The 144,179-nt window shown below is 38.7% G+C and overlaps 1 protein-coding gene and 1 pseudogene across 4 annotated transcripts; one reads left to right on the top strand and one right to left on the bottom strand.

Annotated features, from left to right (window-relative positions):
- Window positions 1-89,926: 89,926 nt before the first annotated feature.
- On the top strand, window positions 89,927-134,964 carry LOC143388263 (cadherin-9-like; annotated as a pseudogene).
- On the bottom strand, window positions 120,339-121,499 carry LOC143388262 (branched-chain-amino-acid aminotransferase, cytosolic-like). 4 transcript variants are annotated; one of them, XM_076842150.2, is made up of 3 exons: window positions 121,211-121,499; window positions 120,585-121,120; window positions 120,339-120,455 (listed from the first exon to the last, which is right to left on the bottom strand). In XM_076842150.2, exons 1-3 carry the CDS (start codon window positions 121,497-121,499, stop codon window positions 120,339-120,341), a joined length of 942 nt encoding a protein of 313 aa, XP_076698265.2. The 4 variants fall into 4 exon arrangements, with proteins under 4 accessions (XP_076698265.2, XP_076698264.2, XP_076698266.2 ...); XM_076842149.2 differs by having other exon boundaries at window positions 120,339-121,120; XM_076842151.2 differs by having other exon boundaries at window positions 120,339-120,993; window positions 121,225-121,499.
- Window positions 134,965-144,179: the final 9,215 nt, after the last annotated feature.

Below are 144,179 nucleotides of genomic sequence, written 5' to 3'. Positions count from 1 at the left end.
CATTTACTGCATAACTGCTGATGGCTATTTTGACTGGAGTGGATTTGTTGGAGTGTGAAGCTTCGGAGAAAATGCAGTTGAGGTGGTAAATCCCAGTTCCTGTAAACAACAAAATAAATTGTCGCCATTATGAGAGAGGGATTCCCCTTTGGGTCAATAGGGTACACGGAATGGAGTAAACCTGAACTTAACACTCATATTAAGTGGTAATGGGAATGCACAAACTTGCAGATTTTTTTCAACAAATGTAAATTGTGAACCAAGTGATCAGCATCCTCAAAATCAGAATGCCGTGTTCTCTTGAGTGTCCTGCTGGAGGAACCTGTGGTCCCAAATTGTAGTTTATGTTAAGGTCAAATTCAGGATCCAGGGAGTTGCCACATTTTAATTCTAAAACACAAGGAGACAAACTGATTTTTATGAGTGTAGGCAAATGACTACTTGAGGCAGTCTGCATGGTTGAGAGTGGATCGATGAGTGGTGGCTGGATGCATGAGTCTAGAGGTTAGTCAAACCAAAGCTTGCAGAGGGAGATTGCAAAGGGTTGAGCGAAGAGGAAGACCATTGGGTTTCAGGGCTGTCCTGGATCTCTGCAAAGCCTCTTGTGGAGGTCATGGGTTTCCTCTGTGGGGTGCTCCTCTGCTTAAAGCACCTGGAGGGTGCAGAGCCCCCTGGCCGCTCTCCAGTCTGCATTAGGCAACATCAAGACCCTAATGTCCACCTCAGCAAGACGCAGGGCTCTAGTGTCAGATGTCATATCAGCTATGTCAGCCTCTGAACAGAAGGAAAAGAAGCCACCAACAGCACACCTGTCACCCAGGACAGCTGATGGCCAGGTCACATCCCAGATGTGACATCCGCCCCCAGGATGGGGTGTGGCTTTCTGCAAGAGTCACAGAAGCAGTCCTGCAGGAGGGCTTACCTCTGGGGCTTCCTGGGCTCAGAGAAGGGTGCCTCCAAGACACGGTGGGGTTTTTGGCGTGTCAGGCTAATGACCTAGGAGAAAGCTGGTGGCTTCTGCCCACCCAAGCACCAGGAGCCCCCGGAGTTCCCTGATCTATGTGAAGAGGAGGCTGCAAAAGGGATTGGGTTCTTGTCCACCCCCACCTTGAAATGCCCTTATCTATCTCAGGAAAGTAGGCTGGAGGTCGCTGCCCCTGGACAGATGTCCCTTCCAAGATAGTGTCCCTGGGGCTCATTCAGATTCTAAAGAGGATGTAGCCCAGTGGTCAGACCTACTGGGTTCCATCCACAGCATGCGTACACACACACACACACACACACACACACACACACACACACACACACACAATTCTGGAACTATTCATTACCCAAATAATCATTTATATGCCCTCAAAGTTGCCAATATTCTACATTCTCTTCCTGCTATATAGAAAAAGTGACATATAAGTTTGGCCAGGCACAGGGGTGCACACCTATAATCCCAGTATCATGGGAGGCTGAGGCAGGAGGATTGTGAGTTCAAAGCCAACCTCAGCAAAAGCAAGACACTAAGCCACTCAATGAGACCTTGTCTCTAAATAAAATATGAAATATGGGGCTGGGGATGTGGCTCAAGTGGTAGCGCGCTCACCTGGCATGCGTGTGGCCCAGGTTTGATCCTCAGCACCACATACAAACAAAGATGTTGTGCCTGCTGAAAAACTAAAAAAATAAATATTAAAAAATTCTCTCTCACTCTCTCTCCACTCTCTCTTTAAAAAAAAATATGAAATAGGGCTGGGGATGTGGCCCAGTGGTTGAGTGCCCCTGAGTTTAATCCCTGGTACCAAAAAAAAAAAAACTAGCAGTTTTTCCACAGGGCCTGTGGCACACACATGTAATTCCAGTTACCCAAGAGGCTGAGGCAGAAGCATCACAAGTTCATGGCCGGCCTTAGTAATTTAGGAAGACACTGTCTCAAAATAAATTAAAAGGCCTGGAGATGTGGCTCAGTGGTAGAGTACCCCTAGGTTCAATCCCTGGTACCAAATTTTTTTTTTTAAATAGCAGGGTTTTTTTGGTTTTTTTTTTTGATCACCCAGTAAATGGGTCAGAGCAACACATCCAAATGAAGAATATGATATCTTTCAAGTGCAGAGGTGCCCAATAGGTACCAGGTTGCTTTCTTGGACGCAGGGGTACCAGATGGAGCAACTGTAGAAGGGTATCTCAGCATACCCACACTGCTGGACCCCTAGATATTTTGCTGAGGTAGAAGGCTCTGAATTCCAGCTGGATTTACTCCTCCCACCCCTCACATGCACCTGGATCACCGAGTGTAGGACAACCACCACTTCAGCGTGACGACATCCATGTAATGGGGCAGTGTGGTATCTTGTGGAAGAGGAAGGTCATAGAGATCTCTGTGAACTAAATTGGGACTCTGGGCTAGAGAGTTGATACACTCCTGAGGCAGGACAGTGAAGGTGTCTTGCTCTCCTTTTTAGATCTAAGAAAGTCACTTGTGATGGCCGTGATGGACAGGGAAGGGGAAGGAAGGCAAGTTCCAGATCAGTAGCTGCGTGCCAGAATTGGGGATTGGAGTGTGTCACTTGATGGTGTGGGATGGAGGTGAGCATGTCACATGGTGGCTTACGATGGGTGTGAGTGTGTCACATGATGGTTTGTGACCGTGGGACCAGGTATTGACACCGTATCTAGATGGTGGCTGCAATAGAGTCACTAACCTTATAATAACCCACACTCATCCCCCTGAACCTTCTGCACAGACCAAACAGATGGGTTGGAATGTGGTGGGAATCACCACTCCTGTGTCTTTCAAGTCCTGATGGTGACAGTGACCTCTGAAATCCCTCTGGAAATGCAGTGTGCTTTTGGTTTGTGAATTTTTTAAGACAGAGGTGTTCTAGTGGCTTCCACTTGGCCTTTCCTGGAAGGAAATGACCATTCTATGTCTCGGGTCAGAAAACCATGGCCGGGATTGTGCCAGTGGCGCGTCCATCCCTTCCACGCGCATTCCAGAACTAGGGAAATCACCACAGGTGGATCCAAGCACCCGCTGGGCTGGCCAGCAGAGGAGTGCAGTCATTGTCATCTGACCTCCACGGCCCTGGCACGGGTGGTGGAGCACAGTGGCTTTGAGGGTTAGTCCAGAGCTGCCTTTCAGGAGCCCCTGGGGAGTCTGATGGTTTCCTTTTCCCCAATACACAGTCCTAGGTCCCTGGGGAGAAACCAAGAGAAAGATGAAGGGTGTAAGTGTCGGGCAACATAGCAGAGTCCTTCCTGGGGGACCTACCCTCTCCTTCCTTCGGGGGCTGCTGGGTCTCTGAGTCTGTAACTGGCCCCAGCCTGGGAATGACTCAGAGGCCATGGCTCCCCGTTCTGGCAAGTCAAGTTAGACCTGTGTTCACTCGGCCTAGAACTCTCCTGCCCATACAGGTCAAGTAAGAAGTTGGCCGACTGTCTTCTCTGGGGATGCTGCAGCCAGCCGGCCAGTGCTGGGGCTCTGAAGGCCAACCATTCTGATCTCAGCCTCACCTCTGCTGTCCTTTACAGTCTCTGTGTGTTCCTCATCTTTGGCAAGTCAAGGGCTACTGCTTGACCCCTGCCAGCCCATGATTCCACAGTCTTACTGGCTTTAGGGATCACAGTTCCACGGAAATCCAGGAATTCCCCCTGTAAATTCCGAACAACAGAGAAGAGCCAGGGCTCCGGGAAGCTGCCAGGACTCCTTTCACAGATGTATTCATCCCAGGTCTGGAAGGTGGGTCCTCCAACCTGGCCTGGTCGGGGAGTCCGTCTTTTATGATCAAGCCACCATTCAACGCTCAGCCTCCAGGTCTCTTCCTCGGCTGTATTGCCAGTACCAAAAACAAACAAACAAACAAAAAATTGTTTTTGTTTGAGTTGGCCATGGTTGGAGCACACCTGTAATCCCAGCTACTCAGGAGGCTGAGGAAGAAGGACCACACATTCAAGGTCAGCTTAGGGAACTTAGTAAGACCCTATCTCAAAATATTTTTTAAATATTTTTTTTAGTTGTAGATGGGCATAATATATTTATTTTTATTTATTTATTTTATACAGTGCTGGGGATCGAACCCAGGGCCTCATGCGTGCAAGGCAAACACTCTACCACTGAGCTACAACCTCAGCCCTCAAAATAAAATTCTAAAAGTAAAAAAAAAGGGCTAAGGATAGAGCTCAGTGGTAGAATGATTAACTAGTATGTCCAAGGCCATGACTCAATAATAATACATTTACTTTATTTTCATTTTATTTTTAGAATTGGGTACTGGGGATTGAACCCAGGGACACTCTACCACTGACCCACATTCCCAGCCATTTTCATTTTTAATTTTGAGACAGTGTCTTGCTAAGTTGCTCAGGCTGGTCTCAAACTTGCAACCTTCCCACCTGAGCCTCCCCATTTGATGGAATTCCAGGTGCATGCCACCCATGCCCAGTTTAAAAAAAAAAATTAAACTTGTCTTTTAGATTTGCTTCATTTTAGCCATTTCTGTGAATCATTGTTGCGGTAGATACAAGGGCCTGTTGGCTATCATTCCTCCACCTGAAGAACTTCCTTTAAGATCTCATATAGGGGGCTGGGGATGTGGCTCAAGCGGTAGCGCGCTCGCCTGGCATGCGTGTGGCCCAGGTTTGATCCTCAGCAGCACATACAAACGAAGATGTTGTGTCTGCCGAGAACTAAAAAATAAATATTAAAATTCTTTCTCTCTCTCTCTCACTCTCTCTTTAAAAAAAAAAAAAGATTTCATATAGGGGCTGGGGTTGTGGCTCAGCGATAGAGCGCTTGCTTGAGTAAGGCACTGGGTTCAATCCTCAGCACCACATAAAAATAAATAAAACAAAGGTATTATGTCCATCTACAATTAAAAATTTTTTAAAAGAAGATTTCATATAGTACAGTTCTGGTAGTAATGAATTCTCTCAGCTTTTGTTAATCTGAAGAAGTCTTTGTTTGACCACATTTTTAAAAATTTATGTATGATAATATTGACTTTTTGTATGTATAGTTTAATGAGTTTTGAGACGTGTATAAAATCATGTAACCGCAATCAGGATACAGAAAAATGCTTTCATTTTATATAATCCTTATTTTAAAATAATTATAGTGTGCATGTATGAACGTGTAACAATGAATCCCACTATTATGTATGATTATAATGCACCAATAAACAAATTTAAAAAAATAAAATAATCATAGACTCACAGGAAGTTGCAGAAACTTGCATAAAGATTCCTATGTACCCTTCACCTATCCTGCATAAATATAGCCAATGTCAAAACTGGATATAATCACCTCAAAAAACTGTACCAGTATAATACTGTTAAGCAGAATACAGACATTATTCAGATGTCACTAGCTTTTGTATGCATTCTTTTTTTTTTAATAGCCTTATAGTAAGGTTTTTGTTTTTATTTATTTATTTTGTTAAGTACTAGGAATTGAACCCAGGAACACTTAACCACTGAGCAACATCCCCAGCCCTTTTTTCATTTTTTTTTATTTTGAGACGGGGTCTTGCTAAGTGGCTTAGGGACCTGTTAAATTGCTGAGGCTGGCTTTAAACTTTTGATCCTCCTATCTCAGCCTCTCATGACACTGGGATTACATGCATGATCCACCATGCCCAGCAATGGATGCATTATGGATTTTTGTTGTTGTTGTTTGTTGGTTTGTTTTCGTACCAGGGTTGGGATTGAATCAAGGGGCGCTTAACCACTGAGTCATGTCCCCAACCTTTTTTATGTTTTATGTTGAGACAAGGTCTCGCTAAATTGCTTAAGGCCTCAATAAATTGCTGAGACTGGCTTTGAACTTGCAATCCTCCTGCCTCAACTTCCCAAATTGCTGTGAATACAGGCGTGTGCCACAGTGCCTGGTCAGGCTCAAATGATCCTCCTGCCTCAATCCTCTTAGTGGCTAGAACTACAGGAACGAACGTGTCACTATGCCCCACCAGTTTAAATTTTCAGAGTCTGTTTCTGCACCTGTAAGATGAAGCTAATAATGGCCATGTCATAGCTCATGTGAGGTAATGGTTATAAGGGCTTTTCTTTCTACACAGTGGCTTGTGCCTGTAATCCCAGTGACTCAGGAGGCTGAGGCAGAGGATCACTTGTTCAAAACCAGCCTGGGAAACGTAGAGACCCTGACTCCAAAAAAAAAGGGGGAGTTCTGGGGATGCAGGTCAGTGGTAGAGCACCCCTGGATTCATTCCCCAGTTGTGCACATGCATATACACACATACACACACACACATAATTTAGAGTACTTTGTGGCATATAGAGCTTACTAAGTATCAGGTTTTTCCTTTGCTTCATTTTAATCCATTCATTCATTAACAAATATTGAGAAGCTACATGTCTAGGAATTGTGCCTGGTGCTGGGAGTGCCCCATTGAGTGAGATGGGGTTTTTGTTAACTACAATAAAGGCAGTCATTGCACAAGTAACTGCAAGTCCAAAGAGCACTCTGGGAGTGGCATTGCAGGGGAATACAAAAGTGCGTTCTTGGGCTGGGGGTGCAGCTCAGGGTAGAGTACTTGCCTAGCAAGGGTCAGGCCTAGGTTCAAAACAGTGCATCTCTGAGGCAGTCATCTTTCAGGTTCACAAGCAGGAACTTAAGAATTTTCCAGGTACAGGGTAGGGAATTGGCTAGGTGTGGGGCTGTGTGTGTAAAGGCTGACTTAGGAAGTGGCTCGGACAGACACAAGCAATTGGAAGAAGACAAGCGAGGCTAAAGATCAGGGAGAGACAGGGTGGAGGCAGGGAGAGAGAGAGGTGGGGACTGTTGACTGTGTCCTGCAGGCCATAAGAGGATGGACTTCATCCTCAGAAAATGGACACTAGAGTATAGGGGCTGAGGATATAGCTGGTTGGTAGAGTGCTTGCCTTGCATGCACTAGGCCGTGAGTTCAATCCCCAGCACCACCACCAAAAAAAAAAAAAAAAAAAAAAAAAAAAAAACCCACTATGGGGAGTATAAGCAGGGAATGGAGTGACTAACATGGTCCATTTTTGGGTTTTTAAAGCTGGCTGGTTATGCAGAGAACAGACTGGAGGAGGTCTGGAATGGAGTCAGGGAGGCCAGTCAGGAAGCTGAGGAGAAAAGGGGAATGTGGCACGTCCAGGGCAGCAAGGAGCCTACACTTGGACCTAAGCACCAGTTCTATTTTATTCCAGAGAACTAAGGCAAACACCTGGTTCCCAAGAGGGCTTGGGCTAGTTCATTGGAGTTAGGTCTGATGCAGTTTTAAGATATTACCACTAGGCGGCGCAAGAACCCAAAGAGACGCTTAGAATCAGCAGAGTCCTTGGGGGAACTGAGTCCTGGGAGGCAAAGACAGCCAGAGGGGGTCCCCTTCCTTTGCTCAATTAGATGGCTGACTCTCAAAAGCAGGAAGGAAACTGGAGGGAATCCTGGACTACATATTCGAAAATATGAGTTCAAGTCCTTCCTCTACAGCTTCCTGTCTTAGGCGAGTTATTTTACCCCTGGAGCCCTCAACATCTGCAAGAAGGCAGCTAATTATCCTTGGCAGTGGAATTAGAGAGAGGTCCTGAAAAGAGAGGCTCAAATCTTGGTATCTGAGTGTCCTGAGTTTATTTCCCCCTTCCTTCGACCGCATACTGACTCTATAACTTAGGTCAAGTGATGTCACCTCTCGGATAAACAGTTTCCATCTCTGTTAAACGAGCTTTTTTTTTTTTTTTTTTTTTTTTTTTGTACCAGGAATTGGACCCAAGGGCACTTTTACTATTGAGCCACATCCCCAGCCCCTTTGTATTTTATTTAGATAAAGGGTCTGCTAAGTTGCTAAGATTGGCTTTTGGCTTTGAAATCCTGGTCCCTTTGCCTCAGCCTCCTGAGCTGCTGGGATTATAGGCATGCACCACCACCCCTGGATTCAATGGGAATTTTAACCTATCCCTTGCGTGGGTGCAAATTTTAAATGAGATACTGTCTGCATGTAGTTAATGCAGGGCTGACAGATAATAATTGTTCAATACATGTGTATTATTATAGAAATTTAACTCATATTTATTAAGTATTTAATGAATTTCTAGGCCTGGGTCTATGCTACTATCCTCTGCCAATAATTCTGTTGGGGCAGAAGAAAGGAAGAATCCTTTTCTGAGCCTCAGTTTCTCCAACAGAGACACAGGGAGTAAGATGGGATTGGATTCTTAGTAGGAGCCTTTCCAGCCATGATATTCCAGGCTTTTCTTCTCCCTCCCTCCTTCCTTTTCTTTTCTTTTCTTCCATTTATCCATCATTTATTCATTCCTTCAACAATCATTTATTGACAATCTACTATATTCCAGGTGCAGGAACCAAAACAGACCCACATTAAAATGGTTGGGCATCACTGGGAGCCAGTCCATTGGAAAAATGTTGGTTCAAAAAGCTTTGTTCTCCCTTCCAGCCATCAATCCTTGCAAGTTATTTTGTGTTTGGAATAGGAAAAAAATCATGCCAACTGTTTATTTCCGTGCCTCTCTGTGTGGCTATGTACACACACAAGAGCGCACAGACTCATTTATATAGAACATTTGCAGCACGTTGTCATGGGAACCATATTTTTCAGTGTCTCTGGGCATGAGGGCTGCCTGTGAGTAGAGGAGCTTTTATGAAACACCCCCTGCATGCACTTTTGTGTGGTGTGAGATCCTGCTGTGAGAGCTGCCTCCAGAGCCAGTGTGGGCCCTTTTGATCATTGCTGCCCGTTTCCCTTATTGATCTTGTCAGATATGAGTGAATTTGACTGAGGGAACTGAATGTCTAACTCAGTGACTAGTGGTCAAGATCCTCTGGGACATTTGCCAACTTGGTGGCACACAGAGGTCAGAGTTTGAGGGGTGTTTTTTTTTTTTTTTTTTTGTGTGTGTATATGTGTGTTTTGAAACCCCCAATTTGAGATTGTTGAAGGATTTGGGAAAGACTTGGATGAAAAGACAGAAAGCAGCCAGGGAATATATTTTCAGAAACGACAGCTGCAGCAGCCACTTTTGAACTCAGTGGGCAGTGCCAGAGCCAGGAAGGGGCAGAGCACCAGCCGAAGGCGGGGCAGGGAACCACTCTCCACTGAGCTTCCACTCCGGGGCCTGGCTCCTTTGTCAGGGCTTTGCATGTGGGATCCTCTGTAATCCTCAAATCAGCTCTGTGAGAGGGACATTGTCCTTCCTAGTGGGAAACTGGGATCTGGAGGGTAAAGGAGCCAGGAAGAGGTGGAACAGATTCAGACCTAGTTTGAGCCTGACCTCACAGTCCACTGTCCTGGTCCATTTTCTATTGCTGCAACTGAGTGCCACCGACTGGGTAATTTATAAGAAAAATAAATTTATTTCTTATAGTCCAAGAGCCTGGCACTGGCATCTGATGAGGGCCTCCTGCTGCAGGAGAACATGGCGGAGTGCCTTACACAGTAAGGCAGAGCAAGCAGTCTAACTCCGGTCTCTGTTCCTCTTTTAATAAAGCCACTACTGCCATCCTTGGGGCCCCACCCTTGTGACCTCATCTAATTCTAATCATTGCAAGGCAAGGGATCTCCATCTATTGATCTCCACCTCTAATTACCATTATCAAGATTTCTGGAGATGAGATTTCCAGAACATTGGAGGCTTATTTAAACCATGGTACCCAGTACACTGAGCCACCTCTGCAGTCAGTTTTCTCCTCACCTCCAGGCCAGGAGTGGAGTGAGGGTCAGCAAGGAATGGTAATCCAGAGATTCTAGTCTTTGCAGACCTCAAGTCATGGTGGCAGGTCCTGTCACGGGGCAGCTACGAGGCTGACCAGACCAAGTCTAGCAGGAGACTTCTTCAACACAAGAGCTGGCTTGCATTCTGGTTTCTTGAGAGCTTCCTATCTATCGGGAGCTCTGATTTATTTTGGTGCTGGGGATGGAACCCAGGGCCTCATGCAGTCCTAGCATGCTCTACCACTGACCTTCACCCCCAACGGGTGCTTTCCACATTTTCATTTATAAAGTCTTAGAAGATCAAGGCTGGCATCATCATGACTACACTACAGATAGAAACTGAAGTTCAGATCACACGGCTAGTAAGCTGAGATGGGAACCCAAGTAACCTGGCCCCGAGGCTGGGGCTCTTAACCGTTGTGCCCTTCTGGCCCATGATTTAGAGCTCTGTGCTGCTACCACAGAGCCATGTGGCATTTCCCCTCCCCAAAGAGCTTCAGCTGGATCAGAGTAAGGAAGAGCTGAAGGGGGAGGGGGATCCCCATTGATTGACAGTCTCCTGTGTGTCCAGAACTGTGCTGGATCTTTCCACCTTGCAACTTTGTAGGAACATTGGAACTATCATCATGCCCTACGCACAGAGGAGAGGAATTGAGGTCCAGAGGGTGAAGCAATTCAACTAAGTTCTCAGAACTGGGATTTGCACCAAGATCTATTGTGTTCCAAACCCCATGCCCAAGCCGCAGAAGTAGGACAGCACTGAGTCCTCCGCCCACAGTTCTCAGTTACAGTGTCAGGGAGAAGGACCCAATTTCCCCTAGGATCAGGAAAGGCCACTCTGAAACTCCTGGGTGGACGGGCATGGTGGGGCAAGACTAGAATCCCAGCAGCTCTGGAGGCTGAGGCTGATTGTAAATTCAAAGCCAGCCTCAGCAACTTAGCAAGACCCTGTCTCTAAGTAAAAAATAAAAAGGACTGGTGATGTGACTCAGTGGTTAAGCACACCTGGGTTTAATCCCTGGTACCAAAACAAACAAATAAAATGAAATTTGGGTGGCAGAGGGCTCCCACTTACCCCGGCAGATGGTAGTTCCCAAATCTGACAGGGTAGAGGAACATTCAAAGACTCAATCAACCTCCCTCCTTAACTGTTTACAGAGCATCCATCTCCCATGTGCCAGGCTCTGTGCTGCCCACACAGCAGTGCAGGTCAAAGTCACAGTCTCTGTCCCTGAGAGAAAGAAATCCTCTGTGTTAAGGCATAAAATGAAAAAGTTTTTTTGTTTTTTTTTTAATGTTCAAAAAGCAAGTTGTGCTATTATCCCCAAGCTATTTAAAAATCCAGCTTCACAGAAGAGAAAAATATATTTTGTTTGATTTTATGGGGCTGGGGATCGAACCCAGGGCCCTCCCACACACTAGGCAAGTGTACTGAGCTCTACCTCCCGCCCAGGAGAAATAAGTATTGAATATTTTCCCTGTGCCAGATACTAGGCTACACAAGCCCTTTAATATAGTGCAATGAAATCACAAGAAAATAATGTCCTACCGCAGGGGACGGAACAATTAATTCTGTTTAGGGCAGGGAGAGGGAACCAAGGAAAGTTTGTCTCACGGATGATACCTGAGCCGGGTTTGGAAGGGCAAATAGGAGCTTCCAGGCAACCCAGGAGATCCTCCAGGGGGAGTGTGGGCCACTGTATGGAAAAGCCCTGGAGACATCAGAGCGTGTGGGTGTCCGGGGTGCGTGTCAGAGGGCCGCGGGGCGGGGACTGAGATGGACAAGTACCAGATGTGATGGGCCACAGGTGCCCATCTGAGGAACTGGACCGTAGTCCATACCCACTCACCGCGCATAACGGGCGAGAGCCAGCAGCTGCTCCAGTGCGTCTATTCCAGCGCAAGGAAAGGAAGGCGATGAGGGTGGAGGGGAGAAAAGAGCTGATTGCCAAATTTGGGAAAATGAAAAATGTTCATCTGCAGAATTAATCCTGAACCACTTCTATTTTCATTCTCCCGCTGGTGGGAAAAGGCAGAGCTGAGCCATGCTGAGGCCTTCTTCCAGGTGTCTGGAGCGAGGGCGGCCAGGCGGGGCTGGCTCCCACGGAGATCACAGGAGCCAGCCTTGGATGGCGCCAGCTGTGGGCATCTGGAAATCCAGCTTCCTCCTCTAGTCACTAGATATGGGGTAAATCAGAGTCCAGGATTTTCCCAAGGCAGCTAGCTTGGCAGGATACTTAAATGGCCTCAGACTCAACAAGAGCCAGGGGAAGGCTGGGCCACCCAGGGTAGAGGGATGTGGTTTCTAGACTCCAGAGGGGTGTGTGGGTAATTGAGTGAAGTCCCTGGGCTTGCACAGGGCTAGAGGCACTAGTAGGTAGTAGAGGCCTTTCACTGGGCCGGGCAGGCTGGTCTCAGTAATGGGGCAGCTCAGTGGCTTTGGTGCGTTTGAGGGTCCTTGAATAAAGCCTGGTCCCCAGGACCCAGATAAGGGAGGAAGGGCTTTGCTCTGTATCATCTCCTACATGCAGTCACTATTAATCCTCAGAACCCAATTAAATGAATTAATGCATGTCAAGAATTTTGCCTAATTCTTGGTGCATAGTTAGGCTCAGTATATGTTGTTAGTCAGATACCCAGACGGTTTTTTTTTTCTTACTAGTTTATTTAATCCCAACAGCTCTAGGAAGTAGAAATCCACCATTTAAAAAATTGTTTTACAGTTGAGGAAACTGAAGCACTTGGCTCAAGGACACACAGTTAAAAGTGACAGAGCTGGAAAGAATGTCTACAGCTCAACAATGATAACAAAATGAATAACCCAGCTGGGCCCAGTGGTGCACACCTATAATCCCAGTAGCTCAGGAGGCTGAGGCAGGAGGATCTTGAGTTCAAAGCCAGCTCCAGCAATTTAGTGAGGTCCTAAGCAACTCAGTGAGATCTGTTTCAAAATAAAATATTACAAAAGGGCTGGGGATTTGGCTTTGTGGGAAAACACCCTGAGTTCTATCCCTGGTACCGAACCAAAACAAAGAGCTTGGGGGCATGGCTTAGTAGGGGAGTGCTTGTCTAGCACATATGGGAGGCCCTGGGTTCCATCCCCAGCACTGCAAAAGTAAATATATAAAAAATACATAAATATTTAAAAATAGGCAAAAGACTCTAGTAGAGATTTCTCTGAAGACACACAAATGGTGAATAGTGAGCATGAGAAGACGCTCAGCAACACTAATCATTAGGGAAAAGCCAGGTGCAGTGCCACCCACCTGTAATCCCAGCAAATTGTGAGGCTGAGGCAGGAGGATCATAAGTTTGAGGCCAGCATCAGCAACTTCAAGAGGCCCTAAGCAATTTAGTGAGTCCCTGTCTCTAAACAAAATATAAAAGGGGGGCTGGGGATATGGTTCCATGGTTAAACGCCCCTGAGTTCAATCCCTGGTACAAAAAAAAAAAAAAAAAGGAAATGCAAATCAAAATCAAAACCACAACAAGAAGCCAGGTGCAGTGAAGCACGCCTGTAATCCCAGTGGCTTGGGAGTCTGGGGCAGGAGGATTGCAAGTTCAAAGCCAGCCTCAGCAATTGTCCAAGGCACTAAGCAACTCAATGAGGCCCTGTCTCTAATAAAACACAAAATAGGCCTGGGGATGTGGCTCAGTGGTGAAGTGCCCCTAAGTTCAATCTCTGGTACCGCCCCCCGCAAAAAAAAAAAATCAAAATGAGAAAGGGACTTCATACCCATTAATGTAGATCCCACAAAAAGAAAAAAGAAAAAGTGTAAATATACCTGTGGAAAAACTAGAACCCCATCCCTTGCTGATGGAGTGACAAAAAATGGTGCAACCAGTGTGAAAAAACAGCAGGGCTGTTCCTCAAAGGTTAAACAGATAAACGGTCTCTGCAGACAGGGTCCTCTCGTGGTTATAGGCAGAGCTCTCTGTCTTTATTTTTGGTACTAGGAATTGAACCCAGGTGCACTTTACCACTGAGCTACATCCCAGCCCTTTTAATTTTTATGTTGAGACAGGATCTCCCTAAGTGGGCCAGGCTGGCCTCAAACTTGCGATCCTCCAGTCCCAGCCCTCTGAGTTGCTGGGATCACAGGTGTGGCCACCACACTGGCTAGAGGCAGACCTCATGTCTTCAGTGGGCAAATGGCCCACAGAAGTTAGGAAACTTGCTTACACGGTGGACCCACTAGGCTGTGAGGTTAGAGTCCAGACCTGTCTTCAAGTTTTTGACTATTGGGGCTGGGGTGTAGCTCAGGGATGGAGTGCGTACTCCACGAGGCCCTGGGTTCAATCCCCAGCACGCTACAAAAAAGTTTATATCCTTGGAAGGGAACTGCCACCCCCACATGCTACCCTCCCATGGCCCTGAGACACGTAGAAGGGCCTGCTGGCCTCTTTCCTGGGACAGCATTTGGGGCTCACGATGGGCATGAGCACCGCACAAGAGGAGCAAACATTTACTTCCCCACTAGGGTGTCTTTCCTTCCATTCACATCCCCTGACATTCACAGGAACCCTGACTCTCCTCCCTTCCTTTGGGCCTCCCATCTCTACACCTTATTGTCAAGGTTTTAGATCTTGGGCTACCAAGGTCTGTAAGGACTCCACTGTTGGCAGGCGTTGGTAGAGCGGAGCACCTACTGAGACACAAACCCTTTGTGGCTAATAAAGATGATTTCTTCTGAGAATCCCATGGGCTTACACTGAAAACAGCCAAGAATAAGATGTTCCCTGAGGGCACTGGGCCCATGGACCTGGGTGAGGCAGGAGGCAGAACTGGACTCTTTTTTTTTTTTTTTTTGTATTAGGGATTGAACTCAGGGGCACTCCACCACTGAGCCACATCCCCAGCCCTACTTTGTATTTTATTTAGAGACAGGATCTCACTGAGTTACTTAGTGCCTTACTGGTGCTGAGGCTGACTTTGGATTCGTGATCCTCCTGCCTCAGCCTCTCGAGCCACTGGGAGGACTCTTTTATTAAACATTTTTTTGTAGTTGTAAATGGACAGAATGCCTTTATTTTATTTGTTTTTATGTGCTGCTGAGGATCAAACTCAGTGCCTCAGATATGCTAGGCAAGTGCTCTGCTACTGAGCCCCAGCCCCAGCTCAGGACTGGATTCCTGATAGACAGGGCTGTGAGTGCAAAGACATTCCTTGCAGACTTTTTAAAAATATTTTTTAGTTGCTTAAGTATCTTCATTATTTATTTATTTATATGTGGTGCTGAGGATTGAACCCAGTGCTCACACATGCTAGGCAAGTGCTCTGCCACTGAGCCACAATCCCAGCCCCCCATGCAAACTTTTTTTTAATATATATTTTTTTAGTTTTAGGTGGACACAATATCTTTATTTTATTTTTATATGGTGCTGAGGATCGAGCCCATGCCTCACGCATGCCAGGCGAGTGCGCTACCACTTGAGCCACATCCCCAGCCCAGCCCCATGCAAACTTTTAAAATGACTATGAAGAGTTGGGCATAGCGGCGCATGCTTATAACCTTGCAATTTAGAAGGCTGAGGCAGGAGGATTGCAAGTTCAACGTCAGCCTTAGCAACTTAGTGAGGCCCTGTTTCAAAATAAAAAAAATGAAAAGGGCTGGATCTGTAACTCAGTGGTTGAGTGCCCCCTGAGTTTCATTCCCAGTACAAAAAAAAAAAAGACATTAGGAGTCTAGACGTGGAGGTACATGCTTGTAGTCTCAGCTACTGTTTGAGCCCAACCAGGGCAAAATAATTAAGACCCTGTCTTAAAAAAGGAGAGGGAGAAGAATGAGGAGAGGAAGGAGAAGGAGAGGAGAAAAAGAAAAAGAAATTAAGGCTCTTCCCATCTTAAGCCTGATTCCAGTTCACCCAGAGAAAAAGAGCAATGATCCCACATGCCAACAAGTCACTGGGTCATGAGAAGATTCCTAAGTTCCCCTCACCTGTCTCGGGCTCTAGAAACAGCAGAGGGCTGGCTGCTCAAGACCCAATACTCCTTCTTTCTCCTGATGCAGTGAGGCCTGGGCCCTGTTGCCTAGGATTTTTCCAGGATAATACCAAATCTTCTGGCAACTCACTCGGCAAATATCACATCCTATTTATTGAGTGCTAGCTCTAAGGGACACTTTATTTTTATTTTTATTTTTTTTACTTCTAGTTGATTCTATCCAGTATGGTTAACATACTATTTTGGGAGAGAAGTACTGAATGAAGTAAATTGCCATCACCAGAATTCTATAATTGTGTCTTAAATTTATTGTGACATAATAGATTTTTTCTTTTTGGTGGGGAGGGTACTAGAAATAGAACTCAGGGGCACTTAACCACTAGCCTCATTTTGTATTTTATTAGAGACAAGGTCTCACTGAGTTGCTTAGTGCTTTACTAAACTGCTGAGGCTGGCTTTGACCTTGAAATCCTTTTTCCTCAGCCTCCTGAGATGCTGGGATTACAGGCATGCACCAAAGCACCCAGCTGCCATAATAGACTTTTGAGAAGAGTTTTTAAAATTCTAAGAATTGTGACATGGTACATTTACTGAATTGTTCCTATCTCACCTATTATAAAACACATGTAATAGGTAGTGTGGTATGCATTACACTGAAATTTTTCTTTAAGTAACAACAGAATATTTTAATATAGTAAGCTAAAATTTTAGTCATTTAGTCTGGGTGAGAATTAAGTGATCAGAATACCCTCCTCAATTCCTACAGAGATTCAGAATTACAATTTGATTTGAATTTTAAAAATCAGCTACAGTGTTCAATTCAAGTAATGCAGACATTCAACTTGATTGAAAAAATTCATTTAAACATAAATAGGCACAAGCACACGCCTCAATCAGGTATGCATTTTGAAATTCCAGAGTTTGAATTCAGACTTTGTGACTCTTTGGCAAGTAAAGACAGCACTCAGAAGACTAGGATAGTGTATGTAAAATGAGAAAAAGAAAACTTGATTCATAGAAGGTGCTCTGTGTTATCCACTGAAAAATAGAGCAATTTATGGCTCACACTAAGAATTTAATAAATGATACATAACTCATTCCTAAATCATAGTAAACAGTTAAACTTGAATTATTTCCAGCCATAAGAATGATTTTTATATAATTGTGATTATATAACAATATATAAACACTTTTTGATGTAATGCAGAGCATGTTAGCAGCATAAAATAAATAGATCTTATACTATCTCTCACTTATGATAGTACATGCAAGAAAATAAAGTATAAAAAAGTATATTCACTCACATACATTTAGTCTCATGAAACTGAGATATAATGTAAGTTTAGAGCAGAAGATTATAAATGGACTTAATAAGGGACACTTTAAATGACCAAGAAATGACCCCACATAAATGAATAATAGGTAAAATGTATTAAAAAATGACCATGAGGGCTGGGGATATAGCTCCATTGGTAGAGTGCTTGCCTTGCATGCACAAGGCCCTGGGTTCAATCCCCAGCATCAAAAAATTAAAAAATAAAAATAAAATAAAAATAAAATGTGACTATGAGCCAGGGAATGGGCTTTGTATTTGTTTTATTTCTCATGATAACTCCAGAAGATAAAATCTATTTTACAGATGAGAACTGTGGCTTGGAGAGGTGAAGAGTTTTCTCTAAAGTCATACAGCTAATAATTGGCAGGGCGGAGAATCACACTCAGATAATTTGGTTCCAAAGGAAGTGCCCTAAGAGGTGAAAGCTTCCATTGCCCAGGGAGCCCTGAGAGTCCTGAGAGCCCTGTCCAGCTCAGCCCAGGAGTAAGAAGAAGGGCTGCCTGCAGGAGGTGATGCTTGAGCCAAGCTCCTGAGCAGCACTTACCCAATTGGCTAAGAGGATGGTTTTGTAGTACAGGTAATAGAAGTAGTCAGCATATAGGTCCCAGGGCAAGAATGATGGCATTGTGGCAAAAGACCGAGATGCTCTGGATTCAAGGTGGAATGTAGAAGCAGGCTGAAAGTAGCACCCAGATCCTAAAGGGCCCTGGATTTAGACATAATCCTGAAGTCAATGAAGGGCTTTTAACAGGCAAGTTAACAAAAATCAGCTTTTCTAGCCAGGTGCAGTGGTGGTGCCTGTAATTCCAGTGGCTCAGGAGGCTGAGGCAGGAGGATTGAGAGTTTGAAGCCAGTCTCAACTTAGAGAGACCCTGTCTCTAATAAAATACAAAATAGGGCTGGGGATGTGGCTCAGTGGTTGAGTGCCCCTGAGTTCAAGCCCCAGTACCTCCCCCACTCCCGAATCAGATTTTCTTTCTTTTTATTCATTTATTTATTTTGTGGTACAAGGGATCAAAACCAGGGTCTAACACATGCAAGGTGAATACTCAACAGAGCTAAGACCCCAGCCCTTTTTACTTTTTATTTTGAGTTAGGGTCTTGCTCAGTTGCACAGGCTGGCCTTAAACTTGCAATCCTCCTGCTTCATTTTCCTGAATAGCTGGGACTACAGGCGTGTACCACTTGCCCAGCCCAAAGCAGCTTTTCTTCTTGACAGTGACTCTGGCTGTGGTGAAGAGATGACTATGCTGCAGGCAGTGTAGCAGAGCCGACCTGGAGTTGGTGCCTTGGGTTTGAATCTCAACAGTTCCACTTAAAAGTTACACGTGTTGCCTTTTCACATCTTTGAATCTCAGTATCTTTAATCGAAAATGAGAATATATTCATCTTACAGATTGTTAGGGGACTGTTTTAATGTAAGAAAAATGTTTAGCACAATTGTACCTTGGCACACAGTGGGTAATCAATAAACATTAGCTGGTTTGTGGTAGTGGTGAGGTGTTGAGCAGGGCCATGCTTTTGGATGAGGGAGCTGTATCTTTTTGACTTTGCTCTCTACAAGTCTCTACAAGCTTCCCTTTGATAGCCTGAGGCCAGAATCTTATCAGGGACGTTGACATTATTTTGCCCAAGGTCTATCTCTTTCAAAAGAGATAAATGTTCCTGAAGTGCTTAGCAAGGACCAGGCACACACTAATTGCCTGATGCTTGTACTATTAAGTTAGGAAATGAAACTAGCTCAGAAAAGAATAACAATTAAGCAATTATCAGTTTGTTATCACCCTAGTGTAAATGAGAAGTCAAATCTTTTTCTGGGAACAGGTTTTGATTGGGATAAAGAAGCCTGAGATCTCAGAACAAGAAATGAGAATCTGGGGAACTTAAGGACCTCTTGGGAATTTTTCCAGGCAAGACTGGAGAGGCTGCAGAAATCCAATCCTAGATAACAAGGTGTTACAAATCCAAAGGATTTAGGATTGCTCAGTAGGAAGTAGCTGCTGCCTTCCTGTGTGGAGACGGGGATGAGGTTTTGTTTTCACCAGGGAACTGTGAAGCCCCAGCCAACATGGGTGGCAGTGGTGGTGGTATCTGCTCTTTTATCCCAGTGGGCTCTTCTGGGGACCCCAGGGGCTGTCATAAATTAAGCATCCACTACATGTAAAAGCTTTAATTCAAAGAAAAAAAAAGGCAGGCGGACGGTCTGAGTCAGTGTCGCAGGAGTTAGAACTGGGCTCTAACCTTGACGGTCAACTATTGTCCACACGACCCTGGCAAGTCTCCAGTTCGTTTTGAGCCTCAATTTCCGTGTGTGTGTGTGTGTGTGTGTGTGTGTGTGTGTGTGTTGGTATTGAGCCTCTCTTGGCCTCAGTTTCTCCACATGAACTTCACAGGACTGCATAAGCTAATGAAGGCTCAGTGCCATGCCCGATGGCCACTGGACTACTCCGAGATCCTGAGGCTCCTTTTCCCTCAGTGCTACTGAGCGCTCGGGACGAGGCTCCTGCACGGGGCTGGGTGTGCGGGGTGAGGGTGGGAGTGATCATGATGGAGCCAGCGTGGGGATAAAAGACCTTATCAACAAGTGTTGCCCCAGCATCCAATGGACTTGAGGAGAAGACCATGGGCTGCCCCCCAAGAGGCGAGCCAGTCCTGGGGTAGGGTTTCTGAAGAACCCATCCAGAGCCCTCGGTTAAGGATGCTGACTAGATAAGGCGGGTCAGATCAACTTGGGACCAGGCAAGGTTCATCCCAAAGAAAGTGGAATTCCGATCCAGGCTTGGCTGGCTCAGTCCCTGCCCAGCTGAGTGACCTTGGACCGGTCACTTTTCCTCCCCCGGCCTCCTCATTCCAATTCCCTCCCAATGAGTACGGACAGCTTGTCGACATAATGGATGTGAAAGGCCTCGCCAAGAGCCGCAGATTGGTATTTGTTATGTTAATAAGTGCCCACCGTGGGCGGGTTCCTAACCTCCCGCTTTAGGTCAGGTGAAGCGGTTCTTTCCCCAGGAACTGGGGTTTGTCGCCTCGCTGCCCCTGCGGGCAGGGCTCTGTGGAACGCAGACTTCGAGGCCGTTACCATTGTTCTTCGAGGCTGGGCCGCAGGGGAGGCCTCTCGCCTGCCAGACCTCGCCTTTGGTCTCTCCCTCCTGCCCGCACTCTGCCGCGGGGAGCCTGAGAAGCCCCCTAGCCGACCTTTCCAGAGGAAGGCAGTCAGTCCTAGAGCCCTCCCGAACGGAGACCGAAGATGCGCCTGAACGCTTCCGAAGAATCCCGACTGCTCTCTGTCTCCGGAAAGAGCCGAAGGTGCTTCCCATCCTCGGCCTACCTAGTCATTCCGAAAATACCCGAAGTTTTCCGAGCGGTCCTGCCGGACTGCTGGAGGCGGCTGCAGCGCCATGTTGGATGCTCTGCTCCTTGAGTGAAGAAAATCCGCCGGCATCGCCTGAGACCCGCTACAGAGAAGGGCGCCGCTTCCCCCGGGAGGGGGATAAAGACCCCCGCCCCCGGCCCATGAGGATATTGCTGTGAAAGGTCCAGTCTCTCCGCCTCCTGCCCCCGCCGGTCGGCCCCCCCCCTTGGGGTCGCGTTGTCACGGAGACCGGCAGCCGGCGGTGCTGGCCCGCAGGGCGGCTGCTGCTGCTGCCGCGGGCGGCTGCGGCGGCGGCGTTGGGCGTGTGTGACCGGCCCAGGCCCCCTCCTCCTCCTCCTCCCAGCCTCCACCCGGCCCCCGCTCCCGCTGCCTCCCCGGGTCAGCCCCCAACCCGCCCCCCGCTGCCCCTAGCCCCTGCACCCTGGCGCGCCGGGTCCCGCTCTGGGGGGGTTGGTGGCTTCCCTTTGCCATGAGTTTACCGCAGAAACCGGCTCTGAAATCAGGCTCAGCGACTGCAGCAGGAATCGGAGGGGGGGGGCGGCGGCGACGGCGGCGGCGGCAGCAGCAGCGGTACGGCCTCCTCACCAGGCGGCAGCGGCGGCGGCGGCGGCAGCAGCAGCAGCAGCAGCAGCAGCAGCGGTAAGGCCTCCTCACCCGGCTGCGGCGGCGGCGGCGACGGCGGCGGCGGCGGCAGCAGCAGCAGCAGCGGTACGGCCTCCTCACCCGGCGGCAGCGGCGGCGGCGGCGGCAGCAGCAGCAGCAGCAGCAGCAGCAGCAGCAGCGGTAAGGCCTCCTCACCCGGCTGCGGCGGCGGCGGAGACGGCGGCGGAGGCGGCAGCAGCAGCAGCAGCAGCGGTAAGGCCTCCTCACCCGGCGGCGGCGGCGGCGGCGGCGGCAGCAGCAGCAGCAGCAGTAAGGCCTCCTCACCCAGCTCCGCCGGCGGCGGCGGTGGCAGTGGCAGCAGCAGCAGCAGCGGTACGGCCTCCTCACCCGGTGGCGGCGGCGGCGGCGGTGGCGGCGGCAGCGGCAGCGGCAGCAGCAGCAGCAGCAGCAACAGCGGTATGACCTCCTTACCCGCCGGCAGCGGCGGCGGCAGCGGCGGCGGCAGCAGCAGCGTTTTGGCCTTCTCACCCAGCGGCGGCGGCAGCAGCGGCACCTCCTCACCCGAACATCAGGGCCCTCCAGACCCAGGCGCCCCAACAGTATCCTTTTCACCTTCCTGCCGGCCCTTCGGCTCTCGTTGCCGCAGCCCGGGGGGGTACCCCGCAGTCCGGGGGGACCTTCTTGCCCGCCGCCACCCTCCAGCCAGGAAAGGGACTGCCGCTCAAGCCCAGGCACCGGGCTTGGCCGGAGCTTTTGGGGTTCCTCGGCAGCAGCACTGCAGGGCGCACTGGGACCCTCCGCAGTACGGTGAAAACTAGCTCCACTGGGCCATGCTTCTGCAGCTCTTCCCTTTTAGATCTGGGGAACCTTCTCTCTTGTCGCTGCCTCCTCTTCCTCCTGTGGCCCCACCTCCCCTTTATTGGGCAGAATTTGCTGGTGCCTGGGATTGACCCTGCAGGCAAGGCTTTCCTCTGGTTGTTGTGAGGATACACACCCTCCTACTCCTCCTCTCCCTTCAGCTCCCTTTGCAGCGGGCCTTGGTGGGCTCCCCGAATCGTTATTAATACATAATAAACTTTATTGGTAAATTTCCTGTTTGAAACCAATCAGCTCGTTCCCGAGGTAAGTTGCATTTTCAGTCTACGGTGAAACGTACAAAAAAGCATTCCCTCTGGCTAATGTTTTTTAACGATTGGGGGAGTTGTGATGTGGTTTGTGGTGGAGCACGATCTAAGGAGGAAATGTTACACCTGAGGCTTCCCTGTCTTTGACCTTTTGAAAGGAAGAGGAAGTTAACTGACATTACCCATCATCACCAAAAGACTCACTGCTTGGAAGGCTTGTGTTTGGATGAATATTTCTAAAGGGCTTTAATTTGCTCTTCGTAGGCCTGATGTTTTACAGGGTAGCGGGGCTCCTGGAGGAAACGCTAGTATTGTGTCTTACGTTATTTGCGTTATTTGTGGAATTTTGGACAGCTTTGATTGAAAAGTCTTGGTGATGAGGTGTTTTAGTCAAAAACTACCTGAGGAAGGTAGAACATTTTCCATAGAGGTATAGAAAGGTGTTACCTACCGAGGGTAGCATTTCATGCACCTCCTCCTTCTCTCATCCCTTGTATTTCTGTTAATCAATAATAATTGGATGTGTTTTGGGGTTTGAATCATGTTGAATTTGATTTTTAGAGATAGTAGGATATTTGAGTAAATAACTCCTCCGAGGGCCACAGATTATTTCACAATCTAGTTTGATTCTTGTCTGTATCAATTACTTTGAGAAGGAAAAGGCATCTCCCTTCCAGAGTCATTTCAGGTCATTGGTTTTTGTCAAGTGTCATTTTCTCTGTTCTTTAAATATTGTTAGTCCACATTTTTCAATGCAGGCATTGTGGCACAGAGGAAAGATAAGTTCCATTCCAGTGTGATGTGTGTACTGATTTCACAATGTTTTTATCCTGCATGATTCTGTTCAATTAAGAATTGTTTACCTATGAGAATATTGAGTGTTGCTCCTGGAAAACCTGGTTAGTTTTGATTAATATCCCTAATTGTTTTACTGTGAGAGAAGGTTGATTGGCTTGCCTACTTCAAGGTAGAGGTCAGTGCTGGATTTCCTAAGTACTTCTATCTTCCATAGTACTTTGTGAGTTTAAGTTTTTTTCTAATTTCAGTTTTTTCGCCCTTATTTTCCATACTCTTGAGTAAGACTGGAAGTTTCTGTATTGTGTCACCAAGTGCATTATTAATTATCTGCATCTTTGAGATGTTTTGGCAATTAAATGAAAGTAATAAGTAGGACTGCATTGCTGACTATGACAGTGCTTGGTGAATTGGGTAACTTCCTACACACAGAGACTGTGATTTGAGTGTTTTTGAAGTTTGTTTTTCTCAGTGGTTTTTTGGGAAGAGAGGACTTCTAAAAGCTCTGAGTTGGTTGTAACAGAAGTAGTTACTAGTTCTGCAACTTAAGTTTCCTTTGAATAAAAGAAACAGTTGTTAAAGATAAATTTAAGATAAATATTTTCAGTGGGGATCAGTTTTAAACTTATCTAGTATATTAGATACTTTTATGTAACTTCAAGGTTTAATTTTGTCTCATGTCATTGAATCTAAAATTAATTTTCCTCTTGATGTATATTCTTCAACTCCTTACCTTCCTTTCCCTTTGCTTTATGTACTGAAAGGTTACAATTGCTAAAATATAAACCCATTATATAAATAGTAAATGAGTTAGAGGTTACAGATTTCATCAGAACACTCTAGTGGGGAAATGATATCAACTGGTAATGGAAACTGGTTAAAAATGGATTGAAACAGAGCAGTTCTGTTTTTCTAACCTGAGAGGGAATGTGGGAATTTGTATTTAACACAGTGGTCATTATGTGATTAGTTGATAACATTGAAGCATCCAGGCTGGAGTGCAGAACTAGAATTGCTTTTTCCATAGCTTGAATAGATCAGTTCCTCAAAATATATGGGTGCATCTGTTTGCACCAAATTAACGAGTTCAGATATTTTTAATATATATAAATAGAGCAAGAGAGTCATATGGCAAGGTGTCCTTCATTTGTACTTAGTGTTCAAGTGACAAAGCATAAAACAAAGGGAAATGTTAGCAATAATGAATTTGAATGTAAACTGGAACCTGCTTAAGTAGGCATCAGTTTTGCATGGCGGGACCCATAAAACCATTTCAAGTAGAAATGACCTCTTTGACTGCGAAGAGGCAGAACATGGGGCTTGGTAGATAGTAGGGGCTGGAAGAAGAAAACTCTGATATGAAAAATGCTAAAAGCCAGGGAGAAATATGCTTAGAATTTTGATAACATAAGCCGACATGGAACTTAGAGTTTTTATTAAATTGTCACTTCAAAATATTTGCAATGAAGTCAGACACAGTGGTACATGCCTGTAATACTAGCTTCTTGGAAAGCTGAGGCAGGATTGCAAGTTCAAAGCCAGCCTGGGCAACTTAGGGAGACTCTCTCAAATTTAAAAGGGCCAAGGGATGTAGCTTAGTGGTAGAGTGCCTGCCCAGCATTTGTGAGACCTAGGATTCTATCCCTAGTTCTGAGGGAAAAAAACTACTGTGAGATCTGCTTACCCCAACCTATTAAGAGGTTGAGGGCTGGAGGGCTGGGCCGTGCACACCTATAATCCCAGTGGCTTAGGAGGCTGAGACAGGAAGATCCTAAGTTGAAAGCCTCAGCAAGTTACTGAGGCCCAAAGCAACTCAGTGAGAGCCTGTGTCTAAATAAAATTCAAAATAGGACTGGGCATGTGGCTCAGTGGTAGAGTTTACCCTGCCCCAAAGAAAAAGAGGTTGAGAGAGGCTGTGTTGAGAATATTTAGCATTTTTTTTTTGGGGGGGGGAGTGGTGATTTAACCACTCTGACTTTTTTTTTTTTTTGGTGCTGGGAATGGAAGCCAGGGCCTAGCACATGCTAGGCAAGTGCTCTACCAATGAGCTAAACCCCTAATCCTTTAATTTTTTTTTTTTTGGTACCAGGGATTGAACCCAGGGGTGCTTACCCACTGAGGCTGTCTTTGAACTGTAGGTCCTCCTGCCTCAGCCTTTCAAGCCTCTGGGATTACAGGTGCATGTAACTGGCTTAATTTTGTTTTGAGGCTGGGTCTCCTCAGTTGCTCAGGCTGGCCTCAAACTTGGGATCAATTTGGGAATTGATTGAATTTGTTATCCTTTTGCCTCAGTGTCTGGAATAGCTGGGATTATAAGCATGTACCATCGCACTTGGCTCAACTTTTACATTTTGATGAAAGCTGCTTTGACCTTTTCCACAGAAAATTGTCCATACACAGATTTAGATTTTTAGATTTTTATTTTTAGATTTTTTTTTAGATTTTTAGATTTAGATTTTTAGATTTTTTAGTTTTTTTTTAGATTTTTAGATTTAGATTTTTAGATTTTTCAGGGCATTCTTGGGTCCCTGTTAAAAGTCTAACTCTTTAGATTGAAACTGGTCATCCTTCAGATTATCAAGACAAATGAGTTTGAATTCAGGTGTCCAAATAGTTTTTACTTAAACAGAACAGTTTTATAGTCTATTATTAACACAAAGCTTTTTTCTTTGTATGAAAAGATTTCAGAGTGTAATATCTCTCAGGGCTGTAGACATTTCTGGGGAGTCTAGTTGCTATTTTGGGGCAGCCAGGTTGATGAAGAAAATTAGGCTGGGTAAGGTGGTGCACACCTGTAATCCCAGAGGCTCAGGAGGCTGAGACAGGAGGATTATGAGTTCAAAGCTAGCCTCGTCAATTTAGCAAGGTCCTAAGCAAATCTGTGAGATCCTGTCTGTAAATAAAATACAAAATAGGGCTGGGGATGTGGCTCCATAGTTGAGAGCCCCTGAGTTCAATCCCTGGTAGCCCTCTCCCCAAGAAAAAAGAAAATCAGTGCGTTCTTTGAAGGAACTAAATTTGTAAAAGACCTGTGTCAACCAGAAAATGGCTGTGTCCTCAGCTGTTTTGTGATAGATATATGATATTATTATTTTGTACTGGCAATAGAACCCATGGGCACTTTACCACAGACTGTATATTCCAATCCTTTTTATTTTGAAACAGGGTCTTGCTCAGTTGCTTAGGGTCTCACTAAGTTGCTGGGGCTGGCCTCAAACTTACCATCAACCTCCTCAGTTCCTGGGATTATAACAAGTATGTGCTAACTCTGTTATGCATCTAGTCTGGGAAGAAGGAATTAGGGATTCCTAGAAGAAGCTGACATCTGAACTAAATTAAGTGCAGTGTGCCACTACACCTGGCTGATATATGTGATGAAAAACCAATATTCTTGTTGCTGTTTTTTTTTTCTTTTGTATTATAGTTTTCCTTTTTTTAAAAAAAATGTTTTTAGCTTTAGATGGACACAATACTTTTATTTTGTTTGTTTAATTTTTTTATGTGATGCTGGGGATTGAATCCAGTGTGTCATGTGTGCTAGGCAAGTATACTACCACTGAGCCACAACCCCAGCCCTCTAGTTTTCTTTTTTTTTTTTTTCACCCTCTGTTGATTTTCAGTTTTATCTTACAGGTTGTAGCCAGTAATATTTGCTGTATTCTTTTTTCCTCTTTGCCAAAGCTAGATCTAAAAAAAAAATAACATTAGTAGCAATAATAATAATATCCATTTATTGAGTGCCTACTATCTGGGAACCATACATACATGATTTTATTTATTTCTCCAAGAATTTTAATAAGGTAGATATTGTTGCTGTTTTATGGATAAGGAAACTGGAGTGCAGAGTAGTTAATAATGTTGCCAGGGTTATCTGCCCAGTAAAGTGTGGTCTGTGATTTGCACTGCTATGACTGACTCCAAGCCCATAATTGCCCTTTTTATTATGCTGTGCTATTTCTTATGCAACCTGCATGTAAGAATGAGAGGAAGAATACTCTCCTATATTTGAGAACCGGGGAAAGTCTATATACAGAAAAGAAGCTCTGTGGAGTAATCTAGAACATAGTGATACTGTACCATAATTAATTAGTTCATAGCTACAAACTGCTAGACAAGTAGGTTATCTTTATCTCACTGATCTTTAAGCAGAGATTCTTTACATTAGACTCAATTCGTGTTTCTCTTTGTTCAGAAGTCAAGAAGGCCTCCAGCAAAATATGATGATAACTAGAACCAGGCCCTTGAGCATGCTGCTAGGCAACTGCTCTACCACGAAGCCACGTCCACAGCCCCAAAAGGTCTGTCTGCTAAAAATGGTTTGAAAACCATGCTAAAACTCTATCTATTTGTCATTGTTAAAATGAAGAGGACTTCCATTTGGGTCAATTATATTGCAGCTTTGGCATAAGTGGTAAAGTTGGGCTGGGGTTGTGGCTCAGTGGTAGAGCACTTGCCTAGCGTGTATGAGGCACTGGGTTCGATTCTCAGCACCACATATAAAACAACTAAATAAAGTCCATCAATAACTAATAAAAATATTTAATAAAAGTTTTAAGTTGAATTCATTTGTTCACTTATTCAGCACCTTCTGTGTGCCAGACTGGTGCTAGGTCTGGGGTTGAGGACTCAAAGAACTTGGTTTAGACAGGTAAACAGATAAAATATCATGAGACAAGTACAGTGCTAACTCTATTATGCATCTAGTCTGGGAAGAAGGAATTAGGGATTCCTAGAAGTTGACATCTGAACTAAATCAGAAGGATGAGTGTTACCTCAGGCTTAACTAGCTTCTCTTCTGCCACCTACTTTTCCTAATTCCATTGCTGTTGTTGATGCAAGGAATTTTAATAAAGTGCATTTCAATCATGTTTTGAGTTTTTTTTACTTTTATTTTATTTATTTGTTTGTTGGAGCCGGGAAGCTAGTGAAGGTGCCATAGAAAGCAGTGGTAAAGGGGCTGGGGATGTGACTCAAGCGGTAGCACGCTCACCTGGCATGCATGTGGCCCGGGTTCGATCCTCAGCACACAAAGATATTGTGTCTGCCGAGAACTAGAAAATAAATTTAAAGAAAAAGAAAGCAGTGGTAAAAACACTTATTGCTATAGATTCAAAGTATCTTCTGCACTATAACCTCAGAAATTAATGTATGAAGAGAAATGCAACTAATCTTTGCTAGTTTTCCCACTTTATTATATAATAACCCTCCCCTTTTGATATTAAATACTCGCTTACAAATGGTACCTGCTGGCCTTAAAATATATGATTTAGTTTGGTATATTCAGCAGTGCCTCTGACATGCAGTAGAAAAATCTGGGTTTGAGTTTGGTCTTCCATTTTAATAAATGTGTTGTATTACAGTAGTCACATTAACTGATTCTGGTGTCAAGTTTTCCCTTCTCTAAAATATAGAGGTTATCTTGGGAGGCTGAGGCAGGAGAATTGCTAGTTTGAGATGAACTTGGGCAACTTGTGAGACCTCAGCAATTTAGGGAAACTGTGTCAAAAATTAAAAACTAAAAATTACAGGCACATGCCTGTAATTTGAGCAAATTGGAGACTGAGGTAGGAGGATGGATTGCCCTTTGCAGGCCAGCCTCAGCAATTTTGTGAGACCCTGTCTCAAAGTTAAAAATTCAAAGACCTGGGGGGAGCTGGCATTGTAGTTCAGTGATAGAGTGCTTGCCTAGCATGTGTGAAAGAAAACAAGAGTATTTGTGACATTTATAACTAAGAGGAAAAAAAATGCTCAGGCATGTAGCTCAGTTGTAAAGTGCTTCTGAGTTCAATCCCAAGATCCCAACCCCCAAGATCCCAAAGAGTCATTTATCTAGTGACCTTGATTTATATATAATTGGTTGTGATTCTGAAGATTATGCTTTGAGGTTTGTTTTATTCTTCCATGTTTAGGGGAAGGATTTATAGGGACTAGTTGATGATATTTGTCTTATGACATTTTTCTAGGACAACTTATTATTTTTTTAAGTCTTTTTTAAGTTGTTGATAGACCTTTATTAATTGATATGCGGTGCTGAGAATCCAACCCAGTGCCTTACACATGCCAGGCAAGTGAGGTACCGCTGGGCCTCTAGTTTTTGTCTTATTATTGGGTTTAGCCAAAGAGATTAAAGTGCCCCAATCCTGTTAGCTATTATCAGTTGTGGGATGTTTTGAGACCAAAGAGTCTTATTTAGTGTCTGGCTCACTGAGTTGGTTTATTATGAAGTATGAGGGAAAAAGTAAGTGCTGGAATAAACTCCTGTGATAAGACATAATCTATTTTTACTTTAAGAATAATATGTTGGGGCTGGGATTGTGGCTCAGCTATAGAGCGCTCACCTAGCATGGGCCGGACCCGGTTCGATCCTCAGCACCACATAAAAATAAAGGCATTGTGTTGTGTCCATCTACACCTAAAAAAAATAAATATTTTTTTTTTAAAAAGAATAATACATTAACCTAAAATATTAAGAAACTATTATTTTTCCTGATTTTTAGCCGTGCATATGACTTCAAGCCGTGAATAAACTGCAGCTGAGATTTACATGGATGAAATACTGCAGGATCTCAAGCTACTTCTGAATTCTCAAATGGCTTCTAGTTCCTTGGCTTGCTGCCAACCAGGAGGCGTTTTTCAATCTCCTGAAGCCTCAGCTGAAATTTGAGACAGTTTAAGCTATTTTAAGTGTATGTGAAGTTTGTCAGTTTTTATGACCTGTATTAACTTGTAGTTGTTTTTTACTTTTTTTGAGCCCGGTGTGTGCTGGCTGAGTCTTGTCAATAGAATGTAAACTCCATGAAAGCAGATTTTTGTCCTTTTTATTCACTGTGGATGTGTCAGCACGTATAATAGTGCTTGGCAGACAGTAGGCAATTGGTAAATATTTATCACATAAAATGTTGAGTAAGTTGAAGTCTAGGGATCAATTTCAGGTAAGTTTTAGGGCAAAAATAGATGGTATCACAACTCAATTTTAGCATTCAGGAGTGCCCTAAAATTGTTTTGCCCTGATATGTAATTCAATTTAAAGTGGTTCTGTAATTTCCTTTGAGATGGGGTATCATTGACCCAGTTTATAAAACTAAAGGGGCAGACTTGGATTTGAAGCATATTATTGAGGTTTAGGGTTGATATAAAGGCCAAAGAGGAACATCTATAGTCAAATGTTAGTGTTCAAAAACTTGTTTTGTGATTACATGAAGCAGGAAATTTAAAAAATAGCAAAAAACAGGAAGTAAGAATCATCAATAATCTTGTTATGTAGGGGTCACCACTATTAACATTTAATATTTTTCTTTCCTGTTCTTTTTTTTTTGTATGGAAATTATTTTTGCTGGGGACTGAACCCAGGACCACCTGTGCACTGAACATGTGCCCACTATGGATTTTAATTTGTTGAACTTAAAATTTTGTCCTTTTTTTGTAATATAACTTTTTTTTGTGGTCCTGAGGATTGAACCCAGAGCCTTGTGCATGCAAGGCAAGCATTCTACCAACTGAGCTATATCTCTAGCCCCTGTTTTTAATATAACTTAAGGTCAAATTCTGTACAGTTTGCATCTTTTGAAGTTTTTTTTCTCTTTCTTATGGCACTGGAGATTGAATTTGGGGCCTTGTACATGTTAGGCAAGTTCTTTATCACTGAGCTACACCCAGCTTTTGCATCTTTGTTATTTTGTTACTTGACTGTATCTTTTATCAAAAAGTACCAGCTGGGTGCGGTGGTACACGCCTATAATACCAGCTGCCTGAGGTAGGAGGATTGTGAGTTCAAAGCCACCCTCAGCAAAAGTGAGGTACTAAATAACTCAGCGAGACCCTGTCTCTAAATAAAATACAAAATAGGGCTGGGGATGTGACTCAGTGGTTGAGTGACTGAGTTCAATCCCCAGTACAAAAAAAAAATAAAAGAGTCCCCCAAAAAACTTAAAAAAAATTTTTATTGGTGCATTATAATTATACATAAGTGTGAGATTCACTGGAAATATTCACTTTTGAATAGTCAGTTTAGAATATAAATGATATAAATGAACTTTTGGTTTTCAAAGATGGTCTTTTTACCGTTGGTGTGTAGCTCAGAAGTTATGACTGCTCATTAGAAAAAGGAGAGCTCAGGGGCTGGAGATATATAGCCTAGTTGGTAGAGTGCTTGCCTTGCATGCCCAAGGCCCTGGGTTCAATCCCCAGTACCACAAATAAAACAAAACAAAACAAACTCTCAAACCTTTATCAGTAAGTCAAACATTTTTCAGTTCTTGTGTCTGTAATAATTTACAATGCTAAAACTCAAATGCAACATCACATTTTCCCCCCATGATTATTTACATTTATTTATTCTTTAGAAACCACTGTAATCCATATATTCATACTAAATTTTGAAAAAAGCTAGTGGCCAGAGTGGTGTTTGTATACATATATAGTCTTCCCTACCCTCCTCTTTTCTCTTTTTCTTTCATTGATGGAACAGAGGATTGAACCCAGGGGTGCTGTACCATTGAGCTATATCCCCAGCCCTTTTAGTTTTTTTTTGGTTTTGAGGTGAGATCTCCCTCAGTTGCCCAGGCTGGTCTTGAACTTGCTCCCTCCTCCCCCCTCCCATCTCAGCCTCCTGACTTTTGGGGATTATGAGCATCACCACCATGCCCAGTTTATTTCCTTGATTTTTTTTTACTTGGTTTTCAGGAAGTGTTAATATTAACTAGGGAGTGATTAAAGGAAGGAGGAAAAGACCATAAAGGATTCAGGTGGAGTTAGGAAAGCAGGGTTGAAGTGTGGGAAGAAACAGAATTTTGGAATGACAAGAAAAGTAAGCAGAGATGAAGAATGAGTACAGCCAGTTTTGAATCAGAATATATTAGAATATAATTTTTTAAGGAGAATGGAAAGGATTGAACCCTGAAGGTAGAAAAAAAGGAATGTAAGAAAGGATAAATTGGATGACTCCTGACTTTTTTTTTAAGTAGGCCCTAGGAAATAGTACATAACCATATAAGTTGCCCCCAGTTCTCTCTGCCCTAGGCAAGTACTAATTTAAGTATAGAAGTCTGAGACCCTAGGTTTAATACTTGGCACTGCAACAATAAACAAACGAAGACAAAACAAAAAACTTGAGAGATCAGTTAAAAAGAAAGAAAAGAACTTAAGACCACTGTAGGCAGGGTTTGGATGGGAAGAGGGATATGTATTATGAGCAGGTGACCAGCATGAACAAAGATTTGGGCTTGGAATAAGCATGGTGTATGTCGCATTTTCAGGGACCTGATCCATGGGCTTGGAGTGGAGGATTCTGGTGGCAGAATATGCAAGATAATAAATCTAGGTTCTAGGGGTTTGGGGATGAATAGAAGAAGTTAGACTTTTTATATATGTGAATTCTTTTTGTTACTAGGGATTGAATGCAGGATCTTGGAAATACAATATTTATCTGTGTATTGTTGAGCTGTGAGTTATTTTGGGCTGGGATGTAGCTCAGCATCAAAGTGTCTGCATTGCATTTGCAAAGCCCTTAGTTTGACCGTAGTTCAAAAAAAAAGGACAAGAGTTATCTTTATATTCTGAGTATAGACCCTTTGTCAGAATCAGGATTTTCAAACTTTCCCTGAGTCAGTCTTTTCATTTTCTTGAAGATGTCTCTTGAGGGGCGAAAGTTTTTTAAATTTTATTTATTTTTTTTGTGGTATTAGGAATGAACCCAGGGGTATTTTACCACTGAGCTTTGCCCCCCAACTCTTTTAAATTTTGAAACAGTGAGAATAGTGTCTTGTTAAGTTGCCCAGGCTGGCCTTGAACTTTATGGTCCTCTTGCCCCAGTCTCTTGAGTATAGTGGGATTGTCAGTAGGATCTGCTGTGCCTAGCTTAAACCAAATTTTTGAAGATTTAGTCCTTTTTTTTCCCCTAAGAGTTTTATAATATTAGGTCTTTGATCCATTTCAAATTATTTTCTGTGTACAATGTAAAGTGGAGGTCCAACTTTATTATTTTGTATGCAGATATTTGTTGTCTCAGTACCATTTCTTGAAAAGACAGTTCTTTGCCTAGTGAGTTATCTTAGTGCCTTGTCAAAAGTCATTTGTATTTATTTTCTCTCTTCTTTTGTGGTACTAGGGATTGAACCCAGGGCCTCCCACATGCTAGGCAAGCACTGTACCCACAGGCTACATCCCTAGCCCTGTATTTCTTTTCTTTTTTTTTTTTTTTTTTGTTGAGAAACCGACATTGAAACTTTGTTTTTGTGCAAATTAAAATCTGAAGTGGGAAGATTAGGAGAATAGAAATGGCATCACAACTACAACTAGTTTTTTTTTGTTGTTGTTGTTTTTAGTACTGGGGATTGTACCCAAGGTACTTAACCACTTAGCCACATCCCCAGCTCTTTTTATTTTGGGACTGGATCTTGCTGAATTGCTTAGGGCCTTGCTAAGTTGCTGAGATTGGTCTCAAACTTGAGATCCTCCTGTCTCAGCCTCCCGAGCTGCTGGGATTACGGACTTGTGCCACTGCACCTGGCACATGTAAGGTTTTATAATCAAGCATTTAAAATTTAATGAGAGATGTGCTGTTCATAAAATATGGCCTACTGAATAACTGAACTTCTACCATTTCTAACTATCTTATAAAACAGAAAAACTAATGAAATATTCTGGCTGCTTTTATTCTTAAGGTAAATTCCCACTAGGCAAGGATAGCCTTGTAAAAAATAAAAGTATAGGCAGTTGACTACTTTACTGTTCTGGGGCAGACTTGGAATTGTGTATGAAGTTACAGATTCTTGGGTTATTGTATTTCACATTAAATGTTAGTTCTGTCCCAGAATATTTAAGTAATTTTAAATTTGATTTTTGATTTACAAGGTTATATCCTCAGGCTATTCTAATATATACATTATTATTTAATTTTTTTTTAAAGTTGTTGATGGATCTTTATTTTATTTAATTGTATGTGGTGCTGAGAATCTAACTCAGTGCTTCATGCATGCCAGACAAGCATGCTACCACTAAGCCACAACCCCCAGCCCCATATGCATTATTTTAAAGAAACAGAATTTGGTAAATAGTATTAGCCTCTGTCAAACAGGATTCTTTTTGCTATTTAGAAAAAGATCACATGAAAGGAGAGGCATTTTATAATTTTTGCAGGTCTAATAAAAACGATGGTTATTGGTTTTGGATAGAATTTTCCACTAGAAAAATCTCTTGAGGGACTTAAAATTGAAGTATTATAGTGAGGGAATGGGATTACTGATTTTGTAAGATTATACCTACTTTTTAAGTTCTGTCAATTTGGGAGGCTGAGATGGTAGGATCATGAGTTCAAAGCAGCTTCAACAATTTAGCAAGGTCCTAACTTGGTGCGATCCAGTCTCAAAATAAAAAATAACAGGGGCTGAGGATGTGGCTCAGTGGGTTCAATCCCTGGTACCAAACAAAAACAAAAACCAATAAAGGAAGTGGGTCTTAATCTATATAGAATTTTAATGACATAACTGATTAATATTTTTGAATCTTTGAGGCTCATATTGTCAACTGATACTTGCAATTGTTGATCTTTTTCAGAAGTATTAGAATTTGGAACCAGTCCAACTTCCAGAGGTAACTGCAGTTCCAAAGGCAGACAGCAGAGTACTTGACCTTAACACACACCCCCTTGCATGTTGTGGTGACTGAGTGTGTGTACTTGAATTTTAGGCAAGGCAGTGAAAGCTAAATGCCTCTTTAGAAAGTAACTCCTATAGAGTTACTTTTTTTCCCTTCATAATTGATAAGTAGCTTGTGGGAGATACTTCAAGACTGTAAATAACATTTCTTCTCCTGGTGGATTTTGTCTGCAGCAGTGACTTCATTCCTGTCCTCTTTTTTTAAAAATTTTTTTATGTTGTAGGTGGCCACAGTATGTTTATTTATCTATTTTTTTATGTGGTGCAGAGGAACAAACCCAGTGCCTCACAAGTGTGAGGCAGGCGCTCTAGCACTGAGCTATAGTCTCAGCCCTCCTGTCCTTCTTTTAAAAAATCACAATTAAGGGATCCCCAAATTAATATGCATTAGTTTATTTTCCCCTTATACATAGTAGACTCTTTTAATATGTAAAAAGATGTGTTTGAAGAATGTTACCATGAATCATTGATTATTCTAAGTTGTAGGGGAGTTTTGCATCCTCTGGTTCAACTTTCTGTCCCTAGTGCCTTTGCTCCAGAGGCTGAGGTGGGAGGTCTGAGTATCTTTCATAAAAATAAAGTTTGTGCCAACTAAGAGTGATTTGAGATCTTCAGTGACATTGACCACTGACCTAATAGGATGACCAAAGTTCTCTTTTTTCCTGTAAAGGGCCTAATTTGAATGGTAAATTATATGATTACCCCATCTAGTAACTGTTTCAGAGCTTAGAAAATTATGAGTCTTCTATGCTATTTCTAGATGTATTACTGATAATTTTGAGACGGCATTTTACATTCTTTTAACAATTTGTCTTTAATCTTTTTTAAATTGTAAAGCTCTTTAACATTAGTATGTGAACCTAAATAGGAGCAAATTATTGTTAGCCCCATTTTTTTTTTAAAATTGTATTTTGAACTAATTTTTGACTTATAGAATATTAATATATTCCATACCATAGTACAGTTTTCAAGAATAGGAAATTTACACTGGCACAATCTCATTCAACCTTTATATCCCTCATTCACCTTTTACCAATTTTCCCATTATATCCTGTTTCTGTTCCAGAATCCTAATAGCATTTTAAATTTTTTCCCCTTTTTTCTCTCTTTCTCTTGTGGTATTGGTGATTGAAACCAGTGTCCTTCATGTTAGGCAAGTGTACTACCACTGAGCTATAATCCCTACTTGTTATTTCTTTTCAGTCTTCTCTAGTCTATAAATGTCCTCACCTTCTCTTTCATGACCTTGACACTTGTGTGTGTTACTAAGGTTGAACCCAGGGCATGGCACATGTTAAATACATGTTCTACCTCTGAGATACACCTCAATCCTGAACTTGACACTTGAAAAGATTCCTGATCAGATATTTTATAAGATGGCCCTCAGTTTGAATTTATTGAGTGTTTTCTCATGAAAAGAATGAGGTTATATGTTCTTTCTCAGTGTATCAGGAGTGATGTGTCAGTGATGATTAGTTTATTAAGCTGGTGTCTGCTGGTATTTCTCCTATAGAGTTTTTCCCCTTCAAATTGATAAGTAGCTTGTGGGAGATACTTCAAGACTACAAATAAATGTTTTTTCTCCTGGTGGATCTTGTCTGCAGTATTTACATTTGGAATTGCCTAATTGTGATTTTCTCTTTTTCTTTCTGCATTTATTGATTGTACTTCTATGTGGAAAAACTTTTTCTTCTTATTTATTTATTTGTATCATCATGTACTCACAGGTACGTATTTTATTCTGTGAGTTAATCCATAATTATTTTTTTGTTTTGTCATTCAAATTGTTCTGGCTTTGGCCTTCTGGGGTTCCTTCAGGTTGACTCCTGAGTTCTCTGAATAAGCCACTACCTTTAAAAAGAAAAAAATTTCTTTGCTTTCTGGTATACAAGGTATTCCAGCCTCATGTTGTATTTTCCCTGTCTCTGTCTAGGGATCAACCAGTTCTCCAAGTACTCCCCCCTCCTTGGGGTGTTTTATCACTGAGCTACATACCTAGCCCTTGTTATTGAGACAGGTCTCATTAAGTTGCCAAAGCTGACCCTCAAATCTGGAATCCTCCTGCCTCAGTTTCTTGAGTAGCAAGCGCGCTACCGCTTGAGCAACATCCCCAGCCCTTTTTTATATTTTATTTAGGGACAGGGTCTCGCTGAGTTGCTGAGGCTGGCTTTGAATTCTTGATTTTCCTGCCTCAGCCTCCTGAGCTACTGGGATTATAGGTGTGCACCACCGCACCCAGCTATTCATTTTCTTATGTCCATTCTTACATGAAGATAGCATACTATAGATAATTTGGGGTCTTTTTTTTCCAATTAAAATTATACCCTCAGGGTTGAAGGTATAGATCAGTGATAAAGCACTTTTGAGGTCCTGGGTTTGGTGCCTAGCACCACAAGGGAAAAGTATACGCTAGAAATCACTGTTTCTGTTCAGAAGATCTTCCTATTCTCTTTTATAGCTGCAGAGTATCATATTGTGTGGGTGTACCAAGTGTCTTCAACCACCCATATTTGGTGTTTAGGTTGTTTCAAATATTTTAAAAGTTACAGAGATGTTGCAGTGAATAACCATATGCTTATGTATTTTGTATTATTGAAGGATTCTCTTCAATAATGTATCTTTCTGATACATTAAATAGCTTTTTACATTTTTAATTATTGAGTGTGTTTTTTTTTTTTTTTTTTGGTAAAGGGCGTTTGATCGAACCCAGGGCCTTGAACATCTAGGCAAAATACCACTGAGTGTTATCCCCAGCTCCAGTCTGTAACAATAGAGAATAGTTGACTCAGTAGTGTCTGGGTTACTGGATATTTGAATTTTATTGTTTTTATTATTTCACTGTGAGTGTGTTGTTAAGCTTTGAGCATTAGATGGGAACTTGGATTAACTGAATTCTTATCCTGAAAATTTTGAGAGTATAAAATAGTTTGTTTTGTTCTTTAGAGTGTTTTTCTTGGTCTGCATTTTCAAAATATTAATTCAGAAGCATGATATTGTTACAGTTCTTTTTTTTTTTTCTATTTTGCAAATTGAACCCAGGACCTCGTTAGGTGGCAAGCACTCTATCATTGAAGATTTGGGTAGACTTGACATTAAGGGGAAGGACATGTATAGTTGAGGGAAGTGGTGTGAACAAAGTCTTAGTTCAGAAATGGTGAATGGTGTGTTTGCAGTCAGAAGACCCATTTGGCAGAAATAGAATGCAGTGAATGTGTTGTGTGGGGGACAGTTTTGGAGAATCATCCCATTGCAAGGGGAGGTTTTTGAAGACCTTGTTATTTGAGAAAGGTGAAAGATTGTGCTGGATGGATTGAGATGGACAGGAAGCATGGATACTACATAGTAGGCTATTGAAGGTTTTCTGAGGGTTGTGCTGATGCACATCCAGCCTAGAGGAAAATGAAATGGAAAGGATGATCACATCTTGAAGCTGTCATAAAGGAATAAAGCTTAGGGCTTGAATATCGTTGACGAAGAGAAAGCATTAAAACTTGCTCTAAGGTTTGTTTTGTTTAGTATTGTGGTAATGGGCATCAAACCCTGGGCTGCCTTGTTGTATGCTAGGGAACACTGAGCCATGTCCCCACCTCTTTTTTTTTAATTGAGAATAGGGTTTTGCTAGGCTGGTCTTGAATCTGGGTTTCTCCTGCATCAGCCTCCCGAGTGGCTGGGTTTATAGGCAGCTCTAATATTTAAAGAATAAAATATGATGTTGTCATTGATGGAGTAAGAAAAACCTAGGATTTAATTTCCTACATTATTTTGAGAGTGGACAGATAAGTTCAGTTTAGGACAAGTTGGGTTTTAAATGAATGGAGCACTCCATTTAACAAATGAAGATAACTAACAATGTTTAAATAGGGAAGATGGAAGCAGAAAGGATTGGCAAAACAAGTCCATGATAATATAAGCAAAATGGAGAGTGAAGAGAAAAACAAAAGATTTTTAGTAGTCTGTGCAGTGGCTGGTTATTTGAGGAAGCTACAAAAAGAGGAAGGAGCTGCTTAGAGGAAGTAGAGAACCAAGGAAACACCGTTGTCAAGCTTTCCAGAATAGGTTCCTGCTGAGCTTTGTTTATGTAGTTGGAGAAGTGACATTTAATACTTAACAAGAACATTTGAATTATGTGTAAGTCATTGTTTTTACATATAAGGAAGATTGGGGACTAAAGAGGAGGTTTTTTTTTTGCTTAATTTGGTCCTTAAAGGACTTGTTTTAATAGTTTTGTATAAGTCCATACTTTCACTTATTTTCTTTGATCATGTAGTTTATAATTAAAAAACTTGAAATTAATTACTTTATTTATGGGGCTGGGGATGTGGCTCAAGTGTAGCGTGCTCAACTTGCATGCATGGAGCACTGGGTTTGATTCTCAGCACCACATAAAAATAAAAATAAAGATTTAAAAAAAAACAGTCAAGATGATAAATTAAAAAAAATACTTTATATATGTATTTAGTTGCAGAACAAAACACCTCTATTTATTTACCTAATTATTTATGTATTAATTATGTGGTGCTGAGGGTCGAACCCAGTGCTTCATGTGTGCAAGGCAAGTGCTTTACCACTTAACCACAATCCCAGCCCTGAAATTAATACTTTAAACTGCTATCTCTCTTGCTTACTCATAGACTGCTATTGGGATTCTGGGCAGTAATTACTGTGAAACCATTAATTTGAATCTCTTTTTTTTCTTTTTTTCCTCTCTATATGCTAATCAATAATTGAGCATAGCATGATAGGGTTAACACCCTTAATATCCACCCCTACTAACTCTATGCTGTACTTCTAATCCCAACACCATTAATTGACAAATTTTGAATAGAAGAAAAGGAACTATTTTAGTTAGCTGATCTTTGCCTCCATATTATGAATTGATGTATAATTTCTTAGACTTTTTTCCTTTTTTTTTTTTTGAGACTGTGGTCTTACTTATGTTATCCAGGCTGTCCTGGAATTCCTGGATTCAAGTAATCTTTTTGCCTTAGCCTCCTGAGTAGCACGGGCTATAGGTGTGTACTTATGCCAATCTTAAGCTTTTTATTTTTTTTTAAATCTGGGGATTGAACTCAGGGGCACTTTAGCACTGAGCCATATCCCCAGCCCAATTTTGTTATTAGAGACAGGGTCTCACTAAGATGCTTAGCGTCACCTCACTTTTGCTGAGGCTGGCTTTGAACTCACAATCCTCCTGTCTCAGCCACCCAAGCCACTGGGATTACAGGGATTCCCCCCCCCACCGCCCGCCAGCCCTATTTTAAGCTTTTTGAAATAATGAAAATAACTTGTGGATGATGAATGTGTGGTCCTAAGGTGTCTAGCTTATAGGTTGGAAATTGATTTATTGTTGGTTATTCACATTAACTAGGAGCTGGTGGTTTGGCAGTCTGTTTTGTATGAAACAGGACAAAGCAGAGTTGGGATACTTGCTCCAAAGGTTCTAAAGAAAAATCTGGGGGGCTGGGGTTGTGGCTCAAGTGGTAGAACACTCGCCTAGCATGTGTGAGGCACTGGGTTCGATCCTCAGCACCCATAAAAATAAAGATATTGTATCCACCTAAAAAACTAAAACTAAATAAATAAAAAGAAATATCTGGTCTGGGGTTGTAGATCAGTGGTAGAGCAACTCATCTAGCATCTGTGAGGTCTTGGGTTCAATCCTCAGCAACCATATAAAAATAAATAAAGGTATTGTGTCCAACTACACCTAAAAAATAAAGATTTTTCTTTTTTTTTAATATTATGTATTTTGATTGAATCATTCAGTACATTCTGGGCTAAGCACTAAGGATATAGAAATTATGTATAGTTTCTATTTTCAGGAAACTTATAGTTTAGAAAGCAAGTAAGAAGGAAAACAGGAATCTTTGAGCATAGGGTCTAATGGGACCTCTGAAGGACGATCATTGAACTTGAGAGGCAGAGGTGAATGGGAAAAAATTGGAAAGAATGATGGAATTCAAAAGCTTCCTAGAGAAGGGGATACTTCTGGATTGAATCTGGAAGAACAGATGAGCCATGTGAGGAACAGCAGAGGGATGAATATTCCAGTTAGTAATCAGCATGTCAAACCAGGATACTGAAAAATGACATTCATCTTGTTAGAGCCAGGGTTTGCAGGGGAGGAGTGGACAGAGACCACAGGAAGGACTCTATAAGCCATGCTAAAGAGTTTGAAATTTACCCAGATGACTGTAGAAAGCCATTAGAACTATAGGGTAGGTGATGATAAGGGCAATTTGTGTTTTATAAGATTCCCTCAGAATCTGGCAAGGTGGCACATGCCTATAGTGCCAGTTCCAGGGAGGCTGAGGCAGGAGGATCACAAATTTGAGGTCACCCTGGGCATTAGTGATACACTAAATAAAAAAAAAGGGCTGGGGATGTAGCTCAGAGGAAGCTCCTGGGTTCAATCCCAGTACTATAAAAATTTAAAAAAAAGATTAAAAAACAAGGAGGAGGTTCTTAGGAGGAGGAGGTACTGGGTATATATAGAGGGATATCACATCAGTGTTTCTGTAGCTCCTTGATAGTTCATTTAAGAATGTTGAAATATTGGGTTGATTTAGCTGCTTTTCCCCTCTTAAGTCAGCATGTTATTATTTTGCCCAGGTTGATCTGAACTCTTGGGCTCAACTATATTTCTTCTTCTGTCCCAGAAAACTGGGATTACCTATGCATACCACCACCTGGCTTTGGGTACCTTTGAAATAGAAAAGGAAGTTAGTTGTGTTCAGAGTGTAATACCTAGATAAATCATTGGGTATGAAACCAGTAAGCAGTTAAGAGGAATTTTTCAGTCCAGTCCTTTATTGGAAATCAAAACTTTGAAAAAAACTGGGCAGACCGGTAGTTGCTAGGAATGCTGAGGCAGGAGGATCACAAGTTTGAGATAGCCCGGGAAACTTAGCCAGACCCTGTCTCAGAATAAAAAGGGCTCGGGCTGGGGTTGTACTTTCGTGGTAGAGTGCTTGCCTAGCACATGTGAGGCACTGGGTTCGAACCTCAGTGCTTCATAAAAATATTAAATAAAATAAAGGTATTGTTTCCAACTACAACTAAAAAATAAATAATAAATAAAGGTATTGTGTTCATCCACAACTACCAAAAAAAAAGGAAAGAAAGAAAGAAAGAAAGAAAGAAAGAAAGAAAGAAAGAAAGAAAGAAAGAAAGAAAGAAAGAAAAGAAAAGAAAAAGGGCTGGTCGGGACCTAGCTCAGTAATATAGCAGTTGTGTTGTAGATGTGCCACAGTTTTAAATGTGTACTGTCCTGGGTTTGTTCCTTGGCACTGAAACCAAGTCAAAACAACCCACCAAAATTTTGAAAAAAATATTTAGAGAAAGGGAATCCTTCTTATGACATAATGATTCTTAAAGATGAAACTTTTTGACTCTTGAGAAGTGAAGCTGAGTTGAAAATGCTCAAAACCACAACCAGAGATCTTCTATTGAGTATTGGAGGTTTCTGTGCCTTTCTGGCCCTCAAAAGATTAGCAGTTTGTTTTATCTACTCCCTTCACCCCCATTCTTCTCTCTGTACTTTAAGTAGCATTGTGTGATCTAAAAAAAAAGCCTTTGGCCTATTATTTTGGTTATTGGAAGTACTTTTGTGTGTGTGTCTGAGCATGTATAACAGTAGTTATGTAGAGACCTAGGTTATTTGGATCAGGCACATTCCAAGTGGTCAGAATGATTTTTGAGTGGTCAGTTGTCTGTGTTCTGGTTCATACATCTTAAGAAATGAACTAAATGCCATTTAACCAGTAATACTGATTTTGTGGATAAAGACTTACATTAGTTCTGCTTTGAGAAACAAAGTTGTTCATTGTACTTTAGGAGCTGCTAGATGAGTCTCATGCTTCTTAACCCTTAACTAAGAAAAATGCAGCTTGCTGACAATAGGTGGTTTTACAGGCATGTGAAACTCAACAGCATGTTCAGCAATGTAAACAATGACAGCTGTCTTTGCTGGCTTCTCTGTTATTCCAAGTGTAATGAAACTGCTTCTCACAATTGGCTTCACCTGCTGACTCATCTTCCAGCCCCTAATGAACTATAGTGCCCAGCATCATTTAATTCGAGGACTGAGAATAAAAAGAACCAGAGTCTTAGAATGTGAGGGTTGGTGGATCAGGAAAATTTTCTAACTCAGACCTTATTAAATGGCCTCAACTATCAAAAAGAAACATTACGTGACAGATGCCACAGTTGATACTTAAAAAATTAGTGATACTGCTTTTTAGAATGCCATTAGAATCTTCTGAATAAGTAAAGACCTTTTCCTTTTGTGGGAGTGGAACTCAGGGCTTCTTCACACATGCTAGGCAGATGCACCACTGAGCTGCATTCCACCTTTTTTATTTTGAGACAGGGTCTCATTAAATTGCCCATGCTGGTTTCAAACTTGTGATTCTCCTGCATCCATTGCCCAAGTATCTGGGATTGTAGGTGTGTGCCACCATATTCTAAGGGAGGACTTTTTTCTCTCTAGGAATCCTTGAGATGTAGAATTTTTTATGCTTGCTTCAAAAATAATAATGTTATTCAGAAAGTGGCTAAAAGCAGTTGGTAAAGAAGCACATATTTGGGCTGGGAATATAGCTCAGTTGGTAGAGTGCGTGCCTCGAAAGTATAAGGCCTTGGGTTTAATCCCCAGCACCACCACCAAAAAAAAAGGCACACATTTAATGACTGCTGTACACTTCAGGAGGTCGGGGGGTTGATGTAAAAAGAGTGGCTTTTGTGCCTGAAAGTGTTGTTTTAAAAAAAATTTTAAAATTGATTTCTTATAATCTTTGATGATGATGATGATTATTTTGTATGGTGCTAAGGATTGGACCCAGTGCCTCACATGTGCTAGGCAAGCACTCTGCCACTGAGCCCCAGCCCCAGCCCCTGTAAGTTTTTAATATAAATAGAAAATAGTTTTGAGACAGGCACAATGATAGTGACTCAGGAGTCTGAGGCAGGAGGATCTAAGTTTGAGGCCAGCCTCAGCAACTTAGCAAGACCCTGTCTCAAAAATAAAAAATAAAATGGGCTGGGGAAGTGGCTCAGTGGTAAAGTGCTCCTGGGCTCAATCCCCAGTTTAAAAAAAAAAAAGATTTGAGAAAGGAGTGGGAAACATTGGAACATTTAGGAACTAGTTTACTAACAAGTGTATAAATTGATCCACCTGATACTTGGATTGTTAAGGAGGCTTACTTAAATTTATATGAACTCTCAGATCAATGGTTTAGATTTTTATTTCCTGGTTGTTCTGGAGATTGAAACCCAGGACCTTGCACATGCCAGACAGCATTCTACCTCTGAGCTACACCCCTAGCCCATGGTTTAGATTTTTTTGATGCAAAAAAGCCAAATCATTTGCAGAGATGATTCTATATTTCTATAGATAGAATAGGATTTCTATAGATAGGTCCAGGAATCTGCATTTTTTAAACCAATACTCCAGGAAGTAAATATTCCATAGCCAATAAAGTGAAACCATTGATGCAAGTTCTCAGGTTTTTTTTTCTTCTTTAATTAATCTCAAGATTCCTTTACACTATTGAATATTGTTGAGAATCTCAAAGAGCTTTTTTTTTTAAGTTTGAAACAGGGAAGCATTTATTAACACCACACTCCAACCAGCGGGGCCAACCAGCCACTCCAAAACAGCAAGGCAGTTAAAGAAAATATATTTAGTAAATAAAATGATTGGGCACAGTGAATTGGTACCAATTAAGATGGTTTGGGGATTGTTGATGCTAAGATAACAGCACCCTGTGAGGAAAGAGAGGGAGGAGGGGGAGGGAGATAGAATTGAGCCTGGGTACAGATTTGCCCTTGAGATTCAGGCTTTGCAGAGGGGAGCAGTTCAGCCACCCGAGCTGCTTTCTGACCTAGGTGTCTCTGATTCAGCCCTTTGCTGCTTAGTGAGGTCACTCTGGCCCCAACCCTAGGAGCACAGGGTGCTCACCAGATATTAACACTGGGACACAGTGAGCCATGAAAGCCACATGCACTTGGGAGACTGGCAGACGAAGCCATCACTTTCCTTCATGATGAGGACCTCAAAGAGCTTTTGCTATGTGAAATATATCTGTTAATATTTATAATACTAGATATTAAAACAATTGAAAATATTTAATTTAAAAATAACAGTTATAGACCCATTAGATATTAACAAATAACTTCTGAAAATGAAAAATAAGTTTCTAAAACAAATGTAGTGATAAGAGTGGCTTTGTTTTATATTTTTGCAAACCTTGTAGCTCAATAGAAGATACCTAGATTGTCACCCACTTCTGCATTCATTTTTTATATATAATACACACACACACATATATACACACAGTCACACATTTTATTTGTTTTAGTACTGAGGTTTTAACCCAGGAGTATTCTACTACTGAGATATATCCCCAATCCTTTTTATTTATTTAGTTTTAGACAAGGTCTACTGAGTTGCCTCGAAATTTCAATCCTTAGGCCTCAGCCTCTCTTTGGGGGTGGTGGTGGTGGGGGGGGGGTGGGGGGGGTGGTGGTGGGGTGGGGGTACTGGTACCTGGACCTGGACTGGGAATTGAACTACAGGGCACTTGACCACTGAGCCACATCCCCAGCTCTATTTTGTATTTTATTTAAAGATGGGGTCTCAATGAGTTACTTATGCCTCACTTTTGTTGAAGCTGGCTTTGAACTCGTGATCCTTCTATCTCAACCTCTCCGAGCACTGGGATTACATGTGTGTTCCACCATGCCTCTTGAGTTGCTGAGATTATAGGTTTGTGCCACCACACATGGCCTGCTATGTATTTAGTTTGAAGAAAATCTGGTCTCATACAGATAGGTAGTTGGGGGAGGAAGAAATATTTTGCTATCCTCAGATAATTAATATACCAAAATTTGATAATGGTAGTTGATTAGTTTCAACTTGAAACCATATTCATGAGCCTTTCAAGCACTTAAATCAAAATTCAAAATTTTGCATTTTGAATGGATCTTTTTACCCATACCTTGTTCTTTTTGGTACCAGGGGGCACCCTACCACTAAGCCACATCCCCAGCCCTTTTTTGCTTTTTTTTTGGAGGTGCCGGGGATTGAACCCAGGGCCTTGTGTATGTTAGTTCACCACTCTACCAACTGAGCTATATCTCCAGCCCCCTTTTTTGCATTTTATTTAGAGACAGGGTCTCACTGTGTTGCTTAGTGCCTTGCTAAATTGCTGAGGCTGGCTTTGAACTCCTGGCTCTCCTACCTCAGCCTCCTGTGCTGCTGGGATTACAGGTGTGTGCCACCATGCCTGGCCCATGCATTGTTAACATTAGACATCAGTTATTTGAAAGATGTTGGCTCACTAAGTTTTGCAAAATTTCCTAATGTTGACATATTTCATCATACAGTATTATCAAATTACATTAGTTAATAACAGTGGGATCTCATAAGAAAAGTATTTAGGAAATCTGTAGGTCTTGGTGGTGCATCCCAGCTCACTGTGACTTGGTGAAGTTTTGACCAGTAGCTGGAATTGTGTTAGGAACCATTGTGTTGGTTGGAAGGAAATTTATTTCACCTTTATAAATGGGAGCTTCATGTTGAAAGCCCTGAAAAGGAGGGGGTATTTTATTATTCTGGTTCCTTTCCTTTATGTTAGCAATTTGATTAATTAATAGTTGGCTTTCTCAAATACTTTTTTTTTAACGTAAGTAGTATCTATGATGGCATGTGTAGTGTACTTTTGAGCTTGACTGAATTTTCTAGGTGCTTGATTTCTTGTCGGTTATAGATCTGGGAGTTTTGGAACCTCTTCTGAACCTTAAAATTCCTCTGTCCTTTAGTCTGAAGATAGAGCTCAGAGTCACTTAATTGGATTCCTGGATCACCTTTACTTCATGGAATTGCTTTCAGTTTGCCCTTAGCTACTGTCTTCTTTTGTCTGAATTTGGTCTGTTTTACTAAGCCAGTAGACTGAGACAGAGCATTTCTTTTCCTAAGTGGTATAGGTTGAGAGAGACTGTTTGTGGGATATTTTAACATATATTCAAGGATTACTTTGGCTTCAGTGGGTAAGTGCCCACTGAATTTTCAATCTCTAGTACCTTCCTCCAAAACATATATGTATATAAAGTGTTTGATAATACAGCAGTGTTTATGTGGTTATCTGGTGATTACTGGTAAGATTGGGTAATTTATTTTCTTTTTGTAAGCATTGCTTTCATAATTAGAAAAATAAAGGTACTTGAATTGTTTTTTTTGTGTGTGCCAGAAATTAAATTCAGGGGCACTTGACCAATGAGCCACATCCCCAGCCCTATTTTGTATTATTTAGAGACAGGGTCTCACTGAGTTGCTTAGTACCTTGTTGTTGCTGAGGCTGGCTTTGAACTCGTGATCTTCCTGTCTCAGTCTTCTAAGCCACTAGGATTATAGGCATGCACCACTGTACCCGGTGGAATGTGGATTTTTTTAAAAATATTTTTTAGTTGTAGGTGGGCACAATACTTTTATTTATTTATTTATTTTTGTAGCTGTAGATGGACAGCATGCCTTTGTTTTATTTATTTTTATGTAGTGCTGGGATCAAATCCAGTGCCTCATGTGTGCTAGGGAAGCACTGTACTTCAGAGCTATAGCCCCTATTCATTTATTTTGATTGGTGCTAAGATTCAAACCCAGTGCCTCACACATGCCAGGCAAGCGCTTTACCACTGAGCCACAATCCCACCCCCAGGTACTTGGATTTTGAAAAATGAAGGTAGCTAAAATTTGCCTCTCTGCAAGGGCCTCATTTGTCAAACAGATTGAATTATTATACTTTGTTTTTAGAGAGTGAAGAGAGTTTGAAATAACATTTATGGATTTTTTTTCATCAGGACATTAAGGGAGAAAAAGGATGGTTTTGTTTTAGTTAAGTAGAAACATAACTAGTTAAGCATTGTGTTCCTTAAGTATTATGATGAAGGTAAGTTTTGTTTTGCCATAATAACCAATAACTAGTGACATCATGACAAGTAGTTTAAAGTAGTACTTTGAATATATGCATCATTTAAAAAAAGCCATATTTTTTATGATGTGGCAGATTAGTGCAGCATTTTTCATGATGCCGAATCTTATTTATTATGGAGTTTTTCTTTAAAGTCCTTTGCCATCTTGTCCTTGCTGTTATGGCTTTTAGCTGGGGCTGCAGCAGGGCTGAGCCAAAAATGGCTGCTACTGCAGCAGGGGCGGGCCATAATGTTTCCGGTGATGAAGCAGGAGTAGCAGCTTGGGGAGAACACCCTGGGTCAGGTTTCTTTTGCCCGATGTTGCCCCAAGAATTAGGGTTTTTTTTGTGGAAGAGTTTCTGTATTGCAGATGCTGCTGTTGGGAGGGATGCCACTGAGTATTGGGATTTATAACTTCAGCAGGGGAACCACCCTTTCTCTGCAGCAGTAAGAAATCTTAGCAGATGCTGTCATTCTTGAGCAGGATTGGCCATTTTCAGAATGCAGTAGGGCTTACCTGTGTCTCTCAGTTGATGAAAAAGAATTGTTGAGAATGATGCTGATTTCTGGCTTAGTGGGTGAATTTACTGAAATGTAAATCATCATTGAGGGATAGAGTGGGAGAATTACAAAGATCTTCCCCCATGTGCAGCTGGGAAGGAATACTGTGCCACATCAAAAGTAGATAAGGTGGGAGATATGTGGTTTGAGTAGAAAACTGAAGTTGCTTTGTGTGCCCTTCTGTCCACTTCCAGAGTGAATACACTGCCATTTGATGGGGTGTGTTTGTGCTTTCTGTGTGTGACTAGAAGATAGGCATGATGTAAGAACACCAAGATCTGTTGCTTAGCAACCAGGAAGATATGGTATATCTGGATGGACAGTAACATACTACTTTGTTTCTTTTTCAGTGTGATGAAGAGAAAAAAGCTTTTCTGCTTAAAAACAAAAAACCAAACCAAAAAGGCCCCTTTCCCAGAAAGGCCATATATGATGTGATCATGGTAGAAAACACAGAAAAGAAAAATACCCAGTCATAACTCCACAACTCAATGAGAACTGTAAACATTTTGATAAAATTTCCTCCAAGGAATTATTTGTACACATGTGTTGGCATTTAGGTGTTTATGTATATACACAATATTTGAATAGCTGCAAATAATTTTGTAAATGTAACTTTATGTATTTTTTTTCTATTTTGATATATTGAGGTATTTAAAATTCAGTAAACATTTTGAGGGCTTTTTTTTTGGGTATTCGGTATGTCAGTATTGAACTCGGGCACTCTACAACTGAATTACATTATCTAGCCCTCATTTTTATTTGTATTATTTATTTATTATTTTTTAGTTGTAGATGGGCACATTTCTTTATTTTTATTTCTTTATTTTTATGTGGTCCTGAGGATCTAACCCAGGACCTCATGCATGCAAGGCAAGCACTTTACCACTGAACTACTACCCCAGCCCTCATTTTTATTTTATTTTATTTTACTTTTTATTTTTTGTAGTTATAGATGGACAGAATGCCTTTATCTTATTTGTTAATTTTTATACAGTCCTGAGTATTGAACCCAGTGCCTCATGCATGTTAGGCAAGTGCTTTGCCACTGAGCAACAGTCCCAGCCCATCATTTTTATTTTTTGAGACAAGCTGTTATGATTCTGAGACTGGCCTCAATCTTGAGATTCTTATTCCCCAGCCTCTTGAATAGCTGGGATTATAGACACGCACTGCCTAACCCCTATTGCTGGATTTTTAAGTTAACAGTTTTGCTCTTAGGAATTCTGAGACTAACATCTTTGTTCATAATGTTTTTCCATATTTCAGATAGTACATTAGTAAAAGTAAAAATTACTGGGTCAGCAGATGTCAACATTTAGGTTAATTGACACATATTGACATCTTTTCTTTTTCCCTCTTCTCCTTGGTTCACTGAGGATGGAACACAGGGCCTCACACTCGTTAGGCAAGTTTTCTATCAGTGACTCATACCACCAACATGCAGACATGTTTTACTTTGCTGGTGTGTATTCTAGTGATTGCTGTGTGTATTCTTGCCAGCATTAACTTGTGTAGTTTTTATTTTATTTATTTATTTTTTTTTTGGTGTTGGGAATCAAACCTGGAACCTCACATGCCAGGTAAGCACTCCATCACTGAGCTAGACCTCTAATTAAATTTTTGTTAATTTGATAGATGAAAATGATATATATTTTAATTTGTATTTCTTTTTCTTTTCCTTTTCCTGTTTTTTTTTTTTTTGGCAGTGCTAGGGAATTTGAATCCCCCATGCAAGTACTTACTTTGCCTCTGACCTACCCATTCCAGCCTCTTTTTTTTTTGTACTGGGGATTGAACCTGAGGGTGCTGAGCCACACTCCCAGCCATTTTTTAAAATATTTTTATTTAGAGACAGGTTCTCGGAGTTTCTTAGGGCCTTGCTAAGTTGCTGAGGCTGGTTTTGAACTCATGATCCTCCTGCCTCAGCCTCCTGAGCTGCTGGGATTACAGGCATGGGCCACCGCACCTGGATCCCCATCTTCTTTATTTTTTTTGGTGGTGCTGGGGATTGCCTTGTCCATTGGGACCCATTCTTTGTTATGTAAGGACTCATTTATTATAATCTGTTTTCTCATCAAGATTTGCTTTGTGGCTCTTTTTACAGTTAGGCCAAATTGAATCTCAGTTTCATTGCTGAACCTTTTATTACCCTAGCTATACTAACGTGTTTGAGTCTTGTTCTGTTTCATCTAAAAGTGACTGAAGTACATACTGTTCATTGTTAGGGGAGAGATGTTATCTCTAAAAGATTACTCATGGATTCTTGAGGTTAATTTTTGGAGCTTTGTCTCAAATATCAGAATCATGTCTTTGTTTTGGAGGATAATGTAGGTTGAACCTGGAGCCTCATGCATGTTAGGTAGGTGCTTTAACACTTCACTATACCACAATCCTTTTTTAAATTTTATTTTTGTGACAAGGTCTCCCTAAATTGCCCAATTTGACTTCAAACTTTCAATCCACCTGCCTCGATCTCTCAAGTAGGCGGGATTACAGGTGTGTGCCACTGTACCCTACTCAGAATCATCTCTTAAAACATGAAATTGCTTTCTTATTTATTTTTAAAAATTTTAAATCCTCCCCTCCTGGCCACCTGAAATTGATTTATTGTGTGTTTGCTTTCTTAAAATATCTTGTATGTTCAGTAAGTGTTTGTTATACTGAATTTTATTTATGTTGTGCTAAGAAAAACCAATAGATGTATTTTATTGTACATTACAGAAATGCATTAATAAGTGGAATTCCCTATAGTTCATTTCTTCTCAGTTAACTGTCTGATGTCTTTCTCCAGAATATTTTCTGTACCTGTTTTTTTTAATATTATATATATATATATATATATATATATATATATATATATATATATATATATATATATATATGTTTAGTTGTAGGATGACACAGTATCTTCATTTCATTTTTATGTGGTGCTGAGGATTGGACCCAGGGCCTCACATGTGGTAGGCAAGCCCTCTACCATTGAGCTACTATCCCAGCCCTTTCTGTACCTATTTTAACATTTCTAAATTTTAACTAAAATTGGATTGTCTGCTTCATAGTGTTTTTTCTTGAGGTAGTCTTGCCTTATCAGTGGTTTTGCATTTTATGATTTCAGTTGCCTGTGATCTACAGTAGTCCAAAAGTAGTAAATGGGAAATTCTAGAAATAAACAATTCTTCTCAAGTTTTAAATAATTTTTATTATAGTATGTTGTTAATTTATTGTTTATTATTAATATTTTATATATATTAAACATGTAGAGGGTTTGGAATACTATCTGAGGTTTCAGGCATGCCCTGTGTGTGGTGGAACCTATGCCCTGAGGATAAGGGAAAACTGCTGTCAGAATTTTATTCTCTCTCTCTCTCTCTCTCTCTTTTTTGTACAGATAATTGAACTCAGTGACACTCCACCACTGAGCCACATCCCATTTTGTATTTTATTTAAAGACAGGGTCTCACTGAGTTGCTTAGTGCCTTTCTTTTGCTGAGGCTGGCTTTGAACTCATGATCCTCCTTCCTCAGGCTCTCGAGCCCCTGGGATTACAGATGTGGGCCACCATGCCTGCACTTCTTGATTTTAATGTAGATTCTTCCACTAGTTATCATATTACCAAACCCTGAGCCATTGTGGCACTCAGAGGTGCCAGGTGGCCTAGTTTTGTTTTTTGAGCATGCCCTCTGTTGGCCAGGACTATTTCAGGCCCAGATAATAGGTTTGCATTTTAGTAACAAAAATGAGGAAGATGGAGAGATGCCTTCTGTTTTAGAGAGCACCTGTCAGAAAGGAGTCATATGCTAATTATACTTTTTATCAAGAAAGGAAGCAAAAGTTGGAGGGCAACTAGCAGTGTATAGAATATAGGATTTTTATGAGTATGTACCCAGTGGAATGATGAACTCATAATTAGTGCTTAGTCAGTGGTAATTTATGTTTTAGAGCAAGTGCTGGGCTGGAATTGTGGCTCAGTGATCGAGCACTTGCCTGGCATGTGTGATGCCCTGGGTTTGATCCTCAGCACCACATATAAATAAATAAATAATCCGTTGACAGCTAAAATAATATATTATATATATAATTTATTTATTTTGCAAGTCCTTTGAGTATCTGCTCTTTGCCTAGTTCTTTGCTTGACTATCTTCACTCTGGAGCTTTAAGGAAAACTGGTGACAAATTTGCTTGCTTATTTAGTTATTTATTTACTACTAAGAATTGAACCCTGGGGGAACTTAATAACTGAGCCATATCCCCAGCCCCATCCTTCATTTTTTAATTTTTAATTTTGACACAGGATCTTGCTAAGTTGCTCAGGGCCTTGCTAAATTATTGAGGCTAGATTTGAACTTTCCAACCTCCTGCCTCAGCCTCTGAAGCCACTGGGATTTTAGGTGTGTGCTACCACACCTGGCTCAAATATATCTGTTTAGATACACTGCTGATTTACAAATTAGCTTTACTCTTTTTGGGTAGATATTTATATGAAATAATTAAACACTCATTTATTAAACTAAAATAAAAAAAGCCTGTTGTATGTTTGCTGAGTGTTGAAAAGGAAGATTTTGAATGAAATAAGTTTCTTGAGATATTCAGTCTGGGCTAAATGCTTCTTATACCAGCTCTCACACCCACATATAAAAGAATTTTAAACAGTGTAATTGAATCGTAATCCAAATAGTAGAATTATGTTTTAATTGTATCTTTTATTCAACTTTATGATACTCAGTAATTCACCAATAAAGTCTTTGTTAAATGTGTCAGAGAATATTTTTTTTAGAGAGGGAGAGAGAGAGAGAATTTTTTTTAAAAGAGAGAGTGAGAGAGAGAGAGAGAGAATTTTAATATTTATTTTTTAGTTATCGGCAGACACAACATCTTTTTTTATATGTGGTGCTGAGAATCGAATCCGAGCCGCACGCATGCCAGGCGAGTGCGCTACCACTTGAGCCACATCCCCAGCCCCTAAATGTGTCAGAGAATATTGAAATCTCTAGTCATGAACTTAGAGAGTGAAAGCATGTTGTATAAATTTTCCCAAGAGATTTTTCAGCTTGTTTGCTTCCCCTATCCCTACACCCAAGTTCAGTAAAATTATTTTACTTATGGTTTGAATTTTTAAAAATTTAGTGTTTTTGAAACATGATTTTTCAGTATTTAAAATACTAGATATGCATATTGAAATGAATTATAGAAATGAACATGGTATAGAGTTTGGGGAGGATATTAGTGTAGATTACCTACTTAGCATGCTGGAGGCTCTGGGTTTGATTCCCATCACCACCAAAAAAAAAAAAAAAAAGTAAAAACGGTCATTGCTGGGCCTATAACATGCAGGGGCTGAGAAAGGAGGATCATATGAGACTAGCCTGGGTAACAGCCAGATCCTTCTTCTTAAATGAGAGAGAGATTTCTCTTTTATACTGTCATAAAATTCTCATTTCATTTGGCATATTTCATTGAAAGAAGATTCAATGATGGGCTTGGTATATTCTTTTGTATGGATCAGATTTTAAAGCTTTCTTACAGCTTCAGATGTAAGAAATAAAATGTATTAAAAACTTACAAAGGAGACATTTTGTGCTCTTTTAATGACAAAATATAGCATTTACTTAATAACTTGGTGCTCCAGGGCACCCAAATGTGCATGAGTACCACGTCAAGACAATACCTCTTTATCAGTCTTTTGTCTGTTTAAAAATATTTTAATGGTGGCTGGGCTGCACACCTGTAATCCCAGTGAATCTGGTGGCTGAGAGGAAGGTCAAAAGTTTACCTGAGCTCTGTGGTTAAGCACTTCTAGGTTCAATTCACAGTACAAAAAAAAAAAAAATCACACTTCTACATTACTTTGTATTCGAATAATGAATGACAGCAATGATTTCATTCTTAGCAAAATATTTCTCTCCTGTTATTTCTACTTCCGGTGTTTATGTTCTAACCTTGTCATTGAAGTTTTTCTTCTATTGTGAGTAGTAAATAGTTTGTAGTTTTTGTCATGCATTTTGGAGGCCTAATTGAGAGATAATTCTGACCAATGGGATTAAATAAACTTTGACTAGAGGTGATAAATACATGATTATGTTATGGAAGGAGAAACTAAATTGCCAAACCAGTGCTTAAGTAATAGGATTTGTAAGGCAAATTTGGCCTTTTGCAGATGCTCATCATTCCCTTTTAAGTGTAGGCTTTTTTTTGATATTTTTGGTAAGATTCCATAATCCTGTGGAAAAAACACTAAACTTTTCCTGGCTTTCTTTGTACTCTGCCTTTCCCTTTACCTGCTTGATTTGCTGCTAACATCTGATATTTTCTTTGGGATAATTTTACTTCCTTGTGCTCAGACTCTTCCTCTGTAAATCTGTTAAACAGACTACACGAACTTCTAGGTCCTTTTTGACCTTATATTTTTAATTTTAATTTAATTTATTTATTTATTATGGTACTAGGGATTGAACTCAGGAGTGCTCCACCACTGAAAGCTATGTCCCCCACTCTTTTTAATTTTTATTTTGAAAAAGGGTTTCACTAAGTTACTGGAACTATCCTCAAATTTGTGATACTCCTGCTCCACTATGTCTGGTTGACCTTATGTTTTTATTAGCCCATGATTAGTGCAGAAATAGCCCCATGTCCCTTTTCCCATCTTTTACACTAAAATACAGTAAAACCAAGTATCTATCAGTTAGCTTTGCAAATATCTTTCACATGTATTCTCCTTATCTCCTTGTTCTACTCTAGTGAAAACTGGAAGTGACTTATACTGACTTATACTGAAGTTGGGATTTATTAACCCAGTATGTATTTTTCTGTACTGCTACAAATGTGCATTATAGATTTCCAAATCTCTTTATTATTACTTTAGCTGAAGAAGAAATCATTAGAATTATTAAATCTCAATTGACACATGTATATTTTTTCCAGCTTGTAAGGTATTTTCTGAACTTAACTTCCAATGCTGTATTCCCCCCCCCCCTTTTTCTTTTTGCAGGGCTGGGGATCAAACCCAGGAAACTGTGCATGCTAGCTAGGCAAGTGCTTTACCACTGAGCTACACTCCCAGTCCATTAACATGTTTTTTTTTCTTTTGTACTATAGATTGAACCACCAAACCTTTTTTTTTTTTTTTTTTGATACCAGGGATTGAACTGAGGGGCACTCTACCACTGAGTCACATCCCCAGCCCTATTTTGTGAGACCCAGGTCTCACTGAGTTAGTTGCTTAGTGCCTCGCTAAATTGCTGAGGCTGGCTTTGTATTCTGGATCCTCTTGTTTCTGTTTCCCAAGATGTTGGGATTATAGGCATGTGCCACTGCACCCAGCCATTTTATTTTATTTTTGGGTACCAGAGATTAAACCCAGGGATGCTTAATCACTGAGCCATATCCCTAGCCCTTTTTATTTTTTGAGACAGACTCTTGCAATGTTGCTTAGGACCTCACTGAGTTGCTGAGGCTGGCTTTGAACTTGTGATCCTTTTGCCTCAGTCTCCTGAGCTGCAACACTATCTTTCTTTTCTTTAAAAATATTTTATTAGTTATTGATGGACCTTTATTTGTTTACTTGTTTATATGTGGTGCTGAGAATTGAACCCAGTGCCTCACATATGTGAGGCAAGTGTGTACCACTGAACCATAACCCCAGCCCCTGCAACACTATTTTTCTTAATAGAGTTTTTAAGTCTTATTATTGACTGATAACTAGGAACTTGTAATTTGAAAGAGCAGATTTGATTGTGAATGCTCAATATTTTGAACTGTTAAAATTTTAATCTTCTGAAGTTTAGGGACACAACCATTTTAAATTATTTTACTCAATGAAATAATTTTTTTGTGATATTTTATTAAATATGTACAGTTGTATTTAAATACGTATGTATGAATATATAAACCAAGGTTAGTAAATATTGTCAGTGTTGGCATTTTTATTAAATATGGTCTGTTCATTGTTAGTGGGCCTAAGTAGAAGAAGCTAATGACATCGATATCCACAGTGGAAATCTGGTAATACAATTAAAGACTGAACCCTAATATCTCTACTTTCTTAATTATAAATGAGAATAGCAATCTTTGTTAATAGGATAATGAAGAGGGCTAGAATATATGCAATGCCTTGAACCAGTCTGGGTGCTTTATCTTCAGCAAGCAGATATTTTTCAGTCTTTAGTGTTTGTGATCTTTGGATTTAAAAGGCTGCCTGAAAGAAAGTCTTGTCTGTTAGTAACTACTTTTTAATTGTTGGAGGTGGTAGCAGTAAGTGGAACAGGTAAGTCAGAAGCTGCTGCTTTTATATTTTGACACATTGGTAGATGGAACTATGGTAGAAGGTAAAACTGTTTTCTTCTTATTTTTTGAGGTGAGTCTGACTAAGTTCCCCAGAATGGCTCTGAATTTAGTGATCCTTCAGCCTCAGCCAACTGAGTGACTAAGATTATAGGCAGGTGCCATCATGCCTGGTTTCTGTGTTTCCTTCTTGATCACTTCACTTTTATATAAGTAGCAGCGAAATTCTAGTGTGACATGACATCAGCCAATAAGAATGAAAATTTGAGGGGCTGCGGTTGTGGCTCAGTGGTAGAGCACTCGTCTCACATGTGTGAGACCCTGGGTTTGATCCTCAGCACCACATAAAAATAAATAAGTGAAATAAAAGTATTGTGTCCAACTGCAACTAAAAAAAAGAAAGTGAGAATTTGAAATTAATCACAGTCCTGTCTGTAAAATGTAATGTTATTTAACTCTGGTACATTGTCAGTTTTGCTTTAATAGGATTTTTAAAAAGAATTTAAACATGGAAAATTTGACAAGATGTTTGTAGTAGAATATTTGAAAACTTTAAAAGTGGTGGGGAAAAGATCAGCTATAATTTTATTATTCAGAGGGAACCTTTGTGGTAGTAAGGAGTTTGTCCTGGGCTCTTCTTTCCCTTTCCTCTGGCTTGTGCACTCTCCTGTTTTTTTGGTACTGAGGATGAAATCTAGGGCCTTATCCATGCGCAAGTACTTTCCCAGAAAGCTACATCCCCACCTCTCATTTTCTTTTATTTGCTTCAGTTCTATAGTATTTGAAGCTATAGATGGGACAAGAAGAATCAGGAAGGTTTTTAGAAGGGTTTTGCTTTGTTTTGTTTTTTGTTTTTGGTAGTGCTAGGGATTGAACCCAGGGTCTTATGCATGCAAGGCAATCACTCTACCAACTGAGCTATGTCCCCTTCTAAGGTTTTAGAAGGATTTTGAATATTAAGTAAAATGTTTGGACTGCTCAGCATTTAACTTTTTTTTTCAGGATAAAATCACTTTTTACTGTGTTTATTGAGTTAGTTTTGTTGAGTTAGTTTTGAAGATAGCAATTAATATTCAGTTTGGCATGGAGAACAGTTAATGTTAGTAATCTTATGTTGCCTTCCTTTTTCCTGCACATAAAATTCTAGGTTGACAGCTTTTTTTCTTTCACTATTTTGAAGCACTGAAAAAAAGGATTGTCTTCTGGCTTGCTTAGCATCTGACAGTTCTTATATTTGTACTTTGTATATGTAATACTTTCCCCCTGGCTGCTTTGACTTTGATGTGTCAAGTTGTGTTTGTTTGTTGGTTTTATATTTATCCTGCTAGGAATTTCTCTAAGCTTTGTGGATCCATGATTTGATATCTTTCATTACTTCTATTAAACTCCAGGCCATTATCTTTACAGTATTTTTTTTTATTTTTTTTTAAGAGAGAGAGTGTGTGTGTGTGGGAGAGAGAGAGAGAGAGAGAGAGAGAGAGAGAGAGAGAGAATTTTTTTAATATTTATTTTTTAGTTCTCGGTGGACACAACATCTTTGTTTGTACGTGGTGCTGAGGATCGAATCTGGGCCGCATGCATGCCAGGCTAGCACGCTACTGCTTGACCCACATCCCCAGTCCTCTTTCCAGTATTTTTGACCTAGCCTTTTTTCTTCCTCCTCCACCTTCCTTTCAGTTTTTTTCTTCATTTAGACCATTGTTACTTTGCAGTGTCAGTGGATTCCTCTCTCCCTCTTTTCTTTTTTCTCCGGTTTCACATTGGATAAATTCTATCTTCATGTGTCTTTAGGTTCATTGATTCTTCGTCTGTTTACATTGTATTTTTTTTATTTCTAGCCTTTGTATATAACTTTTAGAATATTTTCCATCTTCTTGATGAAATTACCCATCTATTCATATATGTTGGCCATCTTTTTCCTGACGTCCATTAACATATTAATCATAATTGAAGTTGCTTGCTGGGTGTGGTGGTGCATGCCATTGATCCCCCTTGACTCTGGAGGCTGAAGCAGAAGAATCTCCAGTTTAAGCCCACCCTCAGCTACTTAGCAAGATCCTGTCTCAAAAAGAAGGGGGGGCTAGAAATGTAGCCCAGTGGTAAAGGACACCTGCATTCAATTCCCAGTACTACACAAAAGAAAAAAATTAAAATCCTTGTCTTGGTAGTTCTAGCATGTGGGTTATATAAAGTCTACTTTTATTGATTATTTTTTTCCTTTCAACTCAGATTGTTCTCTTTTTGTGTCTGCTAAGTTTAGATTAAATGTTGAACATAGCATAGGGAACTTTAAATAGTATTGTGGGCTTAGAGATGAGCCCAGTTCTTTTGGGTCATTAGTGTAGGGTATCCAGTCATGATCAAGTGAGCTAGTTTTGTGTTTTGTTATCATAACCTGTAGTACATCACAAGCTTCGGAGTCTTTCTGGTGGCTGCTCTTTACTCCAGTGAGAGAATAGTGTAGCTTGCTACTTGGTGCAAAGATGGTGAAGGAGGAAGTTTTCCTGATTCAGCCCCCATCTTATGCAGATCCTATCTTCAGAAGTAGGGGCCCCAGAAGTGTGGTTTTGTCAGTGTTCCCACCTCTCCTCCCTGTTGCAGTCACTGATTATCTTGTATTTGTGATTGTTTTGGTTGGAAGTTTCCTATCCCTTGCCCAGTGGTTCGAGACATGTGTGTGTTATATCAGTGTAGTGTCCTGACTTAACAGGGGTAGAAGCGTTTGTTATCTTATTCTGGCAACAGATTTGAGCTGATGTCTTAGGCGAGAAAAAGTTTGCTGCCCTTTCTCCTGTGGCCTAAGACTGTTGCGTCATAGAAGAAAAGGAGCTGAGGAGTCCTGGGGGGCCTTGTGCCTGTTCCCAATTGTAGCTGATTACCTCCTGCGCTCCTGTTCAATCCAGTGGGACTCTCTTCCTTCTTTTGCTAAAGACCTATTAAAGAGCTTGCAAGTGAAGATAGAATTCCTGATGTGTCTGGGGCACTTGTTTGGAAAACTGAAAGCTCACACTTAGCTTTTAGGTATGTATTAAACTTTAAGCATATATTCTTCTTATTGTTGTATTACCACTCTGTTTTTCTCATGATCTCTTATGTATGGTATATGTTCTGTCCTTTATTGGGAGACCTTGTCCCTCTTTGGAATTCAGTTAATTTGGTTTCCTTGCAACTTCAGCTCTCTGATGGACTGAAGAAATGTTGGAATGTTTTATGTTATGTGGCCTTTTCACCTTTTAAAATGGGTTATAGTGTTCTTTGCAACTTTTGTATCTTAAACAGAAATATCTAGTAATAACGTGTAGAATTAATTAAATTAATCTATGTCAGCCTTTATTCCCAGGAGGACTCAGAAAGTTGTAATCATTTCAAGAAAGATTATAAAAATATTTGAAATACTAGGTTAAAAAATTATGCTAGATTAGGAAATCAAGGCAACAGGAAAAAAAGAACAGGGATTAAAACATAACCAGGAAGCTTTTGGCTCTCTGAGAACAGATAGATAGAGCCCTTCTGAGAGGACCAGATTTCATTGTTCTTTTCAGTTCTTCTTCAATTCCCTTCCCCAAGACCCTCAATAAAATGATTTGACCTCAAGTAAAAGAGAAATAATAAAAATAAAAACCCAACCAGGTAGTTCGTGAGTATTCTGTATAAATGAATTTCAAAAGCCTGGGATGATTTCTGCACATAAATTGATGTTTTGGATCTGATTTTTTTCTAAAAGTTTTTTTTTTTAAATTGTTCTTTTTAGTTTTTGTATGTGGTGCTGATGATTGACCCCAGTGCCTCACAGGTGCTTGGGAAGTTTTCTACCACTGATCCACAACCCCCGCCCTGGATCTGAATTTTATAATGATCAAAGCAAAGTCAGTGTCCAGACTTTTAATAAATTCTTTTTTTTTTAAGCTGGGTTATGGGGGAAGGGGGAGCTCTCCTATCTCTTCTGAACAGTCTTAGCAAATTGTCTTCACCTTAACAGGCAATAAATTCTTTTTCATGAGTGTCTTTTATTTTTTTGGTGTCAGGGCCGTGTGCATATAAAGTTTTTACTCTTACCACCAGCAGCCCCTGTGAGTACATTTTAAATAGTGGAGTGCATTATGTAACACATAAGATAATCTATCTTGAACATATATGTCTTGTACCTTGCTTTATTATGTTTCATTTTGTTATGTGTTGCAGATACTGCATTTTCCTAAATCCAAGGTTTATTGCAAGCTTCTGTCGAGCAGATCTGTTGGTGTATATTTTCCAACAGCATATGCTCTCATACTATGTCACATTTGGTCATTCTTTTAATATTTCATATTTTTTCATTATTATTTTATCTGTTATGGTGGTCTGTGGTCAGTGGTCTTTGTTATTATAATTGACTGTACAAAATGGTGAATTTAACTGATAAATGTGTATGTTCTGACTACTTCATTAACCTGCTGTTCCCCATTCTCTCTCCCTCTCTTCAGCCCTCCCTATTCCTTGAGACACAACAATATTGAAATTAGGTCAGTTTATAAGCCTGTAGTAGCTTCTTAGTGTTGAGAAAAGCCTAGAAGTGAGGAAGCCAGTGAGGAAGGCATGTTGTGTCTGGTGGTAGTACAGTGAAAACCTAGCTGTAGAGCAGAATGTTTTTGAGATGACTGCTGTTCCAAACATCCCAGAGTCCTTCAGAACAGTCCATTAACATAGTATTGCTGGGAGTCCAGGAAGGCTTTATGCATAGGTGGGGTTAAGGAATTTATTCATTTGTTCATTTATTCAACAAATGTTGCTTTTGTTTTCATACTGGGAATTCACTGAGTACCATTTCTAAAGCCCTTTTTAAGTTGCCTAGGGCCTTGGTAAGTTTCTGAGAGTGGTATTGAACTTGTGATGATCGTGCTTCAGTCTCCTGAGATGCTGCGATTACAGGCGTGAGGTGTAATGCACTCTGCACCATGCCTGGTCCACATATTGTATTAAGAGCTAAGAGTGTAAAATGGTATGTGAACAAGCCCTTTTCTTACAAAACTTGTACTGGAGGTGAAGGATAGTATCCAAACACATAGTATCAGAGGGGATAAGTGCTGGGTGGAAAAATAATGCAGAGTTAGATTGGAATGGTGCCCAAGAGAATGATTAGAAGTTGGAGCAATTTGTTACTTTATGTATTGTGATCAAGGAAGGCGTACCCCTCATCCCCATCCCAGTACTGGGGATTGAACCCAGGGCACTATACCATTGAGCTACATCCCCAGCCCTTTTTGAGACAGGGTCTCCTTAAGTTGTCCAGGCTGGCCTGGAACTTGTGATCCTGCCTCCCAAGTAGCTGGGATTCCAGATACACCACTCTGCTCAGCATGAAGGCTAGTTTTTAAAGAAGAAATTTCAGTGAAAGATGAAAGTGGTGGAGATTTAAGGGGATATCTAAGTATCTGGTGCAGAATGTGTGAGGCAAAGGAAAGAGAAAATCAAGAGTCTGAATCTGTCCTCAGACACTGTAAGAGGCAGTACAAGAAGGCCAGGTGTTGTCAGCATAAGGTCACAGAAGTAGTCAGGGGCAGGTTCATGTAGGTCTTGTAGAAAATGATAAGCCATTTTGGGTTTTATCTTGAGTGAGGTAGAAAACCATTAGAGGGTTTAGAGCACAGAAATGATATTTATGTGCCTTATTTTATAAGGGTACTGTGATTTAATATATACCTACCATCTAGATTCTGTAATATTTCATTAAACTGCTTTATCATATGTTGTTCTTTTTGTTTATAAGTACCAGAAGACCCCATTTTATTCCAAATTTTTGTTTAGTTTCGTAGACAGCATTTAAAATTTTTTTTTAGAATAATTTTTCTTTGAGCATGGTAGTACACTCTTAGAATCACAACAACTCGGGAGGCTGAGGCAGGAGGGTTACAACTTTGAGGGAAGCCTCAGCAATTTAGTGAGACCCTAAGCCACTTAGAGAAACCTTGTCCTCTCGCTGTCTCTCTGTTAATATCTTTGATACCTGATGCCTTGTTTCTCTTATCTTGACATGTTTGCTTATTTAAGTCTCTTAAGGTTCAGAATCAGTATGTTGTTTTTAAAATTTTTTTCATTAAGCAAGATAAAATCTTGCTTTAAATATAATTTTATTTAGAATCAGTACTTTATGTAAATACAGTAAAATATTGTGGTTCAATATGGGCTCCGGAGTTAGAGTACCTAGCTTTAAATAACATCCTGAAATTTTTTTGACTTTTCTTTCTTTCTTTTTTTTTTTAAATATCTTTTATTTATTTATTTTTTATGTGGTGCTGAGGATTGAACCCAGTGCCTCATACGTGCGAGGCATGCACTCTTACCACTGAGCTACAACCCCAGCCCTTGATCGACCTACCTTCCTTCCTTCCTCCCTCCCTTCCTTCCTTCCTTCCTTTCTTCCTTCCTTCCTCCCTTTCCGTTCCTATTTTTTCATTCTGGAATGGGGCTAAATAATAGAAATTTTCTCCTAGGTTTGTTGTGAATGAATTAATGTGCATAGAACAGAACCTCCTCTAGGAAGTGCCTAGTGATATTAGTTATTGTATTATATGGAATACATAACCATAGAACTCACAAGGAGTTTTATTATTGAAATAGTGAGGTCATTGTTTCAGTTGTGTTTTAGACACTGTTTCTAGGCCTTCCCTGTTTTTGTTTCACAGTAACTTTGTCAGAACTTGAATGATTTTGATGGAATGTGCTAAATCCTAGAAGGCCATCAGTATTGTGTGGTTCATTTTTCCATTTTGAAATAAACTTGTGACTAGTAAAAGTTTAAGTCTTAATATCGTTCTGAAATTTATCTCGCAGTGGGAACAAATGTAACTTGGGCTTGAGTAACTAATGCACTTACGTATATTTTTCTAAATATAAAGGATCATCTTAACTAAAAATACTGAGTTCAGTTTTCTCATATTCATGTCTTCTGAAAATTGCTTAAATATGTTAATATACTCTGATATGCTAACATAGTAACTTTAGAGCTTTGATACCATTAAATAAACTTGTTTGTTAGATCTGTGATTATAGAAATATTTATTAACTCAGTTATTTAGGGTGAAGAACTGTGATGTCATGTTTTATCATAAGGTATTCTCTAGTTGTTTTCTCTTTGAAAAGGCTCTTCCTTTTATCCATATATGCTCCATGTGTAAAAACCAGATTTGATCTTTTTACACATTAGTATTGTAACAGCTGCACAGTTATTGAGAAGTCCATGGCTCCTAGTGGATATATAGTTAAAATAAATTTCTTGCCTCCCAGTTCATACCAGTGTAGTAGCTGATATTGTCTTTTTTTTTTTTTTTTTTTTTTTTCAGTTTGGGGGCAGAATCAGTTTGGGTTAGGACTTGTGAAATTTATTTTTCTTTTCTTTTCTTTTTTAAGATGAGAGAGAGAGAGAGAGAGAGAGAATTCAATATCTATTTTTTAGTTTTCGGCAGACATATATCCTTGTTTGTATGTGGTGCTGAGGATCGAACCCAGGCCGCACTCATGCCAGGCGAGCGCGCTACCGCTTGAGCCACATCCCCAGCCCCTATTTCTTGAGACTTACTTGGTATTAAAGAAGGGTAATCAGAATACATGATTGAAATACTAAACTTTTACTTTTCTTGATTAACAGTTAAGATAAAGAGTGTGTTCTTTAGCATTTGTTTTTACAAAAATGAAGGCCTTTATTTGACCAGTTTAAAATGGGTAATTTTAATCTTATTCAAAAATTATGCTGTTTAATGTACTTTGTTTGGAAACCAAAAGAAATGCCACTTTAATGCTTTCTTTAAGAAAGATTGCATAGAACAATTTAAAAACCAACACCCTGAGATATTTTAGGTGGAACAATTCGAGAAGATTTCAAATTTCTGAAGAATTCTGACTTTTGCAAATTTCCTCCAGCCCCTAGAAGGCTGCTGACTATGCCCAATCTGGCCTCTGCCTTTGTTCTTGCCTTAGGGAGTTGGCATTCTATAGAAGCAATTTGAAGCTTAGCTTTTAAATTTGCGTATAGAATATCTGGTTCACTAGCTCTCCACTGAATAGTATTTTGTGCTTTTCATGGGATCTATGTGATAGAATATTGCTTGATTATAATCTGTGAAAGAACTTTTTCTGCAGATGTTTGTTTTCTGTTATTTAAAATGTTTCCTAGTGCAATTTAAGTCTTCTCTCCTCCCTCCTTCATTTTCATCTCTCCATCTACCTTTTCATCATAGTACCAGTAAATTTTAAGCCATGGTGTTGGCCAGAAGGCTCTGATTTACTTCGTTTTAGGTACTGAGGTATCTCACTGTGTTGGCCAAGTTGGCTTCAAACTCAACTCCTTTTTTTACCCAGTAGCTGGAACTGTAGTTGTGTGCTGCAATACTCCATAATTCCTTTCTTTAAGATTTTTTTCCCTAAAGTATTTATTTTTTAGTTGTAGTTGGACACAACACTTTTATTTCACTTGTTTATTTATTTGTTTATTTTTGTATGTGGTGCTGAGGATCGAACCCAGGGTCTTGCATGTGCAAGGTGAGCTCTTTACCCCTGAGCCACAACCCCAGTCCCCTTTATTTTCTTTTTATGTAGTGCTGAGGATTGACCCAGTGCCTCATGCATGCTAGGTGAATGCGCTCTACCTCTGAGCCACAATTGCAGCCCAGTTTCTTTCTTTTGATTGACTGTATTTTTCTACCTTTTCCTCAGTGTTTACTCTTGTGTTATTTAAGCATACCACTGTTATCAGAAAGATGTCTTAACAACCATTAAATACTTTGATAATTTGCCAGTAAGAGAATATGGAGACAATAATAAGAAATTTTCTAAGAGGAAAAATCCTGCTCATCACATGGAACAACAGTTTCCACAGGTTTTTTTTTTTTGTTACTGGGCATTGAACCCAGGGGCACTTGACCACTGAGCCACATCCCTAGCCTTTTAAAACAATTTTCTTTAAAATATTTTTTTAAATTTTGAGACAGGGCCTTGCTAAGTTTTATTTATATTTTAAAATATTTTTACTAGTAGTTGGACACAATACACTATAATGAATACATAAACCCAGCGTCTCACACGTGCTAGGCGAGTGCTGTACTGATGAGCCATAATCCCAGCCCCCTTGATATGTTTCTAAGGCTGGCCCCAAGCTTATTAGTCTCTATGATTACAGATTTGCACCACTGTGTCCTGCCAGAGAGTTTTCTTTTAAATTGGATTTGGATTATGTTACTAATGTGTTACTCCTATGTTGACTTCATGTTTCCCACTGTGCAGTTTTACCTTGATACATGATTTTGGCTTGCAAGTGTTTATTTAGGCTCTGCAGTCGCCATGATTCTAGTCTTGCCTGAGTCTGGACCTGTAGTTGTGTGAAACAGCAGTGCTACCAGTCCAAGCACACTTGCAGGTCGTTCACTTGTTTTATGTAAACTGGCAGACTAAGCCCTCAGCTGATGTGTTAAGTTTTTCACACATTTAAATTGTGTTGTTTTTTTACCTGAGAGTACTCAATATTGTTGGTCTGGACTATAGTAATTGAATTACAGCTGAATCTGAATTAACCCAAACTGAAAAAAGTCTATCATTTGACCTAGCAGGAAATTGTTTTTTATTTGTGCTAATTGCTAAAAGTATTAAAATATTAGATACGTAAAAGCACATTAAAAAAAGAGATGTTTATTTAAAAAATATTAGGTTTACATTTGTAACTAATTTTCCAATTAATTTGTAATATGTGGGGGATAAAAAAGGTCATTCTTCTTTTCTCTTCCCTAGTATGAATTAGTTATTTAATATTTTAGTTTCCCAATTTATGAGAGGATGGAAATTATTCGACTTCTTGTATTTGTTTAGAAATTACAATTTATTCTTTAGTGTTAAGGAGTTTTCCTATCTTGAAAAATGTTCACCTGACGGTTAGTATGGTAGGAAGTGCATTATTAGGAACTCATCTAAAGTTTTATCCTTTCAAAATGAAATACAGCAACATTTTAAGTTTTCCTTTCACTCGCAAATTTATTGTTCACATATTCATGAATACACTCTAAGAGGGGAAATAGAGGATAATGGCTACAGGGAGTGGAGCTCAGATGACCTGAGTTTTTTCAGTTGTGCTCTGATTCTCACTAGCTTGTATCGTTGGGAGAGTTCCCTAACCTTTAAGTTCCTTAGCTTCCTGAAAATGTGAAACAGGTTTACTAATAAAGCCTACCTTACAAGGTCCCCCTCCCCACAATATAGGGATCGAACCTAGGAGTGATTTAATTGCTGGGTCAAATTCCCCAACCCCTCCCCCCAAATACTTTTTTATTTATTAGTTGTAGATGGACACAGTACTTTTATTTATTCAGTTTTATGTGGTGTTGAGAATCGAAGCCAGTGCCTCACACATGCTAAGCAAGCGCTCTACCACTGAGCCACATCCCCAGCCCCCCAGCCCCACTTCCCAGCCCTTTACATTTGATAGGCTTTTTTTTGTAGTTGTGGATGGAGAGAATGTGCCTTTATTTTTATGTGGTGCTAAGGTTCGAACCCAGTGCCTCACACATGCTAGGCTACAGCCTCAGCCCAGCCCTTTTAAATTTGATACAGGGTCTTGCTAAGTTGCTTAGGGGCTTGCTGATTTGCTGAGTCTGGCCTCAAACTTGTGAACCTCCTGCCTTAGCCTCCTGAGTCACCTGGAATACAGGCATATGCTACCAGGCTTAGCTACAAATTGTTTTAGGTCTTTTTTTTTTTCTTTTAAAGAGAGAGAGAGTGAGAATTTTTTAATATTTATTTTTTCGTTTTCGGCAGACACAACTTCTTTGTTTGTATGTGGTGCTGAGGATTGAACCCGGGCCTCACATATGCCAGGTGAGCACGCTACCACTTGAGCCACATCCCCAGCCCCTTGTTTTAGGTCTCAAGTGACAGATGCATGTGCATGCTTTGCATGGAGTCCACCTTAAAGGGAGTTATATGAAGAGGTCTGCTATTCTTGCACTGCTTGCTTTTAATCCCCCACACCTTCGCAAACCTGTGCTAGACTGGGAGGCATTTGTGAGTAGCTTCCCTTCCTGTCTATTCCAGCATCCCCTTTTGCTGTGGAGCAGATTGAGGTAGAGCAGTTAAATTTTTTTTTGTATAGGGGATTGAACCCTGGGGTACTCAATTAGTGAGCCACATCTCCAGCCCTTTTTATAATTTTTTTGTTTTGAGACAGGGTCTTGCTGAGTTTCATATGGCTTTGCTAAGTTGCTGAGGCTGGCATTGAACTTGGATCCTCCTACTTCAGCCTCCCAAGCCACTGGGACTACAGGTGTATGTCACCAAGTCTGGGTAGACTTTGGTTTAAAAAAAAAATTTTTTTTTTAAGTTGTAGATAGACCCATTACCTTTATTATTATTATTTAATTTTTATTTTCTATGTGGTACCAGGGATTGAATCCAGTGCCTCACATGTGCTCCGCAAGAACTTTACCCCTGTTCATGGAGTCCTGTGTACAGATATTATACCTGGTTCAGTTGAACTCTACTTAATCCTTTCTCACCTCTGTGCTCCTTTTACCAAGTCACTCCTCAACACTTACTGTAACCCTTTGAATATTTTGTCCATTGTCATTCAAAAAACTCTTTAAAAATTGAACTATTTCGCATGCAGATACAGTCTTCTTGGTCTGCTATTAATCCCCCACTACTGACATTGTAAGTTATTGAAATGTACACTTCCAGACCGTTTTCAGATTTTTGATTTCTGTATATCTATCGGTCTCTCTATTTACAAACATAACATGGTATTCTGAAAGTATCGTTCTGCTTTTGGAGCTCTACATTGTGTTTTTCAGAAGCAGGCCTATAACACAGAGATGAATCCATGTTGAATATTTTGTCCATTGTCATTCAAAAAACTCTTTAAAAATTGAACTATTTCGCATGCAGATACAGTCTTCTTGGTCTGCTATTAATCCCCCACTACTGACATTGTAAGTTATTGAAATGTACACTTCCAGACCGTTTTCAGATTTTTGATTTCTGTATATCTATCGGTCTCTCTATTTACAAACATAACATGGTATTCTGAAAGTATCGTTCTGCTTTTGGAGCTCTACATTGTGTTTTTCAGAAGCAGGCCTATAACACAGAGATGAATCCATGTTACCTAGGTTGAGTTCAAACCGGTATGTGCACTGTGATTCCCATTATATTGTTCTACCTACTAATGGACAGTTAAGTTATATCCAGAACTCACCCCCTCCCCCATTAAGTAAAACCCCTGTGGAGAGACATGTAGATGCCTTTATGAACATATTGATAATTTTTCATGGCAGTGTTTTCCAAAAACCAGTTAGTAAAATCAATTTATTCCTTTGCAGCCTGAAATTACCTTCATTCCAGTTTACTGGTATAAGAACCACAGTATATCAGCAACTGTTCTCCAATAGTAGTTCAGGCAGAAGTCATTCTAGATAACAATCAGTGCGGGATCCTCCATGTATTTTACACAGCCCATGGCAGGGGACATCTAATCAGGTGAGACAGACTGATTAGATTTATTCTGTTTGTTGGCTTTGTTTTTTTAGGCCTGAATTTTTCACATTTCAATTAATTGTAGGTCAAGTATAAGGCGGATTCTTCACTGGGCTTCAAATGTGATAAAGCTGCTTCTTATTTTTAAGAAGGCCATTGGAATCCTGCATTTATTTTACACCTCAGTGCATGTTTTACACACAAGCACACACACCCCCCCTCACACACACACACATCAACAAACACAAACACATAATTAGAGCACATTTAACACTCAAATAAAGCTTTCAGTACTAATTCATGACTAAGGTTTTTTTTTTATAAGAATTGTGTCTTGGTCTCTACTGGGGAAACGTTGTTCAAAGTGCGTTCTCTGGTTTGTTGTAGGGCAGTGAATGTTCACTTGTTGGCAATGATATAGAAATGGGGAGTAAGAGTTTAAAAGTTTTTATAGTAGGTAGGCAGCGTCAGAGTATGGAATCTAAGAATAAGAAATTGGGGAATTTCCTCTTTGTTTCTTCATTTCAATCTCCTAATAATTCATATATATTTTCCAAATGTCTCCGAGAAAACAAGGACTAGGTCAATCCACATATCCGTGAACCATAGCAGAATGCAATTCTGAATTTCATATAAACAGTCATAAAATCAAAAAGACAGGTGCTGGGGTTTTGGCTCAGCACTAGATTGCTGGCTTCGCACTTTCAAAGGTCCTGAGTTGGATCCCCGACACCATATGTGAAAGGAATGAATGAAGCAATGCATGAGTGTATGATGAATGAATTAAAGGTATAAGGAGGAGGAGGAAGAGGAGAAGGAGGAGGTGAAATAGAAGAAGATGATGAGTAATTTGACAGAAGGGAAAAAAAGGAGCAGAGTGAGTTTAAAGTGTGGTTTCCAATTCCCAAACGTTAAATTACAGCAGCTGGGATAGAGAGAGAAGATGGGAGGGCAGGAGAGGGGGGAGAGTAGAGGATAGAAAAGGTAGCAGAATAGAGCAGTTACTAATATGGCATTTTTAAAAATGTGAATGTGTAAACAATGTGATTGTGCAATCTGTATATGGGGTAACAATGGGAGTTCATAACTCACTTGAATCGAATGTAGGAAATATGATATCTCAAGAGCTATGTAATGTTTTCAGCAACGAATATAAAAAAGAGGTCTTCATTTTTCTTTGTAGTTGAGATCTCCAATTTCCGTGACATGTTTAGTTGTGTTCTCTCTTTTAGTCCTCCCATGCTCTAGTTATTTTGATATGGAAAAACTAGCTGATATGCCAACCAGTCTGAAAATCAGTGACAATTTTTCATTAAGCCTAAAGTCACTTCACATTTGCTACAGTCATACTAAATACACTTCTTTGTTGGGAGTTTCAAATATATTTCCATCAGCTAGATCACAAGTACCTAGAACTCCCATTCTTGTTTATGTAATAGTGGCTTCAACAGATTAAATGCTGTACTCTTGAATAAAACATAATAGGAATAATTTACTCATAAGCTTCCTATGTAAACCATCTTTATTTACAAAATACTATCTTAAGAATTATAGTTTCATTGAGCTTCAATTGGAGCCAAAGTATAGTCAATTACTGAAGTAAAAGCAGTTACTTAAAAACTAAAAATGAGAGAAAAGTCAAATTAAATTTGAAGAGAGAGCAACAGTATGAGGTTTCTTGATTGGTCTGGATGTTGAGTAACAATCTCATTTGCAGGTGGAAGGAACCCTTCAGGGAACTCACTTGTACTTTCAGAATGTGAGTGTAGAGGGCTGAATTCCAGCTCTTGGGGGAAGATTGAGAGGAAAACCCTCTCCCTGCATAGACACTTCGCATTGGAAATGGAGTGGGTGGCGGGACAGGTGGAAAATAATCTCCAGGTTCCCATACAAGTTTCCTGGGAGAGTTGGAGGAAAAAAAAGGTCCTCTTCTCATGAACTGACTCCTTGGGTCAACTGGAAACAAGGCACCTCTTTGATTGCCAGCTTCAGTTCTTCCTCATTCACTTGAAAGAGTCTCCAGTTTGTTTTAGCTTCAGCTATTTGTCATCTGAGGGTTTCAGATTCACCTTGGAGGGACTGTATCCTTCTTGATAGATGTGCCCTCGTTTCATCCTGTTGACCATGTTTAGCCTTCTGTGCTTTGAGCTCTTCTTCTAGAAAGAGCATTTCAACGCCATGGCTGGATTCGGACCAGTGCAGCTTTTCGTAGGTTGCCTCCAGATGTTGTGCTTCCCTTGAACCCTTCTCAAACCTGCAATCCTTTAAAGAGGAGGCTAAGCCTTCATGTTCTTTTTCAACAAGGCTCACTTTTTCAAGAAGTCCACACTTTTTTTCAATAAGTCCCGCAAGATTTAGAGCCAGCTTTTTTTCTCTTCCCACGTAAAGCCTGCTACTAACCGACCGAAAACATCTCCAGAAAAGTGAGAGAACAGCCAAAAATCTAAGAGCTGTACACATCACCAACTCCCACGGAAAGCCATAAGGAAGATGGCCTGGCTTCATGTCTTCGGACAATGCTGCCACAACCCTTGGTGCTTCTTCCAGAACCACCCACTAGTATGGCTGAGAGGCAGCCCTTGGCTCTTCCATCACACCAAGACAGCTTTGGCTCTTGCCACCACAACCACAGCCTGCCCAGGCAGGCCAACGCAGGCTCTGGACACTCAGGTGTTTGGTCTGGAACTCCAACCTGCACCAGGCAACGGAGCAGACCACTGCGATCCCCTTCAGGGTGTGAGCGTATGGCGGGTGGTGGGCGTATGGCAGTGGGAGCCATGATCAAGGGCTCCCAGGAGCCTTGTTGTGCTCAAGTGCTTATCAGGGGAGTCTTGTCCTCTTCCCTATCCAGTGCATCCTCAAGTTCCACAGGTTTAGGTCCCTCCCACTCCAGCCAGAGAAAATTCCTCTCCATGCCACCCACCCCTTGATTTGGTGTAGGCCAGGCCAAGGCGGGGCTTAGTAGGAAGATTCCATCCAGTCATCATAACATTCAGTTTGAGGTCACTCAAATTCTAAAGCTGTCTAAACTGTTCAAACAGCTTTCATGGCCTATATTGGTCTTTGCGTCTGTTGCCTTTTGTTTTATTTTACTTTATTTTATTTTTTGTTTTTTTTTTTTTGGCCTTTAGTTTTAGTGACTCAGTCCTTTACCTGCCCTTGTACTCTCCCTATTTCCTCCTTCCTTGCTTTCTTCCTCCCTTTCTGTTTTTTCTCCTTTTCTTCTTCCTTCTTTTCTACCTCCCTCCATCCCTCCAACTTTGCCTCCCTCCCTTCCAACTTTCTCTTTCCCTTCCGTCCCTTTTTTTTTTTCTTGCAAGTGTTTGGGGTGAAAATCCATGGCAGGCCAGCCCCAAGCTAGGCAAGGTCACTGCCAGTGAGCTACAACATCCCCAGACCTGCTGCCACTTCCTACGCAAGTAATTTGAATTATCTCTAAAGAGAAACTCTCACATTAGTGTACTTTCAGTAATTTCAGAAGAGTTGCTAACATGGGCACAAATCAGTTATGACAAGTCATTTTTGAGAAGCATGGCACAGCGAATGTTTCTGAAAACCAGGTGTTGAAAACTTCAGTTGGTTTTCAGGTCAGCATTTCTAGACTAGTATTTGTTGAAAATTCTTCAAACTCTTCTTTCGGATGTTTTTTTTTTTTTTTTTGGACTTTTCATGGGCTTGAAAACATCTAAGGAAGCTGGCTGGTCCTTATAAATATATAGCCAAGAGAAGGATGGTTATGACTCTCTGAAATGGATGTAAATCCTGAACATGATTTATATTGTTGTTGTTAAGACAACGAGTTCATGGCTTGATGTACCAAAAGGACATCCCAACATATTGTATTCCTCCCAAGTTAACACTTGACTTGTTGATGAGTCACATATGAGGTTCGAAGGAGAAGATGCACAAGTCATCACTGGTTTTGTAAACATGCAAGTTCCAAGCCCATAGGCCACCATGCATGATTAGACCTGTTGTTATTTACACTTACATGGCCAGAGCTGTATCACTGTCTCAAAGTTGCAAAATGAGAGTAGCTTGTTTTCCTCTCCAGCACCTGTATCAAATGACCAGCTTTCAAGTGGACTTTCTTGAGCCTTTCAGTATCTGAACATGCGAGTCCAAAACACTTTAGTCTTCCTACTAAAAAGGATACTCACTGTAACACTGTTTTTCTGACCATTAAATGGACAATAAGGTGACCCTGGTGTGCAAAGAACAGGACTCATTGAAGATGTAATGCCTGTTGGTGAATGACACTTTTCTAGGTTTCACAGGACATGTGGAGGAATCAGCCCAAACACCTTGAAATACCACTTAATTCATAGTTTACTTAAGGACACATGTGGCTTAGGGAGAACTTCTTTCCTCTGAAAGTGTTTCTTCAAACGAGATGAGAGTCGAAAAGAAGGTATTGAGAACACTAAGTAAAATGGCTGTGCTTTGTAGAACTGGCAGGATTCCTCAATATATGTAACAATGTTTGTCACTGCCTTTGGACCTAACACGTATCAGTGTAGATGAACAGAGGCACAGTAAGAAAGATAGCTGGCATAAAACACCAAGGGGAAGGGGCTAAGCTGCCTTACTAGGTTTACTTTTTTCACTCTGGTGGCACTTTCTGTTGTCTGTATGAACAGAGTTTCCAAGTTCTTTCCCACATAGTCGCCCTCTCTGTTATTCATAAAGTTGAACTACCAGGGAGAGATGGATCAGTTTACCACCTGTGAGGCCTTTGCTTCCACATTTTCTGCCCATTGCATGCTTTGGTTTTCTCCAGCTCTTCCTAGAAGCCCCCCTAATCCTGATCTCCCCTTAGTCCTTATGATTTCTTTAAGTTTCCCCTTTGCTCCTGTTCATGGAGTCCTGTGTACAGATATTATACCTGATTCTATTGAACTCTACTTAATCCTTTCTCACCTCTGTGCTCCTTTTACCAAGTCACTCCTCAACACTTACTGTAACCCTTTGAATTTTTTTTCCATTGTCATTTAAAAAACTCTTTAAAAATTGAACCATTTCGCATGCAGATACAGTCTTCTTGGTCTGCTATTAATCCCCCACTACTGACATTGTAAGTTATTGAAATGTACACTTCCAGACCGTTTTCAGATTTTTGATTTCTGTATATCTATCTGTCTCTCTATTTACAAACATAACATGGTATTCTGAAAGTATCGTTCTGCTTTTGGAGCTCTACATTGTGTTTTTCAGAAGCAGGCCTATAACACAGAGATGAATCCATGTTACCTAGGTTGAGTTCAAACCGGTATGTGCACTGTGATTCCCATTATATTGTTCTACCTACTAATGGACAGTTAAGTTATATCCAGAACTCACCCCCTCCCCCATTAAGTAAAACCCCTGTGGAGAGACATGTAGATGCCTTTATGAACATATTGATAATTTTTCATGGCAGTGTTTTCCAAAAACCAGTTAGTAAAATCAATTGATTCCTTTGCAGCCTGAAGTTACCTTCATTCCAGTTTACTGGTATAAGAACCACAGTATATCAGCAACTATTCTCCAATAGTAGTTCAGGCAGAAGTCATTCTAGATAACAATCAGTGCGGGATCCTCCATGTATTTTACACAGCCCATGGCAGGGGACATATAATCAGATGAGACAGACTGATTAGATTTATTCTGTTTGTTGGCTTTGTTTTTTTAGGCCTGAATTTTTCACATTTCAATTAATTGTAGGTCAAGTATCAGGCGGATTCTTCACTGGGCTTCAAATGTGATAAAGCTGCTTCTTATTTTTAAGAAGGCCGTTGCAATCCTGCATTTATTTTACACCTCAGTGCATGTTTTAAACACAAACACACACACCCCCCCTCACACACACACACATCAACAAACACAAAAACATAATTAGAGCACATTTAACACTCAAATAAAGCTTTCACTATTAATTCATGACTAAGGTATTCTTTTAATAAGAATTGTGCTTTGGTCTCTACTGGGGAAACATTGTTCAATGTGTGTTCTCTGGTTTGTTGTAGGGCAGTGAATGTTCACTTGTTGGCAATGATATAGAAATGGGGAGTAAGAGTATAAAAGTTTTTATAGTAGGTAGGCAGTGTCAGAGAATGGAATCTAAGAATAAGAAGTTGGGGAATTTCCACTGTGTGTCTTCATTTCAATCTCCTAATAATTCATATATATTTTCCAAATGTCTCTGAGAAAACAAGGACTAGGTCAATCCACATATCTGAGAACCATAGCAGAATGCAATTCTGAGTTTCATATAAACAGTCATAAAATCAAAAAGACAGGTGCTGGGGTTTTGGCTCAGCACTAGAGTGCTGGCTTCGCACTTTCAAAGGTCCTGAGTTGGATCCCCAACACCATATGTATTGAATGAATGTGAATGAATGAAGCAATGCATGAGTGTATGATGAATGAATTAAAGGTATAAGGAGGAGGAGGAAGAGGAGAACTAGGAGGAGAAACCGAAGAAGATGATGAGTAATTAGACAGAATGGAAAAAGGGGAGCAGAGTGAGTTTAAAGTGTGGTTTCCAATTCCCAAACGTTAAATTACAGCAGCTGGGATAGAGAGAGAAGATGGGAGGGCAGGAGAGGGGGGAGAGTAGAGGATAGAAAAGGTAGCAGAATAGAACAGTTACTAATATGGCATTTTATAAAAATGTGGATGTGTAAACAATGTGATTGTGCAATCTGTATATGGGGTAACAATGGGAGTTCATAACTCACTTGAATCGAATGTAGGAAATATGATATCTCAAGAGCTATGTAATGTTTTCAGCAACGAATATAAAAAAGAGGTCTTCATTTTTCTTTGTAGTTGAGATCTCCTATTTTCGTGACATGTTTAGTTGTGTTCCCTCCTTTAGTCCTCCCATGCTCTAGTTATTCTGATATGGAAAAACTAGCTGATATGCCCAACCAGTCTGAAAATCAGTGACAATTTTTCATTAAGCCTAAAGTCACTTCACATTTCCTACAGTCATACTAAATACACTTCTTTGTTGGGAGTTTCAAATATATTTCCATCAGCTAGATCACAAGTACCTAGAACTCCCATTCTTGTTTATGTAATAGTGGCTTCAACAGATTAAATGCTGTACTCTTGAATAAAACAAAATAGGAATAATTTACTCATAAGCTTCCTATGTAAACCATCTTTATTTACAAAATACTATCTTAAGAATTATAGTTTCACTGAGCTTCAATTGGAGCCAAAGTATAGTCAATTACTGAAGTAAAAGCAGTTACTTAAAAACTAAAAATGAGAGATAAGTCAAATTACATTTGAAGAGAGAGCAACAGCATGAGGTTTCTTGTTTGGTTCTGGATGTTGAGTAACAGGCTCATTTGCAGGTGGAAGGAACCCTTCAGGGAACTCACTTGTACTTTGAGAATGGGGGTGTAGAGGGCTGAATTCCAGCTCTTGGGGGAAGATTGTGAGGAAAACCCCCTCCCTGCATAGACACATCACATTGGAAATGGAGTGGGTGGCGGGTCAGGTGGAAAATAATCTCCAGGTTCCCAGACAAGTTTCCTGGGAGAGGTGGAGGAAAAAAAAGGTCCTCTTCTCATGAACTGACTTCTTGGGTCAACTGGAAACAAGGCACCTCTTTGATTGCCAGCTTCAGTTCTTCCTCATTCACTTGAAAGAGTCTCCAGTTTGTTTTAGCTTCAGCTATTTGTCATCTGAGGGTTTCAGATTCACCTTGGAGGGACTGTATCCTTCTTGATAGATGTGCCCTCGTTTCATCCTGTTGACCATGTTTAGCCTTCTGTGCTTTGAGCTCTTCTTCTAGAAAGAGCATTTCAACGCCATGGCTGGATTCGGACCAGTGCAGCTTTTCGTAGGTTGCCTCCAGATGTTGTGCTTCCCTTGAACCCTTCTCAAACCTGCAATCCTTTAAAGTTGAGGCTAAGCCTTCATGTTCTTTTTCAACAAGGCTCACTTTTTCAAGAAGTCCACACTTTTTTTCAATAAGTCCCGCAAGATTTAGAGCCAGCTTTTTTTCTCTTCCCACGTAAAGCCTGCTACTAACCGACTGAAAACATCTCCAGAAAAGTGAGAGAACAGCCAAAAATCTAAGAGCTGTACACATCACCAACTCCCAAGGAAAGCCATAAGGAAGATGGCCTGGCTTCATGTCTTCGGACAATGCTGCCACAAAACTTGGTGCTTCTTCCAGAACCACCCACTGTGCTTTGAGCTCTTCTTCTAGAAGGAGCATTTCAACGCCATGGCTGGATTCGGACCTATGCAGGTTTTCGTTGGTTGCCTCCAGTGTGGGAGGTAAAAAATGAAATAGAGGGAATGGAGTGAGATATCTCAAGATGGAAAGACCAGATACTCTCAATGCTCTGTTCAGAAGAGAAACCTGGCCTCTGACCTAAGCACACAGGATAGAGTGAAGCAATATTTAATCACAAGACACATTTGAGTGAGGAAATTAGGCAAATAAGAAAGGATTTCCTGACTTCGTTCCCAGAGCCCCCTCCCACCTCCCACCCTCTCTTTTATTCAGCAAGAGAATGAGGTGACATGAAAAGGTTCCCAGAGGCAGGACACATGTCAAGGTAAATGTGGAGATGAAGGGAGTGGGATTCCAAAATTCAAACAGCCCCTTAGGGGCAACCCACCCTATTTTGTGCATTTCTCATTGGTTGGGAAAAGGGAGGGAGGGTTGCTGTGGTCCTAACAGGCAACTTTTTTTTGCTCCTGGCCCTGTAGCTAGCATCCTGGGAGGGGGACCCCCCGTACTGGGGGTGATGTTCACTCGAGGGCACAGTCAGGCTGGAGTCAGGTCCTTGAACCCCAGGACTAGGACTCAGAATGGGGGAGGGGCTGTCTCCATCTGGGATGTCTGGGGACTCACCTTCCCACACTCTGTCATGTGGCAGAGCAGCAGGGCACCTGAGCAGGACAGAATAAATGGCCCCCTAAGGAGAAGCCCCATCTCAAGTCTTTAGAGGGCCCTGACCTAGTCGCTGAAGAGTTAATAGCCCCAGTGCCAGGATCAATTAGAGAACGGCAGAATGAAGACAAGTCACCCATCAGGCTTCCTGGGACCCCATGTATGAGTGACCTCAAAAGTTTGTTCCTTCCCCTTCCTGTGCCTCGGTTGCCTCACGTTCCAAATAGGAAAGTGTGCTCATGGCATTCCCACGGGACCATGAGGTCATCAATGTACAGTCGAGTCCCTGGAACACAGTGAGGCTTGGTAAACTTCAGTGATCTGCTCCATTCCCTAAATGCACAGATGAGGTCCAGAGAGGGTTGGTGGATCTCCCCAAGTCACACAGATTAACAGCAGACACAGGACTTGAATGGAGCTTTGGGCTGTTTAGGAGAGACTTAGGGGAAGGATGGGTGGAGGTCAGGACTTTTCCCTGCCCCCTCCCCTCTGGGAATGGTGCATGGCAAAAAGATAGGAGGAACCTCTGAAGCCACTGCTCTCTAGGGCTGGGGGGAACCAGAGATGGGTCCTGGCAGGGCCTCCCCAGGGCCTGGGCAGGGGCAGCTGTCCAGAACTGTCTGTCCATGGAGGGGGCAAGAAGGCTGTCACAAGGATCATGCAGTGTGCCAGTCCCTGGGGCCAGGCCTGATCAACTTGTTGGCTCCATTCAGAGCCCACCCAAGGGATGCTGGGGGAGACAGACAGGATCAGAGCCCCCAGTTGTGCGCTCCCCTCCCCCAGCAATAGGAGACTAAAGTGGGTCAAGGAGGAAGGAGGGGGCCCAGGAGGGCTGGGGGAGGGGCCCAAGGAGCTCAAGAAGGCACCCAGGGGTAGGGGACCAGGGGAGGATGCCTGGAGAGGCAAACCAATATGTGGGATGGGCCTGGGGGGTGGGGAGAGAAGCGAGGTGCTGTGGCTTTGGAGGTCCTCAAAACCACCTAAGAATTAAGTCCAGAGAGGCTTCGGTCCTGACTCCTGCCCCAGAAGGCCATTGTTTGCCTCTCCTCATCCCTAATCCTTCAGCTTCTTCCAGAACCAACAGGCATGACTGGCCCCAGCCCAGGGGTCTCTGAGGAGCATCTCAGACCATGGCTCTCTGGCTCAGACATGGAGGGGAGCCCAGCTGGGACCGCGCTGCCCAGCCAGAGGTGAGTGTGGAGAAATGTAGGGAGACAAGGTCAAGCCAAACCCCAGGCTCAGTGGGACTACAGCCATGTCATGTCCTGTTACCAGGGAGAAAGGTTAGAGTTGGCTCTTCCCCCCCCCCAGAGGAACCCCTGGGGTGTCTGGGTACAAAATGAAAGGGAGACAGAGAGGAAATGCCAAAGAGGGTGAGAAAGCCAGACCCGGGACCACCAGAGAAAGGGACTGGGGATCACAATTTGATCCAGGGAGACACAGGCTGGTGTCTGCCTCCACCCCTGGCTGGTCATGACCCAATCATCGACCTGTCTCCCAGCTCCCAGCTCCTCCACCCAGCATGCCCCCCCCCAAATTAAAAACAACACCCAGTCAACTCTATAGGGTCCAGAAACCTCCATTGTCCCTGGGTTCCAGGAAGCCAGCAATGGAGCGGGCGGAGGGCAGAGAATGCAGAGGGTCGACCCAGTGGCTGATTAGCTAGACTTCAGGAGGGAGAAGAGCTAGAGCTCAGAGCCCCTCAGCCAGCACGGGTTCCCCACGAAGCGCAGCCTGAGAAAGCAAGCTTGGGAGGGGGCACACACCCACCCGTTCTGCAGAGATGTCACAGTGAAGATGATGCAGACTTACAGGCCAGGCCTGGGACTAGAGGGTAGTTTGGGTGGTGGCAGACAGAGGTCCAGAGGGCAGGGCCCTGATTTGAGTCCCTCAGCAAGGCCACACACTCTCACCAAGCACATCCAAGTTTCCAAGTTGAGCCAGTGGACCTCCTGAGGCCTGGGGGATAGGATAAGAGGGGACAGAATAAAAGAGAGGACTGTCCACCCCAAGTCCCTAAAAAAGGTAAGCACCTCCCACTTGGCAGGACAGAGTTGCTGGCCCAGCTGGGCCCAGTGATGGACACTGCTATTTTGGAATAGCCAAGAAACCAAGAAGCAGGTAAAGCCCAGCCCAGCACCCACTCAAATGTCCCAGGATCTGGCCTCATCCTCCCACCCCTGACCAGTCCAAGCTGCTTCTCCCCCACTTAAACCTCAGCAGCTTGCCAGGCCCAGAGTAGGGGGTAGGGTGGGGCTGGCGACAGCTAGCTCCTCAGGGGGAACACAGTGTCTCCAGCCTCAGAGTTCATAACTGTTTGCCCATCTGTCCCCACGATGTCAGTGGTTCACCAGGTATGTAGAAGCTGTCCTGGGAGTGACTCAGGCAGGCATGGTGGGTGGCATCAGGTCACCTATATGAACTTGGATCCCTGGCTGTCCCTCAAAGCCGCGTCAACTGCAGACAGGTGAGAATAATGGAACCAACTTCACAGAGCTGTTGATAGGGCTCATGAGAATGGCTCATCAAGCACTCAGCATGCAGCTGGCCCAAAGTACACCTTAGTAAGCACTCTAAATAAATGTCCTGTCCCCTTTGTCTCAAGTCAAACCTCCCTCCCTGGAAGCAGACTTGGGACTCTCCTAAGAAAAATAAAGCAAGACAAGAGGCACAGAGAAGTTCTGGGACAGGCTCAGACTCGCCCAGCTAGTCCAAGTGGGAAAAAAAAAAAAAAACTCAGTCCTGGGAATCCACAGCCCTCTCAATTCCCCTAGAAGAGCCTGAGCAATGGGTATTTGGAGCCAGACAGGAAATTCAGAATAAAGCCCATTTGGAGACCCAATTAAAGTGGACTTGGGGCACATGTGGGCAGCTGTTTTTTTACTGACCTAGCGATATCCTGGTTGGACGGGGTTAGCTCAGTCTAGAACCAGGCTAAGAAGCTCAGGTGCATGTAATGGGGCACCCACCAGGATCTCCTTTCCACCTCCAACCCTAACATTGGGGTGAGGGGGAGGCAGGCCTTGGTAAACTCCTCTCCATGGGATCTAGAGACCCAGGAAATGAACATCCCAACTGACAGATGGTCACAAGCCCTGCTGCAGGTGCAGCAGGACAAGGCTGCTGGCCTCTGTGGCCCTCCTTTCCTCATTAGAAAAACAAGAAACATTCGTACAACCTACTCCCTGGTACTCGCAGGTACCAATGAAAATTTCTGGGGACCTTGAGGGTCAAAGCTCGAGGTCCAGGTGGCCTGCCCTGGGGACTCTTCAGACAGAACCTATGTGCATGCACCGAGGGCCACCCCACAATGCAACCCATGCCAGGCAGTCTGTACCACTGTCCTGCCCTGGCTCTTCTTCACCTGGGCTCCAATCCTCTCGGGAGAGCCAGTCAGCACTTGTCCCTGCCCTTCCAGACATATGTGCCCAAGATTCCCAAGATTTTGTTCTTTCAGGTCCTTACAGGCAGGGGCCACAGCCTCCTCTTCTCCTTCTCCTTTGCAACCCTGGGGAAGCCACTCAGAGCCAGAGGGAACTAAACACCTTCCTCAGCAGTCACCTTTCTTCATCCTGCACTAATGTCCTCTGCAATGTCCTCCCCGAGGACCCTGTCTAAGTCAGATAAGCAGAGCAGTCTCTCAGCAAGAATTTGCCTCTTGGTGGAACTGTTTACTCTTTACTGGGGTCTCACTGCCACATACCCCACCCCACCGAATGTCTGCTCCCCCAAGGTAGAGAGACCCCACAAAAGCAAAAGGCCTGGCCTGGGCTCAGAATATCCCTCAGAGGAAGGAGCCTGTGCATGAATTTGAAATGGCAAACCCAGAATGACTACGATCTGCCTGCTAACCTATGTTTAATTTCTTGGACATGTGCAAATGGACTCAGAACGGCCCCCATGCCCAGATACCCAGGCCATCCATGCACGCCTGGACACCCTACAGGGACGACAAGGTTCTGGAGTCAGAGAGGCCTATATTCAGATCCTATCTGGTCCTAGCTGTGCCTCAGTTTCCTCATCTGTAAAACGGGGATAATCATGGCCTTACTCATAGATACTGTGAAGCACATGTTAAGGAATGAATGAAGTGAGTGCTCAGAACAGTCCCTAGGACCTGGAAAGTACATTTATTTTTATTGCCATACATTCAGATGGTCCAGGCTGCACTCCCTGCCTGCTTTAACTCCTCCCCATATCTGAGGGCCAATCATTGCTCAGCGACCCAAGGGCTCCCCCTAGGCGAGCATCTGGCCAGTGGGGGTGTCAGCCCAACAACCGGCGCCCAGCTGAGGGTGAGATGCCCTTTGGTAGGTGCCCCTCAGTGTGGGGCCTGGGACTCTGCAATCCTGGGGGCGCCAGACTCTGAGGAGCAGGCGCCCCGCAGCACGGAACAAGCCGGCCCCACCAGGGCAGTGCGAGCGAGCGAGCCAGTGGCGCAGCCTGCGCCTTCCCAGCCAGACCCCTGCCACTGCCGCTTTGTGCCCAAACCTGGCCCTGAGTTATTGCAGCCTTGGAGTCCTCCCCGGCGAGGGGCAGCCCGATGTGTTCCCAGGACAGCAGCCTCCAAGAGGTCCTGGGCTGCCCCCGAGAGCCGGGCAGACAAGGGCCCAGGAGGGGCAGCGTTCCCAAGCACCAGCTGGGCTTGCCCAGGTTGAGGGGGGCGAAGAGCCCCCAGGCCCCCTTCCCTGCCTTACCCAACTCTGTCTCATCGCCACCGCCCTCCCCCACAACTTCTACCGAACTGCCTACCCCACCCCACCCCAGCTCTGCGCCCTCTCCCACCCTCGCCCGCTTCCCTTCCCCCGCCGCTTCTCCATCCCCCTCCTCCTACCCCACCTCCCACCCGCTCACTCTTTCTGCTCCTCTCTCAGGACCCAAACCCTACAGGGCCACTCCGCAGACAGGCGCCAGGAGGCTTTAAGGGGCCTCAGCTCTCCTGTCCTGGAAATCTCTGTTGTCCCCAACACTGAGGCGCAGCCCCACACACACCACCAGCCTCAGGTCACAGCCTGGCTTGGATTCTGAGCCGGGCCTCTCCGGGAATGGTCTGGGGAGCCTCCTGGACTCATTCCCCCATCTGTCAGGTGGAGGGGTGGGGGGAATGTGAATCCAGTGCCAGATGCTGGGGACATGGCATGGGCACAAAAGCAAGGCGCTTGGCTGGCTGGTGTGCACAGCAGGCAGGCCCAGGGAGGAGTCATCCTTCTCCTTTCATGGTGCAAGTAAACAATGAGATAGGTCTAGGGCAGAGGAAATGGGCCAAGCCACTGAGGTTCCTAGGACAAGATTGGAACCCTGAAGAACCCGTGCCTGCAACAATCCCATTTAACTGACTCAACACAAGGGGAAGCCTCTCTCTGGCTTCTGGACTGCACCAGGGAAACCAAAAGGGTACTGAGTTGGTAGCAGGTGCTCCCAGAATGTGAGGGCAAGATTCAGAGAGCCCTCTCTCCAGACTTTCCCAAAATCCCCCAGCCCCTCCCAGCCCCTCCGAATCATCAACTGCAAAGACTTTGGGGTCCATAAATCCCCTCATGAACACCCCTGTCATTTGAGCTCAAGTGTCACCTCCAGGTTGGCCTTAACCAGAAACCCTTCCACACCATTCCCTGCCTATTCCAGGATTGGCTTTTCAGGATGAATGGACCCATATACTTGTAGATGGGCCAATCAATTTTACTAGAATACACTTCTGTCTTCTCACCTGTGGAGCTTCAGCACCTTGAGCATACATGGCATATAATAGGTGATCAGTAAACACTTGGGCTGAATGAATGAACAAATGAAGAGCCAGTAAATAATGTCAACTCTAAAAACCTTGAAACCCAAACTGTGTCCAAGATAAAGGACTCCACAAAGAGTAATCTAATAAGTTTAGAAATCACAAACTACTAAAAATATCTGAGTCCTACATTAGCATTTTAAAGACTCAGAGAAGACCTAAAGGTTTAAAAAACTTTTTAATTGTTTATTCCAGTGTTTGCCAAATGCATTTGGCCATAGAAAATACTTTTTAACCACTCTCACAACCACAGCTTTATAAATGGTCAACTGATTCTTAGAAGAAAGAACTTGCTTCTTAGTTATTATAGGACTGAGTCTAGCACAGTGCTCCACACACGGAAGATGCTCCAATTATTTGAATGAATGCATATAAAGTAAATTCATCCATGTGCATTCTCCCCAGGTGAAAACCTATGAGCCTAGGAGTTCAAACTTTCGGTACCAACTGTATCCAAAGTAACACAGCCCCTGTACTGAGATTCTGAACCAGGCAAGTAATGACAAAAGTCCTTTCCCTCAGCTGCAGACACACAAGGCCATTCATATACATTCATTCACATTGACTCATGCACACATGTACAGATGCATGTGTGAGCACACATGAGCACAGCAGCACAAATACACTCTCAAGTACACATACCCACAAGCACATGGACTCATGCACACAGACACATGGGCAACCCATTCTGGGGCATACGCCTTCCCTCCCACTTAACCAGCTTCACTGTGCCTGGCCAAGGAGGCTCCTGAGATGGGCAGCAGTCCTCTGGTGGGGTGAGAGGAATGACATGAGGAGGGATGCACAATCTGGCATCTCCAAGAGGGCTAGGTGTCACACAGCAGGTGACAGATTAAAAGTTTGTTGTTTCCTGCCTATTATCTCCAGTGCTGCATTTTGAGTATAGATATAGATGAGAGGGAATGGGAGAGTCTGCAGTGGGATCCCACCAGAAGAAATAACTAACCCTCCGCTGTATGGCTACTCAATTTACAGCTCTCTCTCCCTTAAGATTTATTTCTATTTTTGAACTATGGGTTGAGCCCAGGGATGCTTAACCACTGAGCCATATCCCTAGCACTTTTATTTTTTTATTCTGACACAGGGTCTTGTTGAGTTGCTTAGGACCTCAATAAGTTGCGGAGGGTGGCTTTGATCTTGCAATCCTCCTGCTTCAGCCTCCTGAATCACTGAGATTACAGGCCTGCACCACTGCACTCAGCTCCATGAAGTTGTCCTCACACTTCCGCCGGGAGGGAGGAAAATAAACTAAGACTCAGCAGTGACACAGCAAGTGTGTGAGGGAGCAGGGTTGGGAGCCCAGACCCAACTGCTCAGAATTCCCCCACACTCCAGAAGTTTAGACGTCTCCAGGCTGTCTTCAAAGTGGGTCCTAACCTGGGTCAGTGGCCGCAGCAAACTCCCACAGCACATCTTCCCCCTCTCTTAGGCACAGTTCTGCCTCAAGGTCACTGTATAACCTTGGACACCTGACTTGCATCTCTCTGGGCAAGTCTGACCATCCATATGAGAAGAATGCTCAGCTGAGGATTCTCCAAGGGGGTTCCATTGTTGCTCATGAAAAATAAAGCCTGAGGCCCCACCTAAGTGTCAATTAGTGCCAATATTAAATGAGACCCTGCCTGGAAAGAACACAGGCTGGTACCTGTACCAAGAGGGCTCTTCTGATGTTAGCTGCTCCTTGTGGTCTGATTTAACCCTTCAGGGTCCAAACAAAATGAGTTTCCATATGCTTTGCCTGATTTCCCCTATCAAAAATAATTTCCCCCAATTGCCCAACCCCCCAGCCCTAAGCCTGGACCTCAATGCTGGACTGCCCTGTCTGGTCTGGGGATTGAGGCCTCATACCCTTCCAGTCGATGGGCTCCCTGAACATATGGCTTCCTCTTGGTTGTCAAGCATCTTCCTGGGAGTCCAGACAAAGCTCAGCTGGTGAGATGCTCTGGATTTAGATGGAAGAATGGATGTATGCAAGGGAGGTGGGGGGAAGACTGAAGGACTCACTGAAGGAAAGAGATGCCTACTGGGTGCAGCCTGCCCTGCACCCAGTGCAGCCAAGCTGCACAGAGAAGAAATGAAACCAAAGTGGTCAACTTTGCTAATAATAATAAAAGAAGTACAAAAAAAACAATGTGCAATGTACTGCTTGCCTGATGGGCAAAAAGCAAAAAGGTGGGGGGCTTGACAGAAACAAAGAGAAGAAAACCTCTTAGGTGGGCAAGGGTTCAGAGGAATGTGCTATGCACCTGGGCCCTGTTGTTGAAGAGTTCCCTGGCACAGCCTTTGCACAAGGTGACTCAGAAAGATCTACCAAATTGCTGGGCACAGTTGTGCAAGCCTGTAATCCCGGCACCTCAGAAGACTAAGAAAGGAGGATCACAAGTTCAAAGCCAGTCTCAGCAACTCAAGGCACTAAACAACTCAATGAGACCCTGTCTCCAAACACAATACCAAATAAGGCTGGGGATATGGCACAGTGGCCAGGTACCCCCTGAGTTCAATCTATAGTACAAAAAAAGTATCAAATTTTTGTAGTGATACACTTAGACCCAATAATTCCACTTCTAGGAGTCCAGCCTAAGAAATACTTAGACAAGAACACAAAGATGGATACCTGAGGATGCTCACTGCAGCACTGTCACAAAACAACAGCAAAACAGTAGAAAGCAACTGTATGTCCACCGCTAGATGACTGTAAGTTCTAGAGGGCTGAGAATGTAGCTCAGTGGTCCAGTTCTTGCCTAGGGTACTGAAGGTCCTGGGTCTGATCCCCAACTCCATTAAAACAATCAATAATTCTGGTGCATCCTCTCCATAGAGCCCCTCTTGCTGTAATGTGGAAATGTGTGACGCAGATGTGGTGCTAACTCCTTCACCAACAATCCTTAACCCTGGCAGGACATTCAAGTTTCCCAGGAAGTTTTCAAAGAAACACTGACCTGGATCCCCTCCTCAAAGACTCCAGATGCTGGGCCCAGGTCAAGTTATCTTTTTTTTTTTTTTGAGTGCCTACAATGATCTTAATTGTGCAACCAAAACTGAAATCTCTGCTACGTGAAAATATGAAATGAGAGTCAGTGTATCCAGGGAGTAGGAGGTACCATCTGTGTTTAAAATGACACACACAGGTGTACACACCCAGGTCTAGTGTAAAGGTACCACTGTAAAGGCTCTGGGTAAGGGGGCACCCAGGATGCTAGTGCTCTGGGAAAAGAATGGGACTGTTCTTTAAGATGTCAATCCCCCCCCCCAGATTGGAAAATGGACAGCCCTAAAGGCAGAACTCCATGGATGGACAGATAGGTGGAAAGGAGGGCTCCCCCTGGGTGTCTTTATTCATGGCTGTCTCATCCAAACTAGAGATTGGCCTCTGCTGTCCTTCACAGCCACAGAGTAGTTATAAATAAAGGTGGTGGTGACTGCTCAGGCTCTGGACCTAGATAAGGCCTGCCCCCAAATCCCAGCTCTGCTACTTCCAGCAGTATGACCTTGGGCAAGGGACTTCTGTGCCTCAGTCTGCACACCTGTGAAACTCAGATAAGTAAATCAGAAAGCTGCTGTGAGAATCTCATGGAGGAATGGGGGACAAGAGGAAGACAGAGCCCCATGGTGTGCAAAGAGCCAGGTCCTGATTGTCCCTCCATGTGTCCTCCATAGGGATCAGGGCTGGTGACTCTAAATGGATATGTGTCTGGCCTGGTCACCACTGGATTACAGCAGCACCCAGATGACCAGCAATGCTTTGCAGAACACCTGGAGCCAAAGAGCCTGGGACACCCCCAGCTGGGACCAACAATGCCCATCACCACCAACTCTCCCTCTCAGACACCTGGAAACAACACCGTCAAGCCTCAAGCCTCTCCCAATCTGTTGCTCACCCTAAACCTTTTAAAAGGCTAGAAAGAACCCAGCTGCCCTGCAGCAGATGCCCTAGAGCAGTCAACTCAGATGTATCCACTGTGACCCCAGAACTTGGAAAAGAAACTTTTTTTGGGGGGCGGGGGGTACTGGGAATTAAACTCAGGGGCACTCAACCTCTGAGTCACCGTTTTATATTTTATTTAGAGTCAGGGCCTCACTGAGTTGTTTAGTGCCACGCAATTGCTGAGGCTGGCTTTGAACTTGCGATCCTCCCACCTCAGCCTCCCGAGTTGCTGAGATTACAGGCCTGCACTACCGCATCCAGCTTAGCCTGCATTATTTTAAAACCCAAGTTTTATGTGTTTGCCACTTCTAGTGTTCCAGGAATTAAAATCCTATAGCACCTAAGACATGCAGTTGATCCAACTGGTTCTATCACATTGGATAGATAGGAAAACTAAGACTGAAAGAGGACACTCTCTTTCCCCAGATCATGGAACACATTGCCTGCAACCCACACCCATCCCCCACAAGAAAAATAAAGCATTTTGAGCCTCACCTTGGAGATAGGGTTGTTCTTTTTTTTTTCAGAACTGGGGATTATTGAAAGCAGAGGTGCTTTTCTACCTAGCTACATCCCCAGTCCTTTTTATTTTTTTATTTTTAGATAGGATCTGGCTGAATTGTTAAGGGCAACACTAAAAGGCCAAGGCTTGACTCAAATTTGCAATCCTCCTGCCTCAGACTCCTGAGATCACTTGCTGGAATCACAAGCATGCACCACTCTGCCAGCTCAGAGTGAGCCTTGGTTTTTTACTCTGGGCAGCATGTTTCCCTGCGAGCACTGCCCATTTCCTCCCTCCTGCTTCCTTCTCCCGACTCTACCCCTCACTCTTAGTGCTAATCCTGGGGCAAACCCTCCCTGAAAGATGAGGAGGGTCCAATGGTAGCTGAACTGCCCAGCACTGGCCAGCACCAAGCCAGTTAAGGATGTCCCATCTGACCCCTGAATCTCTGTGGCAGGATGAACATAAGCAGCAGGATGGGAATTTATTGAGTCAAACATTCTGTTTTATTTCAAATTAATATAAAAATCTCATATTGCTTTTATCATTTTCAAAAGACTATTTTTCAAGCCTAGGACCATACAGGGCAAAGGCCCCCCATGAGAAGCAACTACCGTTTCATCTCATGGAGCACCTGAGAAGGAAGAGGATGGCACAAGCCACCCCCACCTCCGGAGCATGAGGGCTGGCAGCCTCACCTCCTGAGCAGGAAAAAAGGTGGAGGGAGACCAGGAGGGTAGAAGAGACGAGAGAGAGTAACACCCACCGGAGCCCAAGTCCTGCCTGGGAGCTCACCCTCTTGCTATTTCTCTTAGAAATTCATTAGTCACAACCTGATCATTCATTCACTTACTCGCTTGCTCACCGGTTCATTTCCTCAACAGTTTACACCTTCACTCATTCAGTTCAGAAGTCCTTTTATTTTTATTTTTAAACACAGTAGTCCAGAATCCCAGCTTGGGTAGTCATCTGTGATGGAGCATGAGGTCCTGGAGGCCCCCCCAGGCTGCCCTGTGCCAGGAAAGGTGCTCTCCCATGGGGAAGGCAGGACCAGTCCGAGCAGCTATCAACAGGGTTGCTCTGGGGACTGGGAACCTGAGTGGTTCTCTGTGGCCCCAACAGGTGGAACGAGTACCCATGCACCTAAATTGTGGGAGCCAGATTGCAGATGGATGTGTGAAATTAAAGATGCATGGATGTGGCACAGAGAGAAAGAGAGAGCTCCCTGAGAAGAGCAGTGTTCAGGTCCAGTCTCACACACACACACACACACACACACACACACACACACACACACACGCGTCTGAATGTAGAAACTCCAGGGTCCCTTTTCCATGGTTTTCAGGATTCTGAGAGATTCAAAGGCAAAAACAGTAAATGCCTGAATCTTCCCAATATACATGCTCAGGGCCCTTGCTGACCACTGTCCCTCTGGGGGGAACAGGGCATCTGCAGACACTCTTTTGGGACACCATGAACAGGTGTACAGCTCGCGAATCCCCAGAGAACCCAGTGCTCTCTGCAGCCTTCACCTCAGGTGATGGGAAACTGTCCCTTTTATCCATCTTCCAGCCACCAGCCTGCCAGCCTGCTCTCCTTCCTTGTCCTCACCCTGGGGAGTCCCTGGAGGTGGTGATTGTCTCCCATCTCCCCAAATTCAAACCTACAGCCCCAAGGGGGCTAAGGACAAAACCAAACCTCTTCTTCAGGAATCAGAAACACACTGTATACTGCTGGTGCTCCATAGTCCCACCACACCCAGTCCAAGGGGCACAGCTCTTTGCCTGCCATCCCCCACCCCACCCCCACCCCCACTATCTCCAGGAACGCCCTGCTCCCTGACCAGGACCAGATGGCCATCACTCTGCTTTCAGGCAGGTAAAATTTGGTGCAACAGGAGTTAGGTGAACAGTATGTTTTATTTAATTAGGATCAACAGAATAGACAAACCTCACAGCAGGACAGGGAATGACAACGCTGCACAAAATAATTCATGCCCAGGTGGTGAATCTCAATTACAGGGAAATCAGGGAAGGAAAAAGTTCCCCAGCACTTTGGAGGAGGCAGAGAGGAGACAACATGCTGAGGCAAAGCCCAGAAGTACAGGCCCAACATGGGGCTTCAAGGACACCAAAAATCAAGGCAGCCAGGTGGCCCTCCTTTAACAGCTGCTCCTCCCTTCTCCCCATCACAGAAAAACCTGCCCCAAGTGCACTGGGCTGGGTGAGCCGATGCTGCCTGGGCGCTGGCAGGCAAGTGCTGGAGCCACTTGAGATCTGGCCTGTGGGGTCCACTAGGTGAGCTCACACCTAGCCAGGCTTAGTCTCCAGAAGAATGGCACCCCCCCCAAAGAGAGGGCAAATGTTCTAATCCTGGGAATGGTCACCAGATCACTAGAAAGTTCCTGTACTTGTCCCTGGCACCCCAGCCCCACTGGCCCTGATGGGGCTAGGCTCCTGCTCTCTCGTAGCGGCAGGCAGACTTGACTCACCTCTCACTCTGGGCTAAGAAAAAGAACTGTGAGCTTTTGAGACACCACATCATCTTCTGAGCAAGTTTTTTCAAATCTGCTCTGGAAGACTGAAGTTTGAACTGATGGCCTTCCCCCAACCATCACTAAATACTACTTAAAAATGGTTAAGATGTAAATTTTATATTATGCATATTTTACCCCCATTTTTAAAAAAGGAGAGACACAGAGTTTTTAGAAAAGGAGAGACACAGAGTTATGAGCCCCTCCTTGGGTCAGCCAGGTGAGCAGAGGTCTCTGGGATTCAGGCCCAGGAATGCGTGACTTTAAACAGCTTCACCATGCAACAGCGAAAGGACATGACAGTTTGAGACCCACACATCTTTAGGAAGCCACTCTCCCCCTGCCAGAGCTCCCCTTACCTATCCCAGCACAATGTTTTGAATTATCTCAGCAAATATGTCTCTAGTGACTGAACATCCTCAACAATGAACTCTCCAAGTTTCAGAGCTCAAACAAAAAGATTTTTATTGGTGCAGTCTCCCTCCCAAACAAACCCCCAAGTAGCACAAGGAGTGCCGCCCAGGCCCCCTTCTCTCAGCTCCCAATCTCTGGCCTTTGGTGACATAGGCCAAGTAACCCCCATTATGGAGGAGAGGGAAATTGCTGTTTGATTAGTGAGCACATCCACAGAGCCCCATTTTATATCCCAAATCAGAAGATGACATGAACATCTGCTTTCACTTCAAGACATTAATTTTCAATTATTGGAGAAAAACAAAATTAGTTCTGACAAATTGTTGGCGAACACAGGCTCTTGTCTGATGGTTCATAATAATAACTTCGGGGGCCCACCATTAGTGTCCTTGGACGGACAGAGTTTCTGATGGAGTCTGCAGTCTGCGGTGGTGGCGGGCAGCACAGGCATATCTCCTACACCCTGTTCTGTGGGGCGAGAGAGACGGTTCTGCGAGCCCCTCCTCCAAGTGACCGCCTCTTCTGTGACCAGGTGAGGGAACTCAGTACTTTCAAATGTCCTGGAGAAGGGAGGGATGGTGAAGATGGCAGGTAAATAAAAACACCCTCTGGAACCATTTTCAGCTTTAGACATGTTGAGACTTCCTTCCATTCAGTAGCAAGATTTCACACAGGGATGTAAATCCTTCCCAAGTCCAAGTTTGCCCAAAAAGGCAGATTGGAATCCCCTAGAACAACATCTTATAACCTGATTTGTCATCTGCAGTGGGAGAATGGACTGCATGCTTCTCCTATGAGACCACTTCCACCCGTGACAAAAGGCCATTCAGGACCCTAAACCCCAAACTCAATGGCTCTAGCTTAATGCTACATCTGTAATAATAATAATAATAGTAATAATAATAATAATAATAATAATAAAATAATAATAATAAACTGTTTGCCAGGGTCCCATCTACCAGGGAACCTGGTTCAGCTCGAATTGCAGACTCTAGGAAGTGGGAGGAGGAAAAATATTTAAAACGCAAGCTCTGAATTTGCCAACCTTAGTGACCCCCAATCCAGAGAACAACCCACTTGATAATAGATTATCAACACTATAATCTTGTTGGATGGTTTTTTTATGTATCTTGGCTGCTGTAGTCACTATATCAATAAAAAGCTACTGAGATGGGGGCTGGGGATGTGGCTCAAGCGGTAGCGCACTCGCCTGGCATGTGTGCGGCCCGGGTTTGATCCTCAGCACCACATGCAAACAAAGATGTTGTGTCCACTGATAACTAAAAAAAAAATAAATATTAAAATTCACTCTCTCTCTCTCCCCCCCCTCACTCTCTCTTAAAAAAAAGCTACTGAGATGTGAATGAGCAGAAGAATTCAGAGATAATGATGTAGCAGTCTTTGAATTTGGATGGTCACAATTAAAACCAGAGTGTTTGTCTTGCACACATGTTCAGACTATGGGGGGGGCGTGGGGGGTGCGGTTAGCACATGGAAGGGGAGGTAACCAGGGAGGGAGGCAGGTTCAAAAGGAAAAGGAGAAAAAAAAAGCAACAATAACAATACAAAATTATATCTTTAAGAAGACAGTGAAAGACACTGCTACATCCAAAATCAACTGGGTAACTGAGCTCCAACATTGTGTAATTGACTTTGCAAGTAGAACAACAGCAATGTAACAAAGAAAATGTCAGTGTTTTCACAGCACTAATCTATAATGCTGGGAGGCCCTCCCCCTGTCAGGCAGGGCTGACAATACAATAGCTTTCAAAGGGATATTACCATCATGCTTTTATTCCTGACATCAATCGAGACAAAGAGAACCCTTTTCACAAGACATTAAAAATCAAACCTTTGTACAAGAAAGCCATGCAGAGCAATCAGATAATTGGTGATCCTTGAAATCAGTAAAATATTTTTATGTACTGGGTGTACAACCCCAGTCTCTGGCTCCCACCCCATCCTGGCAGCTATGCTATGAATCCAAAGTTTCCATCTTTATCTCCCCCACTCACTTCACCCTGCCTGGCACCCACAGCAGGCTAAGGGAACTGACAGCCAGCACTGAAATATTCAAGTGGGATATATAACCAATGGAGGCTTCACTAGTCCACTTTGAGTTCAAAACTACTCTGATTACAGACTAATATAACTACACACAAAACGCCCTTGCAAGCCAATGGGAATTTGCAGAAATTGACAAATTGTCCCAACCACACCTATTGAGGTTACCTATTATAACCAGGCACTAAGAGTTTCCAAGGTACTCTTCTGTTTTAATTACCCAACACTCACTCAGATAGGAAGAAACCCTGATATCTATACAAATATTTTCAAGACATAAAGATAATACTCTTTGCAAACATCAGTGTACCATGCATAGACAAGTTTGGACTTTACTTCAGCCAGGGATCAGAAAAAGCAAGCACCTAAAGCCACCTACCCAACTTGCAACATGGATGGGACCATCAGGAAGCCTAGCCATCCACCACTAGATTACCTTGAAACAGTTAAGATGCCTGCATGCCATAACTTAGTGACACTTCAGGAAAACTGCAGGTCCCAGAGCAGGAGGTAAGGGGGAACTAATGTTCAAAAGAGTTTATAATCTACACACTTTCTGAATCATTGATGTATCCACCCAGCAGCCTTCCAAAAGGTCCAAGATGATGGCCTTAACAGCCAAAGGCGGTCACCCCCACTCAGGGCTTGACAGAGCTCCTGGTAAAGGTAACTCCAAGTCCTAGAATGTTGTGAAGGAGGAGAAGAAGAGAGAAAGACACTTTGCTGAAGAGCCCAGACAAAGTGTTTTGTCACTCTGATATCCAATAGACCACATGCAAAAAGTATGCAACCAAGTTGAGTCACCCTGAGACAAAGATGTTACTCTCGAAGCACCAGAGGCAGCAATGGTTGCTTTTACTTTTTCAGACAGAAGTAGACACTGTTATGTCTTTTTAAACAGTGTTTGAACAGGCTCCCTTCATTTTATTGGTAAAATGAGGAGAAATGTTAAAAGAAGAGGGAGCTGGTCCTAACGCTGACTTGAAAACACACTCTTCCACCACTGCCACCTAAATGAGTCTTTTCCAGAGCCAGGCAGCAAGTCTGCACGCTGGACTCAGTAGTGAGTTCCTTTCATTTACTCATCCAAATGAACAGTTAAGAGAAATCAATACATCGAATTGGCAGACTATTAAATCCTACATCAGGAGAAGAATTCCAGAGCCACCAGCTGAAGAGTTGGCTACTGACATAGCAATTATTCAACTTTGTATTAGATTGAACCATATCCCCAGCCTTCCGACTCCAGCCAGGAGAGCTGTACTCCAAGATGCCTAGCTCCAGTTTCCTCCTTGCATGGTTCCCCCTCCTCCTCCTCTGTGAACACGCTGTAGCAGGCCACAACATTTGCCAGGGCTAGCGGGTTCTGTGGAATTACTTTATGACTGTTAAGTCACCAGCATTTTGCACCTTTCATTATTAATGCACACTCGGCACCTTATGGTTAAATGTTAGCAGGATTCTCCTGCCAGAGGCACATAGTTATCTTATTTTATTGCTTATTAAGTTTTTGCAAGGAATCAGGTGTAAGAATCTAAAAAGCAATTATTAGACATAAAGAATGTTTTCTAGAATGAAACAGGCCCTTCCAAAGCTAAGAATAGGTAACTTAATTGGGGGGAATTAATATTAGGATTAAACATCAGTCACCCCAATCCACATAGAAAGCTATGGAATGTACAAAGGATTTATTTTGCCCTTCCCGCAAGATCATGTACATTTAGCCAAACAAATGTCAACAATTTACACTTGTATGTGGTCTCAGATGAATCAAGAAACCTGTAACCTCAGAATGCCTCTATTTATTACATCTCAATTATTTCCATGGAAACACTAGCAATGTCAAGCTACACTGTTTCCAGATCCCTAGACTACCAAATTTATAAAATGGACTTTGGAGGAGCTCGGGGCAGGCAGAAGAAGACAAAGAAGGGGAGGGAAAGAGAGAAAAGTCACTGGGGGTAGTTTTGCATGTTGGGGTGGGGGTATGTGGACACAACCTGAGTGCTAATTAATATTAAAAACTATAATTAACAGGCAGTTGCTAGATGGAGAAAAACTGACAGCAGTACAAATTATTCAAAAGTTTTAAAAAGGATGGGAAAAAAGACGTATTCCTTTTCCATAGAAATGAGAGAAGTTGTTGCGTGGATCTGAGGAAGCAAGCAGCAGCCAGCCATAGGGTAAAGGGAGACAGGGCTCCTTAACATTGAGGGACAGAGGGAACTGCGAGGTAATCGTTACCAAACCATCTGGTATTATCAGCCGAAATAACATCATTGTGCAAGATGGGAACAGCCTGGAGAATGAGGCCAAAATTATCAAAGATAACAAATCATTGCAACTATCATCCCGCACCACCAGGACTCACAAAAGGGGGAAAGGGGTGTAGGAAAATAAGTCAGAAAATACGACTTTTGTAACATTCATGGATTTGTTAGTTTTTTTTTCTTTTTCTTTTTTTTCTTTTCTTTTTTTAACAATATCACAAGGCTTTGGAAAACCAATGAGGCTGCTCACTCCCTGCCCTACCACCCCAGCCCCCTTTTCTATTTGTTGGGTATTCTCCCTCTGGTAAATTTGGGTTTTCCAAAGAAGGACAAACATCCTGGGGGGGACAAATGACTCCCCACTCCAGAGGGAGGCTGTGTCTCCAAAGTGGGAAGTGAACCCCCGTGAGGCCTGATTGATTTTCAAAGCAGCAATGCCTATGCTTTCAAATTACACTCTCTGAGCATCCATTCAAAATTGTTACATTTTTGTCTTTCCTTCCTGCTATGGGCTTTCATATTTCTAAGACCAATTATGAATTACGATCAAGCAACTTCCACTGCAGAATGTTCGGAGCTGGGGAAGTCCACAATAAATTTCCATTGTCCAGAATACAACAGTTACTAATATGGCATTATGTAAAAATGTGGATGTGTAACCGATGTGATTCTGCAATCTGTATTTGGGGTAAAAATGGGAGTTCATAACCCACTTGAATCTAATGTATGAAATATGATATGTCAAGAGCTTTGTAATGTTTTGAACAACCAATAAAAAATAAAAAAGGAGGAAATGTTAAAAAAAAATTTCCATTGTCTCTTGTCAGGTGTATATCAACTCTCCAGGAAAATATCATCGTTTAATTTTCAGAAATTTTGATCATTTTTCCTTCTTAAGATATCCAGCTAATTCCAATGATTCAGGAGGGTGAGGCCAGAGAATCACAAGTTTGAAGCTAGGCAGAAATTTAGCAAGACCATGTCTTAAAATCAAAAAAGAATTGGAAAAACAAAAAGAATTGGGGATGTAGCTCAGTGGTACTGTGCCCCTGCATTCAATCCCAATCCAAATAATCATCAATGTAATGTACCATTATATTGATGACATTTTTCCCACTGGACCTGCCTTAGAATTGAATAATGTAAATCAATATTGAACTTTCAGGTTTAGTTTTATTCAAAAAATGACTTTTGCATTTTCTTTGGTGAATGTTTTACATTTTCTTTTGTATTAATTGTCTAGAACATTTTACATATAAATAATAATTGTCAGCAAATTAACACGTACTATTGACTATGCAAATGTTATTTTGACTTAATTAAGGAAGGAGTATAGATTCCTTTGACTCTGAGGAACAGAGATATATATGGGCCAATACAAGGAGAGTAAGTGAATTTTGCAGATACCCCCCTGGATTTGAACTTAGATTAGAATTGGAGCTCTGCCAGGATCACTGGAAAAATTATTAGTTGCTTTCTACTGATCTGCTTGGTTCTTACTAGGTCATGACTCACCAACCCTTTTTATGTTCTGAAGTCCACAGTTATGAAAGAAATTGATTTTTTTTTCAGTAGGATGGATTGAATCCAGGGGTGCTTTGCCACAGAGTTACATCCCCTTCCCTTTTTATTTTATTTTATTTTTTGAGATGGCATTTCACTAAATTGAGGAGGCAGACCTGAAAATTACAGTCTTCCAATATCAGTCTCCCAAGTAGCTAGGATTATACCTCAGGCCTGGAAATAATTGATTGTGATAATGACTCCTGATTTATGGTTTTAATACTGAATTTCAATTGTTTCTCTTCAGCAGATACCCTGAAATATCTTCTCCTTTCTAACTAAAATGCACAAGAATAATCCAAAGGGCTTTCATACTATTGTTAAAAAGAGAAAAAAAAATGTTTATATATAATACATACATGTCACACGTTTGTATATTGTATTGTAAATAAAGCATATTTTTGGTACATGATCATTTTGAAATACAGTAGGTAATGTCAGAGAATGGAATAGATAATTGCTATAAAAGATGCACAAACTGATATTTCTAAAGGAAACTAATTATACACAGTTAAGGAATTGAATAAAACTAGTCACAGAAGGGCTAACATTTTAGAAGTCTAGAAGTGTACATAATATTTCAAATGTTAGAAACTGTAAAAGAAGCAGAGAACATTTCAGATAATGGAAATGGAGTGAACACATTTTAAAGTGGGTCAGTATGGTTCACCTCAGCTGGAGATTGAGTCTGATGCAATCTGATTCACATAGAGTACATACAGAGACTTGGAAATAAAATTGAATATACAATCCAGGGCCATATGCTAGATTACCATAGACTTCAGGATGAGAAGAGATCAGTTAACTGAATGGGCTTAGAAGAAGGCATTAACAATGTTTGAAGGAAAGAGTTATACAATAAGATCTACTCCTGAAAAAAATGTTATTTTGGCTTAAATTTAAAAAGTATGACATAGGAATGGATGTTAACAAAATCAGTAGTAAAAGGGAAGGCACAAGGCCTGACCAGCAAAAACAATAGGAAATGATAGGACAATGGCTTGAATATAAGTGACAGTGTACAGATATAGACTATAGGATTTGAAGTATTAGAAATGAGAGGAAAAACAGGAGAAAGGAAGAGATGAAAGGGAAAAGAGGCACTGAGCAGTAGATGACTACAAAAATTGTTTTTCTTTGTTTGTGCGCATAGAATGTTTGTTTTAGCCCATCTTAAATTTTACTGGCTAGCAGTACATTTAAAGCCAGACATCAGAATGTGTGAAAAGAAGAAAAAAGAGAATGTGGAATTATAGGGACCATATAAATACAGAATCTCACAGATTAATTGTTGCCTGTATGAAAATAAGCAAGATTCCTATGAAAACAATATTGAAAAATAGCAAATATGATATGAAGTTAGCACTGGCTGGCGTTTAAGAAAAGCAGAAATCCAAAGGAGGCAGTCAGTGAAGGAGTCCAGGGAATGGACCAAAAAAAAAAAAAAAAAGGAAAGCCAAGAGTTTTCACAATGAATACATGCATAGTCTCTGTGAATTGCTACCAAGAGATCCAAATACCTAGTGCTAAGGTCAATCAAAAGGGATTTTTTTTCCCAGAACTGCAGGCCACTTGAGAGATCAATTTTAGCAAATGATGGCAGAAGCAAGAGTCCAGGGTGTTTGAATGGGTGGCAGAGTTTTTCACAGGCACAAACTACATTTTCCAGTAAATTTGGAGTAAAAGAAATGGGGAAAAATTAAAAAATAGTTTTAGGTAATTAAGAATTAAGATCAGGCTGGAAGAGGTTTGATGTATTTATAGGTTGAGGATTAGAAATCAGCAGAGCAATAACTATAAAATTACAAAAAATAAAAAACTTTTCCATACAAAGAGAAAATGATAAATTCCTATAACACAGTTAGATAAATGATAATTAACCAGACTTTGTGAAATGATTCTCCAATATAATTTAGAAAAGACGAACAAGCTAAAATACAAAGTTGTAAATTGCAGTGTCTTAAGAACAAAAGTTCATGTGCCTCATAAAATCTATGTAGTCATGCCCAAACTATTACTAAATAGTTAAAGCACATTAAAAAGAGTGAGATAAAATGTACACCAACTAATTTGGCCAAATAACATATCAAAATTACCAGCACTAAGAATGTGAGAAAAATTTTGAATATTCATATAATACTGGCAAAAATATAAAGTGTTATGACCTCTCCTACAAATAATTTATCACTATTATTCATAGATACAGACAATAATACAGCCTGATTCATAAGAATAGACAATTGGTATTAAACAGGCAAACAAGTTAAAAAGCAAATAGAAGTCAATTGAGCATAAAAAAGAAAATATTTAGAAAAAAAACTAAGGAAAAATAATTTTAATTACAAATTTTAAAATAATCTAAATATTGTTTCTAAAAAAAAGAGAAAAATGGCTAGTCTATCAAAAAATTTAGGAAGATATTAATAATAATATAAAAAAGTATATTTTTTCTCCCTTTTAATAAGAAGTTAATTGTTACATTCTAATTTTTGATATTGGTGATTAGAATATTCTACCTTTATTATGATATCCACATAATATATTGTTAATTAAATTGAAATAGTGGCCTAGTCATGACATCAATTACAGAAAAAAAAAATTGAAAAGGGAAATAGAATATGGGTACTGCAATGAAAGCAAAATCTCAGAAACATGTTAAAAGGTAAATGGAAACCAGGCATGGTAGTACATTACCTATAATCCCAGCTACATGGGAGGCTGAGGTAGGACCACACCTTTTAAGCCAAACTCAGCAAATTAGTAAAATCTTGTCTCAAAATAATGTTCAAAAATAGCTGTTGATGGATTCAACAATAGAGTGCTTGCCTAGTATGTACAAGGCATTGGGGGTGAGGGGTGAATCCCTAGTACAATTTTTTAAAAAGACAAATTGACAAATCTCAGAAGAAAGCAAAAGACCAATGCTGTGTATCAATGGGATTATAAAATGTTAATTTTTGGTGTTTTCATTATTGAATTATGAGTAACTTTTATTTCTAATATAGAGAAATGATTTATGAGTTTAAGAATATATTGTGCATCTTATAACCAGATCTTTAGATCTAAAAAGTTATATGAATAAAAGATACAATGACAAAATACAAAATAATTTGAAGACATTTGAAAATTTGAAAAAATACAAAAATTTTGGCAGATATTTGTTTAAATGCTTAAACATATGACATGATATTTATAATTCTAAATAATACTTAAATATGCTCTTATAATCAATATTTCTTTTGCATATTATATTTAAAACTTTGCTTTAGGACACTTTAAAATGTTGTCTTGAAAATCTATAGAACCAAATTTTACAATTATCCTTTTTTTTTAACAAAATCAAATTATGTTTACTAAAAAATCTTTATGTTAATAGCAAAATTTAAAAGTAATTTTAAAGGAAAGCTAATATCATAAATCAGGAAGATGTAGAATGCTTGAGCAAAGCAAATGATTTGGAGCTAACACATAAGGAAGAAAACATCACTAATAAAATTAAAGTCCCACTTTTAAGTTAGAAAATTAATCACAGGATTGTAACTCTATTACTGCTAACCTATCTATCCCTTAAACCTTGTGTATGAAGAAACTTGAAGCTTGTATTAAGTATTTGGTGTTTTAAGAGAAAATTAAAGTTTAAAAATCTAGGATATAGGCATCTGACATTTCATTTAAAAAGGTAAAAGCTCTGTGACTTCTATTTTGATTACTTGTGGCTCTCAAAATATTAAGCTTTCTAATGTCATTATAAATGTATATATTCAAATGGGTAATCTACATTTCTATTTCAAGTTTTTAAGTTCTGATTTATTCAACTGTGTTTATGGAAGTGATATAGGCATTAAAGGATCCTATATTTAGAATAATATTTAAATAGATATTGAACTGCAAGATATAGTTTTAGCACACTAGTTTTTTCATTGTATCTGACAAAAACAAAAACAAGACCACAGAGTAGATCCATATTTTTGTTGTCTTTTTCATTTCCTATTTCCACTATTAATTTAATTTTCACTCACTAAATTATTGGTTCAGTGGTTAAGCACCTTGGGTTCAATCCCTGTTTAAAAAAAATTAAAATTAAAAAAATAAAAGGGCGTAGTTGATGTTGCAGAAATACAATGTAATTATTTTATGTGTGTGTGTGTGTGTGTGTGTGTGTGTGTGTGTGTGTATATATATATATATATATATATATATATATATATATATATATGTTAGAGTCTGTAAACAAGTCAGGATGGCGCTTGGTATTTTGCCAGGGGGAGTGGTTACTTTTAAGGTCTGTAAACAAGTCTGGATGGCATCTGGCAAAATGCCAGAGGGAGTGGTTTGTGAAGTAATGCCAGCGAGCCAGTAAGTGTGGAGATTTCTTATTGGTTGACTGCTGTATCTAGTTTATGCTAATTAAGATAAGCTGTGTGGAATGTATAAATACCTCTGTTGTCTTACAATAAATGGCCTCCACTCCTGCTGTATCAATCTACACAAGTTGTTCATCACCCCCCGGTGGTTATTTTGCTGCAGCCAGACTGCGGCAATATATATATATAGTAACTACACATAAACTATACTTAAAAACCATACTTTCATTATAGATACCCACAAGTATATTGCAATTGGTTTAGGTTAATTATTTATTATGCAGTTCTGATGTCTGTCTCTTAGATGCCTTGGCTCCATTGGATCATTTGAGGGATAAGCAACCAAGTTTGCTTTCATTATTTCTTCTTTTTCTCACCATATGATATTTTTTACTGAGAGTCCTTTATCTTGGTAGGAAATGATAGAAAAAATGGTATGTTAACATAATAATATGCTTCTGACAATATAGAGCTCATTAAAATAAAAACCCCTATTGAAAGTGTATTTTATACACTTTTATCAATTTCAATTTTGAAATTTATCTATTTGCCAATTTATGTGCAATTAAATAAGGTAAGTATAATCATGGATGGAAATTAATGTTTTATTATATTGTTATTATCTTAGTAACAACACAATGGTTACACTTTAAAATATATCATTTTGTTAGTTTCATGGGAATAAACAAAAATTTAAATATAAATTAGAAAACAACTTAGATGAACTTTCAAAAATTACTGAGGAGAAAACTAGTTTAAACTTTTGGGTGAGGTTGGATAACTTTTCAATGATAAATCTTATAATTGACATGGATCTAGTGATTATGTAGTGTTTCCTGTCACAGGATATATCAATTCCATTACAGACGAGGAGAGGTTTTTAGTGGGTGAATTCAAGTTATAATTGTATGTGAATTAATTTAAGAAAACATAAACGACTGTTGCTGAATTAATGGGGTACTATTGAAATGATTTGATGGGAAATGAGTTGTTAGTGTTAATCTCAATGGACATCATATTTATTTAATAAAATTTGCATATGTATATGCATTCAAAATTGAGAGATATTCACTGCAATTTACTTAGAGAAGTTTATGAGTGAATAATATATATAATGTATTAGGATAGATGGCAGAACCAATGAGGAATTCACTCAGTCCTCAAACATATTAATATCTGAGCAATGTAATTAAACTTGAAAAGTTGTGTATAATGTATTTAAAATGTTCTACAAAATCATTTCACTCAGGGGAATCCATAGTAGGTTTCAGTTAAGATTTTAAAATTATTTTTTAATCTTTATAGCAATTGAGTTAAAAATATGTACATATTTTTATGTATATATACATTAAAATGTATATATATATATATATATATATATATATATATATATATATACACACACACGTGTGTGTGTATGTGAAACAATTAATATATTCCCTTTGTTTATCTCCTAAAACTAATTTTTAAAGCACTTCTAGTTTTTAAAGGATTGGGATTTCTTACTAACCAAAAATAAAGAATTGTTTGTAATATAAAATTAAATAGATGTCAGTATACATTTTTTAGAGAATTTTACTAAAATTTTTATTTTAGTCTTTATCAGTAAATACTACTTACTGCATTATTAAAAATTTTTGCATAGTACAAGTACACAAGTACATTTTTCCAATTTGGAAGTATTTACGTGTTTATATCTGGGGGCTTTTTGTAGGTACATCTGTTATACAAGTGACCGCAACAGACGCAGATGATGCCAACTATGGAAGTAGTGCCAAAGTGGTCTACAGTATACTGCAAGGACAGCCATATTTTTCAGTGGACCCAGAGTCAGGTAAAACATTTATGACATGGTATATTTCTCATTATATACATCTGGATGTACTTATTTTATGGAGAATAACCCATGGGAAAAATCTTTCGGTTTTATGAATTATGTTGAATTAATTGTGCATTGAAGGATATGCTTAATCACACTGCTGTTTTATCTATTTGCTATGATTAACTTATATAAAGTGAATCTTAAATAACTTAATTTTAAAAGCCAGTGGTTTAATTGTCTTTTTTTTTTCAAAAGGCATAATAAAAACTGCATTACCAGACATGAGCAGAGAAAATCGAGAGCAGTACCAGGTGGTTATACAGGCCAAAGATATGGGTGGCCAGATGGGAGGCCTTTCTGGAACCACAACAGTGAACATCACTCTGACAGATGTAAACAACAATCCTCCTCGATTTCCACAGAATAAGGAAGGTTTAGTGATCTCTTGTTGAAAAACTTGTCAAACGTACAATTTTTTAAATCTAATGTTTGCACTATCAGTTCACTATTAATTTATGCAAACTATCAAATCCAAAACTCATCCCTCTACTCTCACACACACAGAAGCACAATTTCTTTCAAACTGAGAGTGATGGGTATCATTTTCTTCACTGGGTAGGCAAAGGGTCAAAACAAGGACATGAGGTTCTTTTGTAGTTTGGGCTTTTTATTATCCTTTTCTACTTTTTGGAGTGTTGGAAAACTTCCCATGCTAAATTCTATATAATCTTCCTGATTGGAATGTGGTCTCTGCAGTTGGTCTGATTGGATCCTATTTATTTATTTATTTATTTATTTATTTATTTATTTATTTATTTATTCATTCATTCATTCATTCATTTATTTATTTATTTAGTGGGAATTGAACTCAGAGGCACTCTGAGCCACAATCACAGCCCTATTTTGTATTATCTTTAGAGACAGGGTCTCACTGAGTTGCTTAGTGCTTCACCATTGCTGATACAGTCTTTTAACTTGTGATCCTTATGGCTCAGCCTCCCCAGCCACTGGAATTACAGGCAGGTGCCCACGTGCCCAGCCCCTGACTAAATTCAAATTCTATGCCTCACACTGGTCTCTGTTGTCATGTGTGTGCATAAGCATTATAAGCCTTTGATAATTGATCCTAAGCAAAAATTTAAACATCTCTGAAATCAAATGATTTCTGAAAATGGGTTAAATTGGCCACATTCTATATTTTTATAGTGAATTATACAGTCATGACTTACCAAGGTTGTGTGTGATGGCATGCATTGATACTGACATTGTTAAACATGTGATGGCATACTAAAATTCAATAATGTCAATGCTGTTGAGTCATGAAGATTAAATTATTTAATTTCCTTTTGGTTGAAACAATTTTAGGATACACTTTAAAACTTGGATATTTTGCATCTCTTGAGGTCCTACAAAAACACATTTCAATTATCTGATTAAAATTTTTTACTCTGCAGTGTGTAAAATGATAAAGAATTCTTCCTTAAAATTCTCAGTTGAGGTCCGATTTAAATTCATAATTATTTCAAACAATAAAATATTTTTCAGGTTGACAAAATGTGAAATATGTGATGCAACAGTTTTGGTGAACATATTCATATGATTAATTTTTAAAAGTGAATTTTGCTGAGAACATGAATAATAAGACCAGGTAACAGAAACTTAAACATTGCATTAAATGTTAGTAGTGTTTACTAATAATTTTAATGTAAACTAAAATTGTAAATTGCCAAATTATTTAATGTCTTGCCACTTGGCAATTCTAAGATCTGTTAGAATCTTAACAAATATTTGAAACTATGATAGTACTAATAAAATGCTGAGGACTAGATCTTGAGCTGAAGGAATTACAGACAGGATTTTATGTAATACAACAATCTTGTAATTCAAATGCTAGCATTCTCTTTTTCATTTAATAGATGAAAACATGGTTTTCAAAGTTTAGAAAATTTAATTACCTTGCACAGGAGGACAACTTAAACTCAAACAGTGGACTTATAAGCTTATATTTTTAACTATCAAACACTGGAAAAAGAATAGACTATGAAGTCAGAGACAACTGGCATTTTCCTTTACCTAAATTTGGAGGATGATTTTCTTAAACCTGATCCTGAAGATAATACCTACATTGTTATTTAGAGAAAAAATGAACTACTGTAGAGAGCATTTGACTATACTGTTCCACACATAAAAATATTTTAAAAAGTATTTTTTTTACTTTAATTAATTTTTTTGGACGTCTTTCCTATTGATTCTTGAATACTTATAAACTAAAACACTTTCAGGAATGACAGAATGTGAGATATTGAATGGGTGGGTCTACAGAAAACATAAAAAAACAAACAAAACAAAATCTACTAAAAATACATTAAATTTGAAACAAATAAACAAAAAATAAAAGTGAGGGGAGCATTGACATTGATCTCTGCAGAGTTGTTTTTCTATCCCTGATTTTTAAAAAAAGAAGAAACACGTATTTTTAAAACAATTGCATTGATGTAAAAATATATGATAATAATTTTGAATCTCCATATAAGCAATAAATAGTTGGTTTTTATGTTCTTTTAAATAAATAATTTTAGATTCTAATATCACATTTCCCATCTGTAAGTAGCTTCCCAAAATTTATATTTCTTACTTACGAATTGTTTGCCTTTATATATTCTTCTCCTAACTTAATAAATCTATAAATTCTGACAGCTTAAAATTCAATAATATGGAAATCTCTTCCAATTTAAAATTAATTTATTTAAGTAAAAATGAGGAGAAGTGACACAGTTTCATCATCTAAAAAGAAAATGCCAAAGAAGTGCTGATTTAATTTACAGGTACATATCAGTTTAGTTCTCCAGAGTCTGCACCTCTTGGAACCCATCTCGGAAGGATAAAAGCCAATGACCCTGACTTGGGGGAAAACGCTGAGGTGGAGTAAAGCATTGCAGAAGGAGAGGGAGCAGACATGTTAGATGTCATCACTGACAAGGATACACAGGAAGGGATTATAACTGTCAAACAGGTGTCTTTTTCCTGTCTTCATTTTTCCCTTGAGTGCTCTTTAGTTTATTCTTGCTTCTCAGTAAAAGAAGAAAAGTCTTGGATTTATTTTTCTGTATCTTTTATATGCTTTCTTCCTTTAGTTGTGATTTCACTTCAAATAAGTAAAGCATCTTTATCATTCACACTTATACAGTGGTTTGAAAGCTCAATTGCTTGCATTTGTAGTAGACAGCCATCAAACTAAGTTAATACTAAAAGTACCTGTTTAATCTCTCTTTATGGGAGAAAAAATAAGCATGTAGCTATCACTGTTATTTCACACAGTTTTTAAAATGTTCTAATTTTAGCTGTAATGGTTTATATAAATAAATAAAAGATAAAAATGATATGTGTTTTATGTTGATTATATTAATTTTAATGCATTTTAGGGAAATATTTTGAAACTTTACATGGAATAATGTAGGTCAATATTATTTTACATTTTACTCAAATGTTACAGTCAAATAAATGAAATATAAACAATTTTTCTCTAAGATTTTACAGCAGTCAACTTTTCTTCTGGTTTTAATTATGTATAACTTTAATGCCAATAATATATAATCATTATATTAATTAAAGAATGTCTCATTTATCTGTGCCTAAAAATATTGAAGTACAATACTGAATGTGAATCAATCTTATTTGCATATTCCATTATATTTAGTTAAACCTGTATAAGTAAGTATGAGGCAAAAGGAAAAAAAACTGCAAATTTATTTTATATATTATATAAAATAAATTTGTTTATGTATACAATATTTATATATAATTAACAATATTATATAATTAAGTATATACATATGTGTGTGTAAGTTACTTAGTCTTAATTGCCTTTATCATTAAGAAATCAGGATTTTATATCTAGAAATTTTCACCTATGGTTATGTCTTGTAAATTGTGCTAATATTTTCTTGTGTTATCTATTTTCAGAATTTAGACAGATTACAAACCTTTAGTTGAAATGTTTTTTAAGCCAATTAGGTCTATTATTTTATTAGAGTCTTACAATTCTTGATATTACTATGATATTTTTCTGGGAATGATAAGATCAAGACACTAAGTATTTAACTAGCCCAATAGTGACAAATTTGGTTCTTAAAAAAATCAGGCAGTCTATCTAGCTTCAGGGTTAGTCAGGGATTTGAATCTCACTTTTGATTCAAATGATTCCACATTGTTCTTCTTTATTAAATCAAAATGCATGTAAAAATGATTTAAGAAAGAAATTGGAAATATACATTTCTCTCCTAAAAATATAAACTATGCACTTTCAAAAAGAGCCACTAAACCTACCTTAATTAAAATTTTGGTGAAACATTGCACTAGTTCATCATAATTCAAATATGGACACTTATATGTTCATACATTACAGAATTACTAAAGAAATAATGATATATAAGTCAATGGAAAGGTTAAAGTACTAACAACCAGCAGACTATAATACTTTTCCAATATTTCAATATTATATTCATTGTTTCAAGCTTTAAAAAAGTATAACTTTAATGCCAATAAAATAAATAAATATAATAAAATATATTTATATAATTATAAATTTACATAAGAAAAACTTCAATGATTCTTAGAAAAAAAATTTTTAAGGAGAATGGGAATGTAATTGATACCTAAATAACAATGAATAGGACAGAAGGGTGCTGATGTGTAGATATGTAGAGGAAGTTAGAAGTGACAGAAGATGTAGATAAATAATACCTTTTCCATTTAAATATGTGGCTAGTAAAATACCTATAATTTCATTTTTCTTTAAATTTTACTCTTAAGAAAAAAATTGGTTAGACGTTTTTATGCCATCCTTTACACATAGAATATTAATGAATATATGTATTACCTAGTTTTTATTTTAGGACTTTCCAAATGTGTCAATTTGCAAAGTAATATTGCTGCACAAAATATATTCTGGTAAAAATTCTATTAGTCATTGATATTAATATACAATTGAACATGTTAAACTTTGTAACCAAGAATTATTCTAGAATATTTTTTTCTGTAGATCATAACTAGAGCTTAAAATTTGGTTAGTTTTAGGTTGAGTAGAAAAATCATTTACTGAATCTCCCTATTTAAAACATAAATGATTTTTTTCAAATTTTATATTTTGTATACTATTAAACATTATTTTTATGAGATTCATTCTAGTTTATACAAGAAATATTTTACTCTTAAAAATATTTTTATAAGGGCTGAAGTTGTAGCTCAGTGGTAGAGCACGTGCCTCACAAATGTGAGGCACTGAATTGAATCCTAGCACCACATAAAAACAAATAAAGGCATTGAGTCCATATACAACTAAAAAATAATAAATAAATAAATATAATAAAATATTTTTATAAAGTTATAAATTTATATAAGAAAATATTTACTCTGAAAAATATGATTATCAATATACATAAAAGTATGCATATCAGTATACTCATATTTTTATCAATATACATATATTTTATCATTATAAATGTCCATATTAGGGACTGGGGTTGTGACTCAGCAGTAGAGTGTTCATCTGGCAAGTGTGAAGCTCTGGGTTTGATCCTCAGCACCACATAAAAATAAATTTAAAAGGTATTGTGTCCAACTACAACTAAAAAATAAATATTAAAAAAATAAATTCCCATATTATGTAAAACAAAGCCTTTAAATAAAATGAAAAATTAACAGTTTTCTATGATTAATTTATCTGTACTAGAATGTTCATTTCTAATACAATGTGAATTTTTATGTTATTGAAATGGGACATGCTTATTGCCTTTTTGTCCTCATATGTGAATATGTTCAAACTCAGTGTTTAAAATGCATCCAGCTTCTTTGCAATGCTCAAAGAGAAACAAATGCTTATTTCTTTTTTACTTTTATATCACATATATTTGGAATTTGATAAAGGGCTTCACAAATTTGGCAATTATCCAAAAATTTACAATGTATATGATAGTACTAATAACACATTGTAATAAAATGTTCTTTTTTTTTTAAAAGAGAGAGTGAGAGAGGAGAGAGAGAGAGGAGAGAGAGAGAGAGAGAGAGAGAGAATTTTTTGATATTTATTTTTTAGTTATCGGCGGACACAACATCTTTGTTTGTACGTGGTGCTGAGAATCGAACCCGGGCCGCACGCATGCCAGGCGAGCGCGCTACCACTTGAGCCACATCCCCAGCCCCTAATAAAATGTTCTTATAGTGAAAATAGAGATAGTTTGGCTGTTCTACTAGAATGATGGATTGGCTTTTCAGTGATTGGTGTTAACATTTTTTCCCTCTAAAGTCTCAACTTGATAGCACCTTCCTATTTTTAAAGAAAATAAGAGGTTTGCCACATTAGTAACTACAAATGCTTAATGAGTGTCTGCCTTTGATGGTTTGGGCCAGTTTCTAAACATGTGGTCTAGGTTTGGTCATACCTTCATTTCTCCTTAGCATTTGATATGAATAATTTTTTTGATAGAAATCCTACATGTTCATTTTAAAAATAATTAATTGTACCTTTTTAAAATGAAAGTAATCAACTTTTTAAAATTTGTTGTCAATGACAGTGTCTCAACATATTTAGATAATGAACCATCTTATTGTTTGACGATTAAGTATTTCTGAATCATAAGGAGATCACATCTTAACAGTAGTCTCTGGATCTTTCCTAATTTGTATCCTATATTTGCATATTAAGAAGTCAATAAATGTTGCAAGAGGCATGTAAATTATTCCATGACACCAAGGTTACTTGTTCATTTACTCAGGTGAGGTGTCTCATCAACCTTTATCAATTCTTAAAACTCCTTTCTGCAGAAATATTTTCATCTCATCACTGAATTCTGCACCAGGCAACAATGTGTATGTTTTATTAGTCAAATCATATTATAAAATTTATAACAGTTAACTACCACACTTTGTCTATTTTCTCCATTCAGTTATTTCTGTTTCAATGCATTTGTCTTACTATTACATTCTTTTTTCTGTTTATATTGTGGATACTTTGCTTTCTTCCCCCTCCCTGTTTCTTTGACTTACAATATGAGGTTATTTATTTGAGATATTAATTTTACATTTTTCTTAAATATACATCATAGTGATATTACTTTCTCTGTTAGCATAGCTTTAGGTGTGTTTACAACAATCTAATATTAATATGTGGTCTTCCTCTTTTTGAATTATTGTTTTTAATTAAAACATAACTTGTATTGTAGATAGATGGTCTTGCTTTATAACCCAGTTTAATATTATTTCTTTTAAATGAAATGTTTATACTGTGATTTTTCATACTGTTAAGTTTGTCATCTTGCCACTTTTTTTCTGTTTATTTCATCTTTTCCTTGTTTCCTCTTATTTTGTGCCATTTTGGATTAGTACAATATTACAGATTGCTGGTTTTCTAACAGTATTGTAAATATTTTGCTCTGTAATAATGTTTCTTCCTTTATGGAATCTTTTGTTCCTCATGCTGCTTTTAATTTTTCAGTAATTTTAATTCAATATGACTTACAATAATGGACTTCATTTCCTTTTTGCTGAAACTTTATTGAATTTCTTGGATGTGTAAATTTATATCTTTTGTGAAGCTGGGAAAATTTTTAGGCATTGACTCTTCAGTTTCTTAACCCATCTTCTTCTCCTTCAGGGAATATAAATGTTATTAGGTCTCATGAATGTGTCTGTCATTTTGTATATACCACATTCCACAGCATCTTCAAATTCATTAATTATTTCTATAATGTTTAATCAATTTTAAATCCATGCAGAATATCTATCTTTTTTTAATATTTATTTTTAGTTGTAGTTGGACACAATACCTTTATTTTATTTATTTTTATGTGGTGCTGAGGATTGAACCCAGAGCCTTGCATGTGCTAGATGAGCACTCTACTGCTGAGTCAAAACCACAGCCCCCAGAATATTTTTTAACGTACATGCATTGTCATTTATTCTGTAGATGTTCTATTAAGATCACATATATATGTATACTACACACATATATGAACATATATATACGGAACACAGATAAACATCTTTTGAATGTAATTTTGAGCTAATTCTATTGACTGTCATCTCTGTGTTGGTTGGAATTAATAGATTTTTCTTTTCACTCATGCTTTCCTGTCTTTTGCATGCATGTAATTTTATTCGATTATAGACATTGTGATTTTTACCATGGTTACTGTTGTCTAAGTTTGCATTTTTATGAAAATTCCTGAGCTTTATCTGATGTAGTTAAGTTGGTTGAAAGAGCTCAGCCCTTTTGGAACTTTTTCTTGTGCTTTCTCAGCAGCCCTTAGTGTAAGCCTAGTTTTGCTCCATTGTTCACAATATCTGTTTGTTTGAAATTATTTAGTTTTCCATCCTGTATGATAACCAGCAAACACTATCCCAAGGTTCATAATATTCCACTAATATCCCTAGTTGATATTGTGTACCCTTTAATTCATAAGATAATTTAACTTCATAGTGTTGTAGCCAAGTTGGATCCTCTTCAGATTTCAGTCTTCGCCTTCTCTCCAGTGCTCCCTGCCAACTTTAGCCACTGTTGTCTACCTCTACCTCTTTGGGTTTCTAATCACAATACTATAGGAACCTAGAGGATACTCGTGAAAGTTCAGGAGGTCACCCCCTTTTCTTCCCTTCTCTAAGAATTGCTGATTTCTGTTGTTGTTGTTGTTCTTCTTCTTCTCCTCCTCCTCCTCCCCCCCTTCCTCCTCCTCCTCCTCCTCCTCTTTCTCCTCCTCCTCCTTCTTTTGTAATACAATGGAGTGGATTGTTCTTTGATGTTGTTGTAGTACATGGACACAATTCCTTTATTTTACTTGTTTTTATTTTTATGTGGTGCTGGGGATTGAACCCAGTATCTCACACATGCTAGGCAAGCACTGTACCACTGAGCCACAACCCCCAGCCTCTAAATGTCCAGTTCTTTAAACATCATTGTTCGCTTGCAATTTGCATTTTTTTTTTTTTTGGTGTTTAGTGTGTATGGGAAATCCATCCCCTATTATTCTATTTTTGTCAAAAGAAAAATGAAAAATTATTTAAAAAATTGTCCCCAAATTGTTTAAGTGTCGCAATTCATTTTTAAAAACACAGGAAATTTTGTAGCAAATAAAACTTGAAATTCTCTGTTACTCCTGTATTACTTTACTGCCCTTCTATTAAATATTCCATCATTCAAATAATTTGTCAATCTATCTCATTTTTATATCATTGAGTCCTTTAGTCTTTGTATGTTTTAAATTCTGTGTGTTCACTTATGTTCCAAACTCAGTAATTTTTTTTATAAATAATGCACTATTATGTCAATAATACATCATTGATAAAAATTTAGATTGCTTGGAGCTTATATAAATATATATATTATAGATTACATATAATACATATATATGAGATCACACATATATAATATGTATAGATTACATATACATGTTCTCTATCAATATATGATTACACATATAGATTACATATAGAGGTTACATATATTTTGTATATATTTTAGGCATATATATATATATATATATATATATATATATATATATATATATATACAATCTTCACCTAAATATAATAATTTACTGAAGGTACAATTTCAAAAATAAAGTTCTGTGTCAAAAAGATCTATAGTCAAATTTGTATTCTTGTTTCACAGTGTTAAAAATTGGTTGTCACATTTTTAAGTTTCTAGTCATCCCAGAAATATTGACCTTGGATAGAGAACTCACATCCTGGAGAAAAAACAATGAGAAAGAATTTTACCAGTAAATTTAAAAGGTGCCTTTCAAAGAAAAATATTAAAAGAACAAATTAATCTCAAATTATATTTCTTAAATTATATTGCCAATTCTGCTCCCCCACAAAAAAACATTATAGACTGAATGCTATTAACATGTAAATGTATGGGGAAAAATACTTTAGAACTCCAAATATAGTATGAAGAAAAATCAGTATTAATTCAACAGTGAGTCAACAATGTAATTTGGGGCAGGAGGCTGGGGATTGAACCTAGGGCCCGCCATGAGCTAAGCAAGTGTTACATCAAAAGCCCATGTAGAAGTCTTTGCTTTGTCTAATGCAATTTAGAAAGATGACTAAATGACTGTTTCCTAAATGCAAAAACAGGCTGCAATTAGCATCATGGGGATTCATATTTTTTCAGAAAATATTGGGAACTACTTCTTCCTACACCCACCCCTGTAAATCTGTCATCAAACATATTTTCTGAAATACATCTGCTACTTGCAACATGAAATTTTTGTTACAGTTAGCAGCTGTTGTCACCTCTGCTTTACCACATTAGTTATCATGGAGTTACTTATCCCAAGTTGTAGAGTCAATTATAGCTTGACAAGGTCTGAAAGAACATCATGCTTCATTTCACACCTATTTTATGCTTAATGTATTTAAAATTCAATGATTTTTTTGAAGAAATCCTTTATACTGCTGTTAAAACTAAAATAAGGTACTTATGGCAAAAAATTTGTTATGCTTCAACAAAATATGTGTGATTCCAACATAAACAAAAATATGTGCATAAGTGCATTTATATATAGTGGTGCTTTTATTTCAGAGGGTAACATAGTAATGGTGTAACAACAATACTAAACTTAGAAAAGAATATTCTGAATTAATATAATTAACAAACATGAAAAAAAGGTTAAACATCTCCAGCAATTACAGAAACTCAAATTAAAGCTACACTGAGATTTCATCACACTTGAGTCAGAATAGAAATTCTGACAAACAACAATAAATATTGGTGAGGATGTGGGGAAAAGGGTACACTCATACATTGCTGTTGGATTGCAAATTGGTGCAACCACTCTGGAAAGCAGTATTGGAATGGAACTAGGAATGAACAACCATTTGAGTTAGTTATCACACTTTTTGGTGTACATCCAAAGGACATAAAATCAGTATACTACAATGATATAGCCAAATTAATGTTTATAGCAGCTCTTCACAAAAGCCATGCTATGGAACCAACCTTGTTGTTCATCAACAGATGAATGGATAAATAAAATGTGGTTTCTATACACAATAGACTGTTACTTAGCCATAAAGAAGAATGACTTTATGATATTTGCCAATAAGTAGATGGATGTAGTGACTATCATACTAAGTTAAATAAGCCAATTCCCCAAAACTAACAGTTGAGTGTGTTCTCTGATACATAAATACTAACCCAAGGGAAATTAAGGGAATAGAGGTGGTGATAAGAATAAGAAAGACAGTGGAGTAAATCTGACATAACTTTCCTATGTACATCTATGAATACATAACAGTGAATCTCAACATTATGTATATCCATAAGACTGTGATCTTAATTAGAATAAGATGTATTCCATGTTTTTATATAAATAAGTCAAAATAGACTCTATAACTAAAAAGAACACATGAAAATAGAGAAAAAGAATTATAAGTAATTTCATCATATAACAAACATTCATGTTTTTAATCATTTCATGGTTCTCAGCTATGGAAAATTCATAAGTAGAAGCTAGAATGGAAAGAGTAGATCCATATCAGGACTCTATTGACTTATTGAAAGAAGTAACTTGAATCCAATAAAAGAAAAATAATGTAATGATAAGCTATTATAGCATATTAGTGATTTGACCTCCTGTATTAACTCAGTTTCCTTTTTACTTGTAATTTTTTTAGTAAAAAATTTCAGGTATATGATATGGGTTTGATTTTTAATGGTAGAATATGAAAATGGAAAGAAAACAAAAAATGGAATCCAGAGATTGGCTACAGGTTCAGTTCTCTTTGCTTTATTTCACTTGTTATTTGACACCCAATGGTTGGATCATCTTCCTAGAACAGGCATTCATACACCAAAAAAATTATGCCGGTGTTCTTTTGTAACTTACCGTTCAACATTCAGTGTAGGGAAATCAATAATGTATTACTGCTATTATAGGCCATCTGCTGGGACAGAGAGAGAAGTTTTCTTCTGTGTTAAATGTTTATCAAGCTCTTTCTGCTGGTTTGTTGTAATCCAATGTATGTATTATTAATAGGTAAACCAGAATGTTCCTATTCTGTGTTGAAAATAGAACTTGACTGTTAAATAAAAGAAAATTACTTTGGGCATTTGACAAATAGTGAGGCATCATTTGCACTGACGAAATTTGCTAAATATAAACCTGTATCATTAACAAAGTAAGCTATTTCTAAATTGTTAAAGTGATTTTCCTCTCTGATTCTTAACTTAAAAAGCAATGTCTTTCAAGGTTAAACCTTGGAGTAGGGGCAGACAGAAACACATCCATTTTGATCCTACTAAGCTACAAGACGGTTAAACCTTGACTTTCATACTGACAGAATTATTGTTTATTCCTTCCTCACAGACTGTACATGATAATCTCTAGGGAAAGTAACCATGGGGATTAAAGAAAATTTTATTTTCCTTTTTGATCTTAATGGAAACAGTAGAAAAAAAGGTCAAGATCTATTCAGACAAAAATAGATAATGGCTGACTGTTGACCTTTCCAACAATGATGAGACGCACCTACAGAAGATACTGTAATTGCTTCATTCCACACAAGATGTGGTCATGTTTGTTTGTTTTTTTATTTTTGCTTTCCTTGTGTGCATTACATGTTTACTTTTACTCCTAAATAGAATTTGGTGTATGTAAGAAAAAATAAAGCATACTTAATATTGCAGTAACTTTCTTTGTCTTTCGCCTAAATACCTTATAATAGAGATGTGATCCCAAAGGTAAAAACAGCCCACATTGGGAACTAAATTTTAGAAATGCTGAAACTTACAGATTAAAAAACCTCAAAATTTTGTTAGCACAATTAATCAATAAATTTTAAAAAGACACAATTCGAAATACCTGCCATCTTCAACTTAGGTGTACTGGTAACGATTTTAAAAATCAGATCTACTGCAGATAAGTATGTAACAGAGAACTATTTTTAGAAATCTGATGTAGTTTTGTTTCCTTTATTTCCTTTTATACGTTTATTGCTATAGAATAGATTTCTTTTTTTTTTGGGGGGGGGTGTGCAGAGAATACCAATGAAGCTGTATTTTAATCCACTCCTGTAGCATAGCTTCCATGAATTCTCACCATTCTGACAGTGGGTTACATACACTGATTACAATGCAACTTGGGTTTTAGGTCATGTTCATTGGGTCCATCACAGACAGATGACTTAAAACTTTAAGACTTGCATCTAGGAGATTTTAAATATCTGAGAGATCTTTTATTATGGTATGTATGTTGAAGATGGAAAAAATAAATTACCTTTTCTGGTTTCACATTTTAAAGGGGCTTTCCAGCAACGATAAAAAATTAATCTCTTTCAGTACCTTAAGTGGCCTTTCTTATTCAAAATCTCAAACTGTGAAAAAAAATGGTTATTTGAAAGTTATTTTCTGAGTAGCTGGATCTATCACCTTTTAGCTAATGGTTTAAACAGCTTAAAAGATTGACTCCCAGAATCATTTTCTTTATTTCAATGTAATCTGGCTTTGACTTTAAGATGCTGACTGAAGTAGGCTGTGCTGTTAGATGTAGCTTGACAACTCAACACTGCTCCAAAGGAATGCAGACACTGTGTACCAGGTTGATGGTAACTAGCAAGCCAGAAAGTCACTACCCCACACACCCAGGGGGCAAATAACCCTAAGTACTAACCTTTCTAAGCAGTACTCCACTAAAGGAAAGGAATGAAAACAGAACATTTTCCTCAAAAAGTGAGATGAAATGCTTATTGCAATTTCTTGAGAAGAGAGATATGCTCTGGTCTTCCTCTCTTTATTATCTAGCTACTAAATTCTGCTTTTATATCTTAAATTAGTTCAAGTAATAGACTATAAACTCCAAGAGGTAATGCTATTTATTTTCTAAAACTAACTTTCTATCAATTGCTGCTGTGTGAGATGCACATTTGTGGGTGCTCCATCAACACTTATCACCTGATCTATAATCCCCAAGATCTTGTCTGTCAAGTAATGTTTATTGAAAATTTGTACCCCTTGCTAAGGTTTTCCATATCCATGTAGGAAGAAATCCACATTGAAAGGAAGGATTTTTTGGTTGTATTTAGAATCAGGACATGAAATAAGGAGTTTCTCAAACCCCTAAGTCCTTTGCCTTGGTACAACTGATATTGCTCTAAATATTTCAACAAATACAACTCATGCAAAGTGAACAGTAAGTCTTTTGCTCGTCTGCTTGTCTTCTGTTTTCCCAATTATGAGGGTAAGGCAAACTAACAGTTTTGGAAAGGTAAAACTAACAGGTTTGAAAAAGGGAAACAGAATGCCATGATCGAGCATTAAGTAGGACAGGGAAAGAAATATGGTAATCATGGGGGATGCTGTAAACAGCACCATCCCCCAAACACAGACCTAATAAAAAGTTCCTATAGTGTTTTTGACAAAGTAATACTTTCGTTGCCTCCAAAGGGCCAAGAGTGTTCAGACTTGGGGCAAGTAAGACGACCTGTTTAGGTACAATTTGGTCAAGCAATAAAACTCATTTGGTGAGAGAAACTTTAAGCCAGATGCATAATGAATGCTCCCCTCATTTTCAGGAAAGCTGACATCACATTCCACCATATAGTTTGTGTGTTGGTTTTTTTATAGCAGTCTTTTTGGGGAAGGGGAAGAATTGGAAGTGTTTATCAGTAGAAAGAACATGATTCCCTAACATGATTTCCTTCTTATCCCTTTTCCTTTGTGCTTTTGAGAGCAAAGGCTAAAACCGGTATTATATCGATGCATTCACCTGCCAGCTATAACGGAGGGTGTGGTACATAACCCAGACCCTTCTTTTGGTGTGTCATGAATTGACTATAACAATAACAACCAAAATTTTCTAATAGCAAATCTCTTTGGAAAATGCTCAGGTCTTGTCTATGTCAGAATACTGTATTTTAAGATCTTGATTTTTACTGATGTGTTTTGGGCAAAGCTGACAAACTCGGTCTGATATTGTAAAAACTGGAAAAAGTGGGAGGAAGAGAACATGCAAAATAAGTTAATCATTATCATTTTAAGTGCCACTAGTTCTGTTTATATTCATTCACATGTGAATTGCTGAATCTCATTTGATCAACCCAATTAAACATTAAATAATTGCAGCCAATTATGCAAATATAAGCAACAATATTAATTTGTTGATCTTTTTTAGCAGATTAGCCTCACATGTTCCTAATGCTAAACTATCTTATGCCTTAAATGATCAATTAGTGTTAAGATAACTAAGTCTTAAAGAATGGATAATTGCCTAGTTATAATGTGACACTTGGTGTATTACTCCACTGCAATTAAACAAATAGTGCACAAGAAAAAAAGAAGTGCAGATGTTCCTTTTAAATCTATTTAACAAGTGAGTGTCAAGGTCAATTTCTTGTCTTTTTTACTTAAGAGAATGGAGGTCTCTAGTTTTTAAAAATACATATCCTTAGTCTTCTCTGAGTCTGGTGGGAAGGGCTTAATGTGCTCTTATGTTTTTATGAGAGAAATCATATAAACATAGTGTTCTCTAGCTTTCACAATGGGCTAACTAAATTTAGAAATGCAAAGAATAAAATGTACTTATGGCAAACAAGTAATTTCCCTTTTTCAAGGGAGCCAGAGTCTAGTTATTATGTGCTACTTGACAGTTAAAATTACCTGAAACTCTTTTCTGGACTGCTATATTAAGAAAGAGGTCAAGGGACTCAGCAAAGGCAAAGGCATACCCTCACTGAGCATGTGCAGGGGAGTCAAGAGTACCTTAGGCTGCAGAGAACGGACTGGCCCCAGACTGCAGATCACCAATTAAAAGCCCCTAAAAGATATTTTTACTATTCCTTTTCATCTTAGCTTTCTCTAATTTTCATTTTACCAGTCCTCTCTAAAAGAGACCCTACAGCTAAAAGTTTTGGAAAAGAATCAAAGCCCATTTGCTATGTGTTGTTAAATGCCTCGAGGAAATGTTTCCAATGCATCAAACTTTTAGAATGTTTTTCCTTTGCTCTGAAAAGATAATGAAATATGATCAGCAAGATGAAAGTTATTAGGACTGAGGGGAAGCAAACTACAATATCTGAGAGTTGACCTACCAAGGGTAAATGTTTTCTGTCAAGATTTGACTTTCCCATAGATAAAGCAGGAAAGGATGTAATTTTAAATTCACAGCTCCCAAATGAGAAAAATATCATCAGTAATTGCTCTTACTGTATCCTAAGCACATGCTCCCTCAATCCCCAGTCAACAGAAAAGAGTACCTGCACAAAGAGTGAAAAAACTTGAGGATTCCCCTTCTTTCCTTCCCTCCCCTTCACCTCTGATTTCTTTTGCATTTAACATTTAACATGTAACATCTGTCATTTTTATTTGGTTGCTATGATATCATGAATTCTCTAGAGTTATTGCTTCCACTCCAAGATCGCCTGCAAACATGAAGCGATGCCTGCAACTATGCCTCTCGGTATCTCTAATGACTTTGGAGTCCATGGAAAATAAAGACAACATGAGGTAAACATTACACACCATCAAAATTGTTCACAAGTTCTAATACAGGTTTCAAAATACAGAAACAGAGAAGGTACTTCTATAGAAGCTATATGTTCATTCGTTTGTTTGTTCATTCACATCAAACATTTACTGAGTACCTTCCGTGTGCCAGGCATTGGGGATACAAAGATCTATAAGGCATTAGGCCCTCAGTCTGGTAGGAGCCCATGGACAGCTAGTTACAAAGCCATGTGGAAAGGCAGTGGCAGCAACGTGCCCAGGTTTTACGGATGCACAGGTGAGCTCACAGCCGACTGAGATACCTGAAGAAGGGAGGTATTTACCTTAAGGTGATCTTAAGGGCCTGAAAAACACAATGATGGAAGGAAATTCAGTTTTTCTTTAGAATCTTCATTTTAAAATAAAGCACTTTCTGAGTGTTTCTGAGGATAATGATGTGTCACCAGAAACATTACCTATGAAGTATTCAAATTAGCTTTCAGACACACACACATATCTCATTTGGTTGAGGAGCCATACCTCACACTAAAGAATAAACATTTTTGGATCTGAGTGAACTACTAAGGGAAGCACTCAAATTACTAAGGAAAATTCTGTTATATGGCTTACATTATTATCTTTCTGGGAAAAGGTAGGAAGGTAAGCTACTACTACCAAGCCTACAAAACACCATTTGACAATTATGATTCATGTTCTCTGGCACAAGGGGAAAAAAAGTCATTCTTGTAACACACTAATAATGCAAACTACATTACGCACAACTACTAACAGGTAGGCAAAAAGATCTATCACAATTCAAATGCAGAAGTCTAGTCCAAAAGCATACAGTAGATTTTCTGCATTTTTCATTCAGGATAATACGATTGTCCAGTCGCTCTCTTCTCTTCCATACTGGATATCAGTCAATTTGTCCAAGATACGGGTTGCAAGCTTAGGACCATTCTCCATAGTTGGAAGGTGTATCGTCTCGCCCTTGTATAGTATATCAGAAACTGGGCAGACAACGCAGGCTGTGCCAGAGCCAAACATCTCCCTCACTCTGTTCCCCTCCAGGGCAGTTATCAAGTCGTCCATGGTGAGGTACCTCTCTGACACTTTAAATTCACCCCACTTTTGCACCAGGTCCAGGATGCACCGCCTTGTCACTCCTGGAAGAATGATGCCATCTAGCGGAGGAGTTCCCAGTTCTTCCTCTCCATCTTCATTTATCCAGTAAAGAAAAAGATTCACAGTTCCGACTTCCATTATCTGATTATCCTCTCCATAGAGCCAGAGAACCTGCTGACAACCTTTCTCTGCTGTTTCACATTGGGCAAAAAGAGACGAGCCATAATTCCCTCCCATCTTGCAGTGTCCAGTCCCACCTTTCCAAGCTCTGACATACTTCGGGTTTGCCCACAGGGACACTGGATTAAAGGTTCCACTTGAAAAATAAGGTCCCACTGGGCTTAAGATTACAAAGATCAGGGCTTTGGTAGGCTTCTTGACTCCAAGAGAAGGCTCAGTTCCAATAAACGTGGGACGAATGTAGAGACTGACAGAGGTGGAGTAGGGCACCCATTCTTGATCCAACTGCACAAGCTGCTGAATACATTCCAGAAGCTCTTCCTTGTCAAACAACGGCAAAGTGGCTCTCACAGCAGACTTACACATTCTCTCCATCTTGAGTTCTGGCCAAAACAGTCGAATTTTATTATCTACTCCTCGAAATGCCTTTAAACCTTCAAATAATTCTACTGCATAATGCAAAGTTGATAACCCAGGATGCAGGGACTGGTTTTGAAAAGGCTTGATGTGAGGTTTCTCCCATCCAAACTCAGAGGACCACTCCACTGTCAACATGTGATCCGTAAACGCAGTTCCAAAAACCAGAGTATTGGGATCTGGTTTTTCCTTCAAGATGGTGGCTGGTGTGATTATTAGGTCTTTAGCCCTGAAAGTCTCCACCACCTGTTTTGATCCTCCTTCTCCAGGGTATTCAGCGGAGCATCCGTTACTGCAGTCCTTCATTGTTCTGTTGGCTGTGAGTGTAGCTCGAGTTGGGCGGAGGGCGAATCCCACGTGTCCCAGCCCCTGGCTGCGTGGTCCAAGTGGGCGACTGCACCACTGCACCGGAGCGGTCCGGCTGCTGTGCGACTAGGGAAGCATCTGGGGCGGCGGCGGTCACACGTGGCGGGCGGGATGGCAGACTGGCCTGGCGGCAACGAAGATGCAGCCCTCCAGCCCTCTCTGTGCTGATTCTATAATAGATTTCTAATTGTCCTGTGTCTCCTTAGTGTTTCCCACTCTAGAATTACAACTACTTCCTGTTAAATGATCATAAATCAAATCAGTTTGTTTTAATCTCCCAAATTCTTATGTAGGAAAATTTCAGTGATTATTGAAAAAATGAGAAGGTTTTTCCATTTCTGTCCAGGGTAGGATTCACCTCAGTTTCCCCATTGCACAGTCCTTCCAAAGGAAAAAGAAGTGACTAAACTGTTCCATGAGTTAGGAGTAAGGTGTACAAAGAAATCTGAGACTATAACTTTTCCAAAATTCTACCTTTGAGATAAAACACAATATATTTTTTTCAGTGCCCCAAATACTGTCTTTGAAATAGTATTTCTGAGTTTAAAATATTCATTTAACATAGTTTAAAATAAACTAGTAAAGAAAGAACCTTTATGAACTACATTAAATTGTTAAAATTTTTTCAAGATCTATATTTTCTTTTTGGATTTCTTAAGTTCAGCAGAGCTTTTATAACAATAGATCAACTCGTGTAGCCTCTATTAAAACAACACCCCCCAAAAAAAGTAGAATTTAAATAAACATGTTTTTGTGCAACAATATTGAAATTGCCAACTTTTCATGATGTTTAGAATCTTAAAAAATGTATTATTAATATTTTTTTGGTTTTTGTGGGAGAGGGGTACCAAGGACTATACTCAGGGGCACTCAACCACTGAGCCACATCCCCAGCCCTATTTTGTATTTTATTTAGAGACAGAATATCACTGAGTTGCTTAGTGCCTCACTTTTGCTGAGGCTGGCTTTGAATTTGTGATGTTACTGCCTCATCCTCCTGAGCGCTGAATTACAGGCATGCACCAACATGCCTGCATAATGTTTTTCAAAGTTAGTGCCAGAATGTCTCATACAGAATTATAATTGGGTAGTTAAGTTTTCTAATATATTATAATCAAAGGAAATTCCTTTGTTAAATATCTTTAATGAGACACATGTAAAAATGAGAATTGAACCAGATGCTGATTTTTTATGTTTTCTGTCTTTCATGGTTGTTCTTCTGTCTTCATTCTGAGAACTTTATCCAATAGGCTATATTTGAATGTAGGCTTTGCCCAAGATAGGATTCACCTCAGTTTGTCAAAAATGCAGAATCCCAGCTCTCATAATAGACATACTACTGCAAATTCTAGGGTTTATTGTTGTTGTTGCAATCTGCAGATCAAACCCAGGGCCTCATGCATACTAAGAAAGTAGTTTACCAATGAGCTATAACACCAACCCATCAAATTCTGTTTTATTAAGAACTACCCATGATTCATGTGAATGATAATGTTTGAGAAACATTCCCTTTCCTATATGGCTCCTGAAAAACTCAGAAACAGAAATCTCAAATTTTAGCTAGTCACACATAGCAAGATTGGATCTATGTATCATCTTCAATTTAAGACAGCTCTTTAAAAAAAATCTTTAGAGAGTGTATTAGTTTTCTGTTGCTGCAATAAGAACATATCACTACACTAAAAACTTAAATAAAGAAACACAAGTTTGTTTTCTTGAAGTTCTGTGGGTCAAAATTATGGTGTGCACCTCACCAGACCATGAGTAAAGGTGTAATTGTAGACAGGACCATGTTTCTTTCCACAGACTCTAGGAGAAAATTGTTTTCTTTCCATTCTGGTGGCTGGCAGATTTCAAATCCTTGCAGTTGTGGAGCAAGTTTGCTGTTTCATCATTGACTGTGAGTTTAAAGACTGTTCCCAGATTCTACAGGTTGCCTTCATTCCATTCCTTGTTCCTCCATCTTTGAAGCCATCCACAATAAATCTTTCCTTATCACCCCTTAAATCTCTCCTCTTTGCTTGTCTCCTCTTCGTAGACCACTTTTTTATCTTCCCTCCAGTTTCACTTTTAATAACTCTTACGATTAGTTTTTACCCATCTGCATAATTGAGAAAAATATTCTGTAACAATGTTTTCAGCCTTAATCACACTTGCAAAGTTATTTTTGCCATGTAAAGTAACATATTCATGGGGATTAGGGTATGAAACTTTTTGGAAAAGGAGACATTATTTTGGCAACTGTAAAATAAAGCTTGGGATAACATGTGCCATATCTATCCTTAATGGGAAAATCAAAGAACTCTGTGGTATTTGAGATTAGATTTTTATGTGTAATAAGTTGAGGCATAGATTAGAGGAAGACCTTTTATTTAGCTGAGATGTTACTTGAATAGAAAACCATTCAAGAACAATGCATTTATGATAGCCTTCTCTATATTAATATGTACTCTTTGAATACATATTCATATTTTTTAAATTTTAGTGTATATTTCATTTACTCAATGATATTGACTCTATCTGATTCAACAATACTATTATGTTTATATTAAATACTAAGGTAAAATAAATGATTTAAGTGACAATAACTCACTTAACAGCTGCACAAAAATTCATAACCATAAATAATGCCTTTAGTGTGCATATTAATACAATAGTAATACTGGAAACAATTATTCAAAATTGTTTATGAGATAAAGATTCCAGCCACATCAATGTTTATACTAGCAAAAGTCACAATGGCTAAACAGTGAAACCAAACTAGGTGCCCATCTGTTGATGAATGATAAAGAAAATGTAGTATATATATACACAATGGAATACTATTCAGCATTAAAAGAGAGTAAAATCATGACATTTGCAGGTAAATGGAGTTGGAGAATATAATGCTAAGTGAAGTTAGCCAATCTCAAAAATCCAAATGCCAAATGTTTTCTCTGATATAAGGATGTTGATTCATAGAGAGGTTGGTGGAGCATGGGAGTATTAGATGAACTCTAGATAGAGTAAAGAGGAGAAAGGGGAAGGGAGGAGGCATGGGGACAGGAAAGACAGTGGAATGAGATGGAGATCATTACCCTAAGTACATATATGAAGACACGAATGGTGTGACTCTACTTTGTATACAACTGGAGATATGAAAAAATATGCTCTATATGTGTAATTTGAATTGTAATGCATTCTGCTGTCATATATAACAAATTAGAATAAAAAGATTCCAGAACGTTATCAGCACTTCATATTTCATGCCTTTGTCAGATCATTGAGGAAAGTCCCTATAACTTTAAGAAATATTTGAAGAACTAATAATCTTAAAATAACGCCAGAATTAATGAGTCTCTTTTCTGCCAGATACTCTGTTGATCGGAATACTGATATGGACCGAATTTTTAGTATCCACTCAGAAAATGGCTCTATTTTCACTCTGAAGCCTCTTGACCGGGAATCATCCCCTTGACATAACATCACTATTACAGCCACAGAAATAAGTAAGTTGTCAACACATCTATCTAATTGCATTATGTTTTACAAAAATGATCAAGTAATGGCTTAAGTTGACTCTTTCTCTCCTGTAGAATGGCTATATTGTGAGAAATATTTTAGAGAAATTATTTCAAAAGTTTGGGGTTTAAGGATTATTGAATCACACATTTATTTAAAATTTTATTTTTTATAATTTAGAGTAGGATAGAAACATAATCGAATCTCATAAAAAATTATTAACCAATCTATAAAAATAGAGTAGTACATTCTTAGTGATATTTTCATCTTATTATTGTGCTTTCCCTGTGGACCATGTTGATATATTCATCAGCATCAGCTAAGAAAGTGAATACCCCAGAACTGATCTGTTGCTAAGCTACAAATGGGCAAGTGGTTTTAGTTCTTCTCTGTAAATGAGCCTGAAATCTTACACATGTTCTTGTTGCAGATAATCCAATACAAAGTAGCCATATTCCAGTCTTCATCAGAATTCTGGATATTAATGATCATGCTCCGGAATTTGCCATGTATTATGAAACATTTGTTTGTGAAAATGCAAAACCTGGGCAGGTAAGTGAAATTATTATAAATTTAAAATAATTTTTTTCTTTATGAAGGCAGATGACATTAATTTATTTGTAAGATTTTTTTCATGCCACTCTGTTCCTAGTTCCTTATTTACTTCTGTTTGATCTAACCAAAATTATTTTTTAAACTCCTTTTTATTGTCAATCTAATAGAATATAATAGTGAAAATTTATAACCAGGCATATAATAAATATCATATATATATATATATATATATATATATATATATATATATATATATATATATATACAAAGTTCATATTTGGATTCATATTTAGGCTGAGTTATATACATTAAAGTATGGAGGTACATTATTAGATAAATGTGAAGTATAAAATAAAAATTTTCTCTTTTAACTAGAATCATGATAATTATTTTTTTTTACATTTTTCTAATTTAAATAGCTCAATCAGGAGTTTTTGTTTTGATCTAAAAGATATTTGTGATTTATAATTTTCATATTATTGAAATAAAAAAAATTGTTAATGACTTGTAAATTCCAATTAAAAAGCAATGTTTCAAATATATCTAAAGTAATTTAAAGAAATGCAAAATATGCCCAATTTTTATTCAAACAGAATATTTTAATACCACCAACTCTATATCTACCTATCTACATGTATATTTAAAGAGTTATTCAGTTACTTCTTTTTTTTTAAGAGAGAGTGAGGAGAGAGAAAGAGAGAGAGATAATTTTAATATTTATTTTTTACTTTTTGGCAGACACAACATCTTTGTTTGTATGTGGTGCTGGGGATCGAACCCGGGCCGCACGGATGCAAGGCGAGTGCGCCACCGCTTGAGCCACATCCCCAGCCCTCAGCTACTTCTTTAAGGCAAAAATAGGTAGATGGTAAGAATCATCGACAATTTCACCATGTCCATTTAAGAAAATAAAATAGAAAACACTCATTCTTTTATTTCAATTGAGATTTTTTAAATGCTTATGCCCCCCCCATTTATTCACACGTTGAGGTTGTGAATTTGGAGAAAGGGTCTCCAAGGTAATAATTAAGGTTAATTGGGGTCATGAGAAATGTTGATCTGATATAACAAGTGCTCTTATGAGGAGCCATACCAGGGATCTCATGTTTTCTCTTTCTCTCTGAGCTCACGAACCCAGGAAATGCCATGTGAATACTCAGAGAAAAGACAGCAAAACATAAGGCAGGAGGACAGTTCTCACCAGAAGCCAACCATGTTGGCAAGCTGATCTCCAACTTCCAGCTTTAAGAACTTTGAGAAAACACATTTCTTTTGTATAAGCCACAGTCTGTAGCATTTTGTTACAGCATCCTGGCTAGGATGAAACTACTTTCCACCTTTCACATACACTCAAAAATTACAATGGAAGCCAGGCATGGTAGCCTCTGCCTATAATCAAAGCTAATCATAGCTATTATCCTAGCTAATCCTCCTTAGGATTCTGAATTTGAGGCTAGTCTTGGTAGCATAATAAGATGTCTGAAAAATAAATAAATAAGGTGAAGTGTTTTTTTTTTCTTTTTTGATTCACATAGATTTATTACATGCTTATTTCAGTTCAAAAACATTTTTCTTTTTCCACTTTGGTACATGATAATGGCCACATTCTCAGTTCAATATTGATTACTGTTATTTGATTTTTTTTTATAGCATGGCCACACATTAATAAACTTACTAAACTACTTTTCTACTAATGGACATTTATTTAATAAGATCTTATTCTTTCAGAGAGCATCATAATGAGTACTAGAGTACATTATGTATTTTTACTTACTGGCATAATTTTCCTTTGTTATAAGCTTTGAAGTATGAATGATTAATCTATAAATATTAATAGATGCTGCCAAATATTTTCAAATATTATTTAAGGGATTCTTCTGACAGCTATGATTGCCTGTTTACTTGGATTACTCTAGATTTTAAATATCTGTGAACTTCTAAATATCTCATGAGAGTTTAGTAGAAATTTCTTCAAACTCATTTAAGCTGAATGTTTTCATAAATGTATTCTTTTTTTTAATCTTCACACTTGTATCAGGTTCCTGGAGTTGCCATGAAAAATTACCACATACTAGATGATTAGAAACTACAGAATAATTTTTCTCATAATTCTAGAGATTAAATGTCCAATATTGATCTGTCACCACGCTATGCTCTCTCTGAAGGTTTTAGGTAGAATTCTTCCTTAACTTCCAAGCTTCTTGTGGTTGCCATGATGTTCTGACATTCCTTGGAGTGTGGACTTCCAATCTCAACCTCTATCATTACATTGCATTCTTTAAAAAAATTTTTTTAATTGTAGTTGGACACAATATCTTTATTTATTTTTATGTGATGTTGAGGATTGAACCCAATGCCTCACACGTGCAAGGTGGGCTCTCTATCAATGAGCTATAGCCCCAGCCCTACATTGCATTATTGATGTAAATCTTTGTGTATTCAAAATTGTCTGTTTTTATGAGGACTCCTGTCATTGAATTAGAGCTCTCACTCATCCAGTAAGATTTAATTTTCACTTGATAATATCTGCAAAAAATTTTGTTCCAATTGTGATCATATTTATAGGTAATATGATTTAAGACTGGAATTTATCTTTTGGGAGCCACAAATGAATCTACCTGAATCAGTAGGTGTTCTTTACTTATTTATGTATTAGTGTGCTATCTTTTATTGATTCATACGAGTTACTAATACAATGCATACTAAAATTAGATACAAAGTATGATTGATAATAATTATGATTATTTAATATATATTCTTACTGTTTCATTAAATCAACAAAGTTAAAAATAAAACATAGTTCCTAAAACATAAAGCCCATCAAATCATTTGAAGAACATAAGACATGCAATTAAAGGACCAAGATTTTTTAATGATTAAGAATAGTTCTACAAATAAGATTTATTATTATTATTCAGGATCAGGAGGTTGAGCAATAATACTGAATGTTTTGTGATTTTTTAAAATATTGTGCTTCAATTTTCTAAGGGAAAAAGATGATTAATTTTGTATTAACAATTGTGCACTTTCAGAAGCTTCATACAAAGAAACACAAGGTCACATGTTAATCTATCAATAAAATGAATGAACTCATATGTAATATGAAGTTAAAGTAGAAGAGTATTGGCTAGGAGTTGTAGATGGTATGGCTATAATAGGTACACAAACAAAAATGTTTAAAATCATTGTGAAATTCAATAATAGTTCACCACAGAATATTGGACTAGACACCTGGAAATGGCACAACTGTTTATTTTTCTAGAAGAGAAAACTGAAAGTAAGCATAATTACATGACTCTAATTTCATATCACACAGATGGCAGAACCAGAACGAGGAAAACAGAACATTGAAATGTAGCTTGGTGCCTTTTGGTTATGAAGTTCTCAATTGGATTTTTCCTCCCAAACTAATGCTTGCTGCTCCATCTTCCTTTATGGCACACTTCAGAATTATTATGGCTCAGCAAAGAGGGTCCTAGTTTTGCAACTTCCACAATGATTTCACAATACTTGAGAAGCATTTCTTTTTATGTATTTATCTTTGCAAACAACATTAAAAGAAAGGCAAACAATCTGAATTAAATATGCAATATGTTTCAATAATGCACATAGCTGTAAAATCTTTTTCTTTATGATACTATGAGATGAAGAGTTCACTTGTCTGGAAACATATTAATAGTATTCTTGATTTGGAATTGTGGTAAAAAGTTATATTTTTAAAAGGAATCTTGTATGATTTCTTTTTTTGAGAAAACATTTTCTAGTGAACGAAAGGGGTTAGGAACCAAATACTACTAAAATAGGCTGGTGCTTTACAAGATGACAAAAGAGGATAATTATTGAACTGATCACATCTTTGTTTGTTTGATTTTTTTTAAGTTCATTGATTCAGTGGCAAGGAAACAGATGATGAAGCATTGAGAAGCACTGACAAGTAATAATGATAGACATTTTTATTTATTAATTAAATATTATCTTGGACAAAACCTTTACAAAACACCTTGGAATGGTTTACTAAAAAGGACTTTTTTTGTTTCTTAAGTTTAGTGACAAACTCAAAATTCAAAGCATGAATGCATGGATTTAAAATATTTCTTTAATTAAAAAGATGGCTACTTTTAGTTTTGTTTTGTTCAATATATGCATTTGTTTTGCTTTCAGCTGATTCAGACTGTCAGTGTTATGGACAAAGATGACCCTCCCCAAGGTCACAAATTCTTCTTTGAGCCAGTACCAGAATTTCCTCTCAATCCAAACTTCACTATTGTAGACAATAAAGGTAATAGAAAAAATTTTAAAAACAAAAACTTTGAAATCTTAAGATGGAAAACTACAAAAGTGTGAAATATTTTCAATTTCTCCCCCAGTTAATACAGCAGGAATTATGACTCGCAAAGATGGGTATAGCCGCAACAAAATGAGCACCTACATACTGCCAATTTTAATTTTTGACAATGATTATCCTATTCAAAGCAGCACTGGCACACTCACTATTTGGGTGTGTGCCTGTGACAATCAAGGGAACATGCAATCTTGCAATGCAGAGGCCTTGGTCCTCTCAGCGGGCCTGAGCACAGGAGCTCTTATCGCCATCCTGCTGTGTGTCCTCATACTTCTCAGTAAGCTATGCTCTTCTCAATGCTCAGTGAACCCATAATTCTCTCCTCCCTTGTCCAGGAATTGTGCACAAAGTAACACTCTCCTCCAGAGCTAATGGTGAAGTATCTTAACATTTATCAAAATTCGCTTTTCCATGAGAAAAAAAAAAGTAATTCTAGCTTTTATCTGTGTGGTTAGTTTAAGTTTTCTAGAGGTCAATAACAGAGAAAGTGCTTGGGAGGGAAATGGGATAAATTATGTTATTTGCAGGTATCTATGTTACAATGTACCCCACTATCATGTACAGTTACAATGTACTAAAAAAAAACCAGTAAAAAACACAAATATAAAACAAAGGCTACATACATATTTTTACAAAATTTTATAGCATTAACTGTTATTTCTCTGATTATGGATACTTTGCAAAGGGCATTTGATTTAATAAGGTGATCTAATCGTTGTATCAACTCCATCAGGTAAAATGTTTATACTTCTACCGAATGGTTATGTAACATGCCAAAATCACTCTTCAGAAAGTGTTTTTATACTGGCATTAAAATAGTTGAGTCTATTTTAGAATACTCTTTTCTGTTATTTTCAAAACTGAAGATTGTTTTATCTTTACAAATAATATTACTAACAAATATTTTTACTTATATTTATATATGCCAACAAATACATACATATTATCTATATAGATATACATATACATACGTACATACACACACAATTGGCAAATTTATAAAAGTTGTCAAAATAGGACATTTTCCTCATAATACTTTCTATATAGAGATGCAATGCACCAAATTAAAAAGTTAAATTTCAGTTTTTAAATATCACTGTGACCCTGTGGTATACTTATCATGCAATATTTTTTAAATAAATTTGTGCCTCCAGTAGCAAATGTTTTATTTGAGCATACACTAACAGTACAATGATTTAATTCAATTAAACAGTTGTTTCACTGCAAAACACTCCAAAAATTATTTTCATCAAATATTCATCCAAAATTTTTATGTGTAGGGCAAGAGAGTAAGCCAAATTTATATTCTAATGCTCATATACGCTGGCTTCTTTTTATTGCAAATCCTTTCAAGCTATCTGGATGAAATCCCTTTGGCCAGATATCCTTGCAGGACTTCACTGGGGGATTGATGAAAGTGAGGAGAAAACATTTGTCTCAGTTAAGATGATCCAACTATCTAGGAAAAAAAAATTCTCCGAGATGAGAACACAGGCACTGCCACCATAACCATGAGCAGTTCCCATCCTCACCTGCTTCTAGAAAGTTCAGGTCCTCTATAATATATTTTTGAAGCCCTGTGGAGATTTAAATTTGGTTTACCCTTTAGCTCTTACTGATTTTATAGCTTAGACAGTTTTCCTAATTTAAAATGAGGTAAATATATATATATATTGCAATTTATAAATTTTCTATATTAATGTAGTACACACACAAAGCTATTTATGCACATATGATAGAACAAAACATCCACCAAATATTCTGATATTCAAAAAAATCATTTAAAACATTTTTTAAAAAAATTTTGCTATGCAGAAATCCTAGAAAGTTTTTATTATTATTCTGAAAAAATAAGAATCTGTCACCATTCTTCCTGGAGCAATATAGAAGACACATATTTATTTTTCACCTTCCCAATGTATTACTTAAATATGGAATGATTTTGTATCATTTAGTTAAAATTGCTTGCAATGCAGGTTTCATTATCAAAATTACTAAAACATTCTTGCTGTTATTTCAAGTCTTTATAGTAATGACCAGACATAGTTACTGCATTTCTATAGTTAAAAGTTAGCACTTTGTAAGACAGAATGGGAAATATTTCACATCTGTGCTGACAATTTTGAAGAAATGCAGTCCTTAGTTTCTCTCTATGCTGGTGGGGGCATGATTAAAACTTTAGGGCAGAGCTTTATAAAAGTTTTCATTCCCAGTACCACTTTGACAGTCTGATGAATCTTTTTAATTTTTTCAGAACAATTTAAATAGTTGAGAGCTCTGGGATGTAGCTCAGTAGTAGAGTGCTTGTGTGGCATGCTTGAGGCCCTGGGTTCAATTCATAGTACTGCAAATAAGTGAGTCTATAAATATATAACTTTATAAGAAGGAATCAGAAGAAAATAAGATGTCTAACTAATTTCAAGAAAAAAGCAAAAATCAGAATTTGTTTGATTATTGAATTATTACTTTGTAGAGAAAGTTTAAATATAGTTTGAGGATAGCTGTCATACTTGAAATGCAAGATAAAGTATCTGTGATTTCTATTGGTTTAATAGTCACAAAAGCTGCTACTATAATTTTGAATATTATTTACTATGGCAAGAAAGGAAAAAATGCTAAATTATAGTTTCAGGTTACTAAAAGTGTTCAAACATTTTTCATCTTTCTTTATCCTAGCTTATCTGAATTCCAATTCCATATCCTTAATTATTAACTTTAATATAGGAAATGAAGAAAATAATTTTTTTTTCTGCCAAAAGAGAAAAAGAAAACTGTAAAATGTCTCTCAAATCTACTTACAAATTTCAGTAAACATTTATAGGTAAACTTTAAGATAAATTTACTATATGATTATTATGCTATTTACCAAAATTAAAGAAATTTAAAATTATCCTTAAATATTAAAATTAGAAAGAACTGTTTTTTCCTAGTTATGGCTCAATTTTATGGATGTTAGATTTATGTGGGACTCAATTAATCTTATGTTATCCTTTAATAAGAGCAAATACAGACATATCTCATTTTTATAAAATAATGATTTTTTTAAAAATGTCTCCAAGATGATCCTGAACTTAACACCTGAAGCTCTTTCTGATGAGGTTAACTTAAGATGCTTCTAATTATTTTTATAAAAGTCTATTAATTAGGAAGAGCAAAGAAAAGCATGCTGGCCAATATAAAAATGACATTGGACAGGTCTTTATATTAACTAGGAATGGTAATTTTTAAGAAAATATTTTCTTATACAATGAAACAAATAATTTTGTCAATATATTTAACTGCTCTCAACTAAAGTAAATGTAGCTGTTATTTATCTGAAGTAATATTTAAATGTTTTGGAGAAGTTTTCATTCATTAGTTCTTGTGTAACTTATACATAAAATTACAAAGTTGGTCTCTTTACAATAGAAGATATAGGGCTGGGGATGTGGCTCAAGCGGTAGCGCGCTCATCTGGCATGTGTGCCGCCCAGGTTCGATCCTCAGCACCACATACAGACAAAGATGTTGTGTCTGCCAAATACTAAAGAATAAATATTAAAATTTTCTCTCTCTCTCTCTCTCTCTCCCTCTTTCTCACTCTTTCTTTAAAAAAAAACAATGAAGATATATATTTTGGAAATCACAAGGAGTTTTTTGTTTTCTTAAAATGAATTTTATTGACTATAGCATATATTTGTTGAGAAAGAGTCATTGTCAAACAAATAAATAACAATTTAAGTACAAGTTCTCTTGCTATACATAATACAGTATACTATATGGTGAAGTCCACAGTTAACTTTAAAGCAAAAGTATGTAAATAATAACAACATACAAGTAGAGAGAATACTATTAACAATTTAGTCTCAAAGTTTGAATGCAACTCTTTAAATCATGGAAGTCCTTGCTCAAGAAAATATTTAAGCTGTCATGATAATATTTAAGATAGGTACCAGTTAAAGATATGCTTGAGCTTAACTATTGTAATGTAGCCTTTGGAATTTATTTCAAATTTTGAGCAGACATTCAAAACCAGATCAATTAAAGATTTAGTAAAATGGCCAAATTTGGAATAGGATTAAATCAGTAGTTAATACATACTAATGTTCTTATGTGTGTTTATAAACACACACACATAATATAAGACTATAATGCAAATATGAGCATATATTCATCTATAGATGAGTAAATGATTTGTATATATTGCCTTGGGTCATTAAGAAAATATTCAATAGTTGCAAAAATTCTCTTGAGATAAAAGGACCTCGTGCTTCAACATGTCTGTATTTGGAATCATATGTGCATTCTCAAGGAGTGATGTGTCAAATTAAACAATATTTTTCAATATCAGAGGCCCACAGAACTTAAAAATAAATTGACCTTGTCTTATCTGCTTTTTATCAATTTACTGCATCCATTCATTGGCCCAAGGCACTCTGTGCTTGTACAGAATACTCCTCCTGCCAATCAGTCTCACAAACTTCCACACGCTGAAGTATGCATGCTGTTTTACCTCGCATCATAAAACCTCACTATTTTCTCATGTTTTTAAATAGTTTTAGTCATGCTGTTTGCTGCATTGACGAGACAAAGAAAAAAGGAACCTCTCATAATTTCAAAGGGTGATGTCCGCGACAATATTGTGACATACAATGATGAAGGCGGTGTGGAAGAAGATATTGGCACGTTAAGTAATCCAGAAGCAAGAGAAGACAATAAACTTAGAAGAGATGTAATGCCTGAAACTATTTTTTAGATAAGGAGGACTGTACCCCTGTGGGAAAATATTGATGTACAAGATTTTATCCATCGAAGATTGAAAGAAAACGACTCAGACCCAAGTGCACCTCCTTATGATTCACTAGCAACGTATGCCTATGAAGGGAATGATTCCGTAGCGGATTCACTCAGTTCCTTAGAATCCCTCACAGCTGATTGTAACCAGGATTATGATTACCTCAGTGACTGGGGTCCTCGTTTTAAAAAACTGGCTGATATGTATGGGGGTGATGAAAGTGACCGAGACTAAGCATATTACTTAATATTAGTGGAACTGTCTTCGTTACTAGAACGAGTGGCCTGCATTCTCCTCCTTGGAGGAATTTTTTCAAAAATTGAAATTACAAACAATACGTAGGTGTTGTCTTAGTAAGGGTTTGCTTAACCAGTAAGTTTCCATGAATGAATATGAATGATATATATTTTAAAGCAATAATAATAACCAGTTCACCCTCTTTGCTAATAACCTTGGAAGGAAATTATATCACATTAATAATCAATAAAAATATTTAAAAGGCTTTTTGTGCCTTTTCTCAGGTATGAAAACTTTATAAATGCTTTCTTAACTGACTTTCAGTCACCTTTACTATTAAATTAAACATTGTGCAACTGCTTTGTAAAATAATATAGAAATTATATATCGCTGATGAAATAGGAATGACTGCTACTGCCAAATTTATTTAGTTGAAGAATGTCTTTGTGTTAATTCATTCATATTTTTATAAATGTATATTTATATTTTTGTATTTTTGAAATAAACTAGTATTTATAAATAATAAATTTCATTTTATTTAATCCATAGAGGCAGTTCTGATCTCACTTAAGACATGAATGCTTTACATCTTTAAGTGCAAAGTATGATTTACTCAGGAAAAAAATAGTTAAAAAGTTACTGCTTGGAATTTGGTACTAAAGTGTGGTGGAATTATAAATGAACTTTGGTATGAATTGTTGTTTGTTGTTTCAATTACTTAAATATTGACAAATGTTTATTGAACCACTGAAGTCTATGCATGGAAGAATATGAGATACTTTTGAAATATAAAGAATTATATATATATACACACACACAAATATATAGTTGTGGATAATAAATAAATTAAGTTTTTTTCAAGTCTTTATCAACCATTGGATTGTATTTATAGTAAATGAAATGTCAGTTATCTTATGTAGAAGAGAAAAACCTTAATCTCTCTTCTTTGTTTTTGTTGTTTTTTTTTGGGGGGGGGGGCTCTGATTGAATAATTCATGAAATACTTGGTGACTCTGGGGTAATAATTTAAATGAATATTGACAAACTATAAGATGTTTACAAATTAATTATTTTACTGTGGCTAAGAGTTATGTATTTGAGGGAATACTGAAAGAGCTAAGGACTTGTAGAAAAAAATCTAAAAGGATCTTATGGTGCTTAATAAAGATTAAGATTGTCTAAAGAACCAAATATAGGCACACTAAGACATAGGCAAGAAGAAGGAAAAGGTTCCTGCATGAAGATCATTTGCAAATCTTTGAAAGACTGCCATGTAGAAAACTTGACCTTGTATTATCTGCTTTTGATCAATGTACTGACTTTATCAGCATGTGAAACCTAAATCAAAATCGTCACAGGGAGACTACATGCTATCTATTTTCTCTGGCAAATATTATTTGTTTTCTTTAATTATTCATCTTTTAAGGAGCAAATGCATGACAATGGTGATTCACAGGTGGAATTAATAAGGGAGAAATTGACAATTGACTCTTCTGTTGTCAAGACTGAAAATAGTAAATATTTCACCAATTGCAAGCAGATAGGTATGTGTTATTATGTAACTCTTTTGGAAAATTTCTGAAGACTAACTCAATAACTTCATTAGCAACAGCTACTACACACTAAACAGTCAACTTAATGTTTAAATTATTACGAGCACCACAATAAACCAGGGTACCTTCAAGTTGTAGACTTAAATTGCTGTGAAATAGTCACACTGATACCAGATAGAATAAGACAGAGCAAATTTTAAACTTGATATTTCAGCAATGTTAATTTCACTACCATTTTTTGTGTCAATTAACTTATGAGTTAGTATCAGAGTTTTCTCTTTCTTTGATTATGAAATTACCAATATACCATTTATAAAAAGAAAGTACCTAACAGATTTGATATTTAATATACTTAGCAGATGCTCTAATCAGAATCTAATTTAATTAAATAAGTTACTAGATATAACTCTAGCATTTCCTAGAATTTTTCAAAGATGTTCAAAATTTCTTTAGCAAGAAAGATGAATTTAAGAGACAGAAGGACAAGGTTTTAGTATTTTCATGCTGATAAACTAAAGAGAAATTATTAAATTTCTCCAGAAAATACACATAATAAGATTCACTATGCATGGTATAAATAATTTTATGTCACTAAATGCACGCAATATATCCAGTAATATGAGTTTATTATCACTGGATTTCCATGGACTGTGTATTTGTTAAATTGAAGCATTTTTATTCCTTATCTTTACTTACTTGTTAAATAAAACAACTAATTAGCTTTGAATATGTAAATGTAAGATAAATTTAAAATCATTTGAATAGTTTCTACCAGATATAATTAAAACATTATTTCACTATTTTATTTAGAATGTTCAATAATTTTCAGAATAAAAATGTATTATACCTGGGTATGCTTCAATGTGAATCAATTATCTACATTATTCAGAGCAAACATTATTTGTTCATCGTTGATCTCAGACATATAGACTAGATCCCAATAACGCAGATTTCACCCTTATATAAGTAAATAAAATGGCATAACAATTAAAAAGCAAGCAAACAAATAAGAAAATAAAGAGTGACAGTGACTCCTAAGCACTAAGGTGGATGTTGACCACTCCTCCCTTGTTTTAAGTAAAACTCACTTTTCAGGATCCTTTATTATTTTGATGATTCTTTTATTTTACTTGGTCTTCTTAGCTGATTCCTTTTCTTTTTTTCAGTATCTTGAATGGTTTCTGACCCTAGTCTTTTTCTTTGGTGTTTCAATTCTGGCCCTTAGTCATCAGATGCAGTCTCCCAGTTATCATTTACATCTATATTTCAACTGAGATATATATCATTCAGTTTGGAGCTCTCAAATTTACAGTTCCCTTCTTCATCTCCTTCTAGTAAAGCATATATCCAAATAGCTATTCCACATTTCAAATAAACATTTCAAAATTAATGTGTCCAGATTTTAGCTTCTAATCATCACATCTATATTTTCTGTACCATCACCCTGACCCACAACAATTATACACGTCTAGTGGATGGCAGCTCACCTGATGAGAATTCTATGATAATTACCCAGAGCAAAGGAATTGGGTTATCTTTTTCTTGCATTCTGTTCTCACCTACAGTACTTTTGATCACATCTGCTACCAGAAAGCTAATACTATTATCTAGCTTATTGCAATATTAAGAACTCATTCTTACCAGCTGTGCCCCTACCATCTATTTTAGTTTACACATATGTATACATACATATATTTTTTTTATTTTTCTTTTTATTTAATTAGGAAAGTCTGAGCATCTCATTTCTCTATAAAACTTGTAAGTTGTTCATTTGCAGTGTAAGTCTTCACAATAATCTCTAAGGACCTATCAGATTAGGTTTGCATTACCTCTCTGATCTTACGTCTATTTCATTAACTCGTTTCATCTCAGATATTCTGAGCTCCTCAAAAATGCCAAAGGACAAATGCTATTGCACAGTTTGATCATTCTCCTTGGAACAATCTTTCTGAAGCTATCTCTGAAATTAACTTTCTAGTTATTTTAAATTCATTTTCAAGTTACAGGTTTTTAAAGAGGACTATGTGAGACAGTCTATTTAAAATTGCAAACTCATACCCCATTTCCCCTTTCTCATTTTTAAAAGTAAATATTATGAAAAGGGCATATCATTATTTAACATAACATATGTTTTTCATTTAAATTTTTGGTTTGTCTATATCTATCAGAAAACTTAGTCCTTTGGGGCAACAATTTCATAAAATTTATACATTAAAAACCTCAAAAATGTCTTAATTAGTGTCTCCTATCTTATTGAAATGCAGCAAATATTTGTAAAATGTTTAATACAAAACTCCAATTTTTTATTGGATAAGATACTGCAAATTGGAGACATAAAATAAAACAACTGAACAAGACCACACAATGTTCATAATAACCTAAATTGTTAAATCAGAAACATATATTTTTCAAAAACAGCTTCACTCATTTAATATTTCCTTCAATAGTTTTACCTTCTAAAATAATATAGTAATGGAATTTTACAGGGTTTCAGACAATCTATCCCACTTGCTGAATCCAAACACCAGCCAATGCAAAGAAAGGATTAAATAAATAGTCTTCTTTTCTTCTTTTCAGCAAATGTAATTACTGTTACAATGGGCTTGTCATTGGACTGTCCTGGCTATTGTCTTGTACATGGGTAATAGAATATGGGTTCTGGAAAATGAATAAGTCCAAAGGAAAATACGTATTTTATTTTTTAAAAAAACATTTTGGGGCAATCACTTATATGAAGTAGAAACATCAGCTGTTGAAATTTAAAATCTATGTGGTAAAATAGCACCTTGGAAATACTTGGAAATACTTTTTCTATATGCATGTCCCACACAAGGAACTATAAATTTCTAGTTAATTTCTCTGAAACTTTTCTTTAGATACATTATTTTCTCATTATTTCTAACAAATAAATTATTTTTCATAAATAAGAAACTTGTTTCTTGATGATAATAAATTTCAGTGAACTATAATTATCTATGCTAAAATTTATGGTTTCTCTGTTGTAGTTCATTTTGTTTTCTGTGTGTTCTTAGTACTAATTCCATACCAAATGCTATGTCATTTATTTTACCTCCTCTCTAGCATTTCAGGTACAAAGAAGTATACACATTCTTGAAGTACATATCCTTAGTTGACCTACCTACTCCAATCTGAGCAGGACAGTGGTCTTTCATGCTGGTGCTGTTTTCATCCTGCTATCAATTCCCACCATCAGCTTGGGGACTCCCATCATCTATCTCTTCTTCAGGGCTGGAATCCTGAGCCCCAACTCCCATACCAGCAGTTTCTGTTTCCTTTCTTTGTTTCTCCTCTTGACTTAATATAGGTGGGGTATTTCTTAAAATAGTTGAAAATAGTTGAAGCAAAAAGTTTTTAAGATTTTGAAGTTTTTCCAATTTTGCAATATCTACATAAATTTTGCTGTTTAAGTGTCCCTAATCCAAAAATTTTAAATCCAAAATGGTATAAATATGAAATTTTCAACACTCAAAAATGTTGGAGATTTCAGATTTTCAACTTGAGTAATATAATTCACACTTCACATATTTAAGATGATGTTATTGCTTATTTTTTCTGTAGAAATTCCATCACATTTTAACTGAATAATTCCTTGACAGTTATTGGATCTTTTTGCTCTGACTATATTGGCTACCCTGAAGTTTCAATTGTAAAGAATTTATTTTAATTCTTTGATGACTAGAAATTTCTTTGATATTATTTACACACACTATTTCATAATTTGTTATTTGCTTGCTCTTGGTAAGCACTAGGCATTTAACTTTGTAACTTCTATTACATAAAATTAACAAGAATTTTTAAAAATGTAATGAATGCTATTACCAATAAAAATCTCAATATTTTAATTATTTTCAATACAATACATTATTCTTATTAAAAACCCTCATATGTAGAAATTATAAGGAAATATATTTACATGTAAATATACTTGGGAGAGAAATGTAAATATTCAGATTTGTTTTTCTCCTATTTATTTTTATCATATTAATATAATACTACTTTTCAGTAGTCAACATTTCAAAATCCTTTGTCCCAAACATGAAATTTCATTGATAGAGTCTTAACAAGTGAATGAGTAATTTATTTAATAATTTTTTTAAAAAAATATTTTTATTCATTGTTGATGAATTTTTAAGTTTTATTTATTTTTTGGTAGGTGTTGCTGAGAATCAAACCCAGTGCATCACACATGCTAGGCAAGTGCTCTACCACTGAGCAACACCTCTAGACCAATATTCAATAATTTTATAAATCTTTATTAAGTGCTAGTATTATAAAAAAATGATGTGAGAATTAGAGTTAAATTCAGCAAAACAAATAAACACAATTAGCTAAAATTAAAGTTATATTTTATGTGTATATACACACACATATATGTGTGTGTATAGTAATTAGGGCTTAGAAAAGATATGAAGATTAACCAACAAAAAGTATTTTTTGCTTCACATATCTTTCATTATCATGTTATATATTTAAAATATAATTGGTTGTAGGTTACTATATTTGTAAAAATCTGAGACATTTTTGAATTAAAAAAATATGATAAGAAAATTTAAGGGCTGGGGATGTGGCTCAAGTGGTAGCGTGCTCACCTGGCATGCGTGTGGCCCGGGTTGATTCCTTAGCACCACATACAAACAAAGATGTTGTGTCCGCCGAAAACTAAAATAAATAAATAAATAAATAAAATTCTCTCTCTCTCTCTCTCTCTCTCTCTCTCTCTCTCTCTCTCTTTAACAAAAAAGAAAATTTAAACTGGTTAAACTTTCTGGGTTGAATTCTTTGTTAATTTTAATACTATAACAATGTCACAATGTACTGAAGGATCTGACTCCATTTTTTGACATTCAATTGCTGATAATATTTAAGTGACACTGTCACTCTAGACTTTGAAGCTATTTCTGAGCAAGTTGGTAAGAAAGCCTGGAATTTCTCTCATCATGGGCAAGCAGGGAATTGAAACCACACAAGTCCTACCAGAAGAACAAAATCTCCCCAGACCTGCTTTAGGCAGGAAAAAAGCCCAGGTCCTTCCCTTTGCCTTGCTCTCTCTGTACAGCTGGGACCAGCTTGGGAAGACTGCTGGGTTCTCCCTGAGATCTTAAAACCTATTCATGCTCTTTGGGTATGAATATAGTGTCCTTAGTCTACATATCCAAGTCACACTTTGGATAAGGAACCCACTGACCCAGCAGAAGATCATAAAACTTAGGTTACAGTCAAATTTTGATTTCTCAAAATGATAATATGATAAGGCTAAATGCAATTTTAATATTTCTTTAACTCTTATAAACACATAAAATATATATTCTTCATTGTTTTTTATCCCTATCTTCATAACACTTAAGAGTTAATGTCTCTTAATGATTTTCTTAATCATAAAATTGATCAAAATCTAATGTCATAATGTATAAATTGCTAAATACATTAGCACAGAAACTGTGATTCATGTTTTACTTTCTTTTGCTAATTTGATTAGAACTTTACATTTATACATAGTAGTTGAGTTCCTTCTGAAAAACTCATACAAAAGTGGAAATCAATTTCAGTTCAATTTAATTTTTCCTCCCCTTTTTCTGTCCCCTTCTCCCCCCTTCTCCTTCCTCTACTCTCTTTCTCCTTCCTAATTCCTTAGATATCCAATTTTTTCTCTCAGCATATGTACTCATAAGAAAAAAAGTTACCAACAGAAATAAACCTGCAAAACTGTTTTAAATCATACAAATTCTATGACATCATCACTTGTCTTACTCCATAAAGGGGATGACCTGTACAAACAATTTGAAATCAAATCCTTATGGTTTGAAGATACTAGTAAGGTATTCCTCAATACCTTACTAGTATCTAGGAATCTTGGCAAACGATTGTATTGATTCTCTTTTATTTTCTGTAAATAGTAAAACTTTTGTGTTTATGTGTGTCTGTGTCTGTGTGTGTCTTGCTTTTATATGTCTAATTTGTTTGACAATATGTCTGCAACAATATTGAAAGAAGTACACTTAAAAACATACTTTAGCTGATGCAATGATGCATGTCTGTAATCTCAGTGGCTCAGAAGGCTGAGACAGGACGATGGCAAGTTCAAAACCAGCCTCAGCAATGGAGAGGTGCTAAGCAGCTCAGTGAGACCCTGTCTCTAAATAAAATACGCCCCCCCCAAAAAAAATAGCGCTGGGATGTGGCTGAGTGGCCAAGTGCCCCTGAGTGCAATATTCAGTACCAAAGACAAAACAAATAAATTTAAAAAAATGGAACTTAAGACAGTGAATGCAATATTCACCCAGAATTTAAGCATTACAACATCCATGTGAATCTAACATCAAAGCTCCAAAATACATGAAAGAGTTGGACATAACCAAAAAGAGAAATGATCCTAAAATAATGGTTAGAAACTAAGTTTACTTTGAATAGTGGGTAGAACAAAATATAAGTAAATAAAAAATCAATAAGGAAATAATGGATTTGAACAACCCTCTGAATCAATTAGATACACAAAGGACTAGCCCAACAAGACCAGAATATACCATATGTAAAGCCAAATATTTTTCTTTTTGTCATTTATTATTTTTCCTATTTTTTTTTTTAAAATAAATGATAGCAGAATGCATTACAATTCATATTACACATATAGAGCACAATTTTTCATACCTCTGCTTGTATATAAAGTATGTTCACACCAATTATTGTCTTCATACATGCACGTTGAATAATGATGTCCATCACATTCCACTTCTTACTAACAACCTGCCCACTCCATTCCCCTCTAACCCCTATGCCCTATCTAGTGTTCACCTATTCCTCCCATGTTTCCGCTCAGTATCTCACCATAAATAAGCCTCCTTATATCAAAGAAAACAATTTGGCATTTTGTTTTTTTGGTATTGACTAACTTGACTTAGCATTATCTTCTCTAACTCCATCCATTTATCTGGAAATGCCATAATTTTATTCTTTTATTGCTGAGTAACATTCCATTGTGTACATATACTACATGTTCTTTCTCCATTCATCTACTGAAGGGCATCTAGATTGGTTCCACAGTTTAGCTATTGTGAATTATGCTGCTATAAACATTGATGTAGTTGTGTCTCTGTAGTATGCTGTTTTTAAGTCATTTCGGGAAAGACTGAGGAGATGGATAGCTGGTTCAAATGGTGGTTCCATTCTGAATTTTCCAGGAAATCTCCATACTGCTTTTCTTATTGGCTGTACCAATTTGCAGTCCCACCAGCAATGTATGTGTGTACATCCTCGCCAACACTTATTGTTGTTTTTATGCACAATAGCTGCCGTTCTGATTGGAGTGAGATGAAATCTTAAGGTAATTTTTATTTGCATTTCTCTAATTGCTAGAGATGATGAAAAGTTTTTCATATATTTGTTGACTGATTGTATATCCTATTCTGAGAAGTGTCTGTTCGGGTTCTTGGCCCATTTACTGATTGAGTTATCTGTTTTTGTTTTGCTTTGTTTTGGTTTTGGTTTTGTTTGTTATTTTGCTTTTTGAGTTATATATAGAACCTACAAATTAGTGCTCTATCTGATGTGTGAGGAGTAAAGATTCACTCCTAAGATGTATGCTTTCTATTGATCTCAAAAATTGTTTCTTTTGCTGAGAAAAATCTTTTTAGTTTGAGTCCA

Source organism: Callospermophilus lateralis, unplaced genomic scaffold (assembly GCF_048772815.1).
Source record: "Callospermophilus lateralis isolate mCalLat2 unplaced genomic scaffold, mCalLat2.hap1 Scaffold_132, whole genome shotgun sequence".
NCBI classification, from domain to species: Eukaryota; Metazoa; Chordata; class Mammalia; order Rodentia; family Sciuridae; genus Callospermophilus; species Callospermophilus lateralis.
This window is presented reverse-complemented; position numbering and strand designations above follow the sequence as displayed.

Coding starts and splice junctions, on each gene's coding strand:
- LOC143388262 (XM_076842146.2), bottom strand. CDS start 121,499: ATGAAGGACTGCAGTAACGGATGCTCCGCTGAATACCCTGGAGAAGGA.